At 41.8% G+C, this 144,179-nt stretch overlaps 1 protein-coding gene across 1 annotated transcript; it reads left to right on the top strand.

Moving 5' to 3' along the window:
• Nucleotides 1-99,366: 99,366 nt before the first annotated feature.
• LOC148022802 (uncharacterized) lies at nt 99,367-100,579 on the top strand. Its single transcript, XM_087695130.1, has 3 exons — nt 99,367-99,572; nt 99,957-100,062; nt 100,159-100,579. Exons 1-3 carry the CDS (start codon nt 99,510-99,512, stop codon nt 100,284-100,286), a joined length of 297 nt encoding a protein of 98 aa, XP_087551256.1. The 5' UTR covers nt 99,367-99,509; the 3' UTR covers nt 100,287-100,579.
• Nucleotides 100,580-144,179: the final 43,600 nt, after the last annotated feature.

Here is a 144,179-nt window from a genome sequence, read left to right on the forward strand (position 1 = left end):
TCAACAAGAGCAAGCCATCTCTGAAAAACTGCCAAGACATCGGACTTCTGCTTTATGGGATAAGCCCACACTTTCCTAGAAAAATCATCAATGAAGGTAACAAAGTACTTCGTGCCACCCATAGACATGCAAGGCATAGGCCCACAAACATTGGAATGCACCAATGCCAAGGGCTCACTCATGCGTGGCCTACCCGATTTCTTATGCGTAGACCTATTCTGCTTACCATAAAGACAATGATCACACGAGTCAAAACGTGCATAATCCAAAGGCGGAAGATACTGCAAACCAGATAACATTTTCATTCCCTTCAAAGACATATGCCCCAAACGGGCATGCCAAAGTGATACATGTGGGATAGAGCCCACTGCCAAAACATGGTCTACAGAAGACCCAGATACAACAAGAGGATAGAGGCTGCCAGCCTTGGCGCCTCTAGCAAGCACAAGTCTGCCTTTGATAATTTTCCAGGCAGATTCCCCAAAACATACATGAAATCCTGCATCATCTAGCTGTCCTGCAGACATAAGACTGCGCGTAAGCGCAGGTACATGACGTACATCCCTAAGCAAAAATGAACTACCAGTGGAAAACTGCAACTGAATATCACCCATGCCCACAATGTCAAGAGACCTGTCGTCTCCAAGTCGGACTGAACCAGATATAGTGCGGTAAGAGTGGAACCACTCACGGTAAGGCGTCACATGGAAGGACGCACCTGAATCCAATAACCAGCACTGTGCATACATACTAGGTGTCTCAGTCAAGTGTGAAGCATCAGAAGAACTAGCTGCAAGTATAAATTCATCACCACCATCGGACTCCTCAGTCTGCATGACATTAATTTCCTCAATCTTGACGCTGGACTTCGTAGGTACTATGCTGCGATCAGAGGACTTCTCCTGCACTTTATCTTTCCCCTTATCCTTGCGCTTCTCATTGCGCAACTCATGACACTGTGGTCTAATATGGCCCTTTTTCCCACAATGATGACAAGTGACATTTGCATTGCGCCCACGCGACTTACTACGCGACTTGCCACCGCGAGATTTAGACCGACCCTTCTGCGAGTCACGGCCTCGGCCATTACCACGGTCATACCTGTCATTCCTACCTCTAACTGTCAAAGCATGACTACCACGAGAGGCATCCAAGTTTTTGCGATTCACCTCTTCCTGAAGAAGAGCACTCTCAACATCTGCCAATTTTAGAGTAGCACTAGAGGCACATAGGGCAGTGCGGAATACATCCCATGACTCATTCAAAGTCCCAAGCAAGAAAAGAGGAGTTACTTCCTCTCCAAAGGTGATATCCTGCGAAGTCAGGTTCTTCAGTATAGCATGGAACTGGCTCAAGTGAGCAGACATAGTCGCATTATCCTTCATGCGCAGATCCATAAGCTGCTTCAACCAGTACATCTGACTCGCCGGACTTTTCTTATCATAAAGATTCTTGATCTTATTCCATAGATCCCATGCACTCTGTGCTTCCTCAAATACATTATAATGTACCTGTTCAGTGAGAGACAATACAATCGTGGACTTGCATAGCTCATCAAGTTCAAGCCAGTCGTCATTGTCCATAGTTTCAGGCTGCTCCCCACTCAACCGAAGTGGCTTAATCTGAGATTTCTGCACCAAGGCCTGCCAAATTTGACTCTTCCAATAAGAGTAGTTGGTACCATCCAACTTTGTAATGTTAAAGATGGCACTATCATGCGAAGATGACGCCATTATGCAGGCTGGAAATGCCCAAACAGTCCAAAAACTGCTTGCTGTTTTACTGCAGAAACTGCCCAAAAGTGACCAAAACGGGGTCCAAAGGGCGAGCAAAGTGTGCCAAAAGTTGCTGCCCACTTAGTACTAGGTGCGGTATACCAAATCAGGATATTTCAGCATGAAAAGTACACCTCAGTCCACCAATAACTGCTTGCTGTAATAAATTGCAAGTATGCAATCTAGAGAGCAAACTGTCCCAAAATAGGATCCATATGTCAAGCAAACAATGCTAGTCCAAAGCCGGCATGAAACAGACATAAGCAAGGTCAATGACAGTGAAAAGAACATGAGCTCAACACCAAAGCATGTCAAAATAACATCTGCCAGTGAAAGGCACACCCCCAGACACTCTAGGCAAAGTGTTCCTGTAACTGCCAAAACCTGACACAAATAGGTGTCTGCTCAAAGAGAAAGATCCAAATATGAGACTTGGCTCATAAGCATCCTGTGAACCAAGAGTACATCAATGCATATCCATAAAGATCAGAGTATGATCCCAAAGTCTCAATGCGTATGTAGCTGCTCAAGACATAAACTGCTCCAAATACATGTAAGTGCTCCAATAGCATGCAACTGTCAAAGGTCAAGCAAGCATGTAAAATGCTCCCACTGGCACAAAAGGCGTACAAGGCTAGCTTAGAAGCTCAGACAACCCAAGAGAAAGCACCAGTGATAAGTGACCCTATCAATGCATCAAGCGCATCCAAGAGAGCATGACATACATGAAGCACCGGTCGTATTAACCATGAAGCAATACATAAGCCCAAATAAGCTCTCGGTCAACTCAATGACATCCAAATAGCAACCAAGATCAGTGATCAAGTAAGTCGGGAATGCTCAAATACATCCAAATCCAAGCTCCAAATGTCGGTATGGCATACACGAACCAAAGCATGTAATGCAAAAGCCTAACTGTCAAGCAGAGACATGAGGCATAGGCGGTCCATGAGCATGCCAAGTCGGTCCAAATGCCAGTGAAGATGGAGCTAATGCGAAGCTCAAAAGCATCCCATAATCTCATACATATGCTCCAAGTCGTCCCCAAATGTCAGAGACATCATGCCAAAGCTCAAAGCATACATCCGGTATCGGTAGGTAAGTGCCAAAGCATGTAAAGTACCTTCAGCCCATTGTTATTCCAGCATGTATTTACTGTTCTAAACAGTAGATTTCAGCCCCGAATTCAAGCCAAAATCATGGTCAAACCAAATGCATACATCCCCAATACATCCGTGTAGGAAATAGACCGCATATGGGCATCAAACAAGGTAACCGGAGTAGAGTATAAGCATCAAATGCCAATGCCAAGTGTGGCTGCCCTGTTTCCAGCACTGTATAACAGTAAATAACAGTCCCAAATCAGCCAATATTTCAAGCCAAAATCATGGCATAATCATGTGCATACATTCCCAAGGCACTAGGCATCATGTAGACCGCATACGGGCATCAAATAGCACAACCGGAATGGAGTATAAGCAACAAATGCTAATGCCAATGGTGCTGCCCTGTTTTCAGCCTGTTATGACAGTTTATGACAGTCCCAAATCTGAAGAAATCAGCCCTGAATGATCAAGACCAATGCCCAAAGCTTGAATGACATCAAACATGAAGTCTATAGGCCTCTTGATCAAGGTAGAGAGCAAGAAGCAATGGCCAAGTGTGGAGCTGAAGTAGATGAGTGCTCACAGCCTGGAAAAAAATGATGCAATCTGCCCTGTTGGTGCTGAACTTGCTGCTGCTCCACATGGGCTGAAAAGGGGGTAATGGGGGGCTCAAGAAGGGCCTATCAAAGGCCTATGACAAGCCTCTTTGAGCCTTGATAGGTGTAAGGCACAATATGAGGGGAATAAGCTTCAAGAGTTTGAAGCCATGGCTGCCCTTGCTATTTGCAACCTGTAGACTAAAATAAAACCGTGAAAGAATGATCAAATACCTCAGTATCAATGCCTTGAAGGTGCCTCAATAGGCTGGGAAGGTGCTCGGGAAGCCGTGGAGTGACGGGAGCTCAGGGAGATCGGATATGGCTGCCGGGATGGAGACCCAATGCGTGAAGCGAGTCGATGCGAAGGTCGGGAAGCACCGAGTCGAGCTCGAGCAAGAGAATGCCAAGCTCTGATACCAGTTGAAAGGTGAGAAGGATCGAAGCTTGCACGCGAGCTATGGCGGGAGAGCAAGAGCAAGAAAAGAGAGAGACAAGAAATGGGAACTCCAACAGTCACAATGTGTGACCGGGCCTTCCTTTATTCAAACTGTCACTAAAAGAATAAAGAATAAAGTGACGTGACGGGCGCCCGCCACCTGCAGTGTGCAGTGGCGGGTACTGTCAGTGTAGTAATACACGGGGTAGCACGGCGGAGGCGCCTTTACCCCCAACAAGGACCATGGGAACCTCTACAAAAATTGGTCAAGGAATGAGTATTGCAAGAGATACAAGACTGCCTGAGGTTGCTGCAATTGCCATTACCAATGGAACATTGGGTATGGCAAACACAAGCACGAGCAAATAAGAAAATTCCCAATGGCATTGTGCCAAACCAAGTTATTCATTACTAGGTTATGATTTATCCACATAAAATAATTACATAAAATATTAGCTTCTATATTTTATAGTTACACAAATTGACAGCTTCATCTCAAAAGCATACTAGTACATGCATAAATGGTTAATCACTATGATTTGTGGTTAGATTAATTGAGACTCTAAACAGTAGAATCATGATGGAAATAGTTGCAACAAGAGGTTATTGCACATATGACTTTATGCGCATTCGAGATTAGTAAAATAACTCGATATAATTATTATCAAACATGACAAGTTTAAGTGTTGACTAACCCTTAAAAAGTGAAACTCTATTTAAGGGATTTGTAAGTCATCTCATTAAAGTTATTGTCACAATATATTTCTTTAAGGAATTTTGCTTATGTTGGGTAAGATAGCCCAAACGGGAAATTCATGCATTGCTTAACATGTTGTAAGAGATGTACTCAACACATCTTTTTGGGGAGGAAAATCTTTATTAGAATGTAAGGTTACCTTAGGATAAGGTCTACCTTGGCTATGGAAGCTATGAATTGCATGATGGTGTGATTGTCATTGCTTCATTTGATATACATTTGAAAGGACTATTTGTGTTTGCTAGAATCTAGATCTATGATTGAAAACATTGACAAATAGGATAAAAGGAAGGATCACGCTAGGCTACCCCCAATCTAGTTGCGAGACCCTACTCCAAGGGGGACATGGTTATCGCTTTGAGAGGCTTAGATCAGTTCCATATGTAGCGAAAGGTCTGTCCCGTAGGGATAGTCTCGGGAAGTAGGAAATGTGGGTGCCAGGGGGGGCTATGGCTGTAAATCTTCCATTGTTCCTAGAATCTAACAAGCCTCTTCGTGACCCAGGATAGGAACTTGGAACCCTAAATACTAGTTACAAGGGTGGAATCTTGGTGGTGGGCAAAATACCCTCGTGGAGTTCTGTGTACCTTCCACAGGGTCGAAAAGATTGAAATTGTAATAACTTTCAATATAATAAAGAAGTTTGTTTTATTCAAGGATTGTTTGAATTGTATGCATGTCCATGAGACAAATTACGTGAAGAAACATGTGATTGAACAGACTAATTAAGGAAGCTGGTTGTATATGTTCTAATAAATGTTATAATAAACATGTTGTAGGTAATTAAAAAACTAAAGATGATTTCGTCATCAAAGGAAAGCGGGTGGGTGTGACCCCTGATGGCTCAACAGTAGGGTGGTCCCAATTAGCTGGGAGCTTTTCTAAATTAGCAATAGAAAATAGGAAGATAATAAAATGACCAACTAGTCATTAGGTAGAACTGACTTGCATTGTTTAGGGGGTCAAAATGGGATTTTTCCTTATGGGCAGGAGGGTTGACGTACCACACTCCCCTCCATCTCCCATTCTCTTTGAATCAAGTGTAATGGAAAGTCTGCTTCATATCAAATAATCTTGTAGAAGTGGAAACTCGAAATTATTGATACTAGTTGGTTGCTAGGAGATCTGTATGATTTTAGAAACCCGAAAATTCAGGTCAATCCTAGTGGGTTTGTCTGGAGAACTTTCTTTGTGATGTAGACTCAGTGGGGTCTAAGTGACAAAACCCGTGATGTTCCAAAAGGAAGTGCTAGGTGGCGTCATTTGGAAAACCTAGTGATGGACTACAAAAAGGTGCACCTTGAAATGAGCATGTTGGCGGACACCTCACAATCCTTTTCATTTAACATGGCCCAGACTGCCTCCACAATCACTATGTTCTTTCTTTCAATAACTTTGTTCTATTGTGGAGTATAGCTGCAAGTCAATTGCTTTCTGATCCCATGCTTTACTAAGTATTTGTCAAACTCCTTTGAGACATACTCTCCACCACCATCAGATCGTAAGCATGAGACATAATAGTTAAATCTTTTTCAGCATGAGCTTTAAAATCCATAAAGCTATCCAACAACTCATCTCTGTACTTTAAGACGTATATCCATGTGTACCTACTATAGTCATCCACAAACATCACATAGTATTGAAACCCACCAAGTGATGCATTATGTGCACGTCCCCAAACATCTAAGTGCACAAGCTATAAAGGCCTATTGCTATTCCATGTATTCCTGGCAAATGGAAACTTAGTGTGTTTCCCAAACTGACATGCTGAGCATACATGTCCCAAATCTCCATACTTAAACTTTAGTAGACCTTGTATAACAAGCTCCTTATGCTACATATTTTTTAGCTTTTGGACATTTATATGTCCCATCCATTTATGCCATATATCAATGTCTCGGATACTTGCCTTATCATGAGCAAACATAGAAACATTCAACTCAAGTATGTTTGCATCCAATATAAACATCTTTCCATGTCTATGGCCTTTAGCAAACAATCTACATCCTCTGCCATACTCCTCTATGAAGCAGCAATCTCTATTAAATTGTACCTATAGGTTCTGCTCAACCATCTATACTACAGATATAATAGATTCTTAGTAATTGATAATACATGGAATACATCATGCGACTACTTTTTCTTACCATCAAGCATAACCAAAGGAAAAATTCCTGTGTGTGCTATGTCATGCTAAGAATCATCTCCGGTATATACATAGCCATTAGCACCTAATTTCAGCTCAGCAAACCACTCGCCATGTGATGTCGTGTGGTTTGAGCCACTAGAATCTATATACCAGACATCATTAGACTTTCATTACTGCTTGACCTTGTTACATACATGAGTCATAACAAAGAGTCTTTCACTAGTCTTAGGCTCTACATGACTAGAAGATGCATAATGACCTTGTTGTCTACCCTTCTGATTAGCCTGCTTCTTCCAGCACTCTTTTGCAATGTGGCTATGCTTGCCACAATAATGGCAATATTTATCTTTGTTTGCATTTTCTTGACTAGTCTGAGTATGCCATGATACTTTGCCCCTAGTTTAGATCTCCCCCTCGCACGGGAGTATCCACCACCTCTACCAACAAATCCTTGTGCTGACCTTGTCCATACTATTAAGATGCACGCTGCTAAGTTTGCCTACCATGGTTGGAACCTCTGCCACAATAACCATGGTCTCTTTGATTAGTGTAAAAGCTACATATTTGCTCTTAGAGCTACTCAAGCTCGTAGTTACCCAATTTCACTTCTTCGTGGATAAGCAAGGATGCAAGTTCTTTAAAGTCAGGCATTTTCGCCTTGGTTGAAATTGACTTATCGAAGGACTTGTATTCAAGCCTTAGACCATTTAGGGTCACAGCCACCAAATCCCCATCATCTACTTGAGTCCTAATGTATGCTAGTTGATCCCTAATAGTCTTTATCTCAATCACATAGTCTTGAATGGATCAACCTTTCCTATCCATTATGTTAAACTTCTTCATCAAGTGTATTTTTTTGGCACTAGTGGGAGTATTGTAGTATCTCATCGGAATATCCCATGCATCCTTTGGTGAACTATAATTTATATTTACATAACCTTCGCATTAGAAATACATAGAGATAGCCAATGCATTACCTTACGAGCTCTCTTAGTCCATGCTCGATGTGTCCTAAGCTGATTAGGAGTTGCATTCCTATCAGGGAGTTTGGGCTCAGCCTCCACACCTGTAAAAAAGTCCTAGTAGCCCTTGCCAATGAGAAAATTCTCCATCCTAAACTTCCAAATAACATAGTTGTTAATGTCTAATTTATCACCCACTATTTGAGTTATGTTATCAATTCTTTCAACATTTGCCATCTCTGCAACTCTAAGTATTCAATGTAGTGTACAATCTGTAAATACATGACTCCCTGCACTTTAGGATTAGACTTTTTGTAGTTTAGGATTCAAATTCCATACAGTTCTAAGACAATTTTCTTGTAGTTTCAAAAATAGTTTTCTTGCAGTTTTAGGACAATTTTCATGCAATTTTAGGATAGTTTTCTTACAACTTTTGAATAGTTTTCCTATAGTTTTCAAGACAACTTTCAAGTAGTTTTAGAAACAATTTTCTTGACATTTTAGGAACAATTCTCTTGTTGTTTCAAAAACAGGCTATGAGTAACCAACAACAAAAAACACAGCCAAATGAGCATAAAGCAAGCTCAAAAAAGCTCAAAACATTCTATGATGGTAGTGGTGTAAAACATCTAGACATGATAGCATATTCATGTAGACTTCATCTCCTATATATCTTGTATGCAACCAAGCTATGTAATAGTAGACAGATAAGCAGTCTATAATGATGAGCAGTCAATTCCCTATGCAAACTGAGGAATTCTCAGCCCAAAACATCCTGAAGACATCATAGACATGCCCCATTACATCACAGATTCAATACATGATTAGATAAGCATCAATGATTGCATCGTATGCAAGTAGTAGCGCCAAATATTCTTCCCAGAGGCTATTTACAACCAGTCCACTATTATAACTGGCAATATTTTAGTCTAGATCAAAGCTTGAGGAGGGGTAACTTATAGAACATGTAATATACCACGTGAGCTTAAAAGAAAGGGTATTTTTATTATGTTTACTTACAATTTTCCAAAAGTAGAAGGGTTTATAAATGCACATCATGTAAAATTTACATTAGGGGTATTTTATTCACAAATTTTTCAGAAGCACACTTTTTTAGGGAGGCAGGGGGTGTGTGGGGTTCGCCCTAATGAAAGGTAGAAGCACCTTAGGAAAGGAAATTGGGATGTGTCCTAAAAAGGACTTATTGCATCTAGGAAGTGGTGGCTATGAGAATAAAGTTCTTAAAGTATTCTTCTATGGTGCAAATAATCGAAGTGCTCTAGATGGCTTTTGCATGATAGAGAGGGGCCTATGTAAAAGTGCAAGGTCTAGTATGTGTGTGGTGCCCTATTATGCTAAGAGTGCCCTAGAATGACTACGTGCAATGTGCCTAGGTCGATATATGGATGGTATGTGCTTTAGTTCTATATTTGGAATCATCATATGTACTAAGGCTAAGTGGTGTGTGCCTAGATACTCATGTGCTTGAGTGTCCACCCTAAATGTACACAAGTGGTGCAAGGGTATATCCCTATATTATGTGCTTAGGTTCTACCATTTGTCGTGTAACTAAATGCTCATACCTAATGTGAGAAAGGGTGCCTATCATTTATGTGTCCTAAGTTATATGTCCTATGAATGACCTAGGTTGGTGTACACTTTAGTGCAAAAACTCCTATAGTGCACCCTAGACCAAGTGCATAAGTTTATCTTAATTTTTAGTGTCTAATGCTCTTGAGTGGATGGGTGTCTAATTCATGCCCAAGTATATGCAAATTTCTAAGTGAAAATGCACCTAACTAGATGTGCCCTATGATAGTTGGTATAAGTGTGCCTAAATGGATTGAAGCAATGTGATTGGGTGCTTCTAGATGTGCCAAGGGCACCTATGTGCCTTGTGTGATTAAGTGCTTAATGTGTGCAACTTCTTGAGGGGTAATGTGCTTGAGTTTCTAAGTTCTATGAACAAGTATCACCTAGGACTAAGTACATGGGCACCTCAACCCTAGCTACTATGCATGAATTGTCTACTTGTGTGTGTTGCCGACCCTGGCTTATCGATCAAGTTCCTAAGCTATTGCAATTGGGTGCAAATTGTGATCAGTGCAAGTGAGTGTGATGTGTTGTAATGGATTTGTTCCAAGCTTTAAATTTGATGCCCAAGATTGGGCTTCAAGAAAAAATCAGTGACACCTTTATTATTTTTTGTGAGCATCATTATCCTGACTAAAAATTTGGATTGACTTTCAAGAAGGGGGATATTGGAGTTGAGTCAAAGCATGGATGTTGGAGGCAACTGAGCAATTTGGATTGCCTAACTAAGCCTAACTAATCTAGATAACCAAAAATTAACTCATAAGCTATTGGTGACTACTAAATTGTCTTGAAATTATATTGATAAAGCCTTCCTCACTCAATTTAAGTATCATACTACGAGAGTCTGTAATTAACAAAGATTCTTTTAGAGTCTATGGATGGGAGAGAGGAGTTATCAACAACAGAATTAAAAAATTGGCAACATACCAACCTATTGCATGATGTTGGCTAGCCTTGGTAGGGGATTAATGCCCAATATGACAAACACCCCTTCATTATGATAAATCCACCCCCCTCTATCTATAATGATGGACCCATACACTCCCTCTCCCTATTAAAAACATAAATTGAAAAATCAAGATCTCTCTCTCTCTCTCTCTCTCTCTCTCTCTCTCTCTTTCCCCTTTTCTCAAAATACATATATATATCTCCATATCATCATCTGATGTTCCTAACTACTACATACCCTTGTTGGCCTCTTTGTGCCATTACTTGCACTCTCCACATTAACTCCACCTTGCAAAGTTTCAATACATTTCTCCGGGTAGTAGGCTGTAGCATCCCGTAGTCCCACCAGTTTGTGTTCCCTAGATTGCATAGGTAGCGGTGAGTCTTGACTCCTCATCAGCACCTTGTACTTCCTACAATTTTGGTTACTCTTGAGAGTAGGTTACCTCCCTACACCATTACCTGCAGTGAGCAAAGATTTCTAAGAATGGAGTTAGGAAACCCCATTGTAATTAAAGAAGTTGCAAATCCGTTTATAAGGGATGCTTTCTTGAGGCTTCCTCATCATTTGAGGAGAGAATGATCGTATGTTGGGTTTCATAGATTGAGGGTGCTGCAGTTTTAGAAGAGGTGGTGATCAAGGGTTTGAGTGTGTGAGTACTAGTTCTAGACTATCGGTGCAGATTGTGCAAGCTACCATGTTGCATTGACTCCTGAGCACTGAGATGGCTTCTCATTGTTTTCTCTGCTTGTGTAGGACAGTTCCAACTTCCATGATGCCATTGTTGAGTACTTCAAGTTGCCAGGCTGGTCTTCAAACTCCACACTACTTGCAAGCTCACACAGTTGGACATTGCAACACATAGACTTGTAGCTTGTAGGTCTTCAAAGTTCAAACTTTGCACTGCTTGAAGGTTGATGCAATTGTCATGCTGCAACACGTAGGTTGGTAGCTTGGTAGATCAAGTTTTAGAAGCAATACAGGGAAGTTTCAAGTGCATTTGTTGAGGAGCTTGGAGTCTGGAGGGACCTATGAGCTATGGATACATCATATATCCACTGTTCCACAATACCATCAGCACGCATAGAAGGATCCAGCCTCTTGAGCCTCTACAATTCTTCTGTATTCAGGTCAAAACTTTGAATGCATTAACCTTCTCTCTTGCCATGGATATTGCATTAGACAAGAAAAACCTAAAAAATATTTATTTACTAGCCATAGTTGTTAGCTTACTTTGCTCATGCTTTCCACTTGGGTTCTATGGACATGTTTTGCAATTGGTCTAGCAATAATGTCTTTAGATTCAAAATCATCTTCCAATCCACTCTCATCATCACTAGAACTCTATTCTTCCCATTCAGACTGTACCATTGACTAGAAAGTAAAGTTTGGCCCTATGAATATGCATGCATTAACCACAATTTAGCTCATTTAAAGATCCAAATCATACCAAGCATTGAAGGATTCATAAGCTTCATGTAGATTCTATTGCATATCTGAATGATTGAGTAAATAAGGATCAAAGGGGAAAATCATATCAACCCTGTCAACACCACCAAAAATTTTGGCAGATTCAGTCTCAGAGTCATCTTACCGATTGCTTCTGACATGCTAGTGTATACAAGATGCAATGAGGTAGCATGCTTCATGAATTCTCCCACTATAGATGGTAGACATAACTGAAACAACCACCCTTGTGTCAAAGTATGTCTCACACAGACCTTGTCTTCTTCAGACCAATGTAAAAATTAATTATGTACCTTTAGAGGATTCATACTATGCATTAAAATGTGTTCAATGTGCAAATTATGAAGAGTAACACAATGCTCTAGATCTTCCATCATTTTTTTCATTTCGAAACATAGAACATACATAACATCTTTTGGACAAAAAAGTTCCAACATTATAAAAAATTGTGATTTAACAAACTACTTGGACATCAAGCAATCATCACAAGTTTGCGCAGTGTAACCTATACCATGTTTTGCAAGAATTTTGCAATATAGAGAAAGAAATTGGTGATGTCGAGGGTTCCTTTAGGATGTTAACTACTTGACATACTAAATAAAATACACTATTAACCCTTGTATCTATAGTAGAAGCTCCTCTCTTGTCACTATGCCTAGGAGTGAAATTTATACACCAATCCACATCTTTGCATACAATAAATATTCCATTCATTATGTATGAACTCCAGATTGAGAGCATTAAAATACATGAAAAGTCAAGAAGATGTTGTAATGAACACTGAACCTTTCAATGATAATGTAATAATAGCTAAAGGCAAGTATTTAGCGTGAGCAAGAAAGCTAGCCAAATATGATGTAGCTGACATCCTATTACAATCATACATTCAAAGGATCCATTTCTAATTTATTATTAAATTAAAAAACTCAACTAGTAGTAATCAAACAATATTTATATATACATAATAGGCATGGATATAGACACTACATGTAGACGAGACTATGATGTAAACAAATTTGTAAGCATTATCTATTCACAGTTAGCTGGCGTATATGTGAATGCACTCTTAGAGACTACAATGTGAGAAAAACTATGGTTGGAAAGTGAATTTGATGACAATCCATGTTCTAAGATTTGCTTATATTTGTTGTCATGTGAGGATTTTGCAAGTTGACCTAGGTGCGAGCTTAATAAAATATGTAAGGACACATTCAGAGCTAGTTTGCTTGGACAAGGGGCAACCAATCTCATGCCCAGAGTGGTTGCCCAATTACCTTGCCTACTATATATTAGCTTTGTTCTAGAAACCTTTTGCAACTCACAAATCTCCATTTGACTCTAAGATTCTAAACAATGCAATGAATTCAAACTCAAAGGTTGTGTAGAAGACACTTGTTTAAAATGAAACTATGAAGCATATTGTCATGTAAACTTACTATCTCAATCCATAGACCAAAATTTCAATGGTACCAACTATGGATAATGGGAAGCTAGCTCGAACAAGCTCCATGCATTATACCATGACTACCTATAGAAGCTTTGTATAGTGAGGGTTCATGGTATATATGTGACTTTCAATGATGTGTGTGGCTTAAATATTTTTCTCCATTTCAAAAAAATATTCCAGTAATTAATTCTTGCTAGTGACCTTAGATGAATGTTAGATTTGATATTTAAGTTTCCCATCTCCAAATCCTTTCATATGTATGCGCTTTTAAAGAAAACAAGTATAGAACATTATCCCAATAATTGATGGCTATTGGTGCTTTTAGATTAAATCTTAGAGTGGATGTTTAAGCTTCCCATCTCCTAGTTCTTCCAAATGTGTGTGATTTCAAAGAAGACAACAAGTATAGCCTAAAAATTTGAAAGTCTAACATATTTTTTGGTTGTTCATAAGTTGGCATATGACAATTCTACACAATCCATTGCTCTCGTTTTTTGTATAGAGTTTGTAAATATGATCCTCAATATTTCAAAATCACTCTACATTTGCTTGATAGAGGCCATATCATCCAGCACAAAAGAGAAAATATCACTCACCAATAGTAATGATGTTGCCTTTGTCAATTTTTGTAATCAAGTATGTGTTGCAACAGCAAGGGCTTTTACACTCAGTCATTGATACGCTTTGGGATCTTGAGAAAATTTTACATCTTTCTCACACATTGCTTGAAAATGCACCAAAGATGTTGGAAGATCTTAAGGAGTTAGCACCAACGTCTACATCGAGAGAGAAGTTAGCTCTCTGGAGACAAAGTGGAGAGAGGAGGTGGCACATTCAAAGCACACGAAGGACTTGTCAAGTGCAACCTCATTGCCAAAATTTCTAAGGACTACCATAGGTGTAAGTCCTAGCTCTGATCCCACAAGGCAGTGAGATGACGTATCAGGGGTAGCAACTATGTTGCATACATTGAGTTATCACCGATGTGCACCAACAATTGGCATTCCCTTTGATGCCATTAAGCCAGGTAAAGTCATTGAAGCCACCATGGATAATATTAGTGATTTTACTTTAGATTTAAAATATTGTGCTAAAATGTACAAGGGCTCCAACAATACTAAGCTACAGTATTTTTAAGTGGAGCATGGAATGCAAAGGTCAATGTATCGATTGTGTGATGTATTGCCTTTACTTTTGATCCCCCTTGGGTTACAATATTTATCTTATTCAATGGTGGTACATTGAATGATATATTAATGTGGGGCCCTTTTCAACAATGTAAATCTAGAAGAATCATTGAGCACTTATGCAAGCCATCATTGGGGTTTATACTTGGTCTTAATACGACACCTAATGAAGAGGAGAGGGCTAGGATCATTGTCATCGTCAACAATATGCCAAACATTATTCATGCACTGGTGGATGGGATAAAGGCCGCACATAATGTAGTGTCATTCATTTAGACTTGCATGCCAACAACATGGTATTAGACTTCACCAGAGATAACATCCCAAGGGTGGGTATCATAGATTGGGGTCTAATGCTTATTTTTGGAATGACAAGACCTACTCTCAACTAGCAATGCGGAGGGCCAGATGAGCCCATATGCACATCCTAGATGAGCATCAATAGAAAGGTATGCTAGAAAGGAAATGAAGGCCATGGATCGCTCCCAAGATCTATGATCCACTATGTCAGTATGCCTACATCAAGGAGTCATATGTGTATGAAATTGGTTGGCTCATCATCTACCTTGTTAAGTTTTGGCACTTGGGCCAATGCTTGTGGTTGTGTAGGGAGCCAGCACATTTACCAAATAGAAGGATCATGCACTCGATATAGAGTTCAAAGCACAGGATCACATGTTCATAGATGATAGGGCTATGCAAATGTCCTTTGTGGATTTGGATAACTTTTTGAGGGTTGAGTGTGGCATTGATCCTACAAAGGCACAAAGACCACTTGTAGAGCTTGGTCATGTCTTAGCCCATCCGTTTTAAATAGTGCACCTCTTGTAGTTAGGTCTCTATATTTTGTAAAACATCTTATTAAAATTTGGACTCTTTATGACTTGAAGGATACAAAGATGAACCTAAACCAGTCATATTTTTTTGCAAAACTCTATATGCCATGGAATACACCTTGTACTTTTGTTATACGATTAATCTAGTTATGTGATTACAACTTTTAAAAGCCATTATATCGAGATTTTACGTCTCTACAAAATCCATGGGTAAGCTTGAAATCATTACATGAGTGGAACTTAGGATTGGCAAGAGTTAGCTTTATGCCAAACCACTTTTTATGGTTGATCTAGCAATGTGTGTTGGCATAAAAAGTTATACTATTGATAGAATGGTTTTGGTAAAAATCATGAATCTATCAAATCTAATAATGAAGTGCATCTAGCAATTATGGATTATTCTAAACATCATAACATTTCCTCGATAAACTTTTTCTTTTGAAGTGACGTAATAACTTATAATCTCTAATAGTTAGCATGTATTTTTTGTATATGAGAAGTTACTAATTAGTTTTATTTTGTATTCAAATATAAGGTCAATCATTAATGGCTTCAAGGACACATATGAAGGTTTTTGATTATGGGTCTAATGAGAAAAATCTTTTAGATTATATTTGAGTTATGAGTAATTCTACATATAGTACAATAAGACAAGAGATTATACAAGATGGTATTTTTTGTGATTCTTTTAAATTCATAATTGAAGATGAAGATGAAGAGGGTGAATCTTGCATGCTAAACCCAGTACAAGAAGAATGTTGGCATGTAGAAAATGTCAAGTTTATTGTTGGTATAAAGAGGGATTTAAGCATGGTAGATAAGGTTGAGGATAAGGGTGGCCCTAGAAAACACATTTGTGAAGGCTTTAAGGATACTATAGAAATTGTAGACTTCAAAGAAAGTGATGAATGAGATCCTAATTTGCACAAGCCAGGTGAAAATCCAAAGCGTGTTAGAACTATGCTCAAGAGTACATTGATTTCAAGGTCTATGCTTGAAATTTGGTTAGGTCAATGTGAGAAGATTTGTAAGAAGTTGAGGGAGCGACACGCACCAAGAGATGATAGCGTTGAGCTTATTACACAAGATCTTGATGGTGTATCCTCGACTATGGTGCCATGAATGTGAATCTCCCTATGGATCAAGAGTCATTAGCAAGCAATCCGCTTACTTGTGCCTTTTTAATTTCATGAGAACCATGTGTTAGATGGTCAAGCACATCAAAAACAATATCTTGGAGTAGAGGAGATGGCTATTTTCAATAGCACTCATCAAGGTAAGTGACTTCTTTCTATCCATTAAAACCTTAAGTAGGATGCTTTTTTTTATAGGTAACAATCATCCGCTTATGAAGGAGTTGAACTTTGGCTCGATTTGGGTTTATTTTAAAATCACTTTAGTATATGTATCCTATAACTGGTTTATAACACTTTTGAAGATTAATTTGTGAGAGTTTTGATGTGAAATCATGTAGGATCTGATTTTGAGCTTATCGAGACAACCTTGAATGACTACAAAGATAGAAGAAGAGTAAGAGTTGTGTGCAAGCATGATCATAAATGGTTGCATTTGTGTCCTTCGCGATCAAACTTGGCTTGAGGGCGACCAAATAAGCTTTTCGATGCAGATAGGCTAGTTGCTAAGAGGTTTGGCATTGTAATCAATTTGACTATCCTCTTTTATCACTCACTGTGTGTATGCATGTATTTTGTGAATGACTGGGGGAGATTATTGATTGGCATGCGCTATGTATGCCATGAGATGGTTCTACCTTGTGATGCCTCACTCTTGTATGTTTGAGTTTGTGTGTGTGTGTGTGTGTGTGTGTGTGTGTTGTGCAATTGTTTGTGGGACATGTGGATTGGCATGTGTTGTGTATTCAACATATATATGTCATGATACGTTTGTCTTGTAATGAGTGTGTAGGACTGAAAGGTGTTTGTTAAATAGGCACTTAGTCATGAACTTAGAAAGTAAGTTTCTTGGCACTATGTGTGAACTTGGCATAGAGGTGTCACTTTGATTGTGATACCCTCCCTTCCCCCCTACCTAGGTGTGGATGGGCACTTGGTTGAGAATTCAGCTAAATAGTGTCCTAACAGGCTACACATGAAATAAGTGATGGGCATTTGATCGTGTACTCAGTTGCACAATGTCCTGATGCACGGATTGTTTGCTATTGTTCGATGGGATGGGCATTTAGGTCATCTATTCGGCCAAAAAATGTCCTAACCTATGTGTAGTTTTTTAAAAATCTATCATGTTCTTGCATTTGTGTGCTTTTTATAAGTTATGACTTGATGTAATTTGTGTTACCTTTTCAAAGATTAGATGGTATCATGCAATTGAAGTTCATATGCAACACCAATATAAATTTTAATATTATATAGTTGTACTCTTAATCAAAGATTATATGTCATACATTTATATTAAAGTTATGTAGCTTACTTACAATTGGTAGGTTAAGCCTTGGCCATTATGCTTATACACTTGCTTTCTTTATTGTGGAGAGTTTACAATTTGTCAAAATGGCCTTGAACATTGCCAAAACACTACGCATTTTCTTGATAGAGGCTATATCATCTTGCACAAAAGAGAAGATATCACTTGTCAATAATAATGAAATTGTCTTTGTCAACTTCTACAATTCAGCATGTACATCCATGCAGACCATGTTGCAGTAGTGAGGGCTTTCGCACCTAGTTGCTAATGCACTTTGGGATCCTGAGAAGAACTTGCATATTTGTCGTACATTGCTTGGGAATGAACCCAAGATGGCTAAAGATCTTAAGAAGTTAGCACCCGTGTCTGCATCGAAGGAGAGGTTAGCCTTCTAGAACATGAAGTGGAGAGAAGAGATGGCACACTCAATGTAGGCAAAGGACTTGTTCGGTGCAACCTCTCTACCAAAGTGTCTAAAGACCACTATAAATGCAAGTCTGAGTTTGTCAAGAATTGTGTGGTGGGAGGACTTGCTTGAGCTGTTGCGCCAAACACACATCGTATACACAAGAGGAAACTCACTGAAGAACACAAGAAGAGAGATGGAGGGCAAAACATTTTCTTGTTGATTTATTCTTCTTTTTCCATACACTCACTACAAGGATATGGGGGTATAGCGACGGCCATTTTCGACGAGAAATAGAGGCATCGCTATTTGCATCACATTTGCGATGCTAATAGTGATGCAAATAGTGACGGTACCCAGACAAAAAAAATGTGGGCCGAAACCCGAGCGGGCCATTTTGCACGCATTCACGAAAGAGAGAGCGAAAGGGAGAGTGAACATCTTGCATTTGAGAGGGAGAGAAAGAGAGAAAGAGGGAGAAAGAAGGCTTCTCAGTGCCGCCGCCGCCACCGTTCGCGAAGAAGAGGAGGTGTACGGAGGGCGAAGAGGAGCCGCCATCGTGAAGAGGAGTTGCCATCGTGAAAAGGAGCCGCCAAACCCTTCTTCGAGCCTTTATGGTGAGTGCATTGTCCATTCTTTCTTTGCTTTTGTGTTTTCTCTCTCTCTTTTACTTGTTTTTGGTATAATTCGTGTGTATTGAGAGAGGGAGAGGAAATGAGAGAGAAAGAGAGGGAGAAGGAGAGGGAGGGAGAGGAAATGAGAGAGGGAGAGGGAGAGGGGAGGAGAGAGAAAGAGAGGGAGAGGGGTAGGGAGAGAAAATGAGAGAGGGAGAGGGAGTTTTCTCTCTCTCTTTTACTTGTTTTTGGTATAATTCGTATGTATTGAGAGAGGGAGAGGAAATAAGAGAGAAAGAGAGGGAGAGGGAGAGGGAGGGAGAGAAAATGAGAGAGTGAGAGGGAGAGGGAGAGGGAGGGAGAGAGAAAGAGAGGGGGAGGGAGAGGAAATGAGAGAAAAAACATTAAACATAATAGGGAAAGAGAGAAAGAGAGGGAGAGAAAGAGAGAAAAGGAAATGAGAGAGGGAGAGGAGAGAGAAAAAATGAGAGAGAGAGAGAGGAGAGAGAAAAAGAGAGAAAAAATATTAAACCTGATAGGGAAAGAGAGAAAGAGAGGGAGAGGGTGAGGGAGGGAGAGGAAATGAGAGAGGGAGAGGAAGAGAGAAAATGAAATTAATTGTTGTTGTTTGTAGTAGTAGTAGTAGTAGTTTTTTTTTTCTTTCCTTGTTTATTGTTGTTTAGTTTTCTTGTTTTTTTTTGTTGTAGTAGTAGTAGTAGTAGTTTTTTCTTCTTTTCTTGTTTATTGTAGTAGTAGTAGTTGTTGTTTTTTTTCTTCTTTTCTTGTTTATTATAGTGGTCATAGTCATGGTAGTGGTAGTGGTAGTGGTAGTGGTAGATGTGGTGGTTGTAGTCATGGTAGTGGTAGTTGTGGTCATGGTGGTCGTGGTCGTAGTTGTGGTCGTGGTCTTCGTCGTAGTCATAGTCGTATTCTTTAAAGAAAATGAGAGAGGGGGAGAAAGAGAAAAAAGAAGAAGGAATGAGAGAGAGGGAATAAACATTAAGCATAATAAAGAAAGAGAAAAAGAGAGAGAGATGGAAGGGGAGGAGATAATGAATGGATAAAAAACAAAGAGAGAGTGGTGGCGAGGTCTGGTGCAACACCACGAGATGGGTAATACTCCAACATATATATGTTAATCTATGGGTGGGTGGGCGAAGACTTTACATACGGTAATTTTTGCTGAGTTACAAGAGAATAAATCCCTTCTCAAACAATTTAAGAAAGAAAAAAAGAATGATAACAAAAACAAATTGTTTGTCATAATGTAGACAAAATGGAAAACGATGTCCTTGCTCTCAATGCAAGCTGGCAATTAGACGAAAACGGCGATTGTCTATAGAACACATACGGTGCTTCGATGAGTTTCAATCTGAGGTCATTGATTAGGCGACCTTGGATTTTCAGCAAACGGTAAGAAAAGTTAATATCAATCATGCATTGTACTCGCAAGCTAACATTAGGAGAAATATGGACTCTCTTTTTTGCCCCTTAAGGGGTTTCTCTCACCTCTCTCTCTAAAAAGAGCTTCCAAAATAATATTATAAAAAGAGATCTTCTATAATCAAGCAAATCTCGTATTTGTATTTTCAATAGATTTCACCTATTATTTTATTCCCAAATTTCAGAATAAGGTTACTTTTTCTCAAAATCCTCATAACTAAAAAAAATACAATTCTTTTTTTTTCTAAAAACGAAGCCAATAATTGATACATGACTCTTTAATGCCCTCATGACTTTTCAACATTAAAATATATTAGAATCATTCTCATTCTTGCTTCTTAAAAGGGCGAAAGTTAAAAAACGATATAAAATGACGTACACATCATATTTTAAGATTATTTTTTACCCAGGGACACCTTTTTGACTCGAGATTTTCCTTGTAAATTTTCATCTTTTTTGGACAAGTATATATCTATTTCTGGGCATTTTTTCTTTCCCTCAGAAAGCTCTAGTTTTGTCCCAAATTTTGTATATTCTTCTCTTTCCCTCCAGAATATGGTTTCTTGCATACGAGTTCTTCTGAAGCAGCATTGAGGAGTAGTTTTGATACCATTTGTTAAAATCAAATAATCTCTATCTACAACACACTCTACCCTGCTACAAGCCATCTCCCTCTTCAGAAATATGCAATAAGAAATCTCCATCTTCAACAGTTTGTACTACAATCAATCAAGTAATAATGGAGGTATCTTTACTTTTTTCATCTCTGTGATGTTATTATTCTTCACAATTGTTGTTCAGTCCTTAAGCATCAATTCATAGAGAGAGAGAGAGAGAGAGGGGAGGAGAGAGAGAGAGAGAGGAGGGGAGAAGGGGGGACAGAGAGGACTTTGTGAGATGAACAAAGAAAATAAGTAATAGAGTGACAGATAGTAGATTAGGGCAGAAGATAAGATGATGTTATTGTTTTCCACTAGCCAAGATTCGGTATGAATGTGTTTAGGGCTTCCTTGATGAATTTTAGTTGAGAGAGAGAGAGAGAGAGAGAGAGAGAGAGAGAGAGAGAGAGAGAGAGAGAGAGAGAGAGAGAGAGAGAGAGAGAGAGAGAGAGAGAAAGAATATTTTGGATAGAACAGAAGATAAGATTTCATGCTAATTAGAGGTAGATTAAAAGCCAAGATTACAAGCTGATTAGGGGTTGATTAGGGCCTATCAAGACTGAAAGCAAGAGAAAGAGACAAGAACCAACTAGGTAAAAAAAAACACAGATATAGTGAATCAAAGGGGTGTAGTTCTGTGATTTGAATGTTAATCCAAGTTAAAATTTGCATACATTTTTTTTTGCAGAATGCAGGTGCAGGATGTACCAAGAGAAAGATAGATATTCACTTTCAATTGGAGGATGAATATGCACCAATGTTCAAAATAATTGTGGAAAGAGATGATGCAATAAGATACAGGATGCAACAAGAAAGAAATGTAGGGAAAAAAAATGTGGACCTTTGGGTTGATGAGTGTATTTATCCACCCGATCCACTCACTCGAAGGCCACCACAATTTGAAGGGCTTACATCATTTGTAAAGTTTGCTTGTGAAGGCAATGAAGGATTATATGGATACACATGTAGACTTGTCACACAAGGATTAATAGGGGTTCATCAAACCTTGACAAATATGCAGACAAGATTACAAGGGAATATGCAGTCTTTGATGGAAAAGGATAGATTATTGGCTGAGAAGGATAGGAAGAACCAGAACCTACAACAAGCAATGCCTATCATTGAAGATGCTATGCATGCTACACACGTGTAAAATATGGAGTTATAGTCTAAAGTCAATGACTTGGAGAAGGAGAATCAAAACATAGAGAGGAAGCTCACAAAAACTTTGGAGATTGGGCCCACTTTAAAAACCAAAGAAGCATGTTGGTGCATCCGATTAGTTAAACCAATTCACCAATTAACCAAAGGAAGTGAACAATATCATAGATAGATATATGCTCAATCTGCTACAATGAGAAATATGTTTCCTCATGCAGAGAATGATACTATTGCCAAAGTCCTTAGCAAGGATATGGTTAAAAATGCATTGGAAAATCGTAAATTTAGGGACATTGTGGATGGTGTTGCTAGTGAACGTCTCAGGGATGTGAGCAACTTGTTTACTGCTACAGATGCTCAGGGATTATGTGACAAGGTGGGAATGAGTTCCGAGTCACATAGTATGCTCTATCAACAATTGGATACAGGTTTTATCAATACTAAGCGAGTAATGCCTCTGCCAAAACCATTTCACGTGAAGAAGGCTCGAAAACAACTAAGTGAGAAAGTTTTAGAACTAATTGGTGAGCCAACGCATCTGGAACACACACACATATTGAAGTATGGTTCCAAAGAAGTTGCCTTTGTATTGAATGCATCCAACAACTTTGTATTGGATATATGTAGGGTTCAGATTGCTATGGTCAAGTTCTACAATATGTCTATGGAAGAATGTAGAGGCAAGCTTAAGTTTGTCCTCAAACTTGATGAGAGTGATATTATCAAGGGGCAAAAACTTGAGCGTGTGAGTATAACACTTATGAATCGAGCATTGGATCCCAACATCGATGAAAAACATCCTTTATACTTCAGTGTACAATTGGAGAATAAAATATGGTGGCTTGCAGAATTTGAAGTACCAAAGGAGGACCATGAAGTACTTAAAGTTTTTTTAAACCTCACTAATATACCCAGTGTTATTCAACAGCAAAATAATGGAGCAGTTTTACACGTTGAGGGGTTTGGGGACTATCAATTTGAATGGCATCTTGAAGGTGATTTAAAAACATTGAGGTGTATGTTTGGTATATCAAATACAGCGAATGCAAAATTTCCATGCATATACTACATGCAAACTAGGAAGAAAGGGATAGATGGAAAGAAAGAATGGCTTGCCAAGACAGGACAATAGGATGCTCCGACACGTGATCAAAAAGTCGTGAGAAATGGAATGCTAGTTCCAGTGGATCCAAATTGGCTCCCTATTTTGGAAATACCACTAACAAGGGTTCACTTTTGCACATTGCATTGTTTGGTTAGAATAATTGAGAAGCTAGTATATGAATTTATATACTTTGCTTACAAGATGCAGCTAGTGTCAGAATCTGATGCTACATGCAAGAAGGTAGAACAAGTCCTCTCTGAAGTTGGATTGCACAGAGGCCAAGTAGAAATAAAAAAGGACGAGAAAAAATCGGGAAAGAGTGGAAATGTTCCTTGTAAACCATGCTTTGGCGGACCCAAGGCCAGGAAGTTTTTATCTCCACCTCAAGATGAGGAAGGCAATATACTAGTAAAACAACCAGAGAAGTATGAAGCATGGAAAATGTTGCACCTTGCTATTTCAGATTGGAGCAATGGGGGACGAACGAGGATTGCGAAGGCAGAAGTGTGGATACACCTAGATAGATTAGTAGCTCTCTTACAGAAGTTGAGGTTTATGGATGGTGATGCTAATGCATTTAAAGAGACAGCTACTAAATTTCATAAGTCCATGGTGGAGGCATGGACTACAAATAGCATAACACACTACATGGTCAGTATTATCACCATTACAAAAAAAAATCATCATTTCGAATTACTTTATGTTTGTAATCTCTTTTCTTGTGCAGCATATACTTGAAGCACATGGTCCATACTTTGGCAATATGGTCAACTCAAGGCATGGAAAGATCTCACTGGCAAGCTCGCTGTGCTTTTCAAAAGGCAACTGATCATGGAGGTGGCATCAATGATTCCAATTCTATGAGGCAATTATTCCAATGGTGGTATAGGAGACTAGATATATGATACGAGAAAAAAGAAAAGAAGTCCAAAACATCTCAAGCAGAATCTATAAGTAGGGCAATATATGAAGTGAGAAAAGCAAGATATGAAAACAACACAGCTAGACAACGGTACACAGAATGGTTGGCAACCCAAGAGAGAGATGGCAAAAAATGGAGACCTAGATAAAGATAATAAATTTGATGCATTTAGAGTCCACAAGAGAGCACAAGTACCAAGGATATGACACATCAATACTCATATCTCTAACATGAGATGTCTTATAAAATTTACTTAAAATTTCAAAGGTTTGTCACTATGTTTTTCAAAGTCGATTTCGAACTATGTTTTTTGATGATGAAAAGTCGATTTTGAAATCCTAAGACAAAGATATGAAAATTCCAAACCTTTCTATCCTCCATCGTCACAGCCATGGCACATTCCAAGCTTTATATCAAAAAGGCGCCTGCGAGAGCAAGAGCTCAACACTCTTTCGAATCTAGTGAGCGTACTATGAGTGACAAAAGATCCCTTGGTGACCGATAACGGTGGCCCTACTGCAGCTAATAATGGTGGCGCTACTGTGGCCAACAATGGTGGCCCTAGTGTGGTTGATAATGATGGTTTGCCATTGTTCAGAAATGGTGGTCCACATGCTCCAACTGTTCCACCTCCCACTACTGCTCCAACTCGTAATACACGCCCTCCAACACATAAGAAGCGAAGATGGAGGCCACGCATAGTTGCGCTACATGAGATAAGGAAATTCCAAAAGAGTGTCGACTTGATTATTCCTAAGGCACCATTCTCCAAGTTGGTGTGAGAAATACTGCAAGATCTACAGTCAGGGCATCATCACAAGTTCTTTTTGAGGAACCAGGCAAGGAATGTGGGGCAATGGTGAAGCCAAGCCTTGCTTTCTCTCCAAGAAGCAGCTAAAAGCTACTTGATTGATCTAATGAGTGATTGTCAATTTTTATCCATTCATGCCTGACATATCACTATTAAGCCCATAGATATGGTTCTTGTTCGTAGGATCCGCAATAACAAGGATGCATTTAATCTTAATGTCAACAATATGCTTTGAGAAGCTACCTTGTAATTGGATCTATGTTTTTAGCTCAGGTTTGGTTGTAGATTGTAAGGAGCTTAGTTTTGGGTTATCTTTCCAGTAGACCTTCAAGTATTTGATAGTAGTGGCCTGCAAAATGGAGCTAAATTTTCCCTGGCTCTAGTTGTACTTAGTGTGATGCACTATCTACCGTGTATTTCATAGTTTCGCAATGCTAAATCTGATATGTGATATTCTATTTTGATCATGATTCGCATTGTGTGAATTTTCAAGTTTCCAATTTTGTAAGCAGTTTTGTTGAGGATAAATTCAATGTGCAACCACGTACACGTCGGTGATCGGTTGTACATGGGCCGATGCACTATATCTTTATTGTATTTAGTGGTTTGGAAACACTATATCCGATATGCGATATTCCATTTTACCCATGATTTATTTTTTGTGAATTTTTAAGTTTCCAATGTTTTGCGTTGCGAGGTTGACAATACATTTAATCTGTAGTTGTGCACACTCATTGGTGAGTTTTTCTATTATCAGTGCAAATATAATCCAGTTAACGCATTTTCAAAAAAAGATTGAACCATCAAATTTATAAATCGAAATCTGGTGAAACTTCACCCTCATGTTGGGCATTAGAAAAAATCATTTATATTAAAAATCTGGCCCCATCAGAAGCCTCTGGGTCACCTGTCCGGAGGCTCGCGTTTGCGGCCCCAGACGTGAGCCTCCGACAGGTTACCCAGAGGCTTTTGTTGGGGCCAATTTTTTTTGGGTGGTTGATGTGTCCTTGAGGAGTCCACATGTAAAATTTCATGTCAATCAGAGAATTGGTGATATTTTTCCAAAGCTTGGATTCATCAATTAAACTTTTAGGGTTTTTGAAAAGTTTGGCTATAAGTTTAAAGTTTCACCTCATTTTACACATTTCACTTTTGAGTTCTGAGTTCTCTCTCCTAGAAGACATGGTACGCACCAAGCAAGTGGCCCGGAGATACCCCCTAGAGATTCCATATGGCAACCGCATCCTCTAAATCCACCACCACCACCATGATGCCAGCATCGCAAGCGTCGATGGAAGCTAGGCACAGTGGCTCTTCACAAGATCCTCCACTACCAGAAGACTACTCACCTCCTGATATCGAAGGCTCCGTTCCAGAAGTTGGTGCGGGAGATCATGGAGGGCATACTGATTAGGAACAACAAGACCCAGTTTCCAGAAGTTGGTGCTGGACTGCCCAGGCCCTCCTTGCACTACAAGAAGCTGCTAAAGCCTACCTCATCGACTTGTTTGGAGACTCGGTCTATGCAACGGTGCATGCAAGGAGGGTCATCGTCACTGACAGGGATCTGCAGATAGTGAGGTTCTTTCGGCGATGGAAAGATAGTCCTCGCGGAGTTCAGCAAGGATAGGGTGTACAACTCTAAAACACATGGAATGTACCTTCTGAAGACATTTTGTAAAGCCCTGGTTGTAATGGACCCCATGTAAATTGTTATTAATATGAATACAAATTTTTTGGTGTGTCTTATTTTTGTTTAGTCGCTTGTTATTTATTTTATTTACGTCGTTGAGTTATCGCTACATGCGTTCGAACAAATACATGTTGCGCACGAATTTGATAAAGCATTGCGTATTAAATTTAGGGTACAAATCGTGTTGCATATAAATTCGACAAATAAACGTAACATTCAAGTAAAAAATAATAGTAAACGACACATATCACAAACTACATTGCACGTGAATCCAGCAAACATCGGTTTTCATTACTTGAAGAGAAGATTACAAAGTGCATTACATCGGTGATGCAATATCATTAGGCAATAAGTACATCTAGTCTCTCCTAGGCTTCTTCGAGCTAGGCTCCCCATGGTCAGAGCTATTCTTGATCATAGGCAACAATACATTTTGCCCCAATAGTTCCTGTCTAATGACAGTGGGGTCTTCAACACCAGCAAACCATGCCACAGGCCACCATGGAGAAAAGTGGGCTAGACCTAGTACTTGTGAGTAAGTAGAGAAGCTTCGAATGTCGAAGCAACACTACTTTCTCCAGGCTGGAGTTGGTCGGGATGGTCTTGATGGGACCAGCCTTTGTTAGTGCCCTCAACTTTAAGAAGTTCTTAGCAAAAGCAAGGGAGCATGTCTTATGAAATACAATAATGTCATTGACAAGTTGCCCAACGTACTCCTTCAATGCCGAGTCTTACACCCTTCCTTGGCTACCAGATCAGCTACCCTGCCTAGATGAAAACTCATCTATATAGACAATCTCCTGCATCACACAAGTTCAGTATCAGACTCACCATGCATGGAGTTTGCTGAAGATATATACATCATATTTATATGTTCAGCCACTTAACCAGTAGGGCCTCTAGGGCATCGGGATCCAACACAACAGTTTTTGTCAGGATCGGGCCTCTAGATGTGCCCTGGTCGAAGGCTCGCGTCTGGGGGCCTGAATCTGATGCGAGCCTTCGGCCAGGGCACATCTGGGGGCCCGATCCTGACAAAAACTGTTGTCTTGGCTCCCGATGCAGATTCAGGCCCCCAGACATGAGCCTCCGACCAGGGCACATCTGGGGGCCCGATCCCGACAAAAATTGTTGTGTTGGCTCCCGATGCCCTAGAGGCCCTACTGGTTAAGTTTCATAGGAAATCAAGAACATTACCTTCTCTACATAATCTATTTCCCACTGTAATGGAGCATCCAACTCTGCTCCTTCCCCTGGGCCACCCTCGTCTCTCTCCCGAGTAGGTACTGCATAGTCGGGTCGAGGACCAAAAAGGCTTTCCTGCAACCGCTCAAACTCCTCATCAGAGATCTGATACTATGGTGCCACATCCTCAATCTGATCTTGGATGCTCACAATGGCAGAGATGTCATCGATGCTCATGCCATCATAATGAGCCACCTCATCAACATGTGCTGGAGCATCCTGTAAATCAAAATCTATGAAATCACTAGGTGCATCATGCACCATGATACAATATAGTTCTTCTTCCCTTAGCTCCAACAACTCTAGCACATCCTGCATGAGTAGATATTCCACCCCCTCAATGGTGATAGCATGGACAGAAGTGAGGGGTGGCTCTTCGCTCATGGGCATCTCATCAGGGCAGGGAGGTGGGTGCACAATGGCCAAGCTCTATGCTGCCTCAATACTTGGATCAAGAGTGATCTCCTCAGGCTCCCTCTCAAAATACTCTAGTTGTGGTCGAGAGGGTGCGTCGATGTCCTCGTCACTGTCCTCTCGCACCTCAATGCACATAACATATATGGCAAAGGCGGCATCCCTCTCAATGAGATCCATCGTGACGTGGTCCTGTGACGAGGTGGACACTGCTATAGCGCGGAGATGTTGCCCCACATACACCAAGGCTCAACTTATCACCTTTGCATGGCTGGATCCGGCATGCAAACTATACAAAAAATCCATGGGAACCCACCTGAAAGTGGAGTCAGGAATAGAGCAAGTGAGAGGGTTCACTGCATCACAAAACGATGCTAGTATACTAGAGTCAGGGTCTACAGCGGAAAGCAAGCTCTCTAAACTCAAGGTCACGCAAAACCTAGGGTATATCTGGTCCCCTATATGTGCGCGTAGTGTGTGGAGCTGATCCATGTGGCAAAGGCAGGAGTGGTAGCCATGGCACACAAAGAGAGAAGTAAGGAGAGCACAAGTGTAGGGAAGTGGAGAATGAAAGTGAAAATGAGTTTGGAGTTATAGCTTTTATGTGTCTAGGGTTTTAAATAAAGGTTCTTTATAAAGTTATTAACCCTAAAGTTTCAAATTAAAACTCTTACCGTAGTTTCTTTATTTCAGTACTTTAAAGTCATTGTTAAAACTACTCATACAGAGAAACACTTCGTTCTACATTATTATATCCTCAAATATGTTTGGATCGCTGAGTATATTCAAGTCTAACGAGAGAAAATATAAAATTTGTTAAAGAAAATAAATCTAAAAGACCTTCAAAATCCCTTTGGATCCAATTTAATATTAAAATTTAAGAAACGAGCAGCAGAGATGCGCTACAATATATCATTGTGCAAAGACAATATTCTATAGATTATAAACCTCTAGCCTGCAATTTAATTATGATTTTTACCTGCACGATTGAGTAATTACAGTATGTATTATCGCACGCTTGGATCACAGTAAACTAAAATTTAAAGTACTCAGAAGTTCAAAAAAGGTATGTATTCGCTCTTTATAAAGTTTTTTTACAAGAATTCCACTATCTCAAGGATATGTGGAGAAGCACATTGTTTACATGTCATGGATTGCTCACTACGAGTCCTGACTTTTCTATTATCTAACTTGAAATAGAAGTTGCAGAGGGGCTCATTGGACATTAATTGGATTTCTTCTCTTAGAAAATAAATGGGCCAATGACTCTCTGCACTGACTACGAAAGGATTATGACCACTCCACAAGATACCACATCTGTGAGCGCTGTATGTGTCTCATCTTGGGTATCTTGATCCAAGCTGATCCACTCCCCTCGCAAAAGTCACCATCTTTTATATCGAAAGCAAACACACAGTGTTTGTCTAGCAATGAAATACCTATAATAAAAACAAAAATAATAGTAAGTGAATGCGACTAACACAACAATTCATCTAAGCGAGACCTATGTCAATTAAATCAAGGCATGCAAAGTAGTAAAAAAGTTTTACGTGAATGTAAGATCAGATTGGTTGACCATGCACTCAATCATCTCATCAAAATGTGTTCTTTTGACTTGCCAAGACTCACCCAATAGCTGACTCATCCATTCCTCGGATGGACACTTGCATTGATAAGTAATCTTTGTTTTCTTCAAAACATCATATGAACCAAACAAATGTGCAAACAATGAGAATGGAATAAACCAATGAAGAGGCACATCTTTGGAGCCTCTGGTGGGTTTCATAGCACTATTGATGTCAGATTTTATCTTCAACTTGCAAGCTCCTGACAACTCCAAGCTACCAATCAACCATTCACCACTAGACAGTGGCGGCAATGGGACATGATGCAATCTCTGGCTTTCTACCACATACAATGAATTATAAAAAAAGATATTTTGAGTGGCAAGTTGACTTGCAAAGTTATTATCATAGATCAAAGAACCTATCTCTTCATGCCAAACATGTATCTTGTCGCTTAAACATTCCACATTTTTCCATTCATGCAAAGTCGATGGATATAGAGCTGTCAATCAAACAAGACTGAATTAGAATACTGCAAAGACTTTTAAAAACAACTATGATACAAAAGAATAATCAATGATAAAATTTAACAACTTACTGTTTTGTTTATAATTTGCAATGTTGTTCTCATCATGTACAGAGATTTGTTTGTGCGTATAAACATGTTGAATCAACACTTCTGTTACTGCACTTGTACCATTAAACACTTTTCTGAACTCTAGAATTCTACCTTTCCAATGTTTGCTAGGGTTTTCAACATCCTTACACTTGACCTTGAAACTCCCTCGAGTACTTGGGTGCATCAAAATCCAATCCAACTTATAATACTTATCACAAATCCAATTACTGCCATTATCTTTCCTGTTGAAGACCTCCACTGCAAGTATGCTACTGATGTTTTTTCTCCGTGAAGACATCTGTAACAACCAAATAGAAAAGTTACCTATCAACATGTGTATAATTTACAAATGTTCTCTCCAAAAGAAATTAAATTTAAATGGATCAATTTAAAAAAGAAACATTGTACCTGTAATTTCTTTCACAAAGATCCCCAGATACGTTGAACAAGAAGTTGACTTATAGCAAGACCATTGTTCCTTCACTGACAGATTCATGCAGTACAAAAACAAAAGAAATCTTGGGTCAAAGCATACATATAACTTATATAGGCTTTGTCCAAATGCATTGAAATTTAACCATGGAACAACAGTAAAAAATGGCAATATACCTATGGCTTTCTCTTCAAAAAAGGCCAAAGATGTTGTAGAAGTTGAGTTCTTAAAAAATCATTGTTCTTCACCCTCGGAGATTCTTGGAGTACAAAAACAAAGGAAAGCTCAGTATGCATATAACTTGTATACATTTTGTCCAAACGAGATAAAATTTAACAATGGAGCAACAAAAAAACAAGACAATATACCTGTAACTTTGTTTACAGAGAAACCCTAGGATGTTGAAGAAGAAGTTGAGTGTTCAAAATATCACTATTCTTGACTGTAAGAGACTCCTAGAGCACCAAAATAAAAGAAATTACATGTCAGAGAATGCACATAACTTGCACAAGTTTTCTCTAAACGAGATAAAACTTTACCATAGAACATCCATGGAAGAGAAAAATATACCTGTGGAGTTTTGTGAAGAGAATCTTAGGGCGTTGGTAAAACAAGCTTTGCTCTCATAAAACACGTAGAAGCAGGGAAAGAGATATGACAAATTTGAGTTCCGCCTAAGAAAGAGGGGGAAACTGAAAAGGGGAGACAAGAAAAGTCAAACATAAAAAATGAGAAAATGAAAATTCGAGGCACAAACTTCTAGGAAGTGACAGCATTGTAGTCCCCACATTTTTCCTTATTTTTTTGCTAAAGGGAAGATTTGGGCCAAGATATGGCTAGAAGATTCATGTTACATGAATCTGGAATCACAGCTCTCTCATTGGTTAGGCCTATATTCGTTTATTCACTCCTTAAGGGGAAAAAAAGAGAGTCCATATTTCTCCTAATTTTGAATACCATATACAAGAAGATTGGGTGTGGATGGCAAATTTTCTATCCAGGGAGGTGACGTCTCGTCCTAAGGAGGAGTGCACCCTTTGCGGCCAATTAGAAGAGTTCGTGGGCGTGCGATGGATGGAGTGCCTGAGCCAATCCACCACTTGGAAGGTACTACCCAATCTATACTGTCAATACAAGAGGAGACAGGTAGCCTTCCAGGCCTACCTACAATCTTGGAGCCTAAGATGAAGGCAATGATCGATGCATTGATTCCCATGGATGTTGAGACTTCTGATCCTCTTAAAGAGGAATCATCCATACCATTATATGATGGGTGCCAAGTATCTCACCTGAAGACACTGCTTGCACTCCTAAGTATGCAAGCAAAATATGGGTGGAGTGATGCGAGTGTGACTGAGTTGTTCAAGTACCTTGTACGTACGCTTCATTGATTTCTTTTCAGCACTATCATTAAAAACATTTGTAAATTTTCAAGGTGTTTTATGATTTTTTTCAAGTTACTAAAATATCATATATTACCACCTGCAAATACCATGTCTGAGTCTTGTGATGATGCATGACATGTTTTACGAAAGCTTGGCATGGATTACAACAGCATCCATGCATGTATCAAAGATTGCATACTGTTTTGAGGAGAATATGAGACTATAAAGACATGTCCAAAGTGTGGTACTCACAGGTATTGACAGGACTTGTAAGGGAAAATCATCCCTCAAAAAGATCTTAGACACTTTCTGCTTATCCCTTGCATAAACCACATGTTTCCTACGTCTGGCATGGCGAGCTTGACAATGTGGCATGTGCAGAATAGGTCCATAGATGGAGTTCAACGAATATCAGCGGATTCACGTGCATGGAGTCACATTGACTCTACCTTCAAAGGCTTTGCCCGAAAGCTAAGGAATCTTCGGCTCGGTCTTGCAATGGATGGCGTGAACCCATTCGGTCTGTACTCAACTTCTTATAGTGTGTGGCCTATAGTCCTTGTCAACTACAATATCCCTCCATGGCTTTCCACAAAGAAAGTACATCTCATCCTTAGCTTACTCGTCCCTGGCCACTACAAAGTCAAAAATATAGATGTGTATCTTTGTCCATTAGTTGATGGGGTCACCGCGCAAGATATGAGCAAGCGCGATGGTCGACGGTCTGCCAATATTCGAGCCATTCTCATGTGGATGATGCATGACTTTCCGGGATTTGGAGAGTGCTCAAGTAAATAGGCTTCCGTTCTCGTTGGTAATATCTATATTTTATCTCGTTCAAGTTTGTATTCACTGGATAGAGGAGTTGGAGCAGGTCTGATTACCTCAGGTTATCATGTATGTACATTGTGTGGGCCACAGTTAGACTCCCGAAGGTCACGAACCATGAAGAAGATGGTATATCAAGGACACGCCGCTTTCTTGCCAGAGGGTCATGAACTCAGGAAAGGTTTTCTTGGACGACCTCCAACACGTATGAATGCCGCAAGCTGGTACGAGCTGAAAATGGTCCACGGGGAGTCACATCCAAACGGAATGTAAGGGTTCTCAGTTTTCTACGAGTTGCCATATTGGACCCACTTACAAATCAACCACTTGCAGGATCCCATGCATATTTTCAAGAATGTGGGCAACTTGCTATGGGACCACATCACATGAAAGAGAGGCACTATAGGGGCACGAATGGATTTAAAGGAGGTAGGCAAGATGGAGACGCTTTGGCCACAATCGAGTGTTGATGGTCTACCTCCTTTAAATCCACAATGGAGGCGCTTTGGCAACAATGGATTTAAAGGAGGTAGGCGCTTTGGCCACAATCGAGTGTTGATGGTCGTGTGCAGCTACCTCACGCTCCTTGGGTTTTGTCCACTAAAGAAGAGAGCATTGTGAAGCAAGTAGTCAAGTCTATCCGCACTCCGACGGGTATGATGCGTTCTCTAAGGTCTGCAAATGGGCGTGCACATTTTGCTATTTGGAGTGTAGCCATTGTTCATAATGCTTTCTCATTTGTGGTAGTTTGTACTACCGATCGCGATCGCAGGATGCCTTACTCCAGAAATATATGGGGCCATTTACAGGTTGTCAACTTTAGTGCAATGGATCTCACAAAAGAAGTTTAAGACGTCCTCTATTGAATCCGCGAGACGGAGAGCAGTGGAGACTGTCTGTCTCTTTGAGAAATATCTGCCTACAAGCATGCTCACGATACAAATCCACCTTCTTGTGCATCTTGTAGATGAAGTGGAGATTGCTGGACTTGTCCATACGCGATGGATGTTCTTCTTGGAGTGCTTCATGAAAACCCTGAAAGGCTTTGTACGACAATGAGCTCGGCCAGAAGGTAGCATGGTTGAAGGTTGGTTGGTGTCTGAGGTGCTAGTGCGTATTTCACAATGGCTAACAACGGTGGATCCAGACAACAAAATGTTATGGTCATTGAAGGACGATGATAGATTGACCGGAGATGTGGTGGTTGGAAATGGGGTAGAAAAAATAATGGATGCTGTAATGGAGTAGAAGGTGAATTGCTTTTGTATGTTGCACCATGCCTCTATGGAGACATGGCTCACGAGGTACCAAATCACTAGGTAAGATCGAGAGGAAACACAATCTGAAATTTGACATAGTATGCACCATTGACCAATTCGATATCCCGAGGGCATGGAGGAGATACCGCGGTTCATGTCAACGCGATGGTTGCATGGAGCTTTGACCGCAGCATCTTGCAAAGGGGCGGAGGTCTCAATTGAGGAGTGGGAATTCTCGAGGGGATGTAGTCCAAAGGTGATGACATGTTTAGGATTTTTCATATCTATATTTTATATGCAACAACTAATTTGAGTGTTTCAATGTACAATACAAAATATATAGTGCAGTGTGGTCGCGCGGATGGCATTTTCGCATGGAGCGTATTGACAAAATGCGCTCCACAATGGACTGTGGTATCATGGCAAGATTCGAGTAGGAGAGCCAACGATGAGCAATGGATCCAAACACGGTTATAGATGAGATGGAGTATTTTGGGAACTTGCAAAGTATTGTTATGGTGGATTACCATAGCTTCTCCATGATACTATTCGATATGCAGTGGTTCAAAGTGGTACTTGAAGGAGCTAGAGCAACAGTTCGACGAGGTCCATCTCAATTTCTTGAAATAGATTCTGAAAAAAAAAGGACGGATTTGCGCGACACCTTGGTGTTGCCGGCCCATTGTGAACAGGTGCATGAACTCATTTGTTTGTTAATTGTATTATGACATGGTACATGTCACAATAGTTTAATCTCTCTTGTACGTGTTTGTGAATAGGTAATCTTCTATCCAAACCCCTGACAACCTCGATGGTGGTATGTTATACCTTCAGCTCCCCGAAGTGCGAGAGTATATGATCAAAGCGATATTCCGAGCATAGATAAGGACAATATGCAAATAGAGGGGTCGATATTGCAAGGGGTGGTGGCTATCAAAATCTTGGAGCATGTAGAGGAGCCAGCATTGGCTAACAATGATGGAAATACAGGAGTCCAAGAATTCTTTGAGAACGAGGTTGACTCATCCTTTTGTGGTGACATGTGTTAACCCTCAAACGAACGAAGGTGGAAAATCCGGAAAAGCTAAAGCAGAAGACAAAGACAAAGGCCAAGGCAAAGAGAAATGGAAGATAAAGACGCACAAGGAGAAGAGTCCTAAATAATGGAGAAAGGTGCACAAGGAAAAGCGCAAGTCAAAACTTTTGTAAAAGAGCGCAAGCGCATCATGGTTTAATTCAAGGAGTTCGGGCTCTCACCGCTCTCACCCATGCAATTTGTAAATCTAGACGGGCGGTGGAAAGGGAGCTAGGAAGATAGAAGGACAATGGGAAAAAGGGCCTAAGCTACGGCCGGCCATGTAAAAAAGGGGAAAAGGGGATGACCGCCCAAAAGGGATTTAGGATTTTGTATATAAAGTTGAAAAGTGAATGAGAAGCTCATTCTTGTGTGTGGCCAAAAGTAGCTCTCCTCTTCTTCTCCTTCTTCTTATTCTTGCTTGCTTGCGCTTGTGCTTGAAAGAGGGAGTGTGAGAGTGTGAGGGAGTGAGTGTTTCAGGGTGAGGGATCATGGGATGGAGAAGCTCTCCATCTTCTCCTCTCTTCTTCTATTCTCTTCTCTTCTCTTATCTTGCTCGCGGCGATGGAGCTTGGAGCTTGGAGCGGGAGGATCGAGCTTGCTTGAAGCTTGCACTTGGATCGTGGAGCTACCAGAGTGTGCGGGAGAGGAGGCAACTCGATCGGCATGAAGGTAAGCTCACTACACCTGGTAGGCATGAGAGTGTGTAGGCTATGTGAGAGGTAGCCATTAGCATTCGGCTTGAAACACTTGAAGCAATAAGCGGTCCGTGGATCTTGGCGGTTGAGCGAGAGCTCCCACATTTTGGTTCCGTTGCCAGGACCAACGGATTCAAGCCTTGAGTACTTGCACGCTTCGAATCGAGCATCAAAGTAAGGGTTTTCCTCGAACTGGTGCTTGAGATAGGTAGGAAGTGAGGGGATTGAAGATGGTATTTGATCTCCTTGGCAAGTAGGATTTTTTCTTTTTTGAGATTTATGTTGTGAGATGGAGTAGTGTAGGTATTTACTTTTGGATGCATTAGAGTAGGAGAAAATAAAGAAAAACAAAGAAAATAAGCATTAGGGTTTCTGATGTCAAAACAGGGAATGAGGGTTTGATTTGCTTGCCGATTTGTACTTTGGAGGTTATTTGCTATTCCAGGGGTATAGAATCCTTCATTCATGTCTATTCTTGCATTTTGGAAGTTTGTGTGACCCGTCAAGACCAAAATCATAAAAAATGAAGCATTATTCGTCAAATCTGCCAAAACTGCGCCGCGTTCGGCCCGTCCGAGTGATGGACATTCTGGGCCGAACCCTAGAATCGGCCCTCAGTCCTCTCCCATTTGGCCCTCGGCCCGGCCTAGCTGACTCGGCCTAAAAACTCATTCGGCCCAGCCGGTTGACTTGGCCCATTCACATTCGGCCCTCGGTCTAGACAACTTGGCCCATTCGGCCCACTTGGGCCTCGGCCCACACCCATTTGGCCCTCAGCCCACTGGCCCACTTGGCCCTCAAACATCCATAATCGGCCCTCGGCCACATGTCATATTCGGCCCTCGGCTCGTCCGAGTGACCTCATCCGAATTGACCATTCGGCCCATCTGAGCCAACCTATCTGAGCGACTTTATCCAAGTCTATGCCTTGGCCCGTCCGAGTCTACCCTGTCCAATTCACGAATTCGGCCCTCAGCCCATGTACCTCGGCCCATCCGAGTGACCTACTTGGACCTTGCAATTCGGACTAGCTGGGCCATGTAAATTTTTATCAAATTCTCAAAAATTTGACCTGACCTGACTAGAGCTCAGTAGCGCAAAATGTCAAAAGTCCTTCTGACGCTCAAAACTTGATTCTAGCCTAGGGAATAGACAAAATTGTAGGGAGTAGCAGCTTAGCAGCTTGAAGTAGGCAGCAGCAAGACCCAGAGACCTAGATGCAAAGCGTTGAGCAGTTAAAACCTGATTGGCCAAAAACAAACGAGGCAACATATTAGAAAAACCCTGAACCCTGTCAAGGCGGCCAGAAAATTGACCAACAAGCCTATCAGGCCCGAAACAAAGCGAGAGTGCGTAAGACGCTTTGAGATTATTTGCTGCACTCACCTTGCATTTTTTCACTCAAATGCACTTAAGAAAATTGAAAGCTTGATTGAGCACAAGTGCACGAGAAGCAACATGCACATTGAGTGACCATAAATTGAGGATTGTATTCAATAACTGAAGGAACTCACTCAGATAAACCACCCAGAGTCGGACCACCACCCGGAATCGGACGTGACCAAAATTGGACCATTGGGCAGACCGGACCAACCCAAAATTGGACGTCCAATTCTGATAATCGGACTCCTAAAAATCGAACATCTGAGAATCGGACAGAAATTTGTCAAAATCAGACAAGTATCTAGAACACAAATTTTGACGCATCTGAACCTCAAAACAAGCGCATTTGTCAGAAGGCTTAAATTTACAAGCCAAGACCCGGAAGATGAAGACATAGTACCACCTGCTTATCTTAGGGTCAAACTCACTGCAAAAAGAGAGCATATTATCGATGCTCTGATTGATGAAGGAGAAGATTTTAATGTCTTGACCTACGAGGCATGGATCCTACTAGGCCAACCAGAGCTGACACCGACTAATGCAACTCTTAGCCCTTATGGGGGGCCTCCACAAGCACTCATAGGGAAGTGCAATATCCTTGCAACAATTGAAACTGAAAGCTTGTCTATCCTATTTCATGTTCCTCCAAATGGTGCTAAATATGGTAAGGAAACCCTCCTGGGAAGACCCTTCAAAAGGGCGACCAAATGTGAGGCTAACTATGTAGCACAGAGGATACACCTGACACTACTAGGTGTGAGGATAGTCACAACCTTTAGACAGGGTGCAGTCCCTTTCTATACACCTTTTTCCCTTTCCAGTCTATCCTTCTGAGGATGAGCCCTGCCCCAATCCATGACCACCAGTCCGCATAACTTAACATGAGCCAAGATCTACTAATGGCTGGAGGCTAAATGAACATCATCATGGGGGCCATCCCTCTACAACAAGCACTGCATGCCTCACCCCTCCCCTTCTCATCATATGTGCTTGATAACCCACACTATAATCCCTTACATGCGAATGGTTTTATCCTATATCAAGGCCTAATCCTTGGTTTGCATCTTGCAGGTCCCCCTACGAGGAAGACATGGAGCATGATGGGACCTAAAATGGGCCGGCACTGGCTATGGCACTAGCCAGACCTCATGCTCATGACAGACAAACACACCCTCACGGCCTCGCGAACCAGGAGCGTCTATCTAATGCTAAACGACAAACTGCCCTAAAGCTTAATCGCATAGTTTATAGTTCAACGTTCCCCTTTCTATAAACTCCTCAAAGGGAGAACCCATACACATTGGCAATAAATACCACGATCACATACATGGAGGCAACCTCTCGGTAGAAACACCGCGGCCCCACTGCAGCTCTCCTACATCGCAGGGATTGGCCCCTCGATGCGCTGCTCAACATATAACACAATCGAATACAAACTCCTCTCTTTTATATTTCTCGTATTTCTAGGAGATATACCATGTGTCCTTACTCAACAGTCCCTTAGGAAACCGCCCCTCTATCCTACGACAAGGGATAACCTTACACTCTCAATCGTGGGTCAAATTCCCAAGAAAACAATTGCTATGCAGTCCAGGAGCTTTTCCTTTGATACCATGAACTATGCATAGTGCATAATGTGAATGGTCTAGTGCATAAACAGAAGAAAATCAGCATTGTGCATCGTGCGAAACCAATCTTTTCATGATTTCCATGCTAGCGTTTATATACTGAGAAAGACACCGAGCCTTACGCTCATGTTGCCTTTCCCTTCATTTTAAAACAATGTCCTATAGGCATGATGCAACACAAAAATCAGATTTTAATTTATATTTTTATGCTCAACCTCCCCTCTCACCCTACCGTTTAATGTTTTGCATTGTTGAAAGGTGAAATGATCATTTTATGTGTATTTCTTTATAAAGAAAGCGATAAACACGGACGGAAACATAGAAACAAGGATAAACCGAGGCCAACCTCGTGCTCTACCTTCATTATACATTGCACAAACACACATGTAATTTTTTGGAATTTTCCTTTTACCGTTTCCTAATTTTCTCCCATTTAAAACCCATTTTCACCATTTTTTTGTAGTTTTCCTCTATTTTCTTCAATAAAAAATGACTAGAAATTAAGATTGATTGTGGACTGTGGCCCTTAGGCTCCTTGGCAGAAAAATTTCAGGTTTTGTTGGCATTATGTCTCATATTTCCCATTTATTTTGCAAAAACCTCATTTTTACCCCTTAAACGCATGTTTTTCGGGTTCTATAACATTAATTTCAGCCATATCACTTATGATTTTCTGATTTTCAGATTATAAACTGTTAAAACTCATAGAAAAAAACATCATAATGAATATTCAACCCATGGGAACAATGTTTCATCAAACAAATAGCATAAAAAATCATTTTTTCTTCATAAAAATTGAATTACCACTTAGGCTTCATGTCTCGGGATCTCGGTTTTGGTGTGGGACTGCAGGTTAGCCCACATTCAATGTCCAGCATCTTCACAATCAGTAATCTTCATGTCTACATTGATTCGGAAGCAATCGGGTCCCAACCGGACAAGCTTTCCTTCACCATTCTTCATTTTCCTCTTGCACACAAGAACAACCCCTTAGGGGAGAGAGAGGGAGGAGAGAGAAAGGCTAGAATTGGCCACCATTGGACGGGTGAAGACAGGCGATAAGATCAGCAAGGAAGGAGAAGATTGGGGGTAATGTCGGTTGGGTAGGTTGCTTGCAGCCGGTCATCTCCATCTCATCCATTCATGGCGCATTTTTCGGCGTGATGTAGGCGCTTCTTCCTCCACGTTTTGATCCTCTTTCTCTCACCACGATTTGTTCTTTTGATGTTACATGAAATTTTGGGCCCCAATCTCCAAAAGGCACATCTCATTTGGCCTCTCTAATGTCCACCCCTTCATATCTTGACCGGTTCTTGGCTCCTTCCTCGTTCGGGCTCCTTTGGCCTCCAAAAGGCATATCTCATTTGGCCTCTCTCTATTTCTTTTGAGATATTCAGGGTTTCTTTTTCTCTATCATCATTATTTTGCTTCTGCAGGCTTCTCTAACTGCCTCACAACTAACAAGAACTCCGAGAACAGCTGCCTAGTAGGCTAGCAGAAGAGGATCACTAGAACTACTTTCTGAAACAGATCTTTCGATGTCTGGCAATGTCTTCACAGGGGCCAACGACTACTCAAACTTCCCTCAGACATACCTAACTTAACCCTGGGAATTCATGACTTGGACGCCGGTCCCCAACAAGAAAAGAAAGTCCCCTACAAGTACACAAACACATAGAGCATAAAAACACGGTACTCAAAAAGGAGAGATATCACCTGGATAGGGCCACGAGAAGCTTCCATGCAATAAAGGCTCCTTCCAAGCTCTTCTTCGAACCTGTCTAGCACAAGACTAAAACAAGAAACCATTAACCGCACCTGTACTAAACAGACAACTGGCCCTCTTGGCCTAATGAAATAAAACACTTCACTACAAAACTTGATCGGCCCTCTTGGCCTAATTAAATAAAACAGTAAAACCTCACAAAGCGGGCCCTCTTGCCCTAATGAAATAAAGTAGTATAGCACCTACACATCCCTCCCTGAAATAGTACAGATATACAATAATAGATTCCTCTCCAAGGAGGAAAAAACCAGGGCTCGTAGCCCGAAACTAAATGCATAAGGTTATGACCCATCCCTCCTGCATATATAGCAAGAGGCGTACGCATAACATGTTGTCTAATCAACCTATGGGTCCAGGATAACAACGATAGATTGGTCTCGGCTACTCTTTGCATCACCCATATCATGTTTGCCATATATTGCATGCTCTGATAACATTCTCCACAAACGACTGGGTCCTGTCTCATCATTGATAACAATGTCCAAACTAGGACCACAATTAAAGAAAAGGTCTTCTTCATAAGCAAGATTTGCCAGTGAATCTGCAAACTGATTCTAGTAACATGGAATCAGCTGAAAGGACACTCTCTCAAACTCCTCAAGTAGGGTCATGGCAGTTCGATGATACATAGAAAGGATGGGATTCCGCATTGTGTATGTCCCATCTAGCTGATTCAGGATCAATTGGGAATCCCCTTTTACTAACAACCGCCGAATACCACCTTGTTTGGCAATATGCAGTCCCATAATCAAGGCTTTATACTCCGCCATATTGTTAGTGAATCCTATCCCGAGATAAGCAGCTAACTTCATCATAACTCTACGTCGGGGATCTCAGATTACTACTCCAACACTCCCTTTTTTATTAGAGCCCCTAGACGCTCCATCAAAATATAAGGTGTAGGTCCATAATGGGTTTACACAGCCTGCCATCACGCCTCTATTCGTAGTTATGATAGTCAAAGTTTAACATGTTGAGAGGATGAAATGACGGCTCCATCCCACATTCTTCATTAAACTCAACAGGGATACTTATCAACAGTCGTAAGCAGTGATGGCAGAAGACTTTGATCTCCCACACAAAGGTTCCATCTTCTTGCTCAATCACTTTGTATCCTTTGCTCCACCAGATAAGTTTCCCCTGATGGTATCTCTGCTCCAGATATGGGTGCTCCAAATAAGGAATTAACCGCCCCATCAACCAGCTTTAAGCTCTTTTGCAAGTCTCAAATCATCCCCAGCATGGACCTAAAATGCATTTTTCTGTATTAGCATACTTAGAAATAATAAGGTTTAATCTTATTAAGATTAACCTTATTTTTAAACTCTACTCCCAGCACATCAGCTAGTAGAGCCGTAGACCTATTTTTCCCTATCCTGACAATCTTGTAGGGGCCATCCCATTTAGGTTCCAACTTTCCTGGAAACATCTCCCTACGTGCATCGTAGTACAAAACTAATTGCCATTTTTTAAAGGTATACTTCTTTGCTTTAAGGTCGTGCAATTGCTTCATCCGACGTTTAGCTACCTCCTAGTGTAATAAGCTCTGCAACTTTAGTTCATCCAGGTGGGCTATGGTCGTGAAATGTTCAAAGAGCAAATCCTCATCTCCCAAAGAGTGGTTAATTGCAAACCGTATGGTTGGCAACTTGATTTCAAGGGGTAACACACACTCTTCCCCATAAACTAATTTAAATGGAGTATGGCCAGTAGTTCACTTGAACGTTGTATTGTACGCCCATACTACCACATACAACTTCCTGTCCTAGTCTCGTTTCTTCTTAGAGACTATCGTAGACAAGATACCCATAAGCTGCTTATTAGTATTTGCGACTTGCCTGTTTGCTTGCGGATTATAAGGGGTTGTTTTATTATGCTTGATTTGCCAAGCTTCAGTCAAATCTTGTAATCACTTTATTCAAAAAATGGGTTCCACGGTCCGACACTAGTTCCCTTGGTGGACCGAAACGGCAGACAATCTACTCTAAAAGGAAACTTGCAGTATCTTTTGCATTATCCTGCCTCGTCACCCGCGCTTCTAACCATTTGGTAAAATAATTAGTTGCCACTATAATGTACCTCTTCTGGGTAGTAGATGACGGGGTGATAGGACCCACAAAGTCAATGTCCCACTTCTCAAATGGAAGGATAGCCATGATAGGCATAAGTGGGCGTTTCCTATTCTCTCTGATGTCATGTCTTTGACATGTATCACATCTCTTAACATACTCAAAGGAATCTTGGAAGACGGACGGCCACCAATATCCAGCTCTTAAAACTTTCTGTGCCGTCAACCGTCCCGCGAAGTGCCCTCCACATGCAGAATAATGGCACTCTTCCAAGATGAAAGGAACCTCATCAGGCATCACACATCGGCGGTAGATATCATCAACACCCTGCCGATATAGTGTTCTTGCGATCAAGAAAAACTTCAAAGACAGTTGTCTAATTTTCCTCTTTTTAGACTTTGATAGACCAGCTCCAGTCTCTCGTGTTGATAGATAATGCGTAATAGCAGCATACCAAGATGGGATAGGAGCATCAATATCACTTCCTTCAACCAAAGTCTCTTTCGGCTCCCCGAAATCCATAAGGCATTCCACAATACCCTGCAACCTCGGTGGCTTACTCTTAATCTCATAATCAAATGCCTGCAAAGTGATTAACCACTTTGCCAAACGATTAGGCGGCTGTAGCTTGTTCATAAGCAATCTAAGCCCTTCCACCTTCGTATAGAAAACTACCTTCTCATAGAGGATATAGTGCCTAAATTTTTTAGTCCTAAAGACCATCGCAAGGCACAACTTCTCCATGTAGGTGTATTTGATCTCTGATATGCCCAATTTTCGACTAGCAAAAGCTATCGGATGATACCACTTTTCCTCCCAGATTTGGGCTAAACAACAGCTGATACTATGCATGGTGGCTGCTGCTGAAAATATGTAAAATATCTCGCCTCTTTTAGGTGCTTTTACTAGCTCCTGTTTCACATCCTCGAAAGCTACCTTACAAGGATCGCTCCATACAAATAGACAGCTAAAGGATAATAAGTTCGTTAATGGCAATGTCCTTTCTGCCAAGGCATTTATAAACCTCCGATAGTACCCTATCGATGACAGAAAGCTATGTACCTCTTTCAGAGTGCGTGGTGGACTCATAGCGACTATGACCTTGATCTTTTCAGGGTCAGTTGCGATTCCTACTGAATTGACCACATGGCCGAGCAATAGCCTATAAGGCACTCCAAAGACACACTTCTGTGGGTTAAGAGCGATACAAAATTGTCTGCAATGCCCAAAGCACTTTCTTAAAATAATCAATATCCTTTTCCTTACAGTGGCTGCCCCCAATCATCGATAAACACTTTCAACTCATCTGGGGAGATGTCACCAAAGGTCTTGTCTGTTGTTCGTTGCCATGATCCAGGTGCATTGCACAAACCAAAGGCCATCACATGGTACGCAAAAGTACCAAAGACAGTAATAAAAGTTGTTTTCAACTTGTCCTATTTTGCAATTGCCATCTGGTTGTATCTTGCAAAGCAATCCATAAATGAATATATTTCCCTACCTGCTAATTGGTCCAAAATCTGGTCAATAAATGGCAACGGGTAGTAATCCTTAACCGTCTGCTTATTCAGCTCTCTAAAATCTACACATAGTCGGATCTGGTTGTTTTTCTTCTTCCTGATGACAACTGGTGAACACCATTTTGTGTAATGTATAGGGAAAATTAAACCAGCTTTTCGTAACTTCTGTAACTTCTCAAACATCCTATCCCTCAGTTCAAAAGGCATACGCCTTACTTTCTGACACACAGGACGACTGCCTTCTTTTACAGGAATAGTATGAACAGCCAAGCTGGGAGGAATACCTCTCAGCTTGTCATAACTCCAAGCAAAGATGTCGCGGAATTCTTGAATCAAGGACACATAGTCCTCCCTTTCTGCTCAACTGAGCATGGAACCTAATTTGATTGGCCGCGAATCATTCGGCGTGCCAAGGTCCAACTCAATCACATCCGCGTTTCTTATCATATCTTGTGGCTCTATCAGCTCATTTAGAGTTATCTAATAAATATCCTCATCACTTGATGATGTCTCACGACCAGATGGATCATTTGTTGTTTCTAATTCAGTAGAGGATAAAGGAGCTCTCTCACTCTGACGAGACTCAGGGTAAGTATCGACTATTACTCAATTAGCACCTCTACCTAGAACCACTTGACTGGCGGGTATATCAGCTTGATAGTTTGTTCGTAAGATCTAAGGCCTCCCTAGCAAAACTCAATAACTAGGACGTCCTACAAATCTGATCATCCTAAAGTCCAAGAAGCATTCTACACTTGCAACTGTAACATGGACTCCAGTTACACAACCTTCTGGTTGTCTTAGACTATCATCAGCCATTCTAAGAAGGGTGGAGCTGTCTTTTTGGATGCCTAGACCCAACCTCTCCATCAACTTTGAACTCATGATATTGATGGAGGATCCGGTGTCTACGATAGCATGCTCTACTAATATTCCATCCATGTATGTTGGAACCCTAGGGCAATTCTTTTCAGTATGATCGAACCAATCTTCCCCTACTTGTGCTATGCCCAAAGGTTCTACAATGTACTCAATACGCAGGATCTTCTTGAATTCCTTGCGTACTCCTGGAGATAATTTAATCAACTGTAAGAGGTTTACATCTGGTTTAACTTCACAAAGAGAATTTGCTAAATCAAAATCATGATAGGTAGCCAAAGCTCTCTTTTCTCGCCAAACCATTCTTTCTTTTGGTCTCGGGACCGGCTTGGATGCTTCTTTTTTAGCTCTTTCCTTCTTTCTTGGCACTTCCTCATCCTTCTTAGGATTGACTTTTTTGTCAACAGGCCTTTGAGGTCCACCTTCCACGCTAGGATTCAGGACTTCCGTCCCCTTATCTCCTTGCTTAGGGTTTCCCTCAATCGGTTTTGCATTATCTTTATTAACCTCTTTAGCCTTTTGGCCTCTTGTCACGGCTCTTAAGTTAGAGGTTTCAGCGTCATTGACGTGTACAGCCTCAATAAGGCTGACTCCATTGCCTTGTGGCAACTCTTCTATAGTGGTGTTTCCCCTTTGCAGTATTTGTCTTGGTCCATCATTTTGCTGCAGGTTATTACCTTGCGCTCTATGATTAACTGGACCTGGCTGTTTACTCCCTTGTTGAAGGGAACTAATCTTACTCCAACAGGTAGCGGCTAAGTGGCCCGACTTCCCACAAATATCGCATTTAACATTTGGATAGTTTTTAGGGAAATGTTGTCCGCCACACCACTTACAGTTGAATCTTGAGGGACCACCCTCTTTAGGGCGTCGACTCCCTATCAGATTCTGCTGCTTCTTTAAGAAATTGACGTCAACAGCTATTTGCCGATATTGCTCAGAAATCATGTTAGTATAATACTTCATCATATCCTTAACTTCTCCAAGGACATTCGATGCACTTGACTCATAGCCTTGATCGTCTATCCATCGTTCCATGGGCCTAACAGTTTGATTGGGTATTGGTTGTTGACTCACAGGAACAACATTGGAATTCGAAACCTAGCCTCCAACATTTGGTGGAGCCAACTGACTTGCCATAGGCATAGTCACACTGGGAGGAGCTAGTAGCAAAGGCATATTTTGAACCATGCTTCCTCTCCCATTAGGGTTAGTCATAGCCATCCCTTGACTGCCATTTGTCAATGGTAGATTACCTCCAAGTACTAGACTCGCATTAAGATTTACTTGAGAGGAGTAGGCCGTTTGTAATCGTGCTTCTACTCCTTCGGCCCGCGCAATGGCGGTATCTATATCAGCCAAATCCACACTACTCAATTATACGTGAATATTGAAATCCAATCCATGCAAGAAGTATTGCAATTGGGCAGTCGGCGGAATAGGAATGTAAGTTTGTAACTTACAAAACACTTCCTTAAGCTTCTTGGCATATGCTTTCACATTCTCATGGGGGTCTTGGTGCATTACATTCAAGACACACAACCAGTATTGGCCACCTCTTTCAGGGGCATATTCTCCTTGAGAAGCTGCATAAAATTGGTCAATTGTGGTTATGGTTCCAGTCTCTATGCTATGATACCATACCGCAGCCCTTCCTTTTAATGTCATGTTAAAGAATACCATAAGATGTCCCTCATCTTGGATGCGATAATTAAACATTAATCTTTGGAATTCACAAATGTGAAACTATGTATCTTCTTCAGCTAACCCATTAAAAATGGGCAAAGGAACTCCTAAAGCTGGCAAATCCGGCGTCCCTGCAGGAATTGCAATGGGTTGTGCCATGGTGACAATCGGATTCACAATAGGAGCTTGAATTGATGGAATCACACCCCCGCTTGAAGTGGGTTGACTTGGTGGAAGAGAGGAAGAACTTGTGCTTCCTCCTGCACCTAAAGGGCTATGTGCAGCAGTTGGTTACTAAGACCACTGCCTCTTATGCGTATCGGGCTACTCCTTTGAGGAGAATAGCGACTTATAATCTCTAATCACCGTCTAGCCCTCTTAGCATGTTCTGCTTTTTGTATTTCGGCTTGATGGTCCTTGTTAGAGGACATAAACCAACTTTCTTGGTCCCTAAAAACCCTAGATTCGAGAACCACCACTTATTGGCAGCTCCCAGCAGACGCACCACTGATGGGATCTAAAATGGGCCGGCACTGGCTATGGCACTAGCCAGACCTCATGCTCATGATAGACAAACACACCCTCACGGTCTCGCGGACTAGGAGTGTCTATCTAATGCTAAAGGACAAACTGCCCTAAAGCTTAATCAATGCACGTTTCCCTTTCTATAAACTCCTCAGAGGGAGAACCCATACACATTGGCAATAAATACCACGATCACATACATGGAGGCAACCTCTCGGTAGAAATACCGTGGCCCCACTATAGCTCTCCTACATCGTAGGGATTGGCCCCTTGATGCGCTGCTCAACATATAACACAATCGAACACAAACTCCTCTCTTTTATATTTCTCGTATTTCTAGGAGATATACCATGTGTCCTTACTCAACAGTCCCTTAGGAAACTGCCCCTCTATCCTACGGCAAGGGATAACCTCACACTCTCAATTGTGGGTCAAATTCCCAAGAAAACAATTGTTATGCAATCTAGGAGCTTTTCCTTTGATACCATGAACTATGCATAGTACATAATGTGAATGGTCTAGTGCACAAACAAAAGAAAATTAGCATTGTGCATCGTGCGAAACCAATCTTTTCATGATTTCCATGCTAGCGTTTATATATTTAGAAAGACACCGAGCCTTACGCTCATGCTGCCTTTCCCTTCATTTTAAAACAACGTCCTATAGGCATGATGCAACACATAAATCAGATTTTAATTTATATTTTGACACTCAACCTCCCCTCTCACCCTACCGTTTAATGTTTTGCATTCGTTGATAGGTGAAAGGATCATTTTATGTGTATTTCTTTATAAAGAAAGTGATAAACACGGATGAAAACATAGAAACGAGGGTAAACTGAGGCCAACCTCGTGCTCTACCTTCATTATACATTGCACAAACACACGTAATTTTCTGGAATTTTCCTTTTACTGTTTCTTAAATTTCTCTCATTTAAAACCCATTTTCACCCTTTTTTGTATTTTTCCTCTATTTTCTTCAATAAAAAATGACTAGAAATTAAGATTGATTTTGGGCTGTGGCCCTTAGGCTCCTTAATAGCAAAATTTCAGGTTTTGTTGCATTATGTCTCATATTTTCCATTTATTTTGCAAAAACCCTATTTTTACCCCTTAAACGCATGTTTTTTGGATTTTATAACATTAATTTCAGCCATATCACTTATGATTTTCTGATTTTCAGATTATAAACTATTAAAACTCATAGAAAAAACATCATAATGAATATTCAGCCCATGAGAACAATGTTTCATCAAACAAATAGCATAAAAACTCATTTTTTCTTCATAAAAATTAAATTATCGCTTAGGCTCCATGTTTCGGAATCTCGGTTTTTGTGCGGGACTTCGAGTCAGCCCACATTCAATGTCCAGCATCTTCACAATCAGCAATCTTCATGTCTACATTGATCCGGAAGCAATCCGGTCCCAACCGGACAAGCTTTCCTTCACCATTCTTCATTTTCCTCTTGCACACAAGAACAACCCCTTAGGGGAGAGAGAGGGAGGAGAGAGAAAGACTAGAATTGACTCTCTTCATTCAGGCCACCATTGGATGGGCGAAGATAGGCGATAAGATCAGCAAGGAAGGAGAAGATCGAGGGTAATGTCAGTTGGGTAGGTTGCTTGCAGTCGGTCATCTCCATCTCATCCATTCATGGCGCATTTTTCGGCGTGATGTAGGTGCTTCTTCCTCCACGTTTTGATCCTCTTTCTCTCACCACGATTTGTTCTTTTGATGTTACATGAAATTTTGGGCCCCATTCTCCAAAAGGCACATCTCATTTGGCCTCTCTAATGTCCACCCCTTCATATCTTGACCGATTCTTGGCTCCTTCCTCGTCCGGGCTCCGATTCGAGTGCTGTAAATTTTTGGGCATACGGCTTGACATCCCACCCTAACTGGAAACTCCTAACAACCCACACGATAGTCTAAAAAATTATCAAAAATCAACAAGTGTCGCTCGGGCGCCTTTTAGAAGTCATCTTTTACTTGGTGCTTAAAATCATCCTAGCTGGAGCCGCCGCCTTCGATGTTAAATATTTTTCCCCTAAATTCCAGATTTTTTGGCAAATTTTAGGCACATCCCGAGCTCAAAACTCCGCTCTCAGAGCACCTAGGGTAGGTGGCTTGCAAAGATGCTCTCCGCTGTCGATGGGAACATGCAGCACACGCTCCTCCACCGGTGCACTACATGCCTACCCTCAAAAGGTATGCAAAGAAACGAGGTCCCAAGCGACACCACCCCGGATGTAGGCCGAAGAATCCTCAGGTCAGGGGAGTAGAAGCTCAAAGAAGCACACAAGGTGTGGCAACACCACTTGTGCAAGCCCCCAACAGGCGCTCGAGCACCAGGTGCTCAAAGGCTGAAATGGCAACTCGAGACAAGGAAGAATTTGATGCATTGTTCAAAAGCATCTCGGAAACAGTTGCGGCCAGAGACTACACCATTCAAGTCCCGGCTGCCATCTTCCCTGCCCAACCTCACCGGAGCCCCTCACCAGCAGAGCCTCAGTCGCTTAACCACCCGGACTCACCCCGCCTTGTGCAAATCGAGTAGCCCCTATGATATACAAGCAGCTTAACAAGCCATCCTACCATAACTTTTTGTCTTTTGATGATTAAAGGGGCAGGCTCCCCACTTGTACACACTTCCTTCACCTATCGTTAATATATGCCACGTCTTTAACAAGCATTGGAATAGGCATTGCAATCAGCATCATAGCATTTTGAAAAGTTATATCTTGACATGATTGCATTTGTTCGTTGTACTTGATGCATGCGACTTGCATATACTCTCATGAAGTGACAAGTGGATGCAGGATGACACAGGTCTTAGTGCAAACGTGTTCAATGCCCAAGTCACCGCAAGACCACCAACCGCACAAAGAACCACAACAAAGCCACGCTGCCGAATGCGAAAAATCACCCTTGTGAGTGTCCACATCGCACGAACCAAAGCATAGTCATGGGCTATAGGTTCTCTTCTTGGGTTAAGCTCTACAGTGAGCTCACGACAGTTGTTACCTCAATCGTACCAACATTGCAATAACGGCTTCTCTAACAACGAGGTTAGGTCACAATCATCACTGTCATATCCATTTCCTAAGCCTTCGAAGCTTGACATTTCCCAACCCATTGAAAGGCTGATAGCCTCAACATATTGCAATGGTTGTACTCAGGTAAGTCAAAAAAAAAAAGAGGTAGAAAGAAAGAAAAAAAGGCATAAGAAAAAGAAGCAAAAAAGAAAAAAGAAAAAAAAGAAAACAAAATAACGAAAAGATAAGAAGCACCCACGATCACAGCACCGCACCTAGGGGTCCTCAAATTAGGTACATCCAGTGACCTTGGTCGGCTGGCTCCATCCCTAGTCCCCTAGTCCCCTAGCCCCCTAGCATCACCCACAATAGTTTAGGGCACATCAAGGGCAGGACAAACCTAGGGAGCTTGTCTCGCCTATCACCCTGACCCATTCATACAATTCCCTCTTGCACTCTGCCTTAATACCATTGCAATCAATTGTGGTAAGCACTGCACGAATGGCCATGAAAAGTACACTGTCCTCATCGCATAGGCCCAATGTCTACCAGCTCCGATAGTGCAGTATCCCTATGTTCTATTATGTTACGTCGTGCAATCACAATGCACAGGATGTCGCATACACCTTCACGTGTACTTCTTCCCACCATGGACGATTTTGCTTCATCCACCGATCGCAGTATACAGATAGAAAACATCACTTCAAACAAAGAAAAGGAGTGAACTAAGAGATTTCTAAACAAGTGTCTTGGAGTTTTACCCCCCTTTTGGAGCCAATGGAACCATCAGATTTATGATTTGAGCATCAGATCATTGATTTTTCCAAGATGCCCCCCACAAAGATCTCCTCTTCTCAGCCACAAGCCTCTTCTCTAATTCACTATAAATATGAGGCATGGGGAGGCACAAGAGACATAAGGAGACTACAAGAGGCTGCGAGAGAGAGGTAGAGAGAAGGATACCCCTCCAAGAGATTGTGAGAGAGAGCTTGAAAGAGAGATAGAGAGAGAAAGAGAGAGAGAAGAGTCACCCCGAGGAGCTTCAAGGAAGAGAGTTAGCTCAATTCCCTCTATATCAATCCTCGACTTACCCATATTCTCTTACGCTCTCCCATCTTGAATCTATTCCGCCTTCTTAATGTCTTGAGTCTACTTGCAGATGATGGCCACCAAATGAATAATGTCACGTACGGATGGCAATCCCACAACCAGCAAAATGAAGCTTTGGGCAAAGGCATCACTGTCAATCCAATTGTGGTTCCGATTGTAAGTAATGTATTTTCAAATTGATAGATGCTTGTTTTGATTCTTGTATGAGATACGTTAGGCCCCATACTATGACGCATGAGTATAGGCCATCGCAAGGGATAAATTTTATCTAATGTATTCAAAAGATCAAGCTTGCAAAGTGCATAGCACCTAATTGTATATGGCTTGTTCGTTGATAGAGCAATTACAAGGAGGAATCAGTCAAGGGTTATGGATGGCATAATCATAACATTAAAAATTGTGCATACAAGAGTTAAGTAAAATTTACATAGAATCGCTCTTTGATCCCAAGGGGAAGACCAGATATGTGATGGAAATATTATCGCAACTATTCTTGTGTTATTTGGGAAGAATACAATTGGTTTTTTTGTTGGATGATCTAACAACATCCTTAAATGCTTTTACATTCAACTGGTTGTTAGTTGTTATTTGGATGATGTTCCAAGTGCTTGTGATTTGTTAAGATGACAAGCTCAACACATGCCGACATTAATGATGAAATGCCTGGTTAGATGGGTCCACACATCTACACTTAGCATGTCGGTGGTCATTATGACTCTCACATGGCCACTGTCAAGATTGTGGGAGAGAAGGAAGGAGTCTCGCTTGAAGCTTTCTTGCTTGCACAATGGGGGAAGACACACAAAGGTGGAGGCTGAAAATAGTTTTCCTCTTCTTAGTTGTGTAAGCCAAAAGAACTCTAGTACAAAGAAATAGAAGAACCCTATGTATGGGTCTCAAACCAAACTCAACTAACTAAGGTGGCATACTAACTGAGCCACGAACTAGAGTAGATAAGGATAGCTATCATGTAGCTATTATTCATCGGCGGTGTACCAACAGCGTCTGCAACTGACAAGTCGGTGACATAAGTACTCAACGGTCACCCTGGCGTATCACGAGTGGAGCTCGATATCTCAACACTCCCCCTCAAGCTCAATCCCAATTCCTGCACACCAAGCAGGTCTCTGAACTTGCGCAGCTTCTCTGCGCCCAATGCCTTCGTGAATATGTCAGCTACCTGATCCTCTGTGCTGACATAAACTAGATCAATAAGACCTAGTAAAACCCTCTCTCGCACATAGTGATAATGCACCTCAATGTGCTTTGTTCTAGCATGATAGACTGGGTTATTTGCCAAGTGTATACTACTCATGTTGTCACAATAAATGACAACTGGCCCATCTGTAGACTGATGCATATCATAAAGTAGCTTATGCAACCAAGCTACCTCACATGCAGCCATTGCTGCACCCCTGTACTCCGCCTCTGTGCTCGACAAGGCAACTGTAGGCTGTTTCTTGCTGCTCCAAGTGACTGCAGCACTCCCGAAAGAGAACACATATCCACTGGTAGATCGTCTATCAGAAATGCTACCAGCCCAATCAGCATCAGTGTATCCATGCAACTGTATCTGAACCCCAGTCTCATAAAATAGTCCATACTGCAATGTGGACTTCACATACCTGAGTATGCGTCTAGCCGCATCCAAATGCGGTTTCCTTGGAGCCTGCATAAACTGACTTACCAATCCAACAACATAGCTCAAATCTGGCCTGGTAATAGTCATATAAATCAAACTTCCTACTATGCGTCTGTACATAGTAGGGTCTTCTAGAAGCTCACCTGCATCTGTGCTCAGCTTCACATTCTGCTCCAAAGGAACTGAAATAGGCTTACAGCCTGTCATCCCATATTTGGACAGCATGTCCAATCCATACTGCCTCTGCAAGAGCTGTATTCCACTTGGTGATCTAATCACCTCAATGCCCAAGAAATAACGCAGCTCTCCCAAATCCTTCATCTCAAACTTCTGCTTCAATAGCATTTTCACATGAAGGATATCTTCATCACTGTCACCTGTCATAATCAAATCATCAACATAAATGACAAGTAGCATAATACCTTTCTCTGTTTTTCTCACATAAAGTGAGAAATCTGCCTTGGAAATCTGAAAGCCAATAGTGACAAGATACTGTCCTATCTTGTCAGACCATGCTCTAGGTGCTTGCTTCAAGCCATACAAGGCTTTCTTCAACCTGCAAACAAACTCAGGATGAACAGCATGCACATAACCTGGTGGCTGCTCCATATAGACCTCTTCTTGCAAATCACCATGCAAGAAGGCATTCTTTACATACATCTGATGTAAAGACCATCCCTTTGATGCAGCCATAGCAATGACTGCTCTTACAGTTGCCATCCTTGCAACTGGACTGAATGTTTCTTCATAGTCAATGCCATATGTTTGTGCATACCCCTTGACTACTAATCTTGCCTTGTATCTGTTCATAGAACCATCTGCATTGTGCTTCACCTTATAAACCCACTTACAGCCAATTGCATTCTTACCTTTAGGCAAAGGTACTAACTCCCATGTAGCATTTGCTTCCAAGGCATCTATTTCTTCATCCATGGCTTTCTCCCATTTTTCTTTTCCCATGGCTTGCTCAAAAGATGTGGGTTCTGGTTCCTGTATCACTTTGACCATATATGCATAGTGAATGGCTGTAAATCCATCATATTTCAGCCTATCCACAGGATACCTAGCTCTCGTAGACCTGCGCAAAGTAGGTTCACTCCCAGGTGCTCTCAAAAAATCCCTGGTCTTCCTTACTCCAGGTGTAACAATAGAAGGGATACCCAACTCATCATCAATGCTCTGTTCTGAGCCACTGGATTCACCATCCACATAAGAGTGACCTGCATTCACATCAAACATGGGCTGATCAACCTTCTCTTTTCCTTTTCGTGATACCTGCATACCACTATCTGCATTGCTTTGAGAAGATTCTCCTGATCTCAATCTGCCTGTCCATGGCGAAGAATGTGAACCATTGCTAGAGGATGCTCCAGGTCCACTAATATTTTGTGACTGCTGCTGTGAATTCTGTGCAACATTACCATTTTGTGCATCTACATCATCAATCACATTTACTGGTTTATACCAGCTACTCATCTCATCAAAAACAACATCTCTGCTCACTGTAAACTTACGAGTAGAAGGGTTATAGCATCTATACCCTTTTTGCTGCAGAGAGTAACCAATAAAGATGCACTTCTCAGCTTTTGGATCCAACTTGGATCTCAGCTCATCTGGCACATGTACATAGGCAATGCAACCAAAAACTTTGAAATGAGAAATATTTGGTTTCCTTCCAGTATACCTCTCCTCTGGAGTCATTCCATGTATTGCTACAGTGGGAGTCCTGTTCATTATGTAGACTGCTGTAGCAACTGCTTCAGCCCAATAAAAATCTGGCAAGTCTTTTTCATTGAGCATGGCACGAGATACCTCTCCAATATGCCTGTTTTTTCTTTCTGCAATTCCATTTTGTTGTGGGGTATAACTGCATGAATATTGCTGCTTTATGCCATGCTCCTGCAAGAACTTTGCAAACTCATTTGAGAGGTACTCTCCCCCTCCATCTGACCTTAGGCATTTTATTTGCAGACCTGTTTCTTTTTCAGCCATAGCTTTAAGGGTTTTGAAATGCCCAAAAACTTCACTTTTCTTTTTCATAAAATACACCCAAACTTTTCTGCTATAGTCATCAATAAAAGTGACAAAATAATGACAGCCTCCAAGAGATGCAGCTTTAGTAGTCCACACATCAGAGTGGATTAATTCCAATGGCTTCTCACTCTCTTGAACATGTCTAGGAAATGGTTTCCTTGCCTGTTTTCCAAACTGACAGGCTTCACATACCTTATGCATTTCTGCAACCTTGAATTTTGGCAATCCTGCAACAATATTTTGGGCTTGCATTGATTTAAGTCGCTGTACATTAACATGACCAATGCGTTTATGCCAGATATCAATATCCGCAACTACACCGGTCCCATGTGCAAACATTGCTGCACTCAATTCAGACATGTCTGCATCCAATGTAAACATTCTGCCCTTCTTCTTTCCTTTTGCTATCAAGCGACCTTTATTTTTCATATCCTCAACAAAGCATCCATGAGGATTAAATCTGACCTGCAAGCCCTGCTCAACCATTTGACCAACAGAAACCAGATTCTTGGTGATATTCGGAACATGAAATACATCGGAGAGGTATTTCTTTTTCCCATCCTGCATAGACAAAGGTATTTTTCCAATCTGCACAATAGGATGTGCAGTATCATCACCAGTCTCCACAAATCCTGGTTTTTCCATTTTCCTTGCATCCTCCATCCATTCTGCATGACCTGTCATGTGGTTTGACGCACCTGAGTCAACATACCATACATCGTTGCTTTCTTCTGCACTTGTCACAGAATTGTTCATGTGCTGCACCATAAACAGATGCTCATTTCTGTCATCACCCTGTCTACTAGAAGATGCATAATTTTCTTGTTGCAGTTTTCCATTCATGATGTCATTCTGCTTTTTGTAGCAGTCTTTAGCCATATGACCCATTTTACCACAATAGTAGCATTCAACATTACTGTTTGCATTTTGGCCTCTTTGCCATCCACCACGACCTCTTTGGCTCCCCCTGCCTCTAGAGTTACCACGTCCTCCTCCATAGGACTGATTTTCTTGAGTTTGCTGCATATTCTGATTTCTACCACGGCCTCCAAATCGGCCTCCTCTACCTCTGCCTCTACCTCTTCCAGCATTTGAGTAGAAGACAGCTTCTTTTGAAGTTCCTCCTGAAGAAGATGCACCACCATTTCTCTGCTCCTCAGAAATTAGAAGAGCAATCAACTCCTCAAAGTCAAGAAATCTTTCACGAACGGAAATGGATGTTCGAAACTGTGCATAATCCTTTCCTAGACCATTCAAGGTCACGGAAACTAAATCATCATCTTCCACTGGCGACCAAATGGAAGCAAGTGCATCTGCAATCTTCTTCACCTTCATGTGGTAGTCATTGATGCTCATATATTCTCTTTGCACATTATGCAACTCTTGCTTGAGCTGCATTTTCCTGGCTTGTGTATTTGTGCTATACATTTTTGACAGAGTATCCCATGCCTCCTTTGGCGTACTTGCATCCTGAATATGCACAATCATAGAGTCTGAAATGCTGATAGACAGCCAGTACATAACTTTCCTTGCTCTCTCATGCCATGCTTTGAATGCTTGCATTTGCTGTTGATTGGGAACATCAGGAAGAACTGGTTCTTCTTCATTTCCTGCAACAAATTCCCAATATCCTTTTCCCATAAGGAAATTCGTCATTCTAAACTTCCATGCCTGGAAGTTGTTCTTGTCAAGCTTTTCAGTGACAATCTGTGAAAGAGAATCAGACGCCATTACAGAATACTGCAAGAAATTCTATTACTGCAAAAAAACACAGCTTCACCCTCACAAGGGCAAATCTGCAAAACTGGCGAAAGTGGTATTTGACCACATAGTCACTTCCTAGTGACGATTTTGCATAAACAGGAACCAAGGATGATTCTGAAACTCCCAATGTCTCTACGCACAAGCATACGATGCAATTTCTACAATAACTTTTCACCGACCTGTAGAACAGTGGCTGCACAGCATAAAACTGAGCCTTTTCCTGAGTGCGTGTAGAAAACTTCCGTCTGCAAAATAGGCCCCGAAATGGCCTCAAATAAAAAAAACAAGGTCGCCAAGGGCTAAAGCCCTGTCCCGCAGCATATACTGCCCTCTTGCTTCACCGCGAAGGGCGTCTCAACCTGAGACAATGCACTCCTGCAATTTCCGGCTGTGCTACCTGCAGAGATCTGCTCCCAAAAAAGAAAATGAAAGCAACACTGCTCCTCTTACCAGACCACCGCGAGCTTGGCTTGCTTTCTTGAGCTCCTTACCACGAACAAGGCTCTGATACCATGTCAAGATTGTGGGAGAGAAGGAAGGAGTCTCGCTTGAAGCTTTCTTGCTTGCACAATGGGGGAAGACACACAAAGGTGGAGGCTGAAAATAGTTTTCCTCTTCTTAGTTGTGTAAGCCAAAAGAACTATAGTACAAAGAAATAGAAGAACCCTATGTATGGGTCTCAAACCAAACTCAACTAACTAAGGTGGCATACTAACTGAGCCACGAACTAGAGTAGATAAGGATAGCTATCATGTAGCTATTATTCATCGGCGGTGTACCAACCGCGTCTGCAACTGACAAGTTGGTGACATAAGTACTCAACGGTCACCCTGGCGTATCACGAGTGGAGCTCGATATCTCAACAGCCACTGACTCATTACTTATTATATTCAGGTTGTTACACCTATTTACAGCTAGCATAGTTATAGCGCCAGTTGACTAATGTAGTCGGTTATGCATTGTTTGACTTAGTAGGCCACTTTCCTTTATGTTGTATCTTATCTATACTTTGTGTACATTGTAAAAGTGTGTGGAAGAAGAAGAAGAAACCAGCAAGGAAACGTTTTGGTCTCCATCTCTCTTCTTGTCTCTTGAGTGAGCTTCTCCTTGTGCATTCTATGTGTCTTTGGCACAGCATCTTGAGCAAGTTCCCCTACCACGTGATTCATGATACGGTATCAGAGCTGCACCACTGATTGAGGTTGGTTTTGAAGGCTAAAGAGAATGAGAGAAGCTAAAGATTCGAGCAAGCAAGCAACAGGTAAGAAGCTCTTCCATTCTCTACTTCTTCTCTTGGACAATGCCTATGGAGACACTGGAAGCAGGGCAGAGCAAAAATCTCAGATTGCAGTGAGATTTGGTGTGCGTGAAGAACACTGTGTATTCTACAGGTAAGCCCTTTAGGGATTTTGCCGCTGCTATTTTGGCCATCCGAGGTCATTTCAGGCCCCGTTTTAGACTCGCAAGGTTGTGGATAGCAGTTCGAGATATCCTACAATTTCAGCTGTGTCAGTAGTATACAGGTGCACAAGTCATAACTTTCTGACCTGTAAGTTCAAAGGTGTTTACCAGCAAATAAACACAAGGTTTATCTGCAAACTGGTTGCAGATTGCATGTATTGTTGAGCAGACAGTCAAAAAGACTGTCTGGTGTATTGTTGTGCACTACAGGTCGAGGGTTGCAGAAGATTTGCTTGCTGTTTGGTATTAGTTTTGTGATAATGGCGGGAGAGAACAGTGGAAACCCCATCATTGAGAAGCTCGACAAGAACAACTACCATTCATGGAAGTTCCGTGTCATGAACTTCCTTATTGGAAAAGGCCTCTACGAGTTTGTTTCAAGTGAAGAAAAGGAGCCGGAGGTGAGTGGTCCTCCAACTACAGAAGAGATAAAGGCACGGAAGGAATGGAATGCAAAAGACAAAAAGGTCATGTATTGGCTGTCTGCAGTAATTGACAATAATATGCTGGGACATATTAGAAATGCAGAGAATTCATATGCAGCTTGGACCCTACTTGAAAGTATGTTTTCCGTAAATACAAAGGCACGAAAGATTCAACTCAAGTAAGAGTTAAATACATTGAAGAAAGGGAAGATGTCTATCAATGAGTATGCATTGAAGGTAAGAAGCATTGCAGATGCCTTCACAGCGATTGATGCAATGCCCGATGATGATGATTTGGTGTTGTCTACCTTGGGTGGAATTAACAATGAAAAGGCTTGGAAGTCTTTTGTAACTTCCGTATATATCAAAATGCCATTTCCAAATTTCGATGAGTTGGTCTCCCTTATGATCACTGAAGAGATCAACATGCAGAGTGAGACATCTGAAAAAGGCGGTGAACATGTCCAAGCTTTCTACTCCAATTCAGGATGGGGACGTGGCAGGTCCTCTTCAAGAGGCCGTGGTAAGGATGTGGTAGTGACAATCAGCAAAATAGATTGAATCAGCAATTTGGCGATATGTAGGTTTTAGGAGGTTGTGGTAACTTTAGAGGCAGGGGGAGTTTTAGAGAAAGAGGTGGATGGCTAAACAGAGATTTTAACAACTCTGGTATTGTGTGTCACTACTGTGGCAAAACAGGTCATATTGCAGCCCAATGTTATGCTAAGAAAGATGATATTCACAGTGGTAAGTTGTAGCAAGGAAACTATGCATCGTCTTCATGACAGAATGAAGACAAAAATGAATGTCTCTTTGTTATGCAGCATATGCTAAATACTGTTACAGGAAAGGGAACACATGATGATGTTTGGTATGTTGATTCAGGTGCATCTAATCATATGACCAGCCATGCAGAATGGTTTGGAGAGATGCAGGATTTGCAGAATATAGGTTATGTGCAAACGGGTGATAATTCATGCCACCTAATTTCACACATTGGAAAAGTTCCCTTGTCCTTGCATGATGGTAAGACAAAGAGTATTTCAGATGTATCACATGTGCCATCTATTACAAAGAACTTGGTGTCAGTCAGTCAAATGGTAGAGCAAGGGCTGCAAGTCAGATTTAATACAAAGGGCTGCTTTGTAGAAGACTTCAATGACAAGTGTAGGTTGGTTGCAAAGGGAAGTAGAGTTGGACGTATATTTACTCTGGATGCTAGAATTCCTACTATGAATGCTGCTATCTATGCTAAAGGAAAAGGTATTGTTGCAGATAATTGAAATTTGGCACAAACGCATTGGACATGCAAATGTACAAAGGCTGAAATTAATGCAGTCCAAAGGGTTGGTTACACGTTTGCCTACATTTAGAGTTACAGAATTTCACAAGGTATGCGAAGCATGTCAGTTTGGTAAGCAGGCAAGACAACCCTTTTCACATAACAGAGATGTAAGCAGAAATATCCTTGATGTTGTGCATATAGATATTTGGGGACCTACACAAAATGTATCTCTTGGAGGTAGTTCATACTTTGTCACATTCATTGATGATTGTTCTAGAAAGCTGTGGGTATATTTTATGAAGAAAAAGAGTGAAGTGTTTGAGCACTTTAGAACTTTCAAGGCTGCAGTTGAAAGAGAAACATGCTTGAAAGTAAAGTGCTTGAGGTCAGATGGAGGAGGAGAGTACCTCTCAATGAGTTCAGTGATTTTCTGAGGTCTCATGGGATAAAGAGACAGTTCACATGCAGGTATACACCACATCAAAATGGTGTTGCAGAAAGAAAAAACAAGCATATTGCAGAAGTTGCACGGGCATTAATGGTTGAAAAGAATATGCCCAAATATTTTTGGTTTGAGGCTGTCCATACTGTTGTCTACATTATGAATAGAACTCCCATAGCTGCAGTTCATGGGATAACTCTTGAAGAATGCTTTACTGCCAAGAAGCCTGATGTATCGCACTTGAAGGTATTTGGCTGTGTTGCATATGTTCAAGTGCTAGATGAGCTATGGAAGAAGCTTGATCCAAAGGCAGAAAAATGTGTCTTTATTGGATACTCTTTAGAGCAAAAAGGGTATCGCTATTATAACCCTGTCAGATGTAAGTTCAGAGTGAGCATGGATGTCATCTTTGATGAAATGAGTAGTTGGTATGCATCTAGTGGTGATGCATTGGATGATGATGATGATGATCATGACACTCATGTGCAGGCTGAAAAGCAAGAATCATAGACTCTTAGTGGACCAGAGACATCATCTGGTAGTCCTTGGTCTGGGAGACTAAGGAGTAGCTCTACATCTTCAGGTGCATCTAGTAGCACTACATGTAAAGACAAAGGAAAGAATAAAGTGTCAGATGGCATTGATGCAGTTCTTGAGGGAGACTCCAGTGGCTTAGAGAGCTTGGATGATGAGCTTGGTATTCCTTCTATCAGGACACCAGGTGTACAAAGAGCTCATAGTAATGTAAAGGCTCCATTGAGTGATCCAGTGGTACGCAAATCTAGTAGGGTCAGATACCTTGTTAAAAGATTTGGTTTTGAAGGTTATGCAGCTCACCATTATGCTTATATGGTGAAACTAGTTGAGGATGTTGAGCCCACTTGCTTTGAGAATGCTGTTGGTCATACTCATTGGGATGCAGTAATGGATGAGGAGATGGTTGCATTAGAGGCCAATAAGACTTGGGATCTAGTATCATTGCCAAAGGGCAAGAAAGCTATTGGATGTAAGTGGATTTATAAGATTAAGCACAATGCAGATGGTTCTATTAGTAGGTACAAAGCTAGGCTGGTTGCAAAAGGCTATGCCCAAACATATGGCATAGATTATGAAGAAACCTTCAGTCCAGTTGCTAGGATGGCAACTGTCAGATGTGTGATTGCTTTGGTAGCAGCCAAAGGTTGGAGGTTGCAGCAAATGGATATGAAGAATGCCTTCTTGCATGGTGCTTTGCTGGAAGAAGTGTATATAGATCAGCCAGTAAGTTGTATATGGATCAGCCAGCAGGTTATGAAGATTTAGAGCATCCCACGTATGTGTGCAGGTTGAAGAAGGTGCTCTATGGGCTCAAGCAAGCACCTAGAGCATGGTCTGACAAGATCAGAGAGTATCTTGTCAATATTGGCTTTTATGTTTCTAATGTTGATCACTCACTTTATGTGAGAAAGGGAGATGTAGGTTTGGTCATCATAGTCATCTATCTGGATGACTTGATTATTACAGGTGATAGTGATAGTGGGATTACTGAAGTCAAGGACTTTTTGAAGAAGAAGTTTGAGATGAAGGATTTAGGTGAGCTAAGGTACTTCCTTGGCATTGAGGTGATAAGATGTGATGATGGTATATGGCTATCCCAAAGACAGTATGGCTTGGATATGTTGTCCAAGTATGGTATGACACATGCAAACCACTTTTAGTCTCGTTGGAGCAGAATGTAAAGTTGAGTACTGATGTTGGGGATGAGATAAAAGACCCTGCTATGTGCAAGAGGATAGTGGGGAGTTTGATCTACATGACCATTACAAGGCCAGACTTGAGCTACGATGTTGGTCTTGTGAGTTAGTTTATGCAAGTACCTAGAAAGCCACATTTGGATGCAGTCAGACACATATTGAGATATGTGAAGTTCACATTACATTATGGACTTTTCTATGAGGTAGGTACAAATGTACATGTGTTTGGATACATAGATGCAGATTGTGGTGCGTAGATCGGACGCTGTATGCTCGCGTAGTGAATGCCGGAAGGTCCCCAAGAACAATGAACTCTACTTTTTGCACAAGTTACAAGGTAAAAAGCATGAACGACAAAAGCAAGAGACCAATTGGGTGCAATCTCTCCCCATGCCTTGTGTGAGCGCTTCACAAAGCATGTATTTTATGTATATTTCCATCTTCATGCTAAATAATAGCCCAATTTACCAAAATATATCAAGCTTTTAGCTTTTGAGTTTGCTTTTACAAAAATAGGGATAAAGCTAATGGACGGTGCCCATAGAGTCTGGCACGCCCAATACAATGTCCAAATAGAAATAACATAACCTTGCGCAAGGGCGCATACAAAATAATAATAAATAATCAATGCCGCAATAGACATGATAAAATATAGGCGTGGCGCCTATCAAAATATAATCCATAGATCGAATACTCGCTATCCTCTAATGCTTTCCTCCGCCACTGCTGCTATCTCTACACATCAACTGAAGCATTCACAATCGTTAGTAAAATAATACAATTAAACCGACAAAAGTGAATACCTAGTAGTCTTCAGCTACATAAATAAATCAACTGGTTAGAAATAAATCCTAACCTTAATTTATTACGGGTGTGCACTCTAAACTCATAAACGTTTATTAATTTAATATGCATTTTACGGAATCACCCGCTATGGAATCACCCATGTACACACTAAATTAATGAAACGCCCGAAAAGGACAGGCGTTCCCATCAACTTCTCGCACAAAGAATCCACTTTGTGTATGAGCCCCGGTCATCAAAGTTTACGGAATCCACCATAAGACCTCACGGAATCCACCGTGGCACGAAATCCACCGTGAAATATGTCTCCTGGCATCATACCCCCGGGGTGGGATAGCAATTGACCTCAATTGCTATTAGCTCAATGTGGAGCTAACAGAGTGGGGAAAGCATTTAAGTCTCTAGTGTGCATCCATTGTGCTTCCTCTATAGGATGGTTCTTAAATTTAACTAAATATCTAGAATACCTTCGGCCAGTTCTAGTGGTCATAAAGTCAGTGTCTATGATAGCTTCTGGTTCAAGTATTTCAGTCTCTTCCTCTAATAAAGGTGGGTTTTCATAAACAGGGTGTACAGGTAATTGGCCTCTAAATGGTCTTAATAAACTAATGTGAAATGTGTTGTGAATTTTCCAATGAGGTGGTAATTCTAACTTGAATGCATTATCATTAATTTTATGAATGATTCTAAATGGTCCATAGAATCTAGGGGCTAATTTGACAACTGGATGTCTATCTACACTTTGCAGTCTACGTTTTTCTATTCTCAGCCAAACATAATCATCAACTTTGAAAGTCATTGCTTGTCTTTTCTTGTTGGCATGTTTGGTATATGATTGCTGGGCTTTAGCAATCATATCTTTAACCTCATCAAAAATACTGTTATGCATACTAGCAATATCATCAGCATGTTGAATTCTATTAGACAAAGATGCAACAGGTGTAGATAATCTATATCCAAAAATCACTTCAAACGGTGCTTTCTTTGTAGATGTGTGTGGTGTATTGTTATATGCAAACTGTAATAAATGCAAATGTGTGTCCCATGTGTGAGGTCTAGAAATAGTATATGCATGTAAAAGATCTAGAATTGTGCTGTTAGTTGCTTCTGTTTGTCCATTAGTTTCTAGATGAAATGCAGATGAGAAATCAATCTTTGTGCCTAGGTTAGCAAACAGAGTAATCCAAAAGTTGTTACAAAATGTAGAATCACGATCGGAAATAATAACTTTTGGCAATCCATGGTTAGTAAAAACAGTTTTCAAAAACAATTGTGCTGCTTGTGATGCTGTTAAAGTTTTCTTACATGGAATGAAATACGCTTGTTTACTAAATCTATCTACAACTGTCCAAATCATATCATGGTTAGATTTAGTATTAGGTAAACCAGTAATGAAATCCATAGAAATTTGTTCCCAAGGTTTAGATGGAATAGACAAAGGCATAAGTAATCCATACTGTTTTCCATGATGTCTCTTAACTCTTTGACAAATCAAACATTCAGAAACAAAGTTAGATACATCTGCATCCATATGCGGCCAATAAAAATCTTCAATTAACGTACGTAAGGTAGATATGATACCTCTATGACCTTGATATGGGGGACAATGAATTTCATTCAAAACAAAAGATCGGAATGGAATACACACACACAATCTCTTTTCATAAAACATAAATCCATCATTATATGACAATGAATCAATAGGAATCAAGTTATTTTGAACTAATTTATTCCAATCAGCATGAAAAGTAATATCCTGATGATATGTATCTTTCATAGCAATCAAAGAATCAAAAGATATGACAGAAATATTATGAATGGCAGGTCTTCTACTCAATGCATCAGCCACTACATTTTCTTTTCCGGGTTGGTATTGAATGATAGGATGAAAACTTTGAATAAAGGAGGCCCATTTGATATGACGGTCAGAAATTTGGGGTTGGCTAAGTAAATGTCTAATACTTTGCTGATCGGTCTTAATCATAAATTCTGAACCCATTAAGTAGTGTTTCCACTCTCTTAATGCTTGTACAACTGCTAATAGTTCTTTGTCATATGTGGAATATTTCAGCTCAGAGGGTTTCAGCTTACAACTAGAATAGGCTATATGATGATTGTCTTGCATAAGTACAGCTCCTATTCCTGATCCACTAGCATCGGTCACTACTAGAAAGAATGGTCTATTAAAATCAAGCAACTGTAGAACAGGGGCATGGGTTAATGCATGTTTCAGTAAGTCAAAGGATTTCTGTTGATTTTTGGTCCATTGATAGACAATACCTTTCTTCAAAAGTTTGGTTAATGGTAAAGCAAGTAATGAAAAATTACGTACAAACTTCCTATAGAAACTAGCAAGACCAAGGAATGAGCGTAACTCATGCACGTTTTTAGGTACAGGCCAATTCAATATTGCATCAATTTTCTTAGGATCAACTTTAATTCCATCAGATGATACAATATGACCTAAATACTCAATTTCTGTTTTAAAGAATTCACTCTTTTCAGGATTTGCATACAGCTGATTTTCTTTCAATAACTGAAAAACCAATGACAAATGCTCATAATGTTCTTTCTCATTTTGACTAAACACCAAAATATCATCAAAGAAGACAATTACACAATACTGATATTTCAAAAATATACGGTTCATCATTCTACTAAACGTAGCAGGTGCATTAGTCAATCCAAATGGCATGACTAAAAATTCGTAATGACCAAATTGTGTTCTAAATGCAGTCTTGAATATGTCAAACTTATCTAGTCTCACCTGATGATAACCAGAATTAAGGTCAATTTTACTAAATATAGCAGATCCTTGCAGTTTGTCCATAAGGTCATCAACTCTAGGAATAGGATACCTATTCTTTACAGTGATCTTATTTAAAGCTCGATAGTCAATGCACATACGATAGGTATTATTCTTTTTCTTGACTAATAGGACAGGTGCACGGAATGGAAAACTACTAGGTCGAATCAATCCTCTATTTAGTAATTCCTCAACTTGACTCTGGATTTCTTTTTGCTCTATCTGTTTATGTCTATATGGTGCTTTGCAAGGTGGTTGTGTGCCAGGGATCAAATCTATCTTATGGTCTTCTGGACGTGAAGGAGGTAAACTAGGTGGTAGGTCTTCTGCAAAACAGTCCTTAAAATATGCAAGAAATTCTTTATACCTAGGGTGCATATGACTTTCCTTTACTTGCAATTCATTCACCCAAATGAGATAGGATTTACTACTCTTGCGTAATGCACGTTTAGCTTGAGTATGCGAAAGCAGTGGAAAAACATTAGATGCATGCATACCATATAATGTAATAGATTTTCCTTGAAAATTAATATTCATTGAGTGTGTGGAATAATCTATATCTGGGTTATGCCAGTGACGCCAAGACATACCTAAAATAATGTCACCTGACTGTAATGGAACAACTTAGAAATTTCTTCTTTCAGTGTATGGACCAATTTGAATCTCTAAGTCTTGCACTTCCTGTGTACCATTATACTTAGTGCCTAAGAATGCAGCTTTGATGCGATAATGCGTAGGTACAGTCTGTAATTTCAATTCTTTTACCAATTTTGCTGAAATAAAATCATGAGTACTACCGTCATCATGCAAAATAGTTTTTTCCTCTCCATGCACCAAACATTTCATTAGTCAATAATGAATGTAGAGTAGGCATACCTGGTAAAGTATCGGAAGTAGTAGTAGTGTCGTCGTCATCTTCAGTGAAATTAGGCATATCTTCATTTTCATCTTCGTCCATGGCTCCAAGGTAGTTGATATGTGCTGGTGGTTTCTTTGAATGACAATTTGCTGCTAGATGTCCAGACTGGTGGCATTTATAGCATACTATTGGCTTGGCTTTGGTTACATTATTTGCAATGGCGGGAAGTCTAGGTACATTAGGATTTGGCTGTGGAATAGGCTTAGGATTTTGATTGACATTGGATGGTAATGCAGGTGGTTTTGCCCAATTTTTGTGGAAAGATGATGAAGAGAAACGACCTGGATTAAATCTTCTAAAATTGGAATTGAATTGTTTAGATCCATAGTTACCATTGGCTTGGAATTGCTGTGGTCGTCTGTCTCTATCTCGTAGCTTATCTTCAGTGTCGTGAGCTAGTGAAATGGCGTCTTCAAGGGTAACAGGCTTGAACATGTTAACTTCAGCGTAGTAATGCCCAAGGAGTCCAGACATATACTTCCGCTTATGTGTCGCTTCTGGTACATCTTCAAGCATGCGTAGCTAGAGTAGTGCATTCCAAAAATGCTCTGTATACTGAAGAATAGGCTCACGATCCCGTTGCTGGAGAAGATCCCATTGCTTAATAGCTTTCTCATGAAATTGTGGTGGAAGGAAATTCTGCATGAACTTCTTCTTGAAATCTTCCCAAGTAGCAGAACATTCTATGCTCTTGCGTACTACAGTCCACCAAAGTGATGCTCTGTCTACTAAATGATTAGTAACACACTTGATTTTATCTTTTTCGGCATAGGTTTCCTCATGGAAATAGTCATCAAACTGACTAATAAATGCTAGAACAGTTTTTCCTTCTCGTATGCCATTGAAAGTACGGAATTTGAAACTTCTTTTACTTATCTTTGATTCCTTGCGAATGGTTTGAGCTTCAAGGGTTGCATCAATGGTACGTCGAATCAGATCTTCAGCTTGAGGTTCTTCTTTGTCGGTAGACGCTCTTTGTAAATTTGCCAGTTGCGCTTGCAATGCTTGCCTAGCCCTTCGTTCTTCTTCCATTTGCATCATGATTAAGTCCAGCTTTGCTCCATCGTAGGCTCAAGTAGGTCGTCTTCAGCCATAAGATCATCCATATGTGGTTGTGTCATCCTGTAAAACTCAAAAGACCTTTCTCACTCAAAATCAGGTTAGCGGGATGAGCGTAGCTCAAGTGCCGGGTTACAAGGCTTATGTGTTTTTGGGTATAGCTTTCTCAATCTTCTGAAAATCTGCGATTTTTCCTTCTTCATATGCTGAAAATGCTTCAGCAAACCTGCGTATGGGTAGAGTACCTTCCAATGAACAACTTTGTAGTTCGGAGTTTCTGTGCAGGAATAGCCCTTCTAGGAGTTTTGAGCACAAGTCAGTTCTGATTCCAGTTGACTAGTCTGGCTTGCAGAGTTGCAGACTTATGTGACTTGCAGAGTTGCAGACTTGCAGAACTTATTTGATTTACAGGACTTGCAGAACTTGATCAGGAAATACTTGCAGAACTTGACTTCTGTGGTGTGACCTGGAGTTTGGTAGTAACTTGGTTGATTGGGAGGCTTTAGGTGATTTAGCTTAATTGTTTAAGCTTAGGGAGACTTATGGAAGAAAAACGGCAAATTTCGTGGGGGGGGAGGGGGCCGTTTTGATCCGTCGCGAAATTCACGCTGAATACTCCTAGTTACCAGACGTCCCAATTTTCATGGCTTGTGGCTTTGTTATTAAGCTTAATACTCATTAAAGCTTGTAAACTTTTGAAAATATGAGCTTATCTCTTCTGGTTGTCCACGACTTGATGATGGAGATGAAGGAGTGGTCCTTCGCCTGTATAGCCCGGGTCCTTCGCGATCTGATGACAGAAACAGGGGTTCTTGATCGCCAGAAGTCTGCCTGTATCGACGGTTTGCGACGAGATTGACCATAGATCCCAATCGTTCCAGAAGCTCCGCCTTCGTACGAGATGGGTAGCGATTGGAAGCTCTTGATCTCAACTCCGCTCTGATACCACTGGTGCACAGATCGGACGCTGTATGCTCGCGTAGTGAATGTCGGAAGGTCCCCAAGAACAATGAACTCTACTTTTTGCACAAGTTACAAGGTAAAAAGCATGAACAACAAGAGCAAGAGACCGATTGGGTGCAATCTCTCTCCATGCCTTGTGTGAGCGCTTCACAAAGCATGTATTTTATGTATATTTCCATCTTCATGCTCAATAATAGCCCAATTTACAAAAATATATCAAGCTTTTAGCTTTTGGGTTTGCTTTTACAAAAATAGGAATAAAGCTAATGGATGGTGCCCATAGAGTCTGGCACGCCCAATATAATGTCCAAATAGAAATAACATAACCATGCGCAAGGGCGCATACAAAATAATAATAAATAAGCAATGCCGCAATAGATATGACAAAATATAGGTGTGGCGCCTATCAAAATATAATCCATAGATCGAATACTTGCTATCCTCCAATGCTTTCCTCCGCCACTACTGCTATCTCTACACATCAACTGAAGCATTCACAATCGTTAGTAAAATAATACAATTAAACCGACAAAAGTGAATACCTAGCAGTCTTCAGCTACATAAATAAATCAACTGGTTAGAAATAAATCCTAACCTTAATTTATTACGGGTGCGCACTCTAAACTCATAAACGTTTATTAATTTAATATGCATTTTACGGAATCACCCGCTATGGAATCACCCATGTACACACTAAATTAATGAAACGCCCGAAAAGGACAGGCGTTCCCATCAACTTCTCGCACAAAGAATCCACTTTGTGCGAGAGCCCCGGTCATCAAAGTTTACGGAATCCACCGTAAAACCTCACGGAATCCACCGTGGCATGGAATCCACCGTGGCACGGAATCCACCATGAAATATGCCTCCTGGCATCAGATTGGGCTGGTAGTATGTCTGATAGAAGATCTACCAGCAGATACATGTTCTCTCTTGGTAGTACAACAGTTACTTGGAGTAGCAAAAAGCAATCTACAATTGCTTTGTCGAGTATAGAGGCTGAGTATAGAGGTGTTGTTGTTGTAGCATGTGAGGTAGTATGGCTGCAAAAGTTATTGGTTGATTTAGATGTGCAGGTGGAAGGTTCAGTTGTCATTTATTGTGACAACATGAGTAGTATACAATTGGCTAGGAACCCTGTGTTTCATGCCACGACAAAACATATTAAGATATACTACCACTTTGTGAGAGAGAAGGTACTAGCAAGTGAGATTGACTTGGTGTATGTTAGCACACAGGATCACATAGCTGACATCTTCACAAAGGCATTGGGTATAGAGAAGCTTCAAAAGTTTCGAAGCTTACTTGGAGTTGCAGAGATGCATTTGAGCTTGAGGGGGAGTGTTGAGATGACAAGCTCAAGACATGCAGACATTAATGATGGAACGCCTGGTTAGATGGGTCCACACGTCTATACTTAGCACGTCGGTGGTCATTATGACTCTCACATGGCCATTGACTCATTACTTATTATGTTCAGGTTGTTACACCTATTTACAGCTGGCATAGTTATAGCGCCAGTCGACTAGTGTAGTTGGTTATGCATTGTTTGACTTAGTAGGCCACTTTCCTTTATGTTGTATCTTATCTATACTTTGTGTACATTATAAAAGTGTGTGGAAGAAGAAGAATAAACTAGCAAGAAAACGTTTTGGCCTCCATCTCTCTTCTTGTCTCTTGAGTGAGCTTCTCCTTCTGCATTCTGTGTGTGCTTGGTGCAACATCTTGAGAAAGTCCCCCCACCAAGAGATTTGTGACATGATTTATGATAAATACATGGCAAGGGTCTGTGATGACAAGTTTCCATGGAAATAAAGGAATGTTTTCCTAGAAATTGATATTAGGGCTAAATGTCTTGTTGTGCTGGATTCTTAAAGGACTTAATTAAGGAATGATATATTGCACGGGTGGATCACTTGCATGATCTCACTGCTGATTAACCCAAGAGGCCACTGCTCAATTCATGGGCCAAAGTTCGAGTGGTGAAAAGGCCAACCATGGGAATGATGTTTCGCTCCTAGACAGCTTGCGGGTCAGGTGGAGCTCTGGACACCCCTTGCTAGGTCTAGAATGGAGTTGAAGACCTCTATGGGCCCCAACGTCTAGGCATGTTGGGAGATCCTATTCTAGATAAATGATTGAATTTGTGGTGCCATATGATTTGGTCCAATTACTTTTGCAAGGCAGAAGGGATACTTATGTTGGATAGAGGGGATACATAATTTCTCCTGTATGGGCGGGAGACAAAGATTAACTTGAAGATAAGTTAAAGAACTTGTTTGAACTTGTGTGTCAATAGATTGCTTTGCTTTGTTTTTGTGTTTATACTGTACATTATGCGAACGAACCCTGTTCCCTAAAAGGCTTAATTAATGAAGCTGACTTTAAGTGTCACTCATAAATGTGGTAGGACCTAATTAGAAAACTAAAGCTATTAAGGAAAGAAAGTGGGCAGAACCCCCGAGAGGTCTGTCCTACGGCACGGTGATCCCAGAGAACTGAGAGGCTTTTCAAAAGATTTTACCATCGTTTGACCTTTAGGTATTGTTAGGTTAGAACCTGATTCATGTCATTTTAGGGGACCGGAATGGGACTATGCCCTACGGGCAGAGAGGTTGAGCAGTGCATCCCTCTCATTTCCCATTCTCTTTGAACTAAGTGCGGCATGGATTTGCTTCAGCTTGGGTATCTCTGCGTAAAGTAAGATGTCTAGGATCTGACATTAGAATGCCATTAGGAGACCTTGGCCACTAGGAGCCCAAATTTCAGGTCGATCCTAGTGGGTTCGTCTGTGAACGTTCCATTGCGAGGTGGATTCAGGAAACCCTAGGTGACAAAACTCAGAATATTCCATGGGAGTGTCGGGAAACAATGCTTAGATTCGTTTCTTGATAGACTACTAAAAGCATGCATGGACAAACGATGGGCGGACACCTCACATTCAAGAAGTCCTTCGGGACAAGAGAAATCTTGATGAGAACGAGACGCTGATCAAGAAGAATGAGATTTTATTCTATGAGACAGAGCAACTAGCCTAGCCTTATACCTACTAACATAACCATCTACATTATGATTGACTTTGTAAACCTACTTACAAACAATAGCTTTCTTATCCTTACTTAAGGGTACCAAATCCCAAGTCTTATTAGCTTGTAATGCAGTCATCTCCTCATCCATTGTTGCTGCATCCCAATGAGCATGACGAACAACATCCTAAAAAAAATGACCTCAACATCCTCAACTACCTTCACCATATAAGCATAATGGTGAGCTACATAACCTTCAAAACCAGATCTTTTAACAGGGTATCTGACCCTATTGGACCTGTGCACCACTGAATCACTCAGTGAAGCCTTTACATTACTATGTGCTCTCTGTACACCTAGTGTCCTAACTAAAGGAATACCAATCTCATCCAAACTCTCTAAACCACTAGAATCTCCATCAAGTCCCAAATGACTAGTAGATACATCATTACCATCCAACACTTTTTTCTTTCCTTTGTCTTTGCCTGTAACACTTATAGATCCACATGAAGATGTGGGGATACTTCTTAGTCTCCCAGACCAAGGGCTCACTGTAGGTGTACTACCATATTATGTTTTTGGTCCACTAAGACTCTGTGATTCTTGCTTTTCTTTTTGCACATAGCTATCATGATCATTATTATCATCTAATACATCACCAACAGGTGTATACCGACTTCTCATCTCATCGTAAATAGCATCCCTGCTCACTCTGAACTCACCTGTGGACAGAGTTAAAACAACGATACCCTTTTTGCTCTAAAGAGTAACCAATAAATATACATTTTTTAGCATTTGGATCAAGCTTCTTCCGTAGCTCATCTAGCACATAAACATATGTAACATAGCCAAATATCTTCAAGTATGATATATTAGGCTTCTTGTTCCTATAAAGCATTCATCGGGGGTCATTCCATGAATTGTAGCTGTGGGAGTTCTATTCATAATATAGACAGCAGTATGAATAGCTTCATACCAAAAATGTTTTAGCATATTCTTTTCAGCCACAATGCCTGTGCAACTTCTGCAATATGCCTATTTTTTCTTTCTGCAACCCCATTTTGCTATGGGGTATACCTGCAAGTAAATTGCCTCTTTATCCCTTGAGTCCTCAAGAAGCCACTAAACTCATTAGAGAGGTACTCTCCCCTTCCATCTGATCTCAAGCACTTAACTTTCAAGTCTGTTTTTGTTTCAATAGCTGCCTTGAAATATTTGAAGTGCTCAAATACATCACTCTTTTCCTTCATCCATATCTTCCTTGAACAGTCATCAATTAATGTGACAAAGTATTTGTTGCCACCAAGAAATACATTGTGTGTAGGCCCCCAAACATCTATATGCACTACATCAAGTATATTTTTGCTCACTTCTCTTTCATGGGAAAAGGGTTGTCTTGCCTGGTTACCAAAACTGGCATGCTTCACATACTTTATGAAATTTTGCAACTCTAAAAGAAGGCAACCCTATAACCAATCCTTTGGGCTGCATTAATTTCATCCTTTGCACATTTGCATGTCCAATACGTTTATGCTATATTTCAATGTTTGCAACCACTCATTTTCCTTTAGCATACATAACAACATCCATTGTAGGAATTCTAGCATCTAAAGTGAACATGTGGCCAACTCTACTTCCTTTTGTGACCGACCTGCACTTATCATTAAAGTCTTCTACAAAGCAACCTTTTGCATTGAATCGAACCTGCAACCCTTGCTCTACCATTTGGCCAACAGACACTAGATTCTTTATGATTTATGGCACATAGAATACATCTATCAAACTCTTTGTCTGGCCATCATACAAGGACAAGGGAACCTTTCTAATGTGTGACATTGGGTGGCATGAATCATCACCCATCTACATATAACCTTGATTTTGTAAGTCCTACATCTCTTGAAACCATTCAACATGACTAGTCGGTCATATGATTAGATGCACTTGAATTGGCATACCATATATCATCATGTGTCCCATTTCTTGTAACTGCATTCATTATATGTTGTATAACAAACATATGCTTATTTTTGTCTTCATTCTATCATGAAGACGATGCATAGTTTTCTTACTACAATTTACCATTGCAAATGTCATCCTTCTTAGCATAACAATGGGCTGCAGAACCTGTTTTGCCACAATAATGACAAATAATAGTAGAATTTTCAAAACCTCTATTCTGCCATCCACCTCTTTCTTTAGAGCTCCCCCTACCTCTAAAGTTTCATTGGCCTCTTGAAACCTACATTTTACCAAATTGCTGATTTAACCTCTTTCGTTGGTTATCGCTAGTACGTCCCATACCATGGCCTCTTAAAGAGGATCTACCACATCCCCTTCTTGAACTTGAGTAAAATGCTTGGACACGCTCACCATTTCTTTCAGATGAGTCACCTTACATATATTGATCTCTTTAGTAATCATGAGAGAGACCAGCTCATCAAAATTTGAAAATGGCTTTCGCACATAGAAAAGTGACAAATGATTTCCATGCCTTCTTATTATTAAGGCCACTCAAAGTGGATGAAACCAAATCATCATCATCAGGTATTGCATGAATCGCTGCTGCTGAGGAGTATCTGCAATGCTCCTCACCTTCAAAACATACTCATTGACAGGCATTTTTCCTTTCTTCAAGGTATTCAACTCTTGCTTGAGTTGAATCTTTTGTGCCTTTGTATTTACTAAAACCGTGTTCTTAAAAATTGTCCAAAGTTGCATATGAAGTTTTTGCATTCCTGATATGTCCTAGCATAGTATTATCAATGATTGAAGATAGCCAATACATCACCTTTTTGTCTTTTACATTCCATTCTTTCCATGCCTTTAATTCATCTGCAGTTGAAGGGAGACCCAGCTCTAGCTCCTTTTTTTCACTTGAAACAAACTCATAAAGGTATTTTCTAATGAGGAAGTTCGTCACACGGAACTTCCATAAAGGGTAGGTGTTCTTGTCAAGCTTCTTAATAATGGGATTTTCACTATTCTCTTTCATTATTAAAAAAAATTATACAACACAGTAAGCTAGTCTTCTACAACCTTTCAGAACAAGTGCACATCAATACACTAACTTTTTCACTGATTGCTCAATAGTACATGTAATCTGCAACTTGTTTGTAGATAAACCTTATGTTTTCTTATTGGAAAATACCTCAAAAATCATAGATTTGAAATTTGTAACCTGTGCACCCACTTTCGGTCAATACAATCGAAATTACAGTATACCCTCAAACTACTATCTACAACCTTGCGGGTCTAAAACGAGGCCTAAAACGGTCTCAAATGCCCAAAAAAATTGAAGCATACTCCTAAAGGGCTGATATGTAGAATATACAGTGCTCTGCTCACACACTAAATCTCACAAAAATCTAAGATTTTCACTCTACCCCCTACTTTCGGTGCCTCCACATGCACTATCCAAGAGAAAGGGTGGAAGAATGGAAGATCAGCTTCTTACCCATTTCTTTCTTGCTCAAACCTTGCTTCGTTTCCTTCACTTTAGCCTTCAAAATCAACCTGTCAATGGCACCGCTCTGATACCATGTAAGGAATCGTGTGGTGGGGGGACTTACTTGAGATGCTGCACCAAACACACACTGTATACACAAGAGGAAGCTCACTCAAGAACACAAGAAGAGAGATGGATGCCAAAACATTTTAAAGTTGAAAAGTGAATGAGAAGCTCATTCTTGTGTGTGGCCAAAAATAGCTCTTCTCTTCTTCTTCTTCCTCTTCTTGTTCTTGCTTGCTTGAGCTTGTGCTTGAGAGAGGGAGCATGAGAGTGTGAGGGAGTGAGTGTGTGAGGGTGAGGGACCGAGGAGAAGAAGCTCTCCATCTTCTCCTCTCTTCTTCTATTCTCTTCTATTCTCTTCTCTTCTCTTGCTCGTGGCAATGGAGCTTGGAGCGTGGACCTTGAGGATGGAGCTTGCTTGAAGCTTGCACTTGGATCGTGGAGCTACCAGAGTGCGTGGGAGAGAAGGTAACTCGATCAGCATGGAGGTAAGCTCACTACACTCCTAGATAGGTAGTGCGTCGGCTATGTGAGAGGTAGCCATTAGTGCTCGGCTTGGAACGCTTGAAGCAATAAGTGGTCCGTGGGTCTTGGCAGTTGAGCGAGAGCTCCCACATTTTGATTTCGTTGCCGAGACCAATGAATTCAAGCCTTAAGCACTTGCACGCTTCTAATCGAATATTGAAGTAGGGTTTTCCCTGAACCGGTGCTTGAGGTAGGTAGGTAGAAAGTGAGGGAGTTTGAAGAGGTATTCGATCTCCTTAGCAAGTAGATTTTTGGTTTTTGGACTTGGAAAAGCATGATGGAGTAGTGTAGGTATTTCCCTTATGAATTTTTCTTGCATTTAGGAAGGATAGGAGTAAAACATTAGAGCACACAGTAGGGTTTTCTGTTGCTATATAACAGGTTGAAACAGGGAAAAGAAGGGCAAAAAATGAAATTTTGGGTTAAATATTGGTGAGGGGAGCAAGATAAGGTGAGTACAGGACTACGCAGGGTGATAAGGGGACAGGAGTGGCAAGGAAGGTCACATTTTGCATTGTAGGGTTTTAGGAGAGTTGGAGAGAGGGAGAGAGAGCTTCATTGTGTGGACCTGCTTCAATCTTGCCATTGAGGAGTTCTTTTTCCACCACAAGTAATTCCACACCTTCCCCTACATGAGTAGCGTGGATCTAGAGGTGCTCAACTAGTAGAAAGGCCTCGATCTCTTGGTGCGACGAATTCTTTGAAGTCTGACGAAAAGACGCGTCGCGCTCGGCCCGTCTGAGTGATGGGGATTCTGGGCCTAGTCCCAGAATCGGCCTTTGGCCCGGCATCCTATATTTGGTCCTCGTACCACTCAATCCACTCGACCACTTAGCCCTTGGTCCACTCGGATACTAAGCTCTCGGCCAACCGCACTCGGACAAGTTACCAATCGTCCCTCAGCCAAATCAACCATTAACCCATTATACTTGAACGCCCTCCTCTCGGCCATCCAAATCAAGCATTCACACCAACTTGATATTCGGCCGACCCCACTTGGACAAGTTTCCATTCGGTCTAGTCGAATTCACCATTCGGCCCTCGGCCCAACCTGACTCGGCCCTTGCCCACTCAGCCACTTGGCCCTCAGATACTCACACTCGGATAGGCTGAATCTGACATTTGGACCAGTTACATTTGGCCCTTTCTCATTCGGCCCTTGGCCCTCGGATAGGCCCAATCATGCTTTTGACCCCTGCAATTCAGACATGTCGGGCCGAATTTGTATTTTTTTCAAATTTTAACAGTTAGATCTTGAAACTGATCGAGAGACCATATAGAGCCGAAACCACATCATAGGTCTATCATTGGGCTAAAATCTAGAGCAAGTAATTCAAAACTTGGCTATAAATGGTCCTTCAAATTGCACATGGTATTTACTGTAATGGCCCTACGGGCCGAGGGCAAAGGGGGGGAGGACTACCCCCCTGGATCCTTGCAAAGGGGGCTTTGCCCCCTCCGTACCTCGCCCAAGTAGGTTGGCGAGAAAACACGCATCATGACAGGTCCTCAAAATTAGATCCTATTATAGTAACGGCTCTACCCAAGCATGCATTCTCACTTGCAAAAGAGCAACCAAAAGCCCATACTAGAACAAAGACAAACAGAGACCCTAGAACCTCAATGGGCCAATCTAGCCAACAAGGGAAAAAAGGCCATAACACAAAAACATGTCTAGATTGTGTCCGGACTACATCTAGTCAAAGCGGAATGCAACAACCTCAAGCTACAACTACGAGGATGACTAGACATGACGGTCTTGAAGATAGATGCACCTTGAATGGCACTACACAGATGACCCAAGATATCAGTAGAGAAACCAAATCTAGCTGTGTAGTTAGGGACTCAAGGGCATGCATCGGGAGGCTTAAATTTACAAGCCAAGACTCGGAAGATGAAGACATAGTGCCTCCTGCTTATCTTAGGGTCAAACTCATCGCAAAAAGAGAGCATACTATCAATGCTCTCATCGATGAAGGGGCAGATTTTAATATCTTGACCTATGAAGCATGGACCCTACTAGGCCAACCAGAGCTCATACCAACTAATGCAACTCTTAGTCCTTACGGTTGACACCCACAAACACTCATAGAAAAGTGCAAAATCCTTGTAACTATTGAAACTGAAAGCTTTCCTATCCTATTCCATGTTCCTCCAAATAGTGCTAGTTGTGGAAAGGAAACCCTTCTTGGACGACCGTTCAAAAGGGCAACCAAGTGTGACGCTGACTATGTCACATAGAGGATACACTTGACGCTATCAGGTGTGAGGATAATCACAACCTTTAGTAAGGGTGACCTCATCAAACCTCAAGGGAAAGACAAGGAACATTCCGACACGCCAAGCAAGTCTAGTGATGAGAGCAAGGACTTGTTGAAAGAGTTGCTACAAGCACATGTTGAATAGAGAGAACCAGTGAGTGAGGCTAGGCTTAAAACAAGAAGGTCAGGAGACAATGCCAAGGGTAGACTTTGGACTTACAAACATCGTAGAAGATCATGAAAGAAGCCCAAGCCTTATAGACGAAGGCACCGATGGAGAGCTAGCACAACACCGCAATGGATATCCAAAGCAGCTCTTCATGCTCAAGGGTATTATGTAAGTAACCGATGGATTTGGATACCAAAACTCCCTGCTAAACCACCTTTATCAACTAAAGGCCAGATTGCATCAAAAGCAAAGAAGCACAGGAGAAAATCTAAGAGAAAATCTAGGTCTCAGGGCAAGAAACCAAACATGAGTATTAGAAATGAAGAGCCTAACATGCTTAATAAGTAGATGTCAGATATAACCATTGAGCGTGCACAAAGACCACTAGTGCTCAAGGAGCTTTTGACTTTCCAAGAGGATCATGAGCACCACAGGAAAATGCTACTCATAAGAAGGCTGATTTCTCAATAAAGCAAATGGCACAATCGTCTAACAGCTGTGCGAGTAAATATTTCAGCCAGTGCCAAGTCCACCTAAGAGTCCCAGATCTCCTACACCCTCTTTCCTAAACGGACACAGGAAGCACAACAACAGCCGTCAAGTGCAACTGCTCAATCCCAACCTCTATCTCCATCTAAGCTTCCAGATGTCTAATAGGTGGGACATGACACCACCCGTAGCTCTCGGCCCAAGGATATGCATGTGCAACCTAATGTGACTAGATCAAGTGATTCTTCTCGATCTACACAAGTGAATGCTCAAAGGGCAACAAAAGACACAACCACTTCCGATCCACCTAAAGACTTGACACCGCAATCCACCAATAGTAGCCAGTCCACTGAACTAGTTGCTACTACTTCCAATCAGGGATCACAACAGTCACAACCCTTGGCCGTGGCAATGCCCCTTGTGGAACGTGCCCTTAGCCATTCACCTGTGGAGGAGGTGTTGAAACCAACATCCTTGACAACTCCAGCACTTCCAAAGCACCTAAAGCCTAGGCTTGAGGAGCTAAACAGATAGGAATTAGCTGAAGAGCTAGACTCTCCAAAAAGAGAGGCAATTGTACCCTCACAACCTAGCAGGGTTGTTCAGCAGGCCGTAGCTATGTCCCATGAGGACACACTAGAGAAAGAGAATGCTGAGGCCCAACCAAGCACATCAACGACTAACCTAGTTCAAGGTCCCGAGTCTTCCAGGGATACACCTTGATTGCCTAAGAAAGAGAAGATAAAACAATGAAAACAACAATGGCAATTGCAAGCGGTTGTAGACCCCAAGAAGATTGAGATCAAGAGTGCCAAAGAGCTAAGGAATTAAGCATCGAGTCCACCCACAAATGAACCCCCTACCATATCTCCTAATAGCGGTGAAACCTCAGACACATCCATGTACTCTGAAAAATCAAAGCAACTATTACCATCAATGGTTGCTTGCAACACTCAATCCACCAACAGAACTTGCATTGACCAATCAAGAGTGGATACAACACTGTCACAACAGGGTAACAAGACTATACCAGTCACATCCAAGGAGAACCATGACACAATAGCAGCAATGCCTAAGGAGAAACATGGAAACCCTGAGATAGAGAGTCAAGTCAATTTAAAAAACGTTGGTTTGAAAACCGTGTTACAATGGCCAACTAGGAGCCTAGATTATGACAGCCACTCTCAGAGGAGCGATTGGCCAAATGGCGATCTCAAAGAGACCCAACCTATGTGGCGCCAACTTCCCTTCTAGTGCTGACTGCCATTCGGGATACAGACTTAGCTGGAACTAGTCGAGAGAACACTCTGGATGATAAGGTTCTCACTGAGGAGGAGTTACATGTTGCCAGTAGACTCGAATAAGGTACCATGCTACTCGATGTTGCCAAATATCTATTATTATTGAGTAAGCTGCCACGAGTACTGGATGCATGTGCCACACTTCAGTACAATCCTGAGTTCTACAATTGGTTTTTATCCTCACGAAGTGACATGGATTCATAAATATGTACATAAATAAACAATGAGTTTTGTGACCTTGTATAGATAATATCAACACACACAAGCAATGATAGTCAAGCGCAGGGAGAAGAGTTGGGTTTGACAAGCTGAGCTCCTTAGGTCCTCCTCTCACCACACGTCTAGAAGTCGTGTGAACATTCCCGCCTCCAGGTTGAGGGCATGCAACCCTCATTACCACCATAGGAATCCCTGACCAACATCTCTGATGGCGTAGACAGGGCGTCGTCCCCTTTTATACACCTTTTCCCTTTTCAGTCTATCCTTCTGAGGACGAGCCCTGCTCCACTCCATCACAACCATTCCACGCAACTTAGCATAAGCCAAGATCTGCTAATGACTGGAATACGCCCCACAGTCAAAGTAGGACAAATATCATCACTGGGGTTGTCTCTCTACAATAAACACTGCATGCTTAACCTCACCCCTCCTCCTCATATGCGCTTGATAATCCATTGTTTAATCCCTTCCATGCAAATAATTCTATCTTGCCTCAAATCCTAACCTTGGTTCACATTTTGCAAATTTTCCCATAGTAGCCGTCATGGAGCACACAATGCAACTGGCATGCAAGGAAGCTCTCCTCTGTAGAAGGGAGCATAAGGCACAAGCGCCTCCACCAGAGTGATATGTGCCTACCCTTAAGAGGTACGTACCAAAAAGAGGCCCTAAGCAACACCACCCAGGACGCAGGCTGAAAAATCCCCAAGCCAAGAGGACAAAGGCTTAAGGAAGCACCCAGGGTGTAGCGACACCGATCATGCAGGCTCTCACTAAACACTAGGGCACCAAGTGCTCGAAAGAGGAGAAGGCAGTTAGAAACAAGAGGAAATTTGATGAATTATTTAAAAGTATTCTTGAAACAGCTGTCTACAGCCAGGGACTACACCATTCGGGTCCCTGCTGATATCTTCCCTGCCCAGCGCCACTGGCATAGCCCTAGTCATCTGATCACCCAAATTCACCCCGCCTCATACGAATGGAATAGGCCCTATGTTGTATAAGCTGCTTGCCAAATGCCATCTTGTCATAACTTTATGTCCTTAAGTGGTTTAAGGAGCAGGCTCCCCAACTGTACAAACTTCCCTTACCAACTACTAATACATGTCACGTCTTTAACAAGCGTGGATGATATGCATCGTATTCAGCACCATAGGATTTAGATAAAGTAATATCTTTTGGTGTTGCATCAGTTCATTATAATTGATGCATGAGACTTGCATATACTCTCACGAAGTTTCAAGTGGATGTAGGACAACATAGGTCTTTGAATGAAAGTGGTTGATGCCCAAGTCTCCGCAACACCACTTACCTTACAAAGAGCCATGACGAAGCCTCATCGTCGAAAGCGAAAACCACCCTTGCCGATCGCCCACATCTCATGGCCCAAAGCATGATCAGTGGTGGCCACTCTCTCTTTCTGGGTCAAACTCGACACCTGGCACTCACAGCAGTTGTTACCTCAATTGTACCAACATCACATGTTTCAAAGAGGTTTTGCAAAATCTCCAAGGTATATCTCCATCTCAACAATTGTTCCTCTAGCAAGAAGGCTAGGACACAATCATTGCTGTAGTATCCAATTTCACAGCCTTTGAATCTCAATATTTCCCAATCTAATTGAAAGACTGATAGCCTCAAAGTATTGCAATGGTTGTACTCATTTTATTCTTTAAAAAAATAAAAAATAATAAAAATAATAAAAAGAAAAAAGAAAAAAAGGAGCACCCATGATCACAGCATAGCACCTATAGGGGTCCTCAAACTAGGTACTTGGTCGGCTGGCTCCGTCTCTAGTTCCCTAGCCCTCTACACATCCCCCACAAATTTTCAGGGCACCAAGGGCAAGACATACCTAGGGAGATTATCTCATCTATGGTTAGACCTGTCACCCTAACCCATTTGCACGATTCCTTTTTGCACTCGGGTTTAGTATCATTGTAATCGATCATGGTAAGCACCGCATGAATGGCCATGAAAAGTATACCATTCTCATCGAGCAAGCCCAATAGCTACCAGCTCTACCGAAAGTTTGGTGTCAATGTGTTCAATTATGCTACATTGTGCTGTCACAACACAAAGGATGTCTCATACACCTTCATTTGTAGTTCTCCTCAACATGGATAACTTTGCTTCATCCACACATTGTTACGAGGAACCAGACCTGCGGTCTTCTAGCTACATAATATCTAAGTATGCACGAGCACTCACATAATATTTGCACCAAAATATATACACAGTTTGGGTTCTCAAGTGTTGAACAATACTCTCAACTTTCTTAGAGTTCAACCTGTCTCCCAAACTAATCAAACTATGTCTTGTGCATGATAAAAAGACTAGCAATACCCCCAGGGAGAGACCACATAGGAGAGGTTTTCAATTGCGGATATTGAAGACTCCATCAAATGCATCGTCAGCTCTTCATCATCATCAATTCTGACCTCTTGACCATTCCTAGTATGCAAGCCCACCAAACAATCGGCCTATGCAGAATCCCCACAAACCACCATCTATACTAGCCCCCATCACAATTCCGAGCAACAAACAGATCTACCCCCAACTCCAACCACCCTACCATCAACCACCCATGCCAACAACGTGGCCCCAACAACCTTCATCTGTACCACCATTAAAACTCCTCAAATGCCAACCACAGCAGTCCTTTCCACCCACATCTTTGGTGCATGCCAAAGCTTGCTACCTATGACGGTGAGTGCCATGGAACTAGCACTCATTTAGGAGGGGGTAATGTTAACCCTCAGACGAATAAGGTGGAAAATCTAGAAAATCTAAAGCTGAAGACAAAGGCCAAGGAAAAATTGAAACGGAAGACGAAGGCGTGCCAATAAAAATATGGAAACACAAGAAGTGCAGAAAGTCCTAAATAAAGAAAATAGGCACACAAGAAAAAGTGCAAGTCAATACTTTTGTAAAATAGCGCAAGCACATCATGATTTAATTTAGAGAGCACCGGGTACTCACCCCTGTAATTTGTAAAGATAGATAGGCAGTAGGAAGGGAGCTAGGAAGATAGTAGGACAATGGGAAAAAGGGCCTAGGCCACGGTCGGCCATGTAAAAAAGGGGATAAGGGATGACCGCCCAAAAGGTATTTAGGGTTTTGTATATAAAGTTGAAAAGTGAATGAGAAGCTCATTCTTGTGTGTGGCCAAGAGTAGCTCTCCTCTTCTTCTTCCTCCTCTTCTTGTTCTTGCTTGCTTGAGCTTGTGCTTGAGAGAGGGAGTGAGTGTGTGAGGGTGAGGGACCGAGGAGGAGAAGCTCTCCATCTTCTCCTCTCTTCTTCTCTTCACTTCTCTTATCTTCTCTTCTCTTCTCTTCTCTTCTTTTCTCTTCTCTTGCTTGTGGCAATGGAGTGTGGAGCATGGAGCTTGAGGATGGAGCTTGCTTGAAGCTTGCACTTGGATTGTGGAGCTACCAAAGTGCATGGGAGAGGAGGTAACTCGAACAACATGGAGGTAAGCTCACTACACTCCTGGATAGGTAGTGCGTCGGCTATGCAAGAGGTAGCCATTAGTACTCAGCTTGGAACGCTTGAAGCAATAAGAGGTCCGTGGGTCTTGGTGGTTGAGTGAGAGATCCCACAATGTTGCTTGTCTTTTGCCTTCATATCAACTTGCTTTTTATGGAAATCCTTTGCAATATGCCCATATCTTCTACAATAATGACAGTCTTTATCCCTGTTAGACTACTCATGCGACTGCCAGAAGCTGCCTCTTCCTCTAGGTGATCTCCCCCTGCCTAGAAAGGCTTCAGATCCTCGTTGTTATTGCGCAAGCATTTTGTTGCTACTGTCCATGTGTGATTTGAGTATCTCCTCGATCTTGAAAAGCTCCATGAGCTCTACCACCTCTAGCTCGCCGACTAGAGTAAAAGACAATGTCTCTGCCCTGAGATGTGCCTGAACTTGTATTTAAGCAAAGATTTACTTCTTCATGTAGCAGAGTGCAAGTAACTCATCCCAATCAAGGGGTTCTATTCTCATAGAAATGGATGTATCAAATGCATTATACTCCTTGCCTGACCCATTCAATGTCACTGCAATCATATCATCCTCTGAAACATGAGATCCAATAGTAGCCAGCTGGTCACCTATGGTCTTTATTTCCATTGTGTATGCTTGAATGCTCCTGTCATTCTTACACATGCTGTTGAACTACTACTTCAACTATCTTCCTTGCATGCATGACATTACCATAATTCTTCATGAGTGCATCCCAAGTATCCTTCGGGGAATAGCTATTGGTAATTTGCAGCATAGTCATCATCACATCAGAAATGCATAAAGAAAACCAATGTAGTACCTTATTAGCTCTTTCTAACCATTTTTGGTGAGCTCTCCACTGTTCTTGTGTAGGATTTCATTCAGGAAATTTGGGCTCAACTTCAGCCCTCGTACATAAATCCCAATAACATGTGCCAATCAAAAAATTTTGCATCTTGAACTTCCATAGAGAAAAGTTCTTGTTATCAAGCTTCTTTCCCACAATTTGAGTGATATCAATAGCGCCTTGAGCATTTTCCAAACTAAGGTATTCAATGCTATATGCAATTTGTAAGTGCTTGACTCCCTGTAGTAGTTCAGGAAAAGGCTTTTTGCAGTTCAGGAACAGTTTTCATGCAGTTTAGGAATAGACTTTCTACAGTTTAGAAACAGTCTTCTTGCAGTTCAAGAATAGTCTTCCTGTAGTAGTTCAGGAACAGTTTTCTATAGTTTTTCAGAAACTGTATTCCAGTATTGAAAAAACACAATCAATTGGCATAAACCAAGATCAAATTAGCTCAAAACATTCTATGGTAGTGTCAAAACATCCAACAACAAGCTATGTCCATACAATCATCACTAGATGCATAGAACTGATACTAACATTCACTAGACTTTCCCACAGTTTATGACAAGTAAGAGCCTGTTATGACCAACAACATAAACTCTGCAATAATCAGGGTAGTCTCAACTCAATAATAACCTTAAACCACCATAGACATGTCCCAGTACATTGGGGATTCAATATGTGACCAAACAAGCATCAATGTTTGTACTATATGCAAATAGCAGTACCATATACTCTAACCACAGGTTGTTCATAGCTAGTCCGCTGCTATAACCAACAGCATTTCTATGCTAAAACAAGAGTATTCAGACCTCAAAACAGCCCCAAAACATCTCATCCATGCCACTCTATGCAAGAGTTTATACATGTCCAACTGGTCAGAATAGACTGCATGTATGTCAAGTGAAGATGATAGGTATCCTTCTTACAGACAATAACTAATCAATACCCTGGTATAAGCAACAATAAATCAGTCCAAACTTTAGGCTTTCATCACTCATAGTATCCCTAAAAGCATCTACCACTCAAGTGGTATGATCCAAGAATTTTGTCAGTAGCAAATAAGCATCATAGATACTTCAACCATGTAGGTATATTGTTTCCAAATTCAAGATAACAACCAGTTCACTATTTTTAGCCTGCAAATAAGCTCCAAAACTGAGCACTTAACACTCTAGAACCATGCTCAAATGCATGATAATAAGGGCATATACATTGTAACTTAGGATGAAAGCCACCAGTGCCTTTGAACACTTTCTATTTACTATAATAAACAACCAGTCTATACAGGTCTGTGCTAAATATCTCAAAATTTGTGAAGAATTTAGAAAAACTTTCTTCTGCAAAGTTGTAGACATGTTGAAACGGATAAGAATTGCGAGCCGTTTCTTCAAAATCCATTTTTGCAGCAAGATATGGCTTCAACAAAAAAAAGGGCTACATGCACAACCTCCTTTGATGACGTTTTCTTCATATCTGATGTCTTGATGTCAAATGGCCTCTGCCAAGCCTTTAGGCTTCAAGCTCTAATACCATGTTCAAGATTTAGAGGGAGATAGAGAGACAAAGACATGGAGCTATAACAGAGAGTAGTGAACTCTCATTGTTCTCTTCTTCTCATTCTTCCATAATGCTTATTGAAGTATAATCACACATAACTAATAAAGACATTAGGTCACTAACTGGCTGTACCACTAACAGTGGTTAAGTCTAACCGACTCAATTATTACAACACACATGTAGAGTGATAACTAAGACGACAACTGTCTAGATAAGGTAGGTCATGTTGGTGATACTAATCACGAGCTTGATTCTCAATAGCTTCATCAACATCAAACTCTCCTTATATGAAGCGATTTTTCCAACACATCCATACCCACAAGATACATCCTCTAGAAGAAACCTACAAATTGCATTAGTGGTTTTTGTTTTCAAAGCTCGAGCTTCAACATAGTTAGTTAGGTTCTCTCATGGAAGCACTATGTATCTCATCTATTACCAGTCTACACATAGTCACAAGATCAACAACCTACTATAATGCATGAAAAGAGGATATGTAGGATGCAAATCGTATTTGTGCCTCACTAAAGAGTACATCTGGTAAGTCCTACAAGAATCCACAAATTGAGATACATCCTTGTACATAGCCTTCCACCAATACTGCTCCTTGATCTTCTCAAAAGTTGCCCTTACACACCTCTATGACTCTCATATATGATTTCATAAAAGTTCTTCATAACCTCCAATTGCATAGCCTATCACAAAAACTAACTGTTGTGGGGAACCTCTCTTCTCCTTCAGATGTTCCACAGGAGACTATTCTTCAAGAAATAACCATACACTTTTCTTCTGATTCTTTTGAATTTAGCATATGTTCATCCATCTCTTTTAGCCAAAGTACTCAAATATTGGCCAATCTTTAACCATATAATTATTCTACAAAGTTCTCCACTAAAGATGTATGATAATCTTGATCAATTAACGTAGCTGAAATTTTTAGTCTCATCATCATTTGGCTAACAAAAATTTTTCATCCTCATATCTCACTATGGATAATATGTGTGCCTGTACCTAAAGTCTTATCATTTTTAGCTTCTTCACAATCATTTTTAGCACTCGTATCTTCTTCACAAATCATTGGTATACCATGCAAGACCTTGTTTCCTCCTCATCTTGCATCATAGCCACTCTCCAAAATTTTGTCTCTTTCTTTTGATAATCTCCATTGTCTCCTCATGAAATTCCCTCTTGGAGATGCCTAGTATTTCTCCCAAAGTGAATTCAACTTTGCTATTTGGAATGTGATATTCTAAAACCTTCTTCAAATATGTGGCAATCTCTATATTAGAAAGCAATTGAAATCAGCCCAAGTCCAACCACACTTTGTGTAAAATGCATTATTTTGGGTTCATAGCTCATCAGCCACAACCCTACTAAAATATCACAACATCTCATCAACCGAACCACTAGTCATATCTAATTTCTCTACATAGATACATAAAAACTTGGATATATTCCTTCCATCAAATTTATTCAACTTTGTAATTACTTCTTGAAAGCTTTGGTTATTGCCTCTTCATGTTTGATCATCTCATAAGTGCACATAAAATCCCTAATATCTCTTGCTTTGACAACCTCTTTAGTTTGGTCTCCCATATTTCAATTCTAGAGTTCGCTTTTTATATCGGGTCCACCAAATTGTTAGGGGGATTAAAGTGTAAGGGGCCTAAGCCATTGGGAGTTAGAGAATGTGATTTTATAGATTAGAGACAAAATACACTATAGGCAAGAGAAGCATGCAAGAGAGAAATCAAACTATATCCTATATTTATTGCAAATAGCCTTTGCATAAATTTTTGTACAACTTTACTATTACTTTTAGATTTCCAACCCTGTGATCAAGATAGAGACAATAGTTGAAACCTAGACGCTTTAGTCCAAAAGCTTTAGTGATTTTCGGATACATCAATCTTTGCACAAACAATGTATGTGGAGCCTCTAAATAGGCATGGGATAGCCCTATGACACACTTGAAACAAAACAATCCAAAGAATTGTGAAATTCCTAAGAAAAAGCTTCAAATTTTTTGTATTTTTAGCACAATATCCTTGCATTAATTCACCTATAGTAGTAGGCAAAGAGAGATCCACATTTATTCACAAAACCCTCTTTTCAGCCAACATGTAAGAGATTGCTCCCGAATCAAGGCAATATCCTTGTAAAATCTTAATTCAGCACTTCAGTCCTACAAATCCTACAAATTTCTATGTAACAGCAATGTAAAAGTCCCAAATATCCCCATATTTGTCCAAAACATGCATCCACACATTTTTTAGTCTACTCTTTGTCTTGCTTTCCCATGCCTATCCTACGTTTGAGTTGCCACCAACAAGCATGACAAAGCTAGAGTTTTTTTGTGCTTTCTTTCCCTTGTCTATAGGCACTAGGAACATGTAACACCATATTGGGGAGTATGGGGATTTTCCATAAGTTTGGGACACATGGTCAAATCTTTGGATTTGTCATAACTTGAATACTATAACTCCAAATTGAGCGGTCTATAGCTCAATAGATTCCATTTTTCAAGCACTTTCCAATGATAGGTCACATCATATGGTTTTGAGAAACTTATGGATATGTTATCCGGGTGCTACCTTTTTAGTATTCAAAAAATGGGAATTGAGAGATTCCCAAACTTACTAATATTGTGTTATGTGGTGCGTAGATCGGTTGTGCTGGATGTGTACGTAGCGAGCGTCGGAAGGTCCCCAAGAATAAATAACTCTACTTTTGCACAAAAAACAAGAAGATAGACTTACAGACATTAGGCAAAAAGACTAATTGGGTACAATCTCCCCCCATGCCTTGTGTGAGCACTCCACAAAGTATGTATTTAATAATTTATTCATCTCTAAGCTCAAAAATAGCCCAATTTTACAATTACCATGCTTTAGCTATTGTGTTTTCTTTTGTCCAAATAAAGAATAAAGTGGTTGGGCGGTCCAAGAGTCGGACAGTGCCCAAATACAATGTCCAATAATGAATATTTAAGCCGTGCGCCCATGCGCATACAAAATAATAAATATATGTCAAGCGCTTCAATAAATAAGCGCGCCAAAATAAATATTAGAACCATGCCTAAGATGCGCGCCCATAAAAAATGATAATTCTTCTAAATAACTTGAATACACGTTATCGCCCAGTGCTTCCTAGCGCCACCGTCGCCTGCTCTACACGTCAAATGAAGTACTAACAATTTTTAGAAAATAATAAAATTAAATTGACAAAAGTGAATACCTAGCAGTCTTTAGCTACAAAATAAATAAATAGGTTGGAACTCTGTCCTAACCTTAATTTAATACGAGTGCGCACTCTAAACTCATAAACATCCATTAATTTAAACATGTATTTTGTAGAATCACCCGCTATGGAATCACTCACTTGCACATTAAATTAATGCGACGCTCGAAAAGGACAGGCATCCCTGTCAACTTTTCGCACAATGAATCCACCTTGTGTACAAGCCCCGACAAATAAATATAATTTTACGGAATCCATCGCAAAACCTCACGAAATCTATCGTGGAATATGTCTCCTGGCATCAATATGTTGAGATATCGAGCTCCACTCGTGATATGCCAGGGTGACCGTTGTGCATTTATGTCACCGACTTGTTAGTTGCAGATGCGGTTGGTACACCGCCCATGAATAATAGCTAGATGACAACTATCCTTATCTACTCTAGTTCGTGGCTCAGTTAGTATGCCACCTTAGTTGGTTGAGTTTGGTTTGAGACCCATATATAGGGTTCTTCTATTTCTTTGTACAAGAGTTCTTTTGGCTTACATAACTAAGAAGAGAAAAACTGTTTTCAGCCTCCACCTCTGTGTGTATTCCCCCATTGTGCAAGCAAGAAAGCTACAAGTGAGACTCCTTCCTTCTCTCCCACAATCCTGACATGGTATCAGAGCCTTGTTCATGGTAAGGAGCTCAAGAAAGCAAGCCAAGCTCACGGTGTTCCTTGGCGACCTTGTTTTTTTGATTTGAGGACATTTCGGGGCCTATTTTGGAGGCAGAAGTTTTGTGCACGCACTCAGAAAAAGGCCCAGTTCTGTGCTGTGCGGCCACTGTTCTACAGATCGGTGAAAAGTTACTGTAGAAATTGCATCGTATGCCTGTGCGCAGAGACATTGGGAGTTACAGAATCATCCTTGTTGCCTGTTGATGCAAAATCGTCACTAGGAAGTGACTGTGTGGTTAAATACCACTTTCGTCAGTTTTGCAGATTTGCCCTTGTGAGGCTGAAGCTGTGTTCTCTGCAGTGACAGAATTTTTTGCAATATTCTGTAATGGCGTCTGATTCTCTTTCACAGATTGTAACTGAAAAGCTAGACAAGAACAACTTCCAAGCATGGAAGTTTAGAATGACGAATTTTCTTATGGGAAAAGGATATTGGGAATTTGTTGCAGGAAATGAAGAAGAACCAGTTCTTCCTGATGTTCCCAATCAACAGCAAATGCAGGCATTCAAAGCATGGCATGAGAGAGCCAGGAAAGTTATGTACTGGCTGTCTATCAGTATTTCAGACTCTATGATTGTGCATATTCAGGATGCAAGTATGCCAAAGGAAGCATGGGATACTTTGTCAAAAATGTACAGCACAAATACGCAAGCCAGGAAAATGCAGCTCAAGCAAGAGTTGCATAATGTGCAAAGAGAAAATATGAGCATCAATGACTACCACATGAAGGTGAAGAAGATTGCAGATGCACTTGCTTCCATTGGGTCGCTAATGGAAGATGATGATTTAGTTTCTGTGACCTTGAATGGTCTAGGAAAGGATTATGCACAGTTCTGAACATCCATTTCCGTCCCTGAAAGATTTCCTGATTTTGAGGAGTTGATTGCTCTTCTAATTTCTGAGGAGCAGAGAAATAGTGGTGCATCTTCTTGGAGGAACTTCAAAAGAAGTTGTCTTCTACTCAAATGCTGGAAGAGGTAGAGGCAGAGGTAGAGGAGGCCGATTTGGAGGCCGTGGTAGAAATCAGAATATGCAGCAAACTCAAGAAAACTAGTCCTATGGAGGAGGACGTGGTAACTCTAGAGGCAGGGGGGAGCCAAAGAGGTCGTGGTGGATGGCAAAGAGGCCAAAATGCAAACAACAATGTTGAATGCTACTACTGTGGTAAAATGGGTCATATGGCTAAAGACTGCTATAAAAAACAGAATGACATCATGAATGGGAAATTGCAACAAGGGAATTATGCATCTTCTAGTAGACAGGGTGATGACAGAAATGAGCATTGGTTTATGGTGCAGCACATGAACAATTCTGTGACAAGTGCAGAAGAAAGCAACGAAGTGTGGTATGTTGACTCAGGTGCATCAAACCACATGACAGGTCATGCAGAATGGATGGAGGATGCAAGAAAAATGGAAAAACCAGGATTTGTGGAGACTGGTGATGATACTGCACATCCTATTGTGCAGATTGGAAAAATTCCTTTGTCTATGCAGGATGGGAAAAAGAAGTACCTGTTAGATGTATTTCATGTCCCGAATATCACCAAGAATTTGGTTTCTGTTCGTCAAATGGTTGAGCAGGGCTTGCAGGTCAGATTTAATCCTCATGGATGCTTTGTTGAGGATATGAAAAATAAAGGTCGCTTGATAGCAAAAGGAAAGAAGAAGGGCAGAATGTTTACATTGGATGCAGACATGCCTGAATTGAGTGCAGCAATGTTTGCACATGGGACCGGTGTAGTTGCAGATATTGATATCTGGTATAAATGCATTGGTCATGTTAATGTACAGCGACTTAAATCAATGCAAGCCCAAAATATTGTTGCAGGATTGCCAAAATTCAAGGTTGCAGAAATGCATAAGGTATGTGAAGCCTGTCAGTTTGGAAAACAGGCAAGGAAACCATTTCCTAGACATGTTCAAGAGAGTAAGAAGCCATTGGAATTAATCCACTTTGATGTGTGGACTACTAAAGCTGCATCTCTTGGAGGCTGTCATTATTTTGTCAGTTTTATTGATGACTATAGCAAAAAAATTGGGTGTATTTTATGAAAAAGAAAAGTGAAGTTTTTGGGCATTTCAAAACTCTTAAAGCTATGGTTGAAAAAGAAATAGGCATGCAAATAAAATGCCTAAGGTCAGATGGAGGGGAGAGTACCTCTCAAATGAGTTTGCAAGGTTCCTACAGGAGCATGGCATAAAGCAACAATATTCATGCAGTCATACCCCACAACAAAATGGAATCGCAGAAAGGAAAAACAGGCATATTGGAGAGGTATCTCGTGCCATGCTCAACGAAAAAAACTTGCCAGATTTTTACTGGGCTGAAGCAGTTGCTACGACAGTCTATATAATGAACAGGACTCCCACTGCAGCAATACATGGGATGACTCCAGAGGAGAGGTATACTGGTAGGAAACCAGATATTTCTCATTTGAAAATTTTTGGTTGCATTGCCTATGTACATGTGCCAGATGAGTTGAGATCCAAGTTGGATCCAAAAGCTGAGAAGTGCATCTTTATTGGTTACTCTCTGCAGCAAAAAGGGTATAGATGCTATAACCCTTCTACTCGTAAGTTTACAGTGAGCAGAGATGTTGTTTTTGATGAGATGAGTAGCTAGTATAAACCAGTAAATGTGATTGATGATGTAGATGCACAAAATGGTAATGCTGCACATAATTCATAGCAGCAGTCACAAAATATTAGTGGACCTGGAGCATCCTCTAGCAGTGGTTCACATTCTTCACCATGGACAGGCATATTGAGATCAGGAGAATCTTCTCAAAGCAATGCAGATAGGGGTATGCAAGTATCACGAAAAGGAAAAGAGAAGGTTGATCAGCCCATGTTTGATGTGAATGCAGGTCACTCTTATGTGGATGGTGAATCCAGTGGCTTAGAACAGAGCATTGATGATAAGTTGGGTATTCCTTCTATTGTTACACCTGGAGTAAGGAAGACCAGGGATGTTTTGAGAGCACCTGGGAGTGAACCTACTTTGCACAGGTCTACCAGAGCTAGGTATCCTGTGGATAGGCTGAAATATGATGGATTTACAGCCATTCACTATGCCTATATGGTCAAAGTGATACATGAACCAGAACCCACTTCTTTTGAGCAAGCCATGGGACAAGAAAAATGGGAGAAAGCCATGGATAAAGAAATGGATGCCTTGGAAGCAAATGCTACATGGGAATTGGTACCTTTGCCTAAAGATAAGAATGCAATTGGCTGTAAGTGGGTTTATAAGGTGAAGCACAATGCAGTTGGTTCTGTGAACAGATATAAGGCAAGATTAGTAGTCAAGGGGTATGCACAAACATATGGCATTGACTATGAAGAAACATTCAGTCCGGTTGCAAGGATGGCAACCGTAAGAGCAGTCATTGCTATGGCTACATCAAAGGGATGGTCTTTACATCAGATGGATGTAAAGAATTCCTTCTTGCATGGTGATTTGCAAGAAGAGGTCTATATGGAGCAGCCACCAGGTTATGTGCATGCTATTCATCCTGAGTTTGTTTGCAGGTTGAAGAAAGCCTTGTATGGCTTGAAGCAAGCACCTAGAGCATGGTCGGACAAGATAGGACAGTATCTTGTCACTATTGGCTTTCAGATTTCCAAGGAAGATTTCTCACTTTATGTGAGAAAAACAGAGAAAGGTATTATGCTACTTGTCATTTATGTTGATGATTTGATTATGACAGATGACAGTGATGAAGATATCCTTCATGTGAAAATGCTATTGAAGCAGAAGTTTGAGATGAAGGATTTGGGAGAGCTGCGTTATTTCTTGGGCATTGAGGTGATTAGATCACCAAGTGGGATACAGCTCTTGCAGAGGCAGTATGGATTGGACATGCTGTCCAAATATGGGATGACAGGCTGTAAGCCTATTTCAGTTCCTTTGGAGCAGAATGTGAAGCTGAGCACAGATGCAGGTGAGCTTCTGGAAGACCCTACTATGTACAGACGCATAGTAGGAAGTTTGATTTATATGACTATTACCAGGCCAGATCTGAGCTATGCTATTGGATTGGTAAGTCAGTTTATGCAGGCTCCAAGGAAACCACATTTGGATGCGGCTAGACACATACTCAGATATGTGAAGTCCACATTGCAGTATGGACTATTTTATGAGACTGGGGTTCAGATACAGTTGCATGGATACACTGATGCTGATTGGGCTGGTAGTATTTCTGATAGACGATCTACCAGTGGATATGTGTTCTCTTTTGGGAGTGCTGCAGTCACTTGGAGCAGCAAGAAACAGCCTACAGTTGCCTTATCGAGCACAGAGGCTGAGTACAGGGGCGCAGCAATGGCTGCATGTGAGGTAGCTTGGTTGCATAAGCTACTTTATGATATGCATCAGCCTACAGATGGGCCAATTGTCATTTATTGTGACAACATGAGTAGTATACACTTGGCAAATAACCCAGTCTATCATGCTAGAACAAAGCACACTGAGGTGCATTATCACTATGTGCGGGAGAGGGTTTTACTAGGTCTTATTGATCTAGTTTATGTCAGCACAGAGGATCAGGTAGCTGACATATTCACGAAGGCATTGGGCTCAGAGAAGCTGCGCAAGTTCAGAGACCTGCTTGGTGTGTAGGAATTGGGATTGAGCTCGAGGGGGAGTATTGAGATATCGAGCTCCACTCGTGATATGCCAGGGTGATCGTTGTGCATTTATGTCACCAACTTGTTAGTTGCAGATGCGGTTGGTACACCGCCCATGAATAATAGCTAGATGACAACTATCCTTATCTACTCTAGTTCGTGGCTCAGTTAGTATGCCACCTTAGTTAGTTGAGTTTGGTTTGAGACCCATATATAGGGTTCTTCTATTTATTTGTACAAGAGTTCTTTTGGCTTACACAACTAAGAAGAGAAAAACTGTTTTCAGCCTCCACCTCTGTGTGTATTCCCCCATTGTGCAAGCAAGAAAGCTACAAGTGAGACTCCTTCCTTCTCTCCCACAATCCTGACACAACATGCCCGCAATTTGAACCACAATTTATAGTGGTTGCCTTGGGCACAATAGCCACATCATCCACCACTTGAACTTTCATCCTCGTCACTTAAATTGGCCATTCATATGTTCAACAATGGTACATTACATATTTTGTTGCAACTAGCACGTGAATGTGAATGTATACACACAACAAGTGATAGAAAAGGATTGCCTCATCAGTCCTCATGACATATATATATCGAGTTCATGATGCATGCTAGTTAAACATCCCTTTCATTAGGCCCATATGTATATGCATACACACATACATATACATACTTATGTATGCACATTAAGTGGTAGGAATGCCACTCATGATATGCATATGCTGAATTCACAGCAGCGACAGATGCCAATTGGCAAGCCTTCCCTACCATACACACCACACAATGTGTGTGTGTGTGTGTGAGAGAGAGAGAGAGGATAAATTACCCAAAAGAGAAATAATGAGATCTCAATGGCTCCACATTGACAAAGATGAGTATTAAATCTTTTCATGTGTCACAACATAAACACATATATACCAAAAAACTTGATCATACAAATAATGCATAACAAAGGAGAATCGTCTCATGACATGTGTAATGCATATCAATTAGCAAGTTTTTCCTTATCATACACATGCATGTGGAGTGTGCATGTATAGACACAATGAGTGATAGAAAAGGATTGCCTCATCAGTCCTCATGACATGCATATGTTGAGTTCATGACACATGCTAGTTGGAAGGCTCTTCATCAAACATGTGTGTATATACATACACACATACATATATACATATACACTCATGCACACACACTAAGTGGTAGGAGGAGATTGCCACTCATGACATCCATGTGCCAAATTCACAGTGCACACCAATCGGCATGCCTCCCCTATGACATACACCACACAATGAGAGAGAGAGAGAGAGAGAGAGAGAGAGAGAGAGAGAGGATAATTTGTTCAAAAGAGAAAGAATGAGATCTAACTTGTCCAACACAACTCTTATATGGGTTATTGGAAAGCCTGTCGAAATTTTTATTAGGCTTGAGAGCCCCCCAAGAAATTTCTAAAGCCTAGCTTGGGTTTTAATTAATTATCAAGTCACCTTCAACTTGCTCAAGAGTAAATAGTAATCAATGTAAACATGTTAATAGGGTAACCATGTATCCTCTTTACATAAAATTTTGAGTAATTATGTAAATATTCAATCCTTGGCAATTACTCATTGCGTACATCATCATATATCTATAGCACACTGCACCTAGGCTTCCCTCATACTACTAATCTATAGAAAACTTAAACATTCAACAAAAATTATGCCAATTAGCATAAGAAAGATTCATCAAGCACGTTCTAATTGCTCCCTACACACCCACATTTTAATTCCATGAAAAACACATTTTTCTATTCTTCTCTCATTATTAAAGCATTATGTCTTATAGATAAAAAGTATATCTTTCCAAAATTTAGTGAAATAAAGAAGTAGCATTAAAATAATTCCAAAGAAACAATATGAACACATTATATACACTTATTATCATTATACAACAAAGAGCAAAACTTGCTAGTAAAAAGCCACATAATTGATGAGAATTCTTGCATATGAGAATAATGAAGAAGAGAAAGAAATGACACCACTCATGATCTCTCTTATTGGTAACACACTACTCCACTCCATTTCACTCTCACACTTTTGTTTGTAAGCCTTCTCTTGGCGGCCCACCCCCTCCCCCCATCTCTCATTGTAGACATGAAGCGTGTGAATATCCATTATGGAAGAGGAAGAGATGGGGGAGAGAGAAACATTGAATTACAAGTCTTAGAGATGGTTGAACTTTTACTCCAATCAATTGTCTAATTTTGTTATAATTGATCAAACTATGATTAGACATCTCTCTTGTGGGCACCTCTAATTATTGGGCATGGTTAATGTGTCATTTTGTGCTTTGAACTAAAAGTTCTTGTTTCATAAAGTTATTCTATATTTTTCCATGCTAACTAATTGCAAACAAAAGGTTCTTGTTCTTACTATATGTGCAAGGAAGTAGTATACTTGCGGAAACCTTCTTTTCAAATTTTTTCTAACACATACAACTAGTTCAAAATGCATAAAGAACTCAATAGTTGAGAGCAACCACAAGCATATAGATACTTTGCATCACTTGGACAACTTGACTTGCTCTCGAAGACAATCCCAATGTTACAATATTGTTCAGGTGTCCATTGTTGAGGCTAAGTCATGATGCTATCAAGTTAAGACATCATTGGTTGCATAAGGTTTTCTACAAATTCGAAAAATAATGGGTTCATAGATGCAATCAAACCTATCCATAAGCATGTGGGCTCAAGGGAATCACTCTTAAAAAATGTAAAGGCATTTGGTTCAACATAATGATTCCTCGAGTTTTTTGAAAGTTAATCACTCTTAAAAAATGTAAAGGCACATGGTTCAACATAATGATTCCTTGAGTTTTTTGAAAGTTAAATAACACATCTAGACACAAGGGTTCTTTAATTAGAAAATGCTCATTAATAAAGGCATCCCTTTCCTGCCAACAAGGTTGTTGCCATATCTCTAGTGAGTCAAATTTAAAGCCTCCTAGAACTACTACAAAGGTCGCCAAAGGGGGGAGCTCTAGTAGTACAATTATGTGGAAACTCCCATCCACTCATAATACCTACACTATTTGTGAGCATGCATTTATCCTTGCTTATGAATTAGTCGTTCAGAATTGCATACATTGTGCCCCTTCAACATCTTAGGCAATCTACGATTTTGCCTACATGTCTCTCCATTAGATACCTAACATGTATCCTTTAGTCTGTGTGTGTGCGTGTGCATGCATTCACAATTGCATTTCACTTTTGCTTCAGTATATAAAATGTATTGTGTCTTGTTACATATATCTACAAATTTGTGTCTGGCATGTTAGGACACAAACATATATTGTTTATATTTCTTTTACTTATGTACACAGACATGTATTGTTTTCTCTGAAGTGTTTGCGACTTTGTGTCTAAAGATTTCAATCCCCTTATGTAAACAACAAAGAGGGAGAGAGAGACAAATCTAACAAGATGCAAATAGATGTTGGGGGGGAGAGAGAGAGAGAGAGATTCATGTACCCGATTAGAAATATCAAACAAGATGGATCATGGCCAATGCTCGAAAAAAACCTAGGTATAGTGTAATCCCACCTTCAAATTTCAAAATTTACGTTAAAAAATAAAAATTGAAGGTGAAAAACCTAAAGATCTTGGAGAGTTTTAGTGTATTTTTGCCTCATTACCTCTAAATTTTGATAGAAAACCTTTTTATCTTCCCACTTCAAGGTTTTCCAACTTTTTCAAAAAAGATTTATTTCGAGGAGTGATCATGGCACATTTGTGCCTTGGAGCGCTACTAGTATACCCGAGAGAGAGAGAGATTGTAGATGACTTCTTTCAAGAGTGGAACAAAATGAGGGGATAATTTGGGACTCTGGGAGGCAAGTCGAGTCAACTTGGGTTGTTGGAGACATGGGGCAAGATGCCCTTTCCACGTGGGAGACCCACGCGGGGTTGCTTAAATGGGACGTGCAGACAGTGGACACTCGACTCTCGAGCAGCAAAAAACATGCATGAGAGCGTGTGTTCTGAGTCGTTGAGAGAGACGGGGTTGTGCGGTTGACTGGCCGGCCCCTGACGAGACATGAGAGGGCCACCATCTCCCGCGGGCCGCGAGCCGCTCCCCCATCGATCGTGGATCGAAAGCTTTAATAATAATATGGGAAAATAAATATTCATTTCGAAAGAAAAAGCAAGTGGAAAATCTACGAAATTGCAGGGAGGTTATCGATACCGAACCCGATCATCAGCCCAGGTGCGGAGCCGCGATCCAGCGCGTAGAGCGCCGCCACGTGTCGCGCCCACGTGGGCCGGGGAGATACCGCCGGAGGTGGTGGTTTTTTGTTTGCCTTCCTCCTTTTCGGTTGATTCTCTGCGGCTCCTCGTACTTCAAAATCAATCGCTCGCACGCACTCTCGGTCTCTCTCTCTCTCTCTCGCTCTCTCTGATCTGCATCAGATTTAAGGCACTGTTACCTTTGCTTCTGTAAAATCTCTCTCTCTCTCTCTCTCTCAGAGTATCATGACCCTCTCTCATCTGCAGCTGTTGCAGGAAAGCGTTCCGTCTCCTCCACACATACACTTGGTACTCACTCCTGCACACATTTCTCTGTCCCTTTGATCTCATTAAGCATCAAATTCATTGCTTTTCAAAGCTCATCTTACTCATGTCCATAATCATCAGTCATTGCTGTTTTATTCAGTCATTATACTTACCTCAATTATGTGTCAGAAAAGCTTCCTTATGTGCCGAAAACAACTACACCTATCTCGCCGTTAACAAGCTTTTCATTAGCTGATCGTATCGAGTTTACAAGCTTTTCATTAGCTGATACTGACACGATCTGAGAGTCTGATTGTTGAATTGATGTCATCAGCCATGGTTTGTTTGCCCACTAAAAGAAGACAAGTTCGCATCCATTAATCTTCACGACTGATCCCGTTTGATCTCACTGATCAATAACTGCAGGTCCATCATCTCATCGAGAGATGCCTCTTGTTCTACATGGATCAGGAAGAGTGCGTGGCATCTCTTGAGAAACACGCCCATATACAGCCGTTGGTTACCAGAGCAGGTAATTTTTACTGCATATATTTGCCACCATGTTTTTGCAAATCTTGCTGTATACTTGTGCCTTCTGATTAAGATCTTGTTTCTCCTTTAATGGCAGTTTGGAAAGTGCTAGAGAAAGCCAATCATCAGTTCTTCGATGACTACTTTCAGCGCAGAAAACAATTTCTTGAGGATAAGAAAGTCCTGGATCAATCAGACATTCTGCAGGATGATCAACAACAATAACTTGACTGATGGGATCTGTCACCGATTTCACTTCCCTTGAAATTCTCCATTGTTGAACACTAAACAGAGCTCTGCCATGTATATAATACTTCAAAATCACTCATTCTCACCAAAGTTCGAAAGGAAGCTTACAGTTCCTTTGATACGTTCGGTTACCGGTAGTCCAGAATTCTCTCTTGGTCCTTTGCCATTGTACATGCACTATCTTGCTTCTAAAGGAGTTCTCTTTTCCAGACTCAAAACATTGTAAAACATAACATGTTTACATCTGGTCAAACAAGTTTTCTCAAGGATACAGAGATGGGTTTTCATTTCTATTTGGAAGTTAATGAAAAGGTGAGCTTAGATTGGTTGTTTTATATAGTAGACATTTTGTGGACACATGCATTCAACCTCGACACTTTGTTTGGGTTGGCTATTCTAGTCCCTCACATGTTGTAATTGAGGCAATGCAAGAGGTGGTATGAAGCTAAAGTGGGTGTATTATGAGAATGACGACTATTAGGCCACTAAATGGTCGTTATTTTTGAGAACCTTGGAATGTAAAGTTAAGGGATATACCAACAACCTTCTTGGAGTCTATCACATGGGTTCAATCGAAGGGATTTTCAAACTCCCTTCTTGGACAATTTTTACATGCTTAAGGGTATCATTGAATAGGGATATTCACAAGTTCAATAGGAAAAGGGTATTTTTTAGTCATGAAAATTTCATAGATAAGGGGTTTTAGAATTACACCTTGAATGCACATGATAATCTACATAAAGAGCTTCCAAGTTTAATATTAATACTAACTATTTCCACATAAACATTTTTAACATTCAAACAAATTTGATATGTATTTATGACTTGTTATGATTCAAAATTGAAGCTATAGGCCTAATTCCTTTGATATGTACATTCTTTTCAAGATATATGGACCACAAAAACTTGCACAACCTACTTATTATTGTTAATGAAGCATTGAGAACTAGTTAGAACTTGAGAATGTTGAGAAGTTTGAAAGATGGACATGTTGGGGGCAAAGGCACCTCTGCCTAGCCGCTCATGTATTACTACACTGACAATATCCACACCTGCACACTGCACGTGGTGAGTGGCCATCTCACTGTCACTTCATTCTTTATTCTTTCAGTGATATTTGAATAAAGGGAAGGCCAGTCACACATTGTGATTGTTGGAGTTTCCACATTTTGAGTCTCTCTCTCTCTCTTTCTCTCTTGATCCTACTCCTTCCACCATAGCTCTTGCTCCCACTCATGCTTCCACTTCAGGGCTCAACTCCCCTCAATTTGTATCAAAGCCTTCTTCTTCGCGAGCTCGAAATTGGCCCAACGCACATTCAACATTCATTCGAATACGTACAACTTGGTCTTCACTCTTGGCAGCCCATAACTGCACGTCCGAGCTTCCGATTGGTCTCATCCTTCTCGGGCTCGCATTGGGGCTTCTTGGGCACCCTCAAGGAATTCATTTGAAGGTATTGGAGCTCTTCTTTGTTGCTTTACTTTAGTTCACAAGGTATGAACAATAGGGCAGCCATGCCTCTTTGCTTCTTGTGACACACCTTCCCATTGCATTTACCCTTCAAGGGGGAGCTTCCCTAGGTCCTTGGGGAATCCCCACACCTAGCCAAAGCCTTGTTGGCCCCTCTAGGATGACTGAAGGCAGCATCAATGTGGTTTCTCTCACAAGTCACGTGTTAGCTTCAATTTGGTCTAGAGCAGCTCTCTCAGGCCTTGGGCACTTGAAAGGGTTCATCTAATACATACAAACATTCCTCGAGCTTGGCATTGAAGGCTTTGATAATTGGCATTGGGTTTGGACTAATATACATCAATTCTAGGACTATTATAATAGTCCACAGGCTCAGGTAAGTTACTATGTATAAAAATGTGCATCACGTGAGTTCAAAAGAAGGGAATTTTAAAAAAGATAGGCTTACATATATACATTCACAGAAGGAAATGCATAAATTTATTCATAAAAGGAGTATATATATTCCATGTGTGTATTTTTTACATAAGGGTATTATTAATTCATAAAACCAACCAAGATTTTCTTACAAAAAAGGGGGTCTCAAATAATGCCTTCCACTTATGAGCACTCATGTGGTGATGGACTTGTCACTTTTGTAGACTCTTTGTAGACAATACAAGTGCTTAGATGTGATAGGAGCCAAGATTTATAGGTAGGGGCCATTGGAGATCTTGGAATGTTTGTGGAGGTTGCATAAGTGAGACATCCAAAAGCCTTGGGTATGGACATTTTTAGTGGCATGAGTATTGTAGTTGTGTAGCCAAATGGTGACCACATGAGACCACATGCTTTTCACTCACTCTTCAACACTCCAACATCTCCACAAGTTGATTTGACATGTGTATGAGATGGCTCCTAAGAGTTGCATCACCCGTAAATACATGACTTGAGCTAAGAATGCTAAACAACCACATGTAGGTAGAGTTGATAGTGGACGAGTAGTGGACCTGGAGCTTGATGTGCTACACAGATGAGAGAGAAACCACAATTAAAGGAGAGAGAGACAATCCAATGCTCAACAAACTTCCATGTTTGGAGAGTCAATAGAGTAAACACACTAGATGAGGTTCCTTATTTTGTGGGGTTGAGGTGGGGTTAAAGTTTAGAGAGTTATTGGACACATGCAGGTCAATGGCTGATCAACGGCCACTTTTGCAACCTGCACATGTCAATTGACCTACGTGTGTCGAGTTTGTGTCTTGGCCCTAATACCTTTTCCATTATTTTATAATTACAACATACTTTCTCCGAGCTTTCTCCCTAATAAAAATGATATTGAAACACATGTATTTTCATGCTCATCTCTCTCTCAAACAAGAGTATGTGCATGTGCACACACATACACATAGTCTCTCTCCCTCCTGTCATACTTGAAGCCTGAAGGAGGCCTGAAGTTACCACTCGGGTAAGTTGGTATGTACTCACTATGTATAAATCCTAGGCATTACATGCATTCAAGGCATCTCTATTACTCTCCCACTAAACATGCACCAAGTGTAAAGATTGTGGGAGAGAAGGAAGGAGTCTCACTTGTAGCTTTCTTGCTTGCACAATGGGGGAATACACACAAGGGTGGAGGCTGAAAACTGTTTTTCTCTTCTTAGTTGTGTAAGCCAAAAAGAACTCTAGTACAAAGAAATAGAAGAACCCTATATATGGGTCTCAAACCAAACTCAACTAACTAAGGTGGCATACTAACTGAGCCACGAACTAGAGTAGATAAGGATAGCTATCATGTAGCTATTATTCATGGGCGGTGTACCAACCGCATCTGCAACTAACACGTCGGTGACATAAATGCACAACGGTTACCCTGGCATATCACGAGTGGAGCTCGATATCTCAACACTCCCCCTCGAGCTCAATCCCAATTCCTGCACACCAAGCATGTCTCTGAACTTGCGCAGGTTCTCTGCGCCCAATGCCTTCGTAAATATGTCAGCTACCTGATCCTCTGTGCTGACATAAACTAGATCAATAAGACCTAGTAAAACCCTTTCTCGCACATAGTGATAATGCACCTCAATATGCTTTGTTCTAGCATGATAGACTGGGTTATTTGCCAAGTGTATACTACTCATGTTGTCACAATAAATGACAACTGGCACATCTGTAGACTGATGCATATCATAAAGTAGCTTATGCAACCAAGCTACCTCACATGCATCCATTGCTGCACCCCTGTACTCAGCCTCTGTGCTCGACAAGGCAACTGTAGGCTGTTTCTTGCTGCTCCAAGTGACTGCAGCACTCCCAAAAGAGAACACATATCCACTGGTAGATCGTCTATCAGAAATACTACCAGCCCAATCAGCATCAATGTATCCATGCAGCTGTATCTGAACCCCAGTCTTATAAAATAGTCCATACTGCAATGTGGACTTCACATACCTGAGTATGCGTCTAGCCACATCCAAATGCGATTTCCTTGGAGCCTGCATAAACTAACTTACCAATCCAACAGCATAGCTCAAATCTGGCCTGGTAATAGTCATATAAATCAAGCTTCCTACTATGCGTCTGTACATAGTAGGGTCTTCCAAAAGCTCACCTGCATCTGCGCTCAGCTTCACATTCTGCTCCAAAGGAACTGAAATAGGCTTACAGCCTGTCATCCCATATTTGGACAGCATGTCCAATCCATACTGCCTCTGCAAGAGCTGTATCCCACTTGGTGATCTAATCACCTCAATGCCCAGGAAATAACGCAGCTCTCCCAAATCCTTCATCTCAAACTTCTGCTTCAATAGCATTTTCACATGAAGGATATCTTCATCACTGTCACCTGTCATAATCAAATCATCAACATAAATGACAAGTAGCATAATACCTTTCTCTGTTTTTCTCACATAAAGTGAGAAATCTGCCTTGGAAATCTGAAAGCCAATAGTGACAAGATACTGTCCTATCTTGTCAGACCATGCTCTAGGTGCTTGCTTCAAGCCATACAAGGCTTTCTTCAACCTGCAAACAAACTCAGGATGAACAGCATGCACATAACCTGGTGGCTGCTCCATATAGAACTCTTCTTGCAAATCACCATGCAAGAAGGCATTCTTTACATCCATCTGATGTAAAGACCATCCCTTTGATGCAGCCATAACAATGACTACTCTTACGGTTGCCATCCTTGCAACCGGACTAAATGTTTCTTCATAGTCAATGCCATATGTTTGTGCATACCCCTTGACTACTAATCTTGCCTTGTATCTGTTCACAGAACCATCTGCATTGTGCTTCACCTTATAAACCCACTTACAGCCAATTGCATTCTTACCTTTAGGCAAAGGTACCAATTCCCATGTAGAATTTGCTTCCAAGGCATCCATTTCTTTATCCATGGCTTTCTCCCATTTTTCTTTTCCCATGGCTTCCTCAAAAGAAGTGGGTTCTGGTTCCTGTATCACTTTAACCATATATACATAGTGAATGGCTGTAAATCCATCATATTTCAGCCTATCCACAGGATACCTAGCTCTGGTAGACCTGCGCAAAGTAGGTTCACTCCCAGGTGCTCTCAAAACATCCTTGGTCTTCCTTACTCCAGGTGTAACAATAGAAGGAATACCCAACTCATCATCAATGCTCTGTTCTGAGCCACTGGATTCACCATCCACATAAGAGTGACCTGCATTCACATCAAACATGGGCTGATCAACATTCTCTTTTCCTTTTCGTGATACCTGCATACCACTATCTGCATTGCTTTGAGAAGATTCTCCTGATCTCAATCTACCTGTCCATGGCGAAGAATGTGAACCACTGCTAGAGGATGCTCCAGGTCCACTAATATTTTGTGACTGCTGCTCTGAATTCTGCGTAGCATTACCATTTTATGCATCTACATCATCAATCACATTTACCGGTTTATACCAGCTACTCATCTCATCAAAAACAACATCTCTGCTCACTGTAAACTTACGAGTAGAAGGGTTATAGCATCTATACCCTTTTTGCTGCAGAGAGTAACTAATAAAGATGCACTTCTCAGCTTTTGGATCCAACTTGGATCTCAACTCATCTGGCACATGTACATAGGCAATGCAACAAAAAATTTTCAAATGAGAAATGTCTGGTTTCCTACCAGTATACCTCTCCTCTGGAGTTATTCCATGTATTGCTGCAGTGGGAGTCCTGTTCATTATGTAGACTGCTGTAGCAACTGCTTCAGCCCAATAAAAATCTGGTAAGTCTTTTTCATTGAGCATGGCACGAGATACCTCTCCAATATGCCTGTTTTTCCTTTCTGCAATTCCATTTTGTTGTGGGGTATGACTGCATGAATATTGCTGCTTTATGCCATGCTCCTGCAGGAACCTTGCAAACTCATTTGAGAGGTACTCTCCCTCTCCATCTGACCTTAGGCATTTTATCTGCATGCCTGTTTCTTTTTCAACCATCGCTTTAAGAGTTTTGAAATGCCCAAAAACTTCACTTTTCGTTTTCATAAAATACACCCAAACTTTTCTGCTATGGTCATCAATAAAACTGACAAAATAATGACAGCCTCCAAGAGATGCAGCTTTAGTAGTCCACACATCAGAGTGGATTAATTCCAATGGCTTTTCACTCTCTTGAACATGTCTAGGAAATGGTTTCCTTGCCTGTTTTCCAAACTGACAGGATTCACATACCTTATGCATTTCTGCAACCTTGAATTTTGGCAATCCTGCAACAATATTTTGGGCCTGCATTGATTTAAGTTGCTGTACATTAACATGACCAATGTGTTTATGCCAGATATCAATATCTGCAACTACACCGGTCCCATGTGCAAACATTGCTGCACTCAATTCAGACATGTCTGCATCCAACGTAAACATTCTGCCCTTCTTCTTTCATTTTGCTATCAGGCGACCTTTATTTTTCATATCCTCAACAAAGCATCCATGAGGATTAAATCTGACCTGCAAGCCCTGCTCAACCATTTGACCAACAGAAACCAGATTCTTGGTGATTTTCGGGACATGAAATACATCGAACATGTATTTCTTTTTCCCATCCTGCATAGACAAAGGAATTTCTCCAATCTGCACAATAGGATGTGCAGTATCATCACCAGTCTCCACAAATCCTGGTTTTTCCATTTTCCTTGCATCCTCCATCCATTCTGCATGACCTGTCATGTGGTTTGATGCACCTGAGTCAACATACCATACATCATTGCTTTCTTCTGCACTTGTCACAGAATTGTTCATGTGCTGCACCATAAACAAATGCTCATTTCTGTCATCACCCTGTCTACTAGAAGATGCATAATTCCCTTGTTGCAGTTTTCCATTCATGATGTCATTCTGCTTCTTATAGCAGTCTTTAGCCATATGACCCATTTTACCACAGTAGTAGCATTCAACATTACTGTTTGCATTTTGGCCTCTTTGCCATCCACCACGACCTCTTTGGCTCCCCCTGCCTCTAGAGTTACCACGTCCTCCTCCATAGGACTGGTTTTCTTGAGTTTGCTGCATATTCTGATTTCTGCCACGGCCTCCAAATCGGCCTCCTCTACCTCTGCCTCTACCTCTTCCAGCATTTGAGTAGAAGACAGCTTCTTTTGAAGTTCCTCCTGAAGAAGATGCACCACCATTTCTCTGCTCCTCAGAAATTAGAAGAGCAATCAACTCCTCAAAATCAGGAAATCTTTCACGAACTGAAATGGATGTCCGAAACTGTGCATAATCCTTTCCTAGACCATTCAAGGTCACAGAAACTAAATCATCATCTTCCACTGGCGACCCAATGGAAGCAAGTGCATCTGCAATCTTCTTCACCTTCATGTGGTAGTCATTGATGCTCATATTTTCTCTTTGCACATTGTGCAACTCTTGCTTGAGCTGCATTTTCCTGGCTTGCGTATTTGTGCTATACATCTTTGACAGAGTATCCCATGCCTCCTTTGGCGTACTTGCATCCTGAATATGCACAATCATAGAGTCTGAAATGCTGATAGACAGCCAGTACATAACTTTCCTGGCTCTCTCATGCCATGCTTTGAATGCCTGCATTTGCTGTTGGTTGGGAACATCAGGAAGAACTGGTTCTTCTTCATTTCCTGCAACAAATTCCCAATATCATTTTTCCATAAGGAAATTCGTCATTCTAAACTTCCATGCCTGGAAGTTGTTCTTGTCAAGCTTTTTAGTTACAATCTGTGAAAGAGAATCAGACGCCATTACAGAACACTGTGAAAAATTCTGTCACTGCAAAAACTCAGCTTCACCCTCACAAGGGCAAATCTGTAAAACTGGCGAAAGTGGTATTTGACCACATAGTCACTTCCTAGTGACGATTTTGCATAAACAGGAACCAAGGATGATTCTGAAACTCCCAATGTCTCTGCGCACAAGCATACGATGCAATTTCTAAAATAACTTTTCACCAACCTGTAGAACAGTGGTCGCACAGCATAAAACAGGGCCTTTTCCTGAGTGCGTGCAGAAAACTTCCGCCTCCAAAACTGGCCCCGAAATGGCCTCAAATCAAAAAAACAGGGTCGCCAAGGGCTAAAGCCCTATCCCGCAACATATACTGCCCTCTTGCTTCACCGCGAAGGGCATCTCAACCTGAGACAATGCACTCCTGCACTTTCCGGCTGTGCTACCTGCAGAGATCTGCTCCCAAAACAGAAAATGAAAGCAACACTGCTCCTCTTACCAGAACACCGCGAGCTTGGCTTGCTTTCTTGAGCTCCTTACCACGAACAAGGCTCTGATACCATGTCAAGATTATGGGAGAGAAGGAAGGAGTCTCACTTGTAGCTTTCTTGCTTGCACAATGGGGGAATACACACAAGGGTGGAGGCTGAAAACTGTTTTTCTCTTCTTAGTTGTGTAAGCCAAAAAGAACTCTAGTACAAAGAAATAGAAGAACCCTATATATGGGTCTCAAACCAAACTCAACTAACTAAGGTGGCATACTAACTGAGCCACGAACTAGAGTAGATAAGGATAGCTATCATGTAGCTATTATTCATGGGCGGTGTACCAACCGCATCTGCAACTAACACGTCGGTGACATAAATGCACAACGGTCACCCTGGCATATCACGAGTGGAGCTCGATATCTCAACACAAGCTACCTAAATTTTCAGACCTCTATAAAGAATGAAGCTTCAAGTTGCACACTATGGTCATCCCCTTGAGCCTCTCTTTCTCTCTCTCTCTCTCTCTCTCTCTCTCTCTCTCTCTCTCTCTCTCTCTCTCTCTCTCTCTCTCTCTCTCTCTCTCTCTCTCTCTCTCTCTCTCTCTCTCTCTCTCAAACGTGCATGTCCTCCCTCCTCTGCGTGGAGCAACCCTGAACAGATTGTGCTTCATAAAATAGGTGAAATTCTTTCTTATGTTGACGCAAGTGCCTCAAAGTTTAGATAAAATTTTACCAATTCTAAACTATTATAAAGTTCTTTTTGTTAATTTCAGGTCTAGTTATTCACAGCAAAAGATGCTCCCTGGTAGACTGGCACAAAATTCCAATAGGATCTTTTACAGGAAATCTTTACATGCAAAAGGCCATGTCAGTGCAGACGACTCACCTCCAAGATTTGAAGGGATTATTGTTAAACATGACAAAGTTAATGTACTTGCCTCTCACTTGCCTATGCAATAACAAAAACACACAAGCAACAAACACACGAGACACATACCTTGGCACTGTATTGACAAGGCCATCTAATGAAGTAAGCTTAGATTTGGTTAAAAGCATTCACTTTTTTATTCTATAATGCTTCTACAACTTCTAAATCTACATTTATGGATATTTCAAATTATTTGTGACTCTCCCCACAAGTTGTTGTTGAATGTGAAAGTACTAAAGTGTCTACGCAATAGTAGACAAAAGTGAGAGTATTGGAAGCTATACTCAAGCTATACATCTATAGATTTCTATAATCCCTCCTCAATCCATCAAAGGCTCCTCAATGGTGTTCTTTCTTGTCACCTGTGAAATTGCATGTGAAACATTAGTGATACTGTGTTGTGCAATCTTCCAGAACCTAAGGAAGTGCTAACAAATTTTGAGGATAACTTGGTTCCTTCTATAGCTTTGATACATGTTAAAGATGATGATGGAGTTGAGGAAGGAAGTGTGCCAGATAAAGTGTGGGTGTCAAAGGAATGGCTTTGAATTCCGAAAATGAAAGCCAATGCATCTTGGTATGAGATATTGTATACTTTTTAGTGTGTATTTTTTATTGTCTTAATTGTTTTTTTAGTAGTAGCAAGTACAATTCTTGGTACACCTCTTCAGAGATTTAGTAGTACTGAAGTCAATGCAGTCAATGGACAGGTCTACACTCCTCTTAATCAATGCAACACAAAGGAAAATACAAGACAATCTGCTTTGGTAAGCTCTTGCTAAGATGTCGTGCATCCTCCCTGCATCTCCAATTATCTTCAATGCAAATGCCATTTGTTCAATGGATTCTTTAAGCATGTTTGGAGATCCAAAGATTGCAGTAGCATGTGCAGTGCTGAGGCAGTGCTTAAGGCAAGAGAGGGATGGATTTGATGCCCACAACATGTCATGCAATTTTGGTGTAAATGCATGATCAGATGATTTGAAAATCTAATGGCTTGAAATGAAATGAAGAGGATAGGATTTTATCTCAAGCACTTTAGTGACTCATTAAATGTACTTGGATGGTTCAAGAAAGAAGTAGCTAAGATGAACAAGAGCTCATTCAACTAGCATAACAAGAGATCATTCAAGTATGCATGGGTGCTAAAGAGGTGCTAAACAAGTTGAAGGCTAAGTGTGAGCATTTCCATTGATATCTCTCTTTGGAAATTTGAAACAGTGGAGTACTATTGTGATGTTATTGATTCCCTTGGTTAACATGACTTCATCAAGCACACGATTATTGGGACCTTTTAGGTTGAGTGTGTAGGCCTTATTATCGACTCAAGTGCTAGGTTTTGAAGCTTGTATTCTCCTTGTATTTCTAAAGATGGAAAGACTTGTGAGCATGCCCTTATTTCATTTACCTTGCATGTGAAGAAGATAATTGGCCATTATAATAAGATGGATGCAACAACTTTGAAACACTTAAAATCTCGCTCAGTTGTTTACACATTTCAAACACTATCTGCATATGGTGGAATGTGAGCTTCCTTACAAACCCAAGGCCATCCAAACTGATAATGGAGGCGAGTATGTCTCCAATGAGTTTATAGATTTTTGCTGCATTGTGTGCATCATTCATCAGTTTACTGTCTCTTATACACCTCAACAAAATGGTGTGTCCAAATGAAAGAACCACACCGTAATGAACTCCGCTCGTGCTATGCTTCGAGTTGCTAGTGTCCTCCTCTCTTATTGGGAAGAAGTTGTTGCTACAACATGCTATACAAAAATGGTTACCTAGTCACACCCTTCCCAATGTCAGAGCCTCCTACGAGTGATGGTATGGTTTTAAACCTAATCTCTCTGACTTGAGGATTTATGGCACCCCAAGCTACTCACAATTCTCTCTGACAAGTGAAATAAAATCTATTCAAAAACCGAAAGTGTACGTTTGTTGGTTACGAAGATTTCTTTGGTGTAAAAGGTTTTTGGTTATATAATCTTGGCACTCGCACTTTTACCTTTCGCAGATGTTTTATTTTACGAGGACCCACTATTAACCCTCACTTCTTTCCAAGAAAACTCTTCTTTACTTGAGGCACCCATTCTAGATCAGCCTCCAAATTATTAAAGTGTTGAGTGGTGGACTTCCCCAATGGCTGTGACCCTGGCCCCACCATCACATCCTCCTCTTGGCAACATTCTCCCAGTCTCCAGACTCCCACTGATTGCAAATAACAATGATAGTACCTCAGTGATTGCAAATTTTAGTGGCAATACCGCAATACCTCAGCTCTCTCGTGCAACAGTCTCGTGCACGCTGCCATTCCATGATGCAAATGTGTTCACCAACCTCCCTCTTCCTTTACGTGCCGAAGACTCATTTTCTACTGATTTCGACCAGATGAGGCACAATCTCATTCTTGACTGATTGCAAGTCACTTCCTCTCCTAAGTCGCTTCCTCTGACCAAGTTGCTCTACCTCTAACGAAGCCGCTGACTCATTTCTGTCTCTTTCTCTCACCAAGGCGCCTCCTCCATTGCACCCCTTTCTCCGTTGAAGCATCTCTATCTGCAGCCAGATCAGATGCTCATCAGATCAACGCTTATCAAATGCTCACCAGACCAAACACTCATCAGATCAACACTCATCTTCTGCTCACTAGATCAGACACTCATCATATAAGATGCTCATCAGATCAGACGTTGATAATCCTTCGCATCAAACAACGGCCCCATCAAATGACAGCCCCATCAATCTGCTATCTGTCGCCTGTCGCCACAGTCCTTCGCCAGTCCAAAATCTCATTCGCCAACAGTCCACTACTCTGGCATGCTATCTGTCCTAGTCCACTACTCCTTTGCCAACAAGTCCACTACTCCTTTGCCAATCCACTACTCTGGTCTACTATCTATCAGTAGTAGTGTCGGCTCTCCTACGGCCTCATCAGATGAGCCCACTTGTGCTTCTCCTGCGGCCTCATCAGACAAGCCCACTTCTGTTGTGCAGAATCTCCTACAGCTCCTCTTCATCAACAAACTCCTCGCATCCATAGCATGGCAATAATCATGGCCCATAAATGGTACCCCCTTTGCCATCTTTTCTCCATCAAGTTGGCCACTTGCCACCACCTCCTTCTCTGCATGTCTTTAGAATCCCCCCCCCTTTAAGGAGATAGTACTTAGTGCTCATTTCCTTTGTTGTTGCTAATCCTCACTAGTAATTGATCCTTAAACTTTTTTTGGAGGAAGATAATAGCTTGATAATAGGCATCACAATATTGGTTGATAAGATAATCATTTGGTTTTTGCATATTAGTTGATAGAACTCTTCATCATGCAAGGAGTTTCATTTTATTGTTGAATAGAGCATGTTAAATGGAGCACTACAAACTTAGAACAATATTTACAACACTTGATTAGAAAACCTTTTGATTTTTTTGAACTTGATTATATTGCAGGGAAATGCAAGTAGATGAGGCACATTGTTTGGATACATAAAGAAACTTACAGTGCATTGAGAAGAAGTTGATGGAGGTAAGCTTTCTCAATGCTTTAACTTTGAAGTACTAACATTTTAAGAAAAAGGAGTGTACTTATGAGATGAAGTATTACATTGGTTTAGCTTGTCTTTCTATAATTTTTTGACTACATGCAAAAATTGTAAGGTTCGCTCAATATATGATTTTAGGATGGGGAGACCTAGAAAAGACAAACACCAATTATTGCTAGAGCAATGTAGAACCACCATCCCAAGCTTGCATTATGCTGAAATTGAAATTGGAGATAATTGTGTTCTCAATGGAAAAAAACAACATATATGCCTAGCTATGCCTCCTCCTAGAAGTTACTGTATCCATGATCATACTCTATCATTGTCTTTTGTTTCATTGTCTTCTATTTCATTATCTTCTCTTTCGAATAATGTTATTTAGGAACCTATGTTTCTGTGGCTCATAATAATTTGAAAAGGAAATGCCAATTATATAATCGAGGGCATATTCAAAATGTGGTTAACTAAAGGATTCTAGATTGAGAGGGTTTCTTGTTACCACACATTTTCTCCCCATGGCAGGTGTTGTTTTACTCTCCATAAATATGTGTCCCCTCAAGCAATCAAGATTTGTGCGATATTTAAAATCATTTTCCTTTATTTAAGAATTGGTGTTGGTTCTTGAAGTAATGAAAGCAACTACGAATTGTGTTTTAGGGCATGGCAAAGCTTTAAAGACCCATCCACAAATTATATGAGTAGCTAGTGACTTAAATAAGCTTGTAGATAAAATAAAATTTCTATAATATGATTAGTCCCATCTTTCTTATCTATGTATTTTGATATGCATGTTACTTATGTGTTTTGTATGGTTGATTCTATCTTTGTTATTGCAAGTTATCTACAAAAAGTATAAACTACTATAGTTCAAAGTGTGCATGGGAGTTCTCATGAATGTGTGTATATGTGTACCCTTCATGCATATATGCATGGTAAGGAAGAGGTTGATGATTGGCATATGCTATGTGTGTCATGAGGTGCTTTTTCCTTGTTGTGCTTTATTTGTATATTTGAGTTTTGCCATATATGCAAGTTGTCTTGTTACTTGTGGGACATGTGGATTGGCATGTGTCGTGAACTCGACATATACATGTCATGATACCTCTGTCATCTTGTGATAAGTGTATGTAGGGCCAAAAGGTGCTTGCCAAATAGGCACTTAGCCGTGAATTCGGCAAGTGAGTGTCTTTTGGTGGGCATGTCACAATTGACTTGGCACTATGTTGTGAACTCGACACAGAGGTGTCATTTTAATTGTGACACCCTCCCTTCTCCCTTGGATATGGATGGGCACTTGGTCATGAATTCGGATAAATAGTGCCTTAGCTTACATATGATGAATAAGTGATGGGCATTTGGTTGTATATTCGGCTGCATAATGTCCTCACATGTGTAGTTGTTTAAAAAAGTGGTAATGTTTTAGCATTTTTTATATTATTGAGCTACGACTTAATGTAGTTTGTGTAACATTTTCAATGTCTAAATGGTATCATTCAATTCTATAGTTTAATCAAGGTTTACATAGAATACCAGTATAACTTGAGATCGATGTTACACATTTTTGTTTTCAATCAAAGATTACATGTCACACTAATTTATTTGAATCAATCATAGGTGGAAATTATGTTTTTAATTGAAGATCTAATGCAATCTATGTTGCATTTTCAATGTTTTTCATATACTACAATCGTGTATTTCAATGTTTTTCATATACTGTAATTGTATATTTCTTTTAATTGTATAGTTTAATCAAGGTTTACATAGAATACCAGTATAACTTGAGATCGATGTTACACATTTTTGTTTTCAATCAAAGATTACATGTCACACTAATTTATTTGAATCAATCATAGGTGGCAATTATGTTTTTAATTGAAGATCTAAAGCAATCTATGTTGCACTTCTAATGTTTTTCATATATTGCAATTGCGTATTTCCTTTTTAAGATCGTACTACAATCGTGTATTTCAATGTTTTTCATATACTATAATCGTGTATTTCTTTTAATTGTGATTATAAGTTTTGTTAGGTTTTTGTCATGTTCATATGCAAGTGCATGGTTTAAGCTTTTGTTATTATGCTTATATGCTTGCCTTTCTTTATTGTGGACAGTTTATGATTTACGATGGCCCTCAATATTGCCAAAGCTTTCCATATTTGCTTGATAGAGTCCATATCATCTTGCACAGAACATCAAATATCCTTTGTTAATAGTAACGATGTTGCTTTTTTCATATTTTGAAACCGGGCATGTGTAGCCATGCGTACAATGTTGCAGCAACAAGAGCTTTCACACTTAGTCACTGATGTGCTTTGGGATTCAGAGAAAATTTTACATCTTTGTCGCACACTGCTTTGAAATGCACCCAAGATGTTAGAAGATCTTAAAGAATTAGCACCAACATCTGCGTCAAAGGAGAAGCTAGTCTTATGGAACACAAAGTGGAGAGAGGAGGTAGTAAGCTCAAAGAGGGACAAGGACTTGTCTAGTGCAATTTCTTTGCCAAAGTGTTATCGTGTTTTCGACCGTGGTTCCGCAACACAAAGGAGCGGAAAATGGAAAGAAGAGAAAATAGCAAAAAGGCGAAGGATAAAAGTAGAAAAAGATAAAAAGAGAAAAAGGCGCCTTGACCGGCAACCAATCCCTGAAAAACTCAAATGATCGGGCACACCCGCAGGAAGCTTCGGTGTCGGGCCAAGGCAACGAAAGAGGAAAAAGGTGCACCATTAAAATGCGAAAGCACCCTCGAATCTATGTAAAAGAGTGCCAGGCTCGCTCATGTGCAAAGTGTAGGCATTAGTTGGGAATAGGATAAATTAGAATGGTGGGAAATGGGAAAAAGGGCCTAGGCAACGGCCAGCCATGTAAAAGAGGAATGACCGCCCAAAAAGGATTTAGGGCTTTGTATATAAAGTTGAAAAAAGAGAATGGGAAGCTCATTCTTTGGTGTGTGGCAAAAAGAGTCTTCTTCTTCCTCTCTTCTTCTCTCCTCCTTGCTTGTGTGTGCTCTTGAGAGAGGGAGTGTGAGAGTGTGAGAGAGTGAGTGTGTGTGTGAGTGAGGGATCAAGAGGGTGAAGCTCCTCACCATCTCCTCTCCTCTTCTTCTCTACTCTTCTCTCTTCTTTTCTTGCACGTGTGGCTATGGAGGATGGAGCTTAGAGATGGAGGAGGCTTGAGGATGCTTGAGCTAGCATCAAGAATCGTGGAGCTACCGGAGTGTAAGAGAGAGGAGGGTACTCGATTAGGCATCAAGGTAAACTCACAACACTCGTAGGATCGACGGCACATCAGCTAGGTGAGAGATAGCCATTAGAGCTCACTTGGAACGCTTGAAACAATAAGCGGTCCGTGGGTCTTGGCAGTTGAGCGAAAGCTCCTACATTTTGGTTCCGTTGTCGGGACCAACGGATTCAAGCTTGAGCACTTTCGCACCTCATATCGAGCATCGAAGTAGGGTATTCATCCCGAAATGGAGCTTGAGATAGGTAGGAAGTTGGGTGTTTTCGATATTCAGAACAGGTAAGTATTTTGGGATATTGTGGTTGTTTGATGATTGGAAAACATGGAGAAATTAGTTCAGTGTTTTGCTTTCGATTTATGTTGTGTTTAGGGTAGGTTAACAGTAGGAAATCACACCCGAGAGGCAGAGGATTGCTGCTGTGAAATAGGGAGAAAATCGGGGAAATGCGCATGTAAATGTGTAGGAAACGCTACGAGAGTGATTTGTAGTGTTCAGAGAATGACGAGCAGGGTATAAGTTTTGGAAGGGCAAGGGAATCCTCATTTGCAACCAGCTGAGAGAGAGAGAGAGAGAGAGAGAGAGAGAGAGAGAGAGAGAGAGAGAGAGAGAGCTTGGGTGACCGTTCAATCGACCAGGGCACTGAGTACATTGCATTCGGCGATCCCCAGGTACATAGATCTCTCCCTCACCACTCCAACCCCATTACTGGTGAATTTCGTGGTCAAAATAGATATCTGGAGATCTTTGGGCGAATCGGTGCTCGCAAGTTTGTCGGGCTGGCGGAATCGGATGCCCGACTCAGTGTCCGATTCCCAAAATCGAACACTCGGACAACCGTCCGATCGGACCACACTGTCCAATTCGGACTCTCGGACAGCCCGTCCGATTCGGACGCTCGAACTCAGACCCACCCTATCCGATCGGACGAATTAGGACACGTCAACAATCGAACCACCTGCCCGGTCCGAGTCCCAGAATCGGACCCGCCCATAATCGGACCACCAGAATCAGACACTCGGACCAGCTCGTCCGATTTTAGAAATCGGACCACCCTGTCCGATTGGACCATTCGGACGAATCGGACCAGCCGAGAATCGAACCACCCTTGTCCGATTCATTGAACACTTGCCCGTCCGATTTTTGAAAATCGGACACTCGGACTCTGAGACTACCACTCAACTCTGACACACCTGGTCCGATTCCCAGAATCGGGCCACTGGTAAATCGGACGTCCGATTCCCAGAGTCGAACAAAAAAAAAAGGGGGGAAACATCAAAACTTGACCCCCACAAGCGACTGGAAGTACAACCCGCTCCAGGACGACGTGGCGAACACCTTGTAGGCAATCTCCGACGTAGGAGTCAAGACCAAGGGACACACTGTGGAGCATTCCCCAACAACCTACCCCCTAGTGAACAACGAGAAGCAGCGCAAACCCTAAAACCCATTAGAACGGCCAGGACTTGAGTAACAAAGCCTATCACGCCCGAAATGAGCGGGAGTGAGTAAGACGCTGGGAAATTACTTGCAGCACTCACGTTGAATTTCCGCACTTGAAGTACACTTAGGAAAGCTAAAAGCCTGATTGAGCACAAGTGCATGAGGAACAACACTCACGAGTGACCATAAGTTGAGAATTGTATTCAGTAATTAAAGGAACTCACTCAGATAAATAGCTCAAAAAACCCACCAATAGGAGAGGACCCAAGACGTAGACAAACGCGCAAAGCGCAGGGTAGAACCAAGCAAGGAGCGCCAACGACAAGGATCTGTCACGACTAGTCAACCTAATCGACAGCGCAGCGAGGCACAAGAATTCGACCATGACGGAAGAAATCTCAGACCATCGGTCTACCGAGGAGCTCGATGTAAGTGTATTCCCAGACGCTATACAGCAGATGGTGAGCAGTTACGATGCACACGCCCGGTACGAGCACCGTGGCAGGACGGCAGATGCAATCATTGCAGACCTAGAGGAGGAGAGAAGGCTAGCTCGTAAGGCATTGCAAGGCATAGCTGAGTATAATAGGGATCAACAAGCTAGGAGCCAAAGGCAAAGCATGGAGCTGCATGAGGTGCAGCAAGTACTGAACTTGGCTGGCCAGAACCGAATAGACCATGAGAGAGCACTAGAGGGAGACCTGACGCAGAGCGAGCTCCTCATGAAACGGCTACTCGATAACACCGCAGTAGAGCAGAGTGCCACTGCACTAGCGACGTCTCTGCTTGCAGGATTAGGGGCAAACCAGGGCTCAAAGAGCCAGGCCAAAATACTGATTGTTGCCAAGCAACTCGACAAGTACCAACCGCATGACAATCCGTACAACTTTGTTGAGTAGTTTGAGCAAGTCTGCGAAGCCAACGGCCTCAACGACCAGACTCAACGTTCGCAAGCATTCAGACTTTGCTTAAGCGATAAGGGTAGGACGTGATATACAAGTCTGGATGCCGTGGAACGAGCCAACTTCAATAATCTCAAGGATCTCTTCATCAAGAGGTTCGCCGAGCCCGGATACTCCGACAACCTGCTAGTACGCTTGATGAATGTCAAACAGAAGGAGAAGGAGGACATCCACGACTACGTGACCCACGTGAGAAGTCTCTTTAAGAGAATCCCCTTAGGCAAGCGACCAACTGACAGAGCAGTTTCAACTGTATTCATCAGTGGAATTAGAGATGAGGAGTTATATAAGGCATTGGCAGGCAATTCAAGCTTGTAGCGGGACATGGTAGTGAGAGTTTTTGAGGAAGCCATCAGAGTCGATGACCAGCTAAAATAGTGAAGCTCTAGGAGCTCAACTCTAGAAGAGACTAACCTGCGAAGCTTTGGCTGAGGTCAAGATGGAATTAGCCAAAATACAAGACATGTTGAGATGACCAATGCGCCCGCACATCTAGTGCGTGTACTGTGGTGGAAACCACTTGCCAGTAGAGTGTCAAGACCCTAGGTCAAGACCTTGCGCTAACTGTGGTAGATTCGGCCACGATGCCGCACACTGCAGATTACCACGAAGACTTCCATACTCGCAACCTTACAGCCAGCCTTATCCAACTAACAGGCTGCAGCCATTCTTCAAAAGGGGAGCCTCGTTAGCCCTACCTGCGCCTGACGATATGAAACCAGCTGTCCCTAGAATGGACATAAATCCTATCGGCATTCCTAGACCGCATGGTCCTTATGTGACCCACCCACCAAGCGACGCTCCCGTATACTACGTGGAGGAGCCCAATGACGAAGAGACCTACATATACCCTTACATCTTGCATGACGACGAGGGAAACACGGTCCTCATGGATTATCGACCCGTGCCGGTGATGGCGTTAGGACGAGGACGGGGTAGAGGCCTAGGAGGGCAGCCACAGGATTCGGTCACTTGTTGGACTTGCGAGCATCCCGGTCATGTCTCACCACGCTACCCTGAAAGAGAGTAGCAAAACAGGGACAAAGCTGACCAAAGGTGCACAGAATGCGGAATCACCCATCTTTTCGTAGACTGCCCAAAGCGAAAGTCGTTCTCCAGTTCAGCTAATTTGCCATCCATCCCATTGGGGCTGTTTGGTGTTGAAAACCCCGATGGGGAGGCCACACCTATTCCCTTGTGAGTTATGACCCAAGCCCAAACGAAGCAGGCCGGCATCTCTCTACCAGGACCTAGCAATCTTGACGCGACCTCAGTATAGGAAAGAAAAGCTGTAGGCAGAGAAAGAAGAGATCGAAAGCTAAGGTCGCATTAAAGATCGACAGTGCTATGACCTTACCTAATGGGAAGAAAGTCTCAAACGTAGAGGCAGAGACTTCAGTCCCTAAAACAGCCCAAAAGGGAAGCGCTAAGATAGGGGAATATCCACATCCAAAGTGGCAATTAGAGGCCATAGAAAAGGTGAAGGAATGGGTGAGGGAGGCTCAGCAGCATCTCAAAGATGCCGAACCCATCATAGAGGACAAGATCGATGATCTCTCCTGCATGAGCACGCCAATGTTGCCACCTCAACCTAAGTCGGCCGAGGCCACTACGCCACAAGCAGTGCCGCTGAGACCATGTCTAGATGCAACAGAGGCACATAACAGCCGCGGCCAGTGGCCAGGACAGTCTAGGCTAAGAGAAGGATGAGTTTCTGACAACCTCTTGACCACGTTAGTGACCACGCATGTAACACTTAGCCTGGGGGACCTGCTTAAGCAGCACCCTGCCCTATGGCAATACCTTAAGCAGTGGGTCGAGGGATCACAAGAGTAGGCTACGGCAGACCCTCAAGACCAGGATGCAGAAACACAATTGCCAAGTCTGACGCTACACTCCATGCCTAAATCCTTGCACGTCAACGCCTTTTGGGAGGGCTCTAAGATGCACGCAGTCCTACCGGTCCTAGCCCTGGGTGATGCAACAAGGAAGGGAATTGTAGACACGGGAGCCAGGGTTAGTGTGCTTAGCCACATAGTGCTGCAGACTTGAGGAAACCCGCCTATCGAAGCTACTTGGTTTAATGTCACGCTAGCAAACGGTATGAGAGTGAAGCCATTCAGGGTCTTGAAGAATTGGCCAGTAAAGATCGCAGGTGTCCAGTTCTCTATCTACTTTATAGTCATGAAGGGAGTCCACTATGATATTCTATTGGGCTAACCCTGGATGCGCAATGCTAGAGTCATCGAAGATTGGGGTAACAGCTTGATCTTCCTTGGCAATAGATCTGACGTCGTAAGAATAGAGATGGATACTTGGAAGATCTCACCAGTCGACCTAGACGCCATCTCTGCTATGCTCAAAGGGAACACTCAGGTCAGGGAACCCTATGGGTCCTTGACTAAGTATATCCCATGCCCAGAGGACGAGCGGGATTGGATGCACGTTCTCGCTACGCTTGACGTGCCATTCTCAGACCATGAGGCGTATGAGCAGGCCATCAAAACAATTGGCAAGACAAACGAAGCACTCTCTACACCCATCTACATGATGGCAGCAAGCCTCCATGGAAAGCCTAAGCCTGTTACCTTCCAAGTACCATCCAACAAAAGGGAACTCCAGGGGGTACTAGAATACCTAGCAGACCAGCTAGCGGGTAACCCGGATGCCAACTTCAAACTGCTCCAGGATCTCTTAGAGGATCCTAGGTGGCAATGGACCAGAGTGCACGAGCTGAACCTCATGTATAACTGGGCCTTGATTCTAGACCAATGACACGGGGCATTCCAAGCCCTAGGAGACGATGGGCAGTTGAATGACAAAGATTTCTACGATGAGTACGAAGACTACCAATCCTTCAGTGATGAGAATGAGGGTGAAGTGGATACCATAGAATACGACACTGATGGACGAGAAATTGAGCAGATACGAGCAGAGGCCAAGCCACAAAAAAGGTAGGCCCTTAGACTGGAGCACGGAGTCATGCGCATGGAATGTGATCGTGCATGGTTGGAATGTATGGGGGCCATAGACCTGGGGCAAGCAGGCCTAGCCCAATCAAGAACGACACCAATACTTAGAACCAAATCGCAATCCGAATTGCTGCCACCAAGGGAGACCACCTCTTCTAGCGAAGATGGAGGGTTTGACTCTGAATCGTAAGTTACTTCGGATAGCGACCCAGAGATCCCTAGGCCGCCCATGACCAGACGCACCAAGGGGGACTTACCCGTCCACCTGAGATGCAAACAATCACAGCAAGATAGGGCAAAGCACCCCAAAGATACATGATCAGAAGGGCAGCGGAAAGCCGCAGGACCTCCCTAAGCGATTCACTAAATTTAAAAAAGGGGATAGGGTAGTGGTTCTACTAGGTGCCAAGCGCCAAGGGCAAACAAGCGAACCGATCAAAGGACCAGCCAAGGTCAAGGAGGTAAACCTAGCCCTGGAAGGGGAGATACCCCGACTAGTGTTCATTGCCGATGACTTGACTGGTAAGGAAGAGTTGAGTCTTGTCGCTCTCTTGCGGGAGTTCATAGACGTATTTTCCTGGTCCTTAGAAGAGCTACAGGGGGTAGATCCGAGTGTTGTGACTCACAACATACCCATGACGTCGGACGCAACGCCGATCAAGCAGTGACCGTACCCCATGAATCCAAAACACGGCCATGTTGTCAAGGAGGAAATTGACAAGCTAATGAGAGCTGGATTCATTTACAAAATTGAGTACTCAGACTGGGTATCACCCATAGTCATTGTGATAAAGAAAAACGGCAAAATTCGAGTGTGCGTCAATTACAAAAAGGTGAACGTTGCTACAAAGAGAGACAACTATCCTTTGCTATACACCGAGCACATGCTTGAGAGGGTGGCAGGCAAGGAAGCCTACAGTTTTCTAGATGGCTTCTTAGGGTACAACCAAGTGCAAGTGCATCCTGAACAGACAGGCACAAGACCGCCTTTGCCACTAAGTGGGGCATCTTTGCATACATAGTCATGCCCTTCGGGTTGACCAATCCCCCCGCCACCTTTCAACGCCTCATGTGCACCATCTTCAAGGACATGATTCGCAAGGAGTTAGAGGTCTTTGTCGACGACCTGTGTGTCCATTCGACCTGGATCAAACACCTAGACAAACTTCGTGCAGTCTTTGAATGGTGCCACTTATATCGTCTCTCCCTGAACCCCTTGAAATGCCAGTTTTGGGTGAAGCACGGATGCATCTTAGGACACGTGGTGTCAAAGAATGGCATTGCCACGGACTTCTCGAAGGTCAGGGTTATCGTTGACCTTCCATCCCCAAGTAATTACAAGGGAGTTCAATTATTCTTAGGTCACACAGGATACTATCGGCGGTTTGTACTGAACTACACACTGATCGCTAGGCCATTGTACAAGCTACTAATTGTCTTCGAGTGGACCGAGGTATGCCAACGGGCGTACAAAGAATTGAAAAAGGCTCTAACAACGGCACCGATTCTACGAGCCCCAGACTGGACCATTACCTTCCACGTACACATTGACGCTTCTAAGTTTGCCGTGGGGGCAGTGTTGTGCCAACTTGGTGAGCATAACCTAGATTACCCAATGAGTTTTGCTAGCAAGCAACTCACTGAAATGGAGATGAATTATTCGACAACGGAAAGGGAGGGATTAGCCATGGTGTTCGCCGTGAAGAAGTTCCTGCATTACCTGTTGGCCACGCCTTTCACCTTCTTCGTGGACCATCAAGCCCTGCTCTATTTAGTGAACAAAATTTGTGCTACAGGACATATAGCTCAATGGCTCCTCGTGCTCCTAGAGTTCGATTTCTCTGTGGTGGTACGAAAGGGAAAACAACATTACATGGCTGATCATATGTCCCGTATACCCACAGGAGAAGCTGCTGGACAAGGCATCATGGACGAGCTACCTGACGCCCACTTATTCCACCTGTCCAGCAAAGGAGACCTATTTAGGGCCGATCTGACACCATACTGGGCAGACGACATAGTCCAAGTGCTCGAGTATGGACTACCCGAGTGACCAATAGAATGAGCATGGCTTAGGTGCTTGATCCTGAAAATCCAGCCCTACCAGCTGATTGCAGGTCAACTCTATAGACTAGGGCAAGACGGATTGCTGCGTAGGTGCGTGTGTGAGCATGAGATGCATGATGTGCTCTCAGAGGCGCACAACGACATTGCAGGAGGACACTTTAGCGGAGACACGATAGCACGGAAGGTGCTACAGTCCCAGCTATGGTGGCCCACACTTTTCCACGATGCTAAGCAATTCATCAAGCATTGTGACAAGTGCCAACGGACAAAAGTCCCGATTCGTAAGGATCAAATGGAGTTAACCCCTGTTATTGCTCGCCAACCCTTCGAAAAATGGGGGATTGACTTCATAGGACCCATCAGCCCCGCGGCGCAATACTCACAAGACAAGTACATCGTGGTGGCCATGGATTACCTCACGAAATGGGCAGAGGCAAGAGCCACATGAAAAAACGATGCTAGGATGACTGCCAAGTTCTTATGGGAGCAAGTGATCTCGCGCTTCGGTTGCCCCATCGAACTGGTTAGCGACCAAGGAACACACTTCATCAATGAAGTGATAGCCCATCTCCTATCCGCCTTTCTTATCATCCATCGCAAATCCTCACCATACTACCCTCAAGCTAATGGCCAGGCAGAATCGACCAACAAAATTCTCATCAACGTCTTGACTAAAGTAGTCTCAGCCTCACGAAGTGACTGGGACAACAAGTTGATGGCATCCTTGTGGGCCTACCGCACAGCTTATAAAATAGCCGTCGGTCAAACCCCTTTTAGGCTGACCTATGGGACTGAAGCCATTCTCCCATCAGAATTCTTCGTCCCTAGCCTGAGAATAGCGCTCCAAGAATGATGGGAAGGGAAGGAAGCATGGACGCAATGCTTGGTCGAGCTGGAACGCCTATCAGAGACTCGTCTTCTAGCCACCCACGCACTTATCTGCAAGAAAGCCCGACTTAAGAGCTGGTTTGATAAACATGTCAAGCAACGGGAGTTTGAGCAGGGTGACTTAGTGCTCCTCTACTCAGTTAAAGGACATAAGCAAAAGATGAAATTTAAAGATCTCGGACCCTTCAAGGTTCAGGCAATCAACCGAACTAGTAATGTCGAGCTTGAGACACTAGATGGTGAAGGAATAGGCTTCTTCAATGGCAGCTGTGTCAAGAAGTACTACCCTCCCACTCATCCTTTGCATGAGCCACCAATGGTAGAACCGCCTGTCAAAATACGAGTAGCCACAATTACTGAAATCTACGAGAATGAGGAGGAGCTTGTAGAACCCGCCTACCCCAGTGTCATGGTCACTACCAAGCAAACACGCTCCTTCAACGCCTTGATTGATGAGGGGGCTGATTTCAATGTCTTAACGCACAAGCATTGGATGCAACTCGGCAAACCACTACTTCATCCCACAACTGCCAAATTAAGCCCATACGGGGCTCAATCTTACGCGCATCTCGACAAATGTAGAGTCGCCATTTCTATCGAGTCTGAGACTGTCCCAATGCTGTTCTACGTATTGTCAAGTACCACGGACGCAGGCATGGAGTCACTGCTCGGGCGAACCTTTAAAAAGCAGACTCACTGCAATGTTGACTATGAGTCACGGTGCATCCACCTAACAATCCGCAACGTGTGCATTGTCACAGCTTTTAGCAAGGGTCTTGTAACACCATCACCATCCGCATGGCCACCGATAGAAACAGCCGTAGGCAAGACTAAGGAGGAGGGTAATGCATGTCTGCCGCCCCCAGATTCTCATAAACCACACGCCGCAGCAACCAAAGCAAAACCCCAACAGCCTTGCTTCCAATGGGTGCCTAAACAGCCTCGAGAACTGCCTAGGACTAGACGCGCATGTCTGCATAAGACCTGCAACTCTAAATCTAGGAAACCAAGATGCAATCACCGGAAGCGCCGCGTGATTAAGCAAATATGGGTCCCTAAAATCCTCCTGCATGTGCAAGGATACTATGAGGGGAATGCCTCGCTGTGGATCCCTAAGGCCCCTACTGCCAAAAGCACTAGTCCTACGCCGACCTCAAGTCTGATCAGCCCATGTCCCCCGACGCCTCAAGACCATAGGCTGCAGTGCTCTCCAGAACCCCAGCCATCCGACTCCTCTACGCGTCGGCCCAAGAGAGTTGCACACACCTATCGGCCCAAACAACGGCCACCACCACAAGTGGCATCATCCGACCAAGTCAACCCGCCGCTCCGCAGCCTAGCTAACTGCAGCAACCCAGCTGCTTGACCGAACCTAACCCATCCATCTTGCCAACAGCCAGGTTGCCGACTCAAAAGGACTCCCAGCCGCAACTCTATACAGTCAAAACCTCCAGTTCTAGTAGACCTCGACCACCCGTCGGCCTTACGCCCTCCTATGAACGAAAGTCATTTCTAACGCTGGCCGCTGCTGACCTTGCAGAGGACACTGGAGATGATGTGGTGGACTGCATCAAACAGCTCGATGCCACCTTTGTTGCACTGGCCCTCAGCTATGACCGCTTGGACTTGGGTCTATTAGCAGAACCCTTTACAACAGACGTGCGCAATATGCCTTGCTCTTGGGAGACTTTTGAATTCGCCTTTGCACAGGCTTCTCACTCTGCTGCTACTGAGTTGCTCGCTAGCGAGGTCTCCAAAGAGCAAGCCATTAAGCAACGCCTCATCGCATCATATGACCCATGGACAACGTCTGCCATTACCGACCAAGAGATCGCAAGGTTATCCCACCTTGCTGATACGGGATCACCCTTCTTGAGGCAGTGGTATGCTCTTAGGTTGCAATGGGAAGTCGACGGATGTCGCATAATGACCAACGCCAAACAACGCCGAGCCATCAAAACGGCCGAGTATGATCCCACCTACGTCGCGCCTACCTTGTATAGAGTGTTAACCACTCTTCGGGTTCGACCCATGGACGAGCATATCACAGGGCACCCCTATCTTGACCGCTCTTAATAGAGGAAGAGCTCCATATCGCAAGTCTGGTCGACTCCGATGATTTTCTCACAGATGTCCTCACATACATCACACAGGTAGGAATTCAACCCTTTGATCTGGATTGCGCTGCTCAACTGGAATATAACCCCAACTTCTACACTTGGCTCCTACACAAATAAAGATGAACGCCTTGGCCTCGCAACCTCCAATCCTGGGACGAATTCTTCTTTTCCAAAGGAGGGAAGGGGTAGTAAGGTGGATAAACGAAATAAAATCTAAAAAGTAAACCAAGTGTGAAACGCTTAAATTTGAGATGCAAAAGTAAAAGATGGTGATAGAAGTCTGAAAAGCAAAGTTAAGGCTATGTTCAATAAAATCTGCTATGCTTTTGTTCTTCCAGCAAAGTAGTTACCAAAAAGTACTAAAAATGAAAATGGCTAAATGTGCAGGTGGCGACCATGGCAAGCGAGGACAAAGAAGACAAGCTTCCCTTCTCGGAGGAGGAACAAGTAAAGTATGGCCTCATGGTGGAAACAAGAGCTTTCAACCAGTTAAAGTTCCACCACGTCTTCAACCTTGAAGACGTAGCCATCGAAGAACCGGCGGTACGTCAAATCATAGAGCAGTGCCACCTACAAAAGTACCTGGACGCAGTGGGCCAGAGGATAGATTACACCCTGTGCACTGATTTCTTGCGTACCTTCAACAAAAACAAGGGGACCGTCACGGTGCGTGACAAGGAAGCTACCAAACAGGTGCAGATCAAGCTAACCCTTGAGTTGGTGGAAAGGGCACTAAGGCCGCTAAATAAGGTGGAAAGGAAGCCAAAAAGAGACAACTACGCCATGTTGGGGATGGATAAAGTGAAGGTTCACACCAATGACGGAATTAGCCTAGTGGACATCCCCAACCAAGAAATTCAGTTGCAGGCAAAGATGGTGCACGCCCTATTCTCAAGCCAGAGGTACAATAGCATTATGACCCGAATCAATGTACCTCTGCTCAACAGCATTGCGGCACAATCGTCGGATGAGGTGAACCTTAATGGGTCCATGAGAAAGACAAGTGAGGCCTCGACGAAGGCCCTCGCGACAGGAGGAAGAGCCGTGGCAGGAGAGTCCCCGTCGTCCTGATCGACCCACAAGGCATCATCCTCCAAGGCCTCCACCATAGGGTTTGGAGGTGTCCTTACGAAAATCATCCAAGAAGCGATAGGGCAGGGACAAGCAGGAGAAGACAAAGAGGGAGGTGACGAGGAAATTGGCGAGTCACCGTCACAGTCCCCTTCTCACATAGAAGAGCAGCAGAGGTCGTCTGATGAGACAGAAACGGACGCCGACGAAGAGGGAGAATCCCAGGCTACACCACAAAGGCATGCAGAACAACGAACCAAGGCCCTACATGGAAAAAGAGAGGAGGAGCGAAAGAAGAAAGAGAAGGAAGATCTGGAAAGGGCTCGAAGGGAGTCAGTGAAGGATGAGGGGGAAAGAAAAAAGAAGCCCGAGGAGGAGCTGAGAAGGAAGGAAGAGGAAGAATTGGAGTTGGCAAGCCGTCGCTCCATTGAGGAGCAGCACAGAAGAGACGAGGAAGGAGCAGAGGGTCCGCATCAACCTGAGGCACCCGGTCCCAGTGCCAGTGTGCCGGAAATCACACCCCTGCCCCCTACAAAAGGAAAAGGAAAGGACCCGATCAGGCCAACTTCCCCCCTCCTCATACCATCCATGCCAGCCACTCCTATCATGACGACACCCCTTGCCACCGCCACCCAAGGGCCCACCCCAAAAGTCGACGAGAGCAATGTGGTCACTTGGCTACAATTTTTGGTGGAACAAGAGCTGGCAAAAGAAGCGGCCGTGGGGCCACCCCAGCTTCAGGAGCCAAAAGGGCAGCCACGGCTGAACTGGAGCCAAGGCCAGAACTGAAAAGACAAAAAATAGAAGATGTCGCCACCACTATGACCATGCCCCACCCCCCACCTCCAACAGGCCAATACGACGAGTATGTTAAGGAACTGCTCTCGCAGTTGCAAAGGGCCACAGAAGGAAGGAGGATAGCCATGGAGGAGCTGGCAGTAGAACGAGAATCACAAGCCGCCCTCCAGCTGGAGAGAACAAAGCAGATAACAGAATATCAAAGGGAAATCGTTGTGCTCAAGGAGAAAGCCAACACTAAGGAGGCGGAAGAATTAAAAGCCCTGAAGGAACGTGACACTGCCTGGGAGGGAAGGAGAAAAATCCTGATGGAGCATCTCAACGGGGAGAGAGAAACGAATGCCCACCTTCGACGCAAAAATGATCAGTTATCTGCAGTCAACCTGGAAGCGCAAAGCCAGCTTGACAAGATCAGACATGAGGCTGCAGAGCTGGACCAGTTAAGGGCAAAACAGATGCGAAGGATGTAGGTGAAGCTGGACCAGCTCAATGCACAGATCGTAGATGAACGCCAGGAGCAGTCCCGCCTGCACCATGAGCTCGAGGCCCAGCAGCAACAACTCATGGCAATGACCCTCCATCAGGGGGAGAGCCTGGAAGATATGAAAAGAAGGGCAAAAGAATGGGCCGATCACAATGAGCAGAGAGTATGGGACTTAGCATGCCGGCTAGCCAAGGCCGAAGGAGATAGGGTGCTGGCTGAGAATCAAGCAGAGGCGGCCCAACTCTCCATGATAGCCCAGTAGCACACCTTCCTCAATACGCTGCTCCACTCCACCAGACCGGAAGGAGATGAAGCCAATGATCAGCTGCAAAGGAAACTAACCATTGCGCGTAGAGCTGTCTCACAGCAGGCCTGCATGTGCCGCTACAGCTAGGAGGCCCGCCGCAGAGCCTAGAGGAGCAGAGGAGATATCTTGCACAGGTAGGCCTGACGGTGCAGGAAATAGATGACCTCGGTTTCATAGAGACAAAAGCACAAGAAGATGAGCAAGCAGAAGGGGGTGAACCGGAGTTCGATCTGGGACCTCAAGAGGAGGAATACGTCCCACCACCCCCTCAGCCACAACAAGTAGAAGTGCAGCCCCTTGATACATCTACCGAGAGAAGAGCGGCCCAAACCAACCGCAAGAAAGAGATGGTGGAGAAGGCAAGAAGAAAGTTGAATACCAGACCCATTCCAAGACAGCCTGCCCCTCTCCTACCGCGCACCCAAGATCCCCCTGCTGAATTCCATGCCGAATTGATTATCTGGGAATAGCAGGAGTATAACCGCGACCCCTTTGACTTGCGCTTTGAGTTTCCCACTGCCTTGAATAGGGTACTGCCCATTCAACTGGTAGAGGACGTCATTGCTATGGGGGCAAGGCTCAAAGCCAAGTGGTTAGCGGAGCGTGAGGCTCACCCAACTGCTTGGGGAGTCGAGGACTGCGAGTTTTGGCAAGATAAAGTCCTCCAGGTGCCTAGATCAGTGTAAGGCTATAATTGCCAACCCACTTGGAGGAGACGCATTTTTGACGTCAACCTTGACGCATGGATGGCATTTTGCAACACCCTCCCTTCAGAGAGAAACGACCCTACTTTTATGTCGTATCCTCGAAGGGTAGGGGTAGACTTCAATCTGTCCATCCACGGCAGGTTCGATTTTCCCATTATCTATAATACCAATAGTACCTCCCATAGGGACGCCCTTCTCTTCACCCTCCCCGATTTGTATAGCTCTATAGATAGATTTCTTAGCGAGTTCACCTCTTGTCCCGACCCCACATTCATCACCACTTGTAATTATCTTAGGCTAATTAGGATCCTAGTCCACCAAGAGCCCACACCCCAAGAACGCCACCTTCCACCCGTCTATTTTGACCCCAACGCCATAGACAGCAACACCATGACTCGCCTCATGATGCGTGCATCTCTTTTGCCATCCTTGTGTGTTGCACTACTCGAAGACATGAATGACAGCAAATTCACCCAATGTAACCACGCCTTCCTTTCTACCACCACCCTCAAAACCCACCTCCACATCAAAGGCTACTTGTTGAGTCGAAAGTTCCTTAACAAAGCCCCCCGCCCTCCACCATCCCCTACCCACCATTCAGATGACGAGGAGTAAACTCCTGTCATACCCTTGTACCGCTTGCCTCCACGTATACGTATCCTCATGCTATTATAATTTTATTTTATTTTTTTTAAAGAAAGGAAGAAAGAAGAAGAAAAAGAAAGAAAGACACACCACAATCACCACACCTAGGATCCTCCCTACCGCCCCCCCCCCCCCCCCCAACTTCACGCTTAGGGCACATCAAGGGAAGGACTTTCAGACCTGTCACCCTAAGACTTGCATTGCACCTCCAACAAAGCACGAACTGGGTCCTCAAGTGTGGGATGTCACCAAGGGCTTACCCAAGGTTAGACCCATCTCCCAGTTCCACTGCCATGCGCACCACACAGTACACAGCAAGACAGGCACACCCCTTAGGGAGTGCACAACTTTTCTTGCAGGTTATGTTTGCACTTCAAGACATGGCTACCTGCGAAGGAGGATCGCCCACGGCTTCCCTTACTGATCAACACTCCGTTTCCGGCATCCGACCATCTGCCTGCTGATGGCCACCCTGATTGAATTAAGTCAAGGCAGAGCTGCCATTGGCATAGATCTTGGAACCTCATCGTCCAATGATCCATGCCCAACGTCCCAAGATCTATGGATCGCTTATTGATTCCACCAACCTGAAGACCTTCAACTCAAAACTGAAGACCTTCAAATCAAAGACAAGGGTCTTCAATCGAAGCCATGGGTTTTCAAACCAGACAGCGTTCGAGGGGTTTATCCAGAATAAATCTCTCCAATACCATCATCCTAACGGATTGCTTATTGCTTCAAGTGTTTCTCATACTCAAAAGACGACCGGCTACATAACCAATGCCACAACCATGTGACAGAAGTCGAGTATCTCCATCGAGCCTAAAGCACGCCGACATCTCTCCTGGTCATCATCCCTAACCACCTACCTATGTGTTCCACCTAACAGCCGACCTAACTTGCCACCATGTCCCTCCGCAGTACCATGGGACTGGCACTTGGCTAGGAAGGGGGTAATGTTATCGTGTTTTCGACCGTGGTTCCGCAGCACAAAGGAGCAGAAAATGGAAAGAAGAGAAAATAGCAAAAAGGCACAGGATAAAAGCAGAAAAAGATAAAAAAAGAAAAAGGCACCTTGACCAGCAACCAATCCCTGAAAAACTCAAATGATCGGACACAACCCGCAGGAAGCTTCAGTGTCGGGCCAAGGCAACGAAAGAGGAAAAAGGCGCACCATTAAAATGCGGAAGCACCCTTGAATCTATGTAAAAGAGTGCCAGGCTCGCTCCTGTGCAAAGTGTAGGCATTAGTTGGGAATAGGATAAATTAGAATGGTGGGAAATGGGAAAAAGGGCCTAGGCTATGGCCGGCCATGTAAAAGAGGAATGACCGCCCAAAAAGGATTTAGGACTTTGTATATAAAGTTGAAAAAAGAGAATGGGAAGCTCATTCTTTGGTGTGTGGCAAAAAGGGTCTTCTTCTTCCTCTCTTCTTCTCTCCTCCTTGCTTGTGTGTGCTCTTGAGAGAGGGAGTGTGAGAGTGTGAGGGAGTGAGTGTGTGTGAGAGTGAGGGATCAAGAGGGTGAAGCTCTTCACCATCTCCTCTCCTCTTCTTCTCTTCTCTTTCTCTCTTCTTTTCTTGCGCGTGCGGCTATGGAGGATGGAGCTTGGAGATGGAGGAGGCTTGAGGATGCTTGAGCTAGCGTCAAGAATCGTGGAGCTACCGGAGTGCAAGAGAGAGGAGGGTACTCGATTGGGCATCAAGGTAAACTCACAACACTCGTAGGATCGATGGTGCGTCGGCTAGGTGAGAGATAGCCATTAGAGCTCCTTGGAACGCTTGAAACAATAAGCGGTCCGTGGGTCTTGGCGGTTGAGCAAAAGCTCCTACACAAAGCATCTTAAAACCACCATAGGTGCAAGTCCTAGTTTCAATCCCCCCAGGCAACAAGGTGATTTGTCAGGGGCAGGAAGTATATTGCCCACATTGAGGAATCATCAATGTGCACCAACAATTGGCATTCCCTTTGATGCTATCAAGCCGGGGAGAGTTATTGGCCAAGGTGCCTTCGGAAAGTGTGTTGAAGCTACCATAGAAAATAATAGCTATTTTCCTTCAAATTTAGCATATTGCGCTAAAATGTACAAGGGCTCCAACAACACTAAACTACAACAATTTCAAGTGGAGCGTGGGATGCAGAAAGTTAATGTATCAATTGTGCGATGCATTGCCTTTACTTTTAAGCTCCCTTGGATTACAATCTTTCCCTTCTTCAATGGTGGCACGGTGAGTGATATATTGATGTGGGGTTATTTTCAAGAATCAGAAGAATAATCGAGTGTCTACATAAGCCATCAATGGGATTCAAACCTGATCCTGACATGGTGCCCAGTGTAGAGGATATGGCCAGAATTGTGGGTGTCATAAAAAACATGCCGAATATTATTCATGCATTGGTAGATGGGATGAAGACCGTGCATAATGCCGGTGTCATCCATTCAGATTTGCATGCTAATAATATGGTATTGGACTTTATTAGAGATAGCACCCCTAGAATTGGTATCATAGATTGGGGTCTAATGCTTATATTTGGTATGACAAGACCAGCCCTCAACTGGAAATGTGGGGGGGTAGATGATCCCATGCATATTATAGATGAGCGTAGATGGAAAGGAGCGTTGGAGAGGAAAAGAAGGCCATGGATTGCACCTGAGATCTATGACCCACTATGACAGTCTGCATATGGTAAGGAGTCGGATGTGTATGCAATTGGATGGTTCATCATTTGCCTCATTGAGTTTTGGTGCTTAGGCCAACGCTTGTGGTTACATAGGGAGTCGAGAGATGCTCCATATAAAGAGATCATGCACCTAATAGAGTTCAAGGCAAGGAACCGTATGTTGGCAAATGATAGGGCCATGCGAGTATCATTTGCATATCTTGATGACTTTTTGAGGATGAAGTGTGGCACTGATCCTACAAAGGCACAAAGACCGCTCGTAGACCTTGGCCCTATCCTAGCTCACCCTTACTAAATAATCCACATGTTGCAATCTCTTCCTATATTTTGTAAAACATCTAATCTAGTTTTACTAGTCTCTATGACTCACGGATCCAAAGGTGCCTCGAAACAGATCATAATTTTTTGTAAAACTCTATGGAATACAATCTGTAATTTGTACTATATAATACCATCTCATGAGCATTATACTCCATCTCCATGCCATCACATAGAATGTAAATGCTTTACATGCTCGAATAATATTTGTATGGGTTGCTTCAAGCCATTTGACTCATATATGAAGTTTACTATTATTAATCACATCTTGATAATTAGATTTTAGATCCACAATGCTTTCCACTTTATAATTTATAAAGATAACACTTAAAAATATCATATTTTCTCATTCAATTAAGATATGCTTCAGTAAAAATATTTTAATGTTGAATGTAGGTTTTACAATTGAATAATTGATTTTTCATTTGGATTTCATGGCAGCTTTTTACAAGATTCAAGTAATTTTCCATGATACTCAAGAAAATCTAGGTCTTGTGAGACTAAGAAAAGATGGATGTGAACCTACCTTTGCTCAAATTCGTGAACAAATTGAAGGTGATGAGCTCATAGATGGGTCTTTTAACTTCATTGAGGACAATTATATTATTAAAAAGCAACAAGAGGAGCAATGGACTCTTAGTGATAATCTTCAAGTTTGCATCAAGAGGTGTGTTAGTGTGATGAATGAACCACGTTCTCCAAATAAGTGACAATGTTTAGAACAAGTTATAGAGGATCAAAATGAAGCTTTAAGCAACCTCACTTCAAAGCTAAAAAGCAAATTGTTAAGTCCAAGCACTCGACTTGGAAACATGAATGCAATAGAATAAGGCTAAAGTTAAAACAGTCAACAATCTCAAGGGATGATGGGTTTGAATTACACAGTGAAGATATCAATGGAGAATCTCGAGTTCGTGTTTGGTGTAACAAATGTAACTCGTTGTATGGGAAGGGCTCAGTGGAAGGGAAGCATGCTGCATATACTTTTCTTTCTAACTTCATGAGGACACACATCATGTAAAATAAACATCATGAGAAAAATTATCTTATGTTTTGAGGGCTTACAAAAGTGGATATACGACATATTGTAATTGATCAAGAACTAGATGATAAGAAAGAAATAGAGATGTTAATAGAGAAGTTACATTCTTACATGGAGAAACATAAAGGTATTATCTTTTTTCTTTGTTTGAGTTTATATATGTAGTTCTTTCTATTGAAAAATAGGCTGTGCATTAGATTAGGATTTTTAATATCAAACTCGTTATATAATATAAGTCTACTTTTCATCATGTAGATTGGGATTTTGAGGTCATCGAAGCTACCTTACATGGCTTCAAAGACAAACGCTTTGCTCGTGTAAGGTGCAAGTATGATGACACGTGGCTACATTTGTATCCTTCAAGGTATATACAATTTTGATAGACCATACAAAATCAATATTGCACACAAAGGAATTTTTGAAGGAGGAGGAAAAATCCAAGCCATTGCTCACAGGATTGCGTGGATGTCCTCGAAAGGGTATAGTGCATGATCCAAAACAAACATCTCTTAGCAAGTTCATGGTCTCTACAAAGGCTAGAAATTCAACTCAGGGTGATCCATTGGCCTCATCTCTAAATCACCATAAAGACGATGAAAATTCATTGGTAAGTTTAAACTTGTTATGTTGGGGTTTATGGAGTCACATAATTGAGGTCAGCAAGAAGAGCATCAATGTGAAATCTTTATTAGATGATCAATGTAGTGGCAAACTTTGGTTTTCAGAGCCTTTTACCAGGGCAAATCTGAATTATGGAAATACATGCTTTCAAATAGATGGTTGTTTTCGTCACATTGATTGCCCACGTATTTCAAATAGTGGGCAACCATTCACAGACTTCTCTTGTGCTCATTGCAAAGGTATACCTAAGCTTTCTGACTTTAGGATGAGAGTATATAGGGAGAAGTTAGCCCAAGAGAAGAGAGGGGATAGGGGAACTGGATTTGGTAGAAGATTAGATTATCTCACTAGAAAGGAGCTCAAACAAACAACACTTGTTTCCAAAAATCATATAAGAGAACTCACTTTTAAACTATGCAAGTATAAGCTTCGGCTTGCAGCTCTTTCAGTGAAAATAAGGAGCTTACATGAAGCCAACATGGTGTAACAAGTGGGATACACACCGACTAGGGTTTAGATACCCCGTCACACTGACCAGGGTATTTATGGTGTAAGAGCCCCAGATTAGGGCAACCAGTTATTATTAAGATCATACTCTTCACCTTCATCTCTAGCTTCCATGGCTTCCTCCTTCCTTCTCTCCTCCCTTCTCTCTTTCTCTCTCTTCTTCTAGTCTTCTTCCTTCTTCTTCTTGTTCTCTTTCCCTCTCCTTAGCTCTTCTTCTCTCTCCTCTCAGCTTCTTTCATTACAAGTGGTATTAGAGCTTCAGTCTTTGGTCCTTTTCTTATTTCCCATTTCTTCATTTTCAAATCCCAAAAACCCTAGTTACTTAGCTTACAGTTACATGTACAGTAAGAAGGACTACAGTTAACTTCAACTTTTTGGAGCAACCAGGAGCTATGGCTGGAGACTCAGACATATCTGGAGGTAAACAGTTAAAGTAGCACGTCGTCACTTCTTTTCATGCAAATTTAGGAGTCCCAGGGCAAGTTGGAGATTCAACAGTTTAGAGAAGGGAAAAAACCACAGTTACTTTTTATTCTAGACTTCTCTCTCTTTCCCATCAAGCTATTCCCTCAAGCTCCCATGGTGGATGCCCCCAAATCCCTTCTTCCTACTACAACCAGCCCTCAACCTCAACACTCAGCCCCCCCACAAGCTTCCCAGGGTCATTTCCCACCTGGCAAACACCCTGGTGACCACCTTCAGCCCATCTCGGACAACAAGCAGCAGCCCGCAAAATGCGGCGCACTTTGCGCTGAGCTCCTTGCCTCCTCAAGCACCCCTGCCCTCCTCCTCCACCTGCTTTGCTACCTCCCCACCACTCTTGGGCACCAACTCAGCATACTCCTCTCTTTCCCCCTTGTTGAGAGTGGAAAAAGACTGAATTTTTGACTGATTTTTGTTGTTTTTGAGGTCTGAATGATTGATTTTTGATGGATTTACAGTGATGTATGGTTGATAATGGAAGTATTTGAGAGTGTTTTGGATGATATTGATTATTTTTTGGAAGTTCATAATGATTTTCAGTGGAGATATGAAGCTCTATGATGTTTTGATAGGGTTTGATTGGTTATGTATACCTTCTGTATAGCTTCTGTTTTGTTTTGATTTTCTTCTGTATGAAGCATGGATTGATGATTGATGAAGATTGAGATATTTTGGAAGCTTATTGAATAGTTTTTGATAGTTTGGAATGGTTTGAGTATGAGTTATGAGGTTCTGATGACCTTCTATAACCCTCTGTAGAGCCTCTATCTCTGCTCTAGTATTGTACTGTAACTGTACTATAGCTGCTCTGGTATTGTACTGTAACTGTTTTGTAGACCTTCTATAAGTGTTTTGTAGAATGTATGTGTGACTTTGGGAAAGTTTTCTAACCTTTAGAAAGGATGAATCTAAGTTTGAAAGAGCTAAAACAAATGGAAGAAGCAGCTGCTGAAGACTGAAGAGAAGACTGAGTGACAGTGACAATAGTGAGTTGTGAAAAGACACTGTAGTGGGTCTGGTGACTCTTCATATCAGACATACCTCTTGGGAGGTGCATCCACGACCTAAGAAGGATTATTGAGAGTTATTATGAGAGTATTGTAGTGAGGAGATGATGTACTATTGATAGAGAGAGAGAGAGAGAGAGCCAAAGATAGTCAATTCTATCAAAACAGTGTAACTGTACATGAGAGATTGAGAGAAAGAACTATGAAGACATTAAAGATGAATACTATGTGATTTATTTCCATTCAAAAAATGGTGTATTCTTTTGTGTTCATTGTTCTATTGATGGATTCTATGAAGATGTTGAAGATTATGGTTGATTCTATCAAATCCGTGGGAGATATCTACTATGATGATGCGTGAAGATTTGTCCACCTTTTCCACGTCATTCGCGCTAAATGAACTTTATCCACCCACCTTTTCCACGTCATTCGTGCTAAATACATAATTTAATAATTTAAAAATCAACCAGCCATTCACTTCGCATGCGCTACATGCGCTTAAGAGGCACCCTAATTTTTAATAAAAATGAACCAGCCATCACAAAAAAGCACGTGCTGGCAAAAAAGCGCTCCACATCACTACTAATTTTTAATTAAGGAATTTTCATTTAGAGACCTAGTCTGGGAATCGTAGTCCGGGTTTTGATAAAGCGCCGTTTCACCCTAATAATTTGCAATTAAAATTTTAAGAAGGAACCGCCATTTTCTTGTTAAGGTTTATAATCTAATAAAATATCACCCATTGTTAATAATTTCTTTAAATGAACCCTTAATTAAAACCATTTCTCCTCACTGCACTTGTTCTCCCTTTTAATAAACATGCTTCGTGGGATGGGTGCGTAAAGTCTTTTTAGTTGAAATTGATGGTCAAGGTTATGGTTAGGTCCTGGTTTACATTTTTATGGTATTCTGGTTTGCTTATGTGCTACGATTACGAGCACGGTTTTTAGTTTTCTTTCTCTCTTGCCTAATACGGGGTTTTGGGTGCCAGTTTGTTGCATTGCATGAAGTTTTCAATCGCATATGTGTAGAGGTCATGTCGAATTTTTTCTAGGATGTGGATTGTTTGGGGCGGTAAATGGCTTAGTTACGTCTGTGTATGTGTGTCATTATTTTGATTGATTTCTTTTTTATAGCCCTTTGGTTGTTTGCAGGCATTCTTTGTGATTGTCTGTGTTGTGGTGTGTGTGTTTTCCATCTGAATGGCGCCTCACCCTCCTCCTCCTATCCAATATGTCTCGCTGGTTAGTAGGGATTATTCTTCCCTACTACTGGCTTTTGAGCCTATAGCGAAAGCAAGACTTGCGACTTTCGTGGCTGCTTCATTCCCCTTGATTCCAGATGATCCATCCTTGTGTGATGAGTTCCTTACATCATACAGCAAGAAGTCGGGCGTGGTTCATGGTGCTTCCATGATATTGACACCCCAAGGGTTAGGGAAGGCTTTGTCTCTTCCCTACAAAGGAGAGCCCTTTGTTACAGCTAGACAATTATTCTCCAACGATGAGATTTTCAAGCTATTATAGAACCAGACCAAGGAAATTCTGGATGTCAAGAAAGTGATCAACACTTCAGGAGTATCTTTTTCCATGATCACTGATCCTCTTTGGAAGTTGGTTTTCCAATTCCTCCAAGATAGGTTTATACCTGCCAAAACACCATCCCATTACTTGTCCAAAGAGCTCTTTACAGCTTCAAGGATGGTGTTAAAAGGGGTGGCCATTGATTGGAGTACTTACCTACTTACAAAGATGGACCAATATTTTGTCAAAGTAACCAGAGGAAATGTTACAAATGTTACATATGGATCCTACCTATATGCTTTCTTGACTTACTCAGGCCTAAAGAAGGGTGTGCTACCACCTCCTCCATCTAATCCAGTACCTCCCCCTCCACCTTCAGAAGAGTCAGAACCTATTGATATAGAGGATCTTGATTACCCTCCTCCAGTGGTCATTCAACGAAAGTGCTTGAAGCATGTGGCAGATAAAACTCCTTCAGTTCTTCCTTCAGTCACAATTCCTGCTATATCTGGCAGTGACCTCCCTCCTTACCTCACATGTAACAATTTGTTCAGAGCACATAGAGAGGGCTCCTTGGACATATCAGTCCCTTCACTGAATAGTTTAGTGTTGGGAGATGCTATTCCATTCCTCTGTAAAGACATCCAGAGTTTGATTGAACTTTCAGTGACAGCTTGTCTTTAACGACTGTATGCTTTCTTTTATGAAGAACTAATGCAGTCCAAAGACCAGTTGTATAAGGCAACATCAGAGTTAGCCTCTACTAAAGACACACTTGCAGATCTGTTTAAGAAGAAGGAGCAACAAACCCAAATGATTGAGACCCAGAGAGAAGAGACATCTTGACGATGGATACCATGTTGCTATCATACATGTATCTACGGGGAGATTTGTTGATTCTAGATAAAATAGATATGGCTTGGTATGTGGGGAACGTGGTTTTGCAAGCTGTATTATATGTCAACTATTTGGAGTTGCAGATAGATGACATGTTCCAGTGTTACTCCTCAAAAGTGGCTACTTGCCCTGACAATTCCTGGCACTCAATGATTGATTCTATGGTCCTGAATCAACGTCAGAACAAGCTTCTACCTATGTACAGATCACTAACCAACTGAGGGTGGATCTCTTAGCTTACCTTTCCAAAAACCATCCATTTGATTCAACCTTTTTTTATGCCTATCAAAGAAGATTTGTCTTAGATCCCTCTGTTCCTAGCCTATTGTACTACCAACAAATGGCTCATCGCTATGATACCTATATTTCCCTTTATAAAATCAATTCAATAGCAATCTTACCTCTTCTTTTCCAACCTCAATCTTTTCCTCAAATTTTCATATTTACCTATTGCTCTTTTATCGAAGATAGAGTATTTTCCCCTTCTCCACCATGCCCTTCACCATCCATCCATATACCTTCTACTTTTCATGTTTATCAATTAACACCTTTCCTAACTGATTCCCTTAAATTTTCAGCCACTCCTTCTTTAACTTATTCCTCCTTTTATGATTTTTCCTACCCATCTCTTCATCCTCTTTTACTTATTCCACATCCATCTCCTGCCACTTCTATTTCGCAACCCCCTCTGTTGGTTAGTGAATATGAAGGGTTTGATTAGCAGATTCCAAGAAGAAGAGGATGGAGCTCGACTAATTCTCTTACAGGACCTCAGATAAACTGGCCAATAATTCCACGGGATTGGACAACTGCTAGTCAAGCATACCAGAACTACCTTCATTTTTCTCACCAATATTCACAATCTCTAGATCCTTCAGTGAGATTGACATCTCATTTTGCTTGGATCTTTGTATGAATGACAATGTGAACATTGACTCCCAACAGTTAGATGTCCTGTATTTTCATGCCCTATGTCTCCCTAGTAGATATCTTGTTTTGCTAGAAAGGATGTGTTGCCTGCAGTTCTTTCAAAATCTTCCAAAGACATTTATAGATGAATCCTTCTCTATGGATCGTTTTCGAAACCACCAAGCCTTCAAAAGGGATCATCTTCATTGATGCCTTTGCAATGTATTTTGGATGATTCTTAATGATATATATATCTTTTTGGAGGTGTCATTCAAATGATTGTGTTAGTGTTTGTGTGTATGTTGTAATAATTGTATGTGATGAGTTCGTGCTGATTGAGAATTATGTGTTCGAGAGCTATTTTCAAACGATTGATGGTGGATAGACACTTATGGTGCAAAGTTGAAGAGAACCTCTCATATCCTTTACAAATTTGTTATGATTTTTAAATGATTATCAGATGAGTTAATGAATAACGAAGTTTTCCTTTAGTAGCTTTTTCTATCAGATACAGGTGATAAGTTGGGGTCGTGGTTTGGAGAGATTATTGAAGATCCTACGGAAGATAAAATTGAGCTCTTTAATGAACTTATATTTTTCTTTTCCTTAGGTCGTGAGAATGCTTCCTTTCTAAGTGTGGGGATATGTTGAGAGTTGAAAAAGACTGAAATTTTGACTGATTTTTATTGTTTTTTAGGTCTGAATGATTGATTTTTGATGGATTTAGAGTGATGTATGGTTGATAATGGAAGTATTTGAGAGTGTTTTGGATTATATTGATTATGTTTTGGAAGTTCATGATGATTTTCAATGGAGATATGAAGCTCTATGATGTTCTGATAGGGTATGATTGGTTCTGTATACCTTCTGCAAAGCTTTTGTTTTGTTTTCATTTTCTTATGTATGAAGCATGGATTGATGATTGATGAAGATTGAGATCTTTTGGAAGCTTATTGAATAGTTTTTGATAGTTTGGAATGGTTTGAGTATGATTTATGAGGTTCTGATGACCTTCTGTAACCCTCTGTAGAGCCTCTATCTTTGCTCTGGTACTGTACTGTAACTGTACTGTAGCTGCTCTGGTACTGTACTGTAACTGTAACTGTTTTGTAGACCTTCTATAAGTGTTCTGTAGAATGTATGTGTGACTTTGAAAAAGTTTTCTAACCTTTGGAAAGGATGAATCTAAGTTCAAAAGAGCTAAAACAACTGGAAGAAGTAGCTGTTGAAGACTGAAGAGAAGACTGAGTGACAGTGACAGTAGTGAGCTGTGAAAAGACACTGTAGTGGCTCTGGTGACTCTTCATATTAGACATACCTCTTGGGAGGTGCATCCAAGACCTAAGAAGAATTATTGAGAGTTATTATGAGAGTATTGTAGTGAGGAGATGATGTATTATTGATAGAGAGAGAGAGAGAGAGAGAGCCAGAGATAGTCAATTCTATCAAAACAGTGTAACTGTACATGAGAGATTGAGAGAGAGAACTATGAAGACATTGAAGATGAATACTATGTGATTGATTTCCATTCAAAAGATGGTGTATTCTTTTGTGTTCATTGTTCTATTGATGGATTCTATGAAGATGTTGAAGATTATGGTTGATTCTATCAAATCCCTGGGAGATATCTACTATGATGCTGCGTGAAGATTTGCTGTTTTCTTTGTTTTGATGATCAAAAGAATGAAATAAAAGCTTGTTGATGTTACAATATATATTTTCTTGCAAGATAATTCCCTTTTCCTTGGTGTTACTCTTGGGGATCCACCCCTTGGCATTTTGACCCGAGAATCAACTCCCATGGGGTGGACAACAGCTCGGACAGTTTGGAACAACTTGGGGCAGCCATGGATTCTTCAAACTGAAGCCTTCTTTAACCTGGAGAGCTCAACCCACACAAGCCCTTCAGCCCATGAATGATTTCTTTTGCCCGGATGAAGATATTGAGCTCAGCATGCATGGGAGATTTGTGGGCAGCCATGAAAGCTTCACTTGAAGCTTCCCATTACTGAAGCTCAAGCTCGGGGATAAGCACGGGAGCCCTCTTCATCAGCAGGAGCATTCGAAAAGCTGAAGTATTCTCCATGGAGGTCCAACCAACAACCGGACTTGATCAATGGAGCAATCGGCATCATGATGATTCATGCTTCAACGGTCTTACCAAGCATTAAAGAGGTATGCCATTCTAATCTTAATCTCTCAATTTAGCCACTTGCTGAGCTTAATCCATTGTTGGAGAGATTCAAGATTGCATACAAGAATCATGCCTCTTTCTAAAATTCAATGTAATGGCTGACATTAACCCCCTATCTTGTCTTGTGATCTTGGATGAATAATAGCCATTGTAAATTGAGTAAGTAGCAGCCAGTGAGTCACTGGACTGCCAAGGTAAACCCTAGCCCAACCTCTATCATTCCTTTCATCTCATGAAAAGTCCCAATGTCTTCTTTCCAATGCATCTCATGTTGATTTCTTATTAAAAATGTCTACCATGTATACTCCGGCTAAGGAAAAAGGCCAATGCCAGGCGAGGTGGTAAGACAAAAGAGAGGTGACCCTCCCTTACCACTTAAGACCCTGAAGCGGTGCACAACCCAGCCCGAGGGGAACTTTGCCCACCTCCCAGTGATCCGGAGCCCAATACTTGTATGCAGGTGCAGATACTTCCATGAGCTCCACTCCCCTGCCCCAATGATCCTTCTTGGATACCCCACAATGCTAATGGCACCCATGTATGACACTTGAAGTACATGCAGTCAAAGGAGATGTATGGTAGTGAATGTACTTATGCATTAATGGTAGAGCTAATTTGTGTGCAATGATGCTTGGGATTATGTTCAGTATGCTCAAGATGCTATTGATGTGGCAGATCAGGCCCCTTGAACTATGCTCTATCCATGTAAGACCTTGGTGTACTAAGGAACATGCAGTGTTTTTGGTCAGTCCTGCAAGACTGTCACAAAGATCCCATTGCAAAAAATTCTTTCCTAAATCTGGGGATGAACCATATAGCTCACCTTGAAGAGGGCTTTTTCCCCTCCCATTTGAATCAAAAACCTCCCCAATCGAAGCTACGATGTGAAAGTTATGCCAATTTTTGTGCACTAGGGTCACTATGGATAGGATGCAAACCGCTTTAGGACAGACACTGAACCCATTACAGAAAATTCTGCTCATTTTATGTCATAAAGGTTAATAACTCATCTCGAAGAGGCTGTTGTCCCCTCCGAGTTGAGCCCAAAAACCTCATCAATCAGAGTTTCCTACAAAGAGTTACGCCCCTTTTACTGACAGCAGGTCTTCTAGACTGCATCCAGTTGGCTGGCCAGAAAGGCAAAATCAAGGCCCAAGAGGAACTCCAGAGGGAGATTAGAGACTCCCGAGCCTCCATGAATGAGGAACCAAGCTCAATGCAAGATTACCATGGTGACATACAGTAGGAAATGCTTGAAACAGACCCGTATACCCTTCCCAAATGATGCCCAAGTTTGATGAAGAAATCGAGCACATGGCTATCTCAAACTTGAAGACTCAATAGACCTTGGAGCAGCTCA

The sequence above is a fragment of the Lygodium microphyllum genome, chromosome 16 (assembly GCF_053477565.2).
Source record: "Lygodium microphyllum isolate KBCC chromosome 16, Lygodium_microphyllum_v1.1.10, whole genome shotgun sequence".
In the NCBI taxonomy this organism is placed as follows: Eukaryota; Viridiplantae; Streptophyta; class Polypodiopsida; order Schizaeales; family Lygodiaceae; genus Lygodium; species Lygodium microphyllum.

Excerpts from the sequence above, each read along its gene's own strand:
- LOC148022802 (XM_087695130.1), top strand. The coding sequence starts at position 99,510 with ATGACCCTCTCTCATCTGCAGCTGTTGCAGGAAAGCGTTCCGTCTCCT. Across the intron at positions 99,573-99,956 it reads CTCCTCCACACATACACTTG|GTCCATCATCTCATCGAGAG; the intron begins GTACTCACTCCT and ends CAATAACTGCAG. Across the intron at positions 100,063-100,158 it reads GCCGTTGGTTACCAGAGCAG|TTTGGAAAGTGCTAGAGAAA; the intron begins GTAATTTTTACT and ends CTTTAATGGCAG.